This window comes from Mobula hypostoma, chromosome 11, assembly GCF_963921235.1.
Source record: "Mobula hypostoma chromosome 11, sMobHyp1.1, whole genome shotgun sequence".
In the NCBI taxonomy this organism is placed as follows: Eukaryota; Metazoa; Chordata; class Chondrichthyes; order Myliobatiformes; family Myliobatidae; genus Mobula; species Mobula hypostoma.
Genome location: NC_086107.1, coordinates 57,603,205 through 57,718,194, shown reverse-complemented (window position 1 = coordinate 57,718,194; position 114,990 = coordinate 57,603,205). Strand labels below are relative to the sequence as shown.

The window sequence follows — 114,990 nt, the reverse complement described above, 5'->3', positions numbered from 1 at the left end:
TTGGGCACTGGTATAATTGTTGCCTTTTTGAAGCAGGTGGGAACATCTGACTGTAACAGTAAAAGATTGAAAATATCTTTGAACACCACCTCCTGTTGATTGGCACAAGTTTTCAGAGCCTTACCAGGTACTCCATAGGGCTGGCTGCCTTGCGAGGGTTCACCCTCCTGCAAGACTGCCTAATGTCAGCCTTCGAGACAGAGATCAAGGGTGACCGGATGCTGCAGGGATCCTCATATCTCTAGTTTTATTCTCTCTTTCAAAGTGAACAAAGAAGGCTTTGAGCTCATCTGGGCGTGAAGCATCGTTGCCACTCATGATGTTCGGTTTCGCTTTGTAGGAAGTGATTTCCAGTATTGTGGTTTTGAGGTGACTAATGAGAACATTACGGGATAGTCCTTGCAGCTGAAGCAGTGATCACTTGCACCTCTTCTATCTAGTATACCACATTCAGTTCTGTCAAGATAGTCTTCTCTACATTGGAGAAACCAAATGCACAGATTGCGTTGCAGCTTTGCACGGGCTTGCTTTCAGTCTTTAAGATACCTTCAACCTCCTGCTTCCTGCCACTTTAATTCTCCATCCCCACTCTAATTTTGACTCCTCTGTAGACTCCTGCACTGTTATAACTAGACCTAAAGTAAACTTGAGAAACACTACCTCATCGTCTGTGCACGTTGCAATTTTCCTGACTCTATATTGAATGATATAACTTCAGGTAATTTGCTTTCTTTTCAGTTTTTAACCAGAACTTGTCACTTCTACTGTAGGACATCTGTCACTGATTGCTCAGTTATCGTTTCTCCTTTACCATGACCACAAGTTATGGTTGGAAATATACTGTATATTGCCATCTTATCGTTGTTTCTGAGTGTAAAACGTGGAATTCCCTCCCTAACAGCAATGCAGAAGTATCTTTACCAGAAGGACTACAGCGATTCATCACTATCATCTCATGGATAATAAATGCTGCATTGCCAACGCTATTCATATTTTTAAAATGCACTTTAATAAAGGACATCAGGAGATCCAATGAGAGTCAGCTCATAATATTTCAATATGCTATCGTGTATTACAAGATGTGACAGACAGTGCAACTAATATCAAGTGACTTTACCTTGGAATCAATGATAAAATCTATAGGATGTGTCACAGAGGATAGCTGTTGAGCATCTGTTTCTGTGTTGCTATTTATTTGGAAAAAATCCAAGCTTTCCTGATATAATGAGGTGCTAAAGAGATCCTTGGGATTATGGAAACTTCACTCGCTATTGTACACGTTTCCTTTGAAGGGGTTAAGCTGTTCCATGTGGTGCCCTCTTCTCAGGTACTTCCTTGTGTGATCTTATTACTTAAAATAGTAAAAAAAATACTGCAGAAGCTGGGCATTTGAAATGACATTAGAAAATGTTAGAAAATACTCAGAAGTCAAGCAGCATTCTGAAAAAAGAAAACCAGTTAATAGTTCAGAGACTGGGACACTTCTGAAGGAGCTTTTGTTTCACTTCTTCAACTCCAGCATTAAAATCCTTTTTAAAATCTGGTCAGTTCTTTAAATATGGTGCTCCCAAGTGTCTGCAGCCCTTTATCATTAAGGTATTAAGGTATGGAGGCACAGTCAAAGGTGAGTAATTTGAAAAAAACTGCTACCATTATGTGCCCGGTGGTGGAGGGAATGATTGTCTGAGGTGGTGAATGGGGAGCAATTAGATGGTTTGGCCCGAACGATTTCTTGAGTTGTTGGAGTGGTAACCATCCAGAGAGACTGTTAATATTTCAGAGCCCAGGGCAATTCCAAAGGAGATTTTCCAGCATCTTCTGCTTTTATTTTTGCATCACTTCCTCAACTCCAATATTAAAATCCTTCTGTTTAGAATCTGGTCAGTTCTTTAAATGCAAAAAAAATGTGCCTTTGCTCTTCAGTTATCCCAGATATCCGTATTGTATCTCTAAATAGATCTGTTGTTCTCCCTCTTTGCTGCTCTGCAAAAGGTTTAGAGCCCTACACCTTACCACTTCACTAACTCTTATTTGTACTGTGGTGGTTGTCTATCATGTCTGATGATGACAGGAGATCTATTGGGAGAATTTTTAAAGTGGAAAAGCTTTTGCATTGGGGTAGTTCCACTCTCTTGACTTCAAAAGTCAGGGTCCAGTGGTAGGTGCAAGCATCACAAACTGAGATCTTCCTTGGTTGTGGTGGATAACGTCATGCCTTTCACTCTCCACAGCACACTGCAGTTCCACCTTCCTGGCCGTTGGATCTCACTGTAGATTTCATCCGCCCAGTCCGTTGGAGCTGACTTCTCATGCTAGGACAGGCGTGTCCCCTATCTCATCGGGGTACGAGCCCTGCTGGCCACCCTCACCTGGTTCAGCCTACCTGTCGAAGCAGTGTACCGGGGTATGGCCCACTGCTGCTGCATGCAAACAGCTACTTGGAGGCACAGGTAAGAGTTGAGTGTTCGGTGGGAATAAAGGTGAGCGAGCTGTCCAGGAACGGACCTTCAACAGAAGTGCGATCCCTCCCTGGACACTCCATACACCTTTATTTGTACGTTCAGCTATTAAATGTTTACATTTTAAACATCACATACTGCACAACAGCTCTAACCATTTCTCTGCTTTTAGTTCACAGGAATTTCAACTGCAGGAATGAAAACCTTCATCAAGTAAGCTATCTGCTCCTCATCATGGGATGCTGAGGATTGCCATCTAATGGTAAGATAGAGTACATCAGATATTTTTTTATTGCAGTAGAACTGAAGTTATAACATTTTAGCTAAGCTTTAATAATGGTGCTTCTGCCAGGGAGTAGATTAATGCAATGGCACATAGCTCTGCACACACATAGTGAACGCCCATTTTCAGTATGATCATGGTAGAAGCTGGTGCGTATTTTGAATTTGCATTCATTCAAAGACTAAGTCTAGGACTTCGGCACATGTACCACAAAATGCAGAGGTCCAGGACTTACAGCATCAAATCTGTCATTTCACTCTGCTGCTGAACTGCAACAGGACCCTTGTTGATGGGAAACCACAGTATAGCAGGGCCACACACTCAGATTGGGGAAGGTAAATTACTTAAAAATTATCTTGCTTGATATTGATATCTTATTTATTTCTGTTTGTGTTTTGCTTAACTTTTTCTACTTCAAAGATTTCTAATAATTTTTCTTTTATAAAATATTTAATTCCATATTAAAAATGATTAAATACTTGTAAATATCACACTTAAAAGCAACAACATTTTTGACAGATGCAGAACTGCCAGCTTTACCTGCCAGAAACTGATGGGGCTACTTTGGAGTTGTAACAGTCAATGGACATCAGCTTGCGTGGGACTAATGAGGTATCTATGAGTTAAATTTGGGTATGCATGGAAACCAGATGATCAGTTCAGAGTCTGCGGGAATGACAGTGAGCTGTCAGTGAGCTGTTTATGCTGCAGGTTTTCACTTATGGAATGGTTGGGTAATAAGGAATGAAAATCAGCTTGAAAAAGGATCGAAAGTACAGTACTGGTGTAAGTTAATATCTCAGGGATAATAGAGTTGGGTTAACAGAGATTAATCTGTTTATAAACTGTAATGCCCTGGGTTCACATCTTTACTGTTATGGTGTAGGTATTGCATTTAGCAGTTCTGTAAAGAGCTGTTTGTTCTGCTTTCAGCCTGTTTGGGTTATTGTTGAAGATAAAGGATGATGTGGAATGTGTGCCATCCAATTAGCAGGAGGTTTTTCTTGGTGAGGGCCAATAACATTGGTCTTGGGCTTTTGTTTGAGAGGAGATAAAGAGAGAAGACACTGGGGAGAACAGGTCGTAGCCTACAATCCATTGGGGGACATGTTTGTTCAAGGCAGATTGCAAGCAATATTCAGTAGGTGATGTGTGTATTCACCTTGATAGAGGGCCCAGCACGTGAGTGATAGAGTAGTTCAAGATGAGCTCCAGCTTGTGCACATTTGACTGTTCAATTAGAATGGGCCCTTTTCTTTTTGTTATTCTTTACTAACCCTTTAGTTGAGTTAAGATTCATAAATACAATTCCTTCAACCATATGCAGGGTACAGCCTGTTATTCCATGGCAGCAAATTGTAACAGGGTAGCAAATTACACAGCAGCCACAAAAACAGGGGGCTTGGGGGGTGGACTTGTGTGTCAATCTCACACGTTTGATGGGGCCGGAGACTGCCTTCCCTAGACTTACGCAGCCAAGGAAACCAGAATGTTTCAAAAGTATGAAACATTTCAGCTGTCTCACTGTTGGTAATTTTCTCATTTGTACTTATTGCCTTTATGCACTGATCTCCACTTCCTGAACCTACTTGTCATCAGCGCATTTTAGGCAGTTTGCATTTCCGATGGTCTGCTACTGCTGATCTCTCCAGGTAACCCAAACATATGCACCTCTTGTGCTCCGTGATGTGGGTTTCCACATTGTGCCTCCCCTCTGCTCATTCGCAATGGCCACAGGATTGACTTTGATGGCACAAAACTACTGCACCGTGCCAATGGTTTTGGGACTGCCTGGTAAAAGAAGCCATTGAAATAAAACTAGAGGAAAATAATTTTAGCCCCAGGCGAAGGTCTGGAAAGAACTAAGTACGAACTGGAGCTCAATTGTAAACAATGTGGGAGAATGGAAACCTGACTGGATGTGGACTAACTAATCAGAACAGATAGACTACAGGGGTATAAATACCACCAGACGAGACATGCCAGGCATAATCCCTGATGGGTGGCTGAGTTTGTCATCGAAAAATCGGTTATGATCGATACCTGTGCCCGAGAAGAGCTTATTCATCATATACGCTGGGAAAGCATTAGTTTCTTTGTCTCTTACAAGCCCCCAATGTATTTGCCTCTACCACAATAACAAGCAGCAATAACAGGCATCTGCTACTCTCTGAGTAAAAAACTTACTCCTCACATCCCACTTGAACCTACCCCCTCTTTCCTTTAGTGCATGCCCTCTGGTATTAGACATTTCAATGCTGGGAAACAGATACTCCCTGTCCACTCATATAATCTGGTAAGTCTCTATCAGATCTCCCCTCTGCCTCTGACGCTTAAGAGAAAACAACCCAATTTTATCTAGCCTCTCATGATTGCACATGCCCTTTAAAAAAGGCAGCATTCTAGTAAACCTCTTCGGTGTCCTCTCCAAAGCATCAACGTCCTTCCCGTAGTGGGGTGATCAGAACTGTATGCAATACTACAAATGTGGCTTAACCTGAGTTTTATAAAGTTGCATCATAACCTCCTGACTTTTGAACTCAGTGCCTCAACTAATAAAAGCAAGCATTCCATAAGCCTTCTTAATCACCTTATTGACCTGTGTAGTCAGTTTCAAGCAGCTATGAACTTGGATCCCAAGATCTCTCTGCTCAGCAACATTTGCCCTACCAATTTTTCAGCCGTATCTACAACTGACCTATATTGTGCTTTGCCTGTCTTCTGCACTATCCACAAGTCCACCAATCGTGGTATCATCTGCAAACTTACTAACCCGCCCGTCTACGTTTTCACGCAGGTCATTTATATGCATCATGTACAGCGGAGGTCCCAGCACAGATCTCTGTGGATCTGCACTAACTGCAGACCTCCAGCCTGAATAAATCCCTTCAGCCACTACCCTCTGTCTTCTAAGCACAAGCCAGTTCTGAATCCAAGCAGTCAATCCACCAGAGATCCCATGCAACTTAATCTTCTGGATTAGCCTCCCATGGGGAACTTCATCAAACACCTTACTAAAATCCATGTAGCCAACTTCCACTGCCCTGCTCTCATCAATCTCTCTTATGACCTTCTCAATCAAGTTGGTAAGGCATAACCTACCACTCATAACCATGCTGGCTCTCACTAATTAGGCCATGAGTTTCCAAATGCTAATGTATCCTATCCCTAAAAATCTTTTCCAGCAATTTCCCTACAACTGATGTGAGACTCACCGGTCTATAGTTCCAGGAATTTTCCTTTTTCCCTTCTTAAACGGAGGGACAACATCAGATACTTGCCAGTCCAATAGGTCCTCACCTGTAGCTACACAGGACACAATAATACTAGTCAAGGGCCCAGCAATAACCTGGAGTGAATCCCCTCAGGCCCTAGGAACGTATCCTCCTTAGAAAGCCAAATACCACCTCCTCCGTGACCTCTAAATGCCCTAATGTATTTAAATACTCAGCACTGATCTCCTTTTCCTTGGTAAATGCTGAAACAAAATATTTGTTAAGCACCTCATTCACATTCTCTGCATCCACATAAATATTTCCCCCTTTATCCTTGATCCTACTTGCCAAGGACTTTTCATGGCCCCTTCCGGCTTTCCTAATTCCCTTCTTTAGTTCTTTTCTAGCTTCTTTATATTCCTCATGTGGTTCATTTGATCCTAACTTCTGAAACTTTACATACTTTTCCTTTTTCTTAAATTCATCCCCTCTCTGGACATCCGAAGTTCTTTTATCTTTCCATCCCCGTCCTTCCTTCCAACAGGACTTAACACTGTAAGGTCAGTCACCTTTCTTGTACTTTGTGCAATTAATCTTTAAACACCCTCCACATGTCTGATATGGACTTGCCAGAGGAAAGGTGTTCCCAATGTCCTAGTGGCTATTAGGGGGTCTGTAGTACAATCCCATCAGTGTGATTGCACCTTTCTTATTCCTGAGTTCTACCAAATTGGACTTAGTGTCTGACCCCTCCATTACGTCTTTTTTTAAGTGCAGCTGTGATATCATCCCTGTCTTCTCTTTTACCTCCTCCTCTAACGTTTCTAAAACTTCAAAATCCTGGTATATTAATCACCCATTCCTGCCTCTCTCTTAACCAACTTTCAGGAATGGCACAACATTGTAGTTCCATGTACTGATCCATGCTCTAAGTTCATCACCTTTACCCATAATACTCCTAACATTAAAATATACAGACTTCAAACTATCCATCCCATCATACCTATTGTTTCAATTTTCCCTTTGAATACCTTATGTCTGGTTGGCATCTGCAAACCTCACGACCAGGATATTGATTCTCCTCCAGTTCAAGAGCAACCCGTCCCTCGTGTACAGGTCATCCCTTCCCCAGAAGAGGTTCCGATGATCCAAGAACTTGAAGCCCTGTCCCCAGCAACATCTCTGCAGCCACACATTCATCTGTGCTATCACCTAACTCGTACCTGCAGTAGCCCGTGGCGCAAGGAGTAATCCAGAGATAACTACCTTGGAGCTCCTTCCCTTCAGCCTCTTTCCTGACTCTATATGCTCAATACATAGGACGTCTTCCCCTTTTCTGCCTATGTCATTGGTGCCAATATACACCATGACCTCCAGATGTTCCCCTCTTCCTTGAGAAAATCCTGTAGCCACTCCAATACAACATGGACCCTAGCACCTGGGAGGCAACACACCATTTTGGTGTCTCTTTTGTGGCCATGGATTCATCTTTCTGTTCCCCCGACTATTGAGTGCTCTATAACTACTGCACTGCCTGACTTTACCCTTCGCTGTCAAGCTTCAGTCCTGGCCACAGTGTCGCCAGCCTGGAGGCTGCTTTCATGATCTGATGGGTCATCCCCCAGCAGCATCCAGCAGGTTGTACCCGTTGCTGAGAGGAATGGCCACGGGGAACCCTACACTGACTTCTTAATCCCCTTGCCTCTCCTAGTTATCACCAATCTACTATACTCTGGGTGTGACCACCTCTTCAAAAGTCTCATCTAAAATATCTCCAGTCTCCTGAGTGATTCTGAGTACATTCAACTCCTTGACCCGGTCAGTCAGGTGCTGATGTTGGGTGCATTTCCTGCAGATGTAGTCATCAGGGAAACGGTGAGGTAATCTGAATTCTCACATCTGACAGGAGGAGCATTCCATCCTGACTACTCTGTACAAAAAAAGAAAAAGGCTTGTCTCTTCATAGCTGTGCCTTTACCTGTTCACACCAAATCCTGTTAAGCCACACTCTATCATTGTCACACTCCCACAATGGCCGCTTCTCTTGAACCGACCCTCTTTTTATTTGCAGCTGAGGTTAAGAGGTTTCTTTCCCTCTTATTCATCTAACATTGTCTGACACACTCTTCTCCTCCCCACATCACCTTATTGAAATTAATTCATCAAATTTTAACTCTCTAATTTATCTAGGTCCAAAATAATAGGAATCATTAATCCTATACACTGTAAGTCCTATATATGATATAGATGAGGTATTGAAACCATTCTTTGTGTTCTCTTATCTACCCCACTTTCACATTTTCTTTCACCCTGTTATATTCAGTAGAGATTTCCCTTGGTTTGTTACATTAAAAATATACTGTTAGAGGAGGTATCTTGGTGTTTCAAGTCTCTATCCTTGGAATCATTCATGTATCCAGAACAGTACAGATGAAGGTCATTCCTTATTTGGTTCAGTTTAATTCAATCAAATCAAGAACATTAAATAACTTAGCTAGCAACTTAGCAGAGAAGATGGTTACAGCACTCAAGTACAGTTTGAAGTCTAACTGAGTGAGATCTTATGTACAATGTTCTGAGATCTGACAGCCATAATGAAAACTTACACAAGTATGCACTCACAAAGAAAAGGGAAAAAACAATGATTTATTTTCATTTTATTATAGCAGATGTGTTTAGGTGACTAGCAACTATCTAATACTGTTGTCTCATGATAGCAAATCTATAGGGATAAGCACGATTTAGACTTAGAGAAAATGAATATTAGCTTTGAATCAGATCACAACCACATTGCATTGGTGATTCAAGGATGTGCTATCATCATTCATAATTCCAGAAATTCTAGATTCTTTTATTTAGATCAGAATGTTTACAATTAGCAGAAATGTTAGTTTTTGCAGGAGCGAAGAATGGGACATTGTAAAGAATGATACAAGATTCCAAAGATATTTGCAGTACAGCATATTCAGTAGTTACCCCACTTGCATAATTATTCACTCACAGAAACAGAAAGTGTTATAATTTAGCTGTTTTAGGAGCTAGTGCTTCCGGGAAGTTATACAATGAGAAACAAAAGCAAAAATGAACCAAGAATTAATTTATGATTTTGTCGTTTAACTAAAATGATGGCTTCAATTTTATCCCTGCCTCTGAAAGTGATTCAAATATATTAAAATACTTTGTAAATTCTTTATCTTTACCTAATTTGTTATGCTTAACAAAAATTAGTTCTCCATTTGTAAGCTTGATCTTCACAATGACAGCACGTGGCTAGAATTGATCTATGCCAGTCTTCACTGAGGTTCAGTCTGAATTCACATGATGTGCTTATTCCTGCGTGGCTTTTCCCCAAGGCTGTTCTGCATTAAGATAACACCTTTTTCTGTAAAAGAAACACAAAGTCAGAAATTAATTCTGGGTTCATCCTCTTCTTTATTTTTCATTCAGCCTCTTTCTCTGTTCATCCCTAACTCACTTTCTTTGCCATTGATTCATTCTACCCGTCCTTTCTTTGCAACTTATTCTACTCCCTTGGTACAGTCAGAGAGGGTGAAAAAGTACAGCAGGGAATCAAGTTTGAAGCTCGAGTCATCCATGCCAATGAAGGTGCTATTAAAGCTAGTCCCATTTGCCCGTGTACAGCCCATACCTCTCGAAAAATCTCTTATCCAAATGTCTTTTAAATGTTACCATTGTACCTGTCTCAGCCACTTCCTCTGGCAGCTCATTCCATACAGAATCCACCCTTTGCATAGGGTACCTCTGGTTCCTTTCAAATTATTCACTGCTAATTTGGTCATTTAAATTGAGAAACTATGGATGAAAATTGTACTTTGAACAATCTCCAAACATTCAAGCCATGCAATTGCCAGGCAATGACCATCTCCAACAAGAGAGGCTCTAACCATCGTCCCTTGATATTCAGTGGCATCACCATCACTGAATTCCCTACTATCAACATCTTGGGGGTTACCATTGACATAAAATGGACCTGGTTTAGCCATATAAACACCGTGGCCACCAGAGCAGGTCAAACGCTGGGAATCCTGTGGCATCTAACTCACCTCCTGATTCCCCAAAGCCTGTTCTCTATTTACAAGGCTCAGGTCAGGAGTGTAATGGAATACTCACCAATCACCTGGATGAGTGCAGCTCCATCAATACTCAAGAGGTTCGACACCATCCAGTACAAGGCAGCCAACTTGATTGGTACCCCTTCTACAAGCAACCAATCCCTCCACCATCAACGAACAGTTGCAGCAGTGTGTATTATCTACAAGATGCACTACATCAACACACCAAAGTTCCTAAGGCAGCACCTTCCAGACCCCCGACCACTACCATCTAGAAGGATGAGAACAGCAGATAACTGGGAACCCCACCACTTGGAAATCCCCCTCCAAGTCACTCACTATCCTGACTTGGAAACATATCACCGTCCTTTCATTGTCGCTGGGTCAAAATCATGGAATTCCCTTTCTAACAGCACTGTGGGTGTACCTACACCTCAGGGACTGGAGCAGTTCAAGAAGGTAGCTCATCACAGTCTTCTCAAGGACAACTAGGGATGGACAATAAATGCTGGCTTAGCTGGTGATCCCCCCATCCCGTAAATGATTAAATTTTAAAAAATGTATATTTTTCTATTTACTTGCATGTTTGATTTTTCCAAATATCTAATCCTCTGACTAAAGCCTCTCTACACCAATTTTGTTATTAATTTGCTGGTTCTCTTTCACAATTTTCTTGACGATTTTTGATGATATTATTTACTTCATTTCAATCAGGCTCCATTGAATTGTTCTTGATTATGTTCTTTTCCACATCCTGTGCTTATTGACATCATCAATAATTTTCTTTGTTCTATCCATTTGCTCTAACTTTGAAATATGGAAAGATAATGAGACACTAAAGAAAATGCAAAAAAGTTTACTGTACTTTCTTTGTACATACAGCTTTGAGAATAACTTCTTTAAAATGCATATTAATCCATTCAGGGGTTTGTGATGGTCCTATAGACTGTATACTATGCCACAAATAAAAAATGTTTGACTTGAACTGAAGTCTTTCATGGCAGACCCTACCGTTCACTTTCTAATTTGAAGTGAGTGGCTGAGTCTATCCTATGCTGCTCCTGGACAGTCCCCTTTACGTTCTGAGATGAATGGAGATCTTTCACCCAGAGAAGAGAATTCGGAAGGGTTAACTAGTCGAGGTCTTTAAATTTATTGATCAGATGGATAGAACAGATATAGTGAAGATGTTTCAGCTTGTTGGAGAGAACGGAAGTACGAAGGTATAAGTAGAAGATGACTACTAATAAATGTTGTAGGAAATTCAGGAGAGGCCTCTTTACAGCAAGGTGGATTAGGAGATGGGACCACTATCACAAATAGTAACTGGGATTTGCACGGACACATGAATGTTGTTGCAGAGAGTTACTGTGATGAATGGAATGGAAACATCAGTATTGAAACACTGGGGCTAACGGACGGATTATCTGCAGTATTTTCTTTACAACAGAACATAGAACAGTACAGCACAGGAACGGGCCATTCAGCCCAATATGCTGTGTCAAAAGAGCTAAAAAGCAAATCAAAAACACCCAAACACTAATCCCTCCTACCTACACCATGTCCACATCCCTCCATTTTCCTTACATCCATGTGCCTATCGAAACGTCTCTTCAAAGTGTTTGCCTCTACCACCATACCAGGCAGTGCATTTCAGGCATCCATGACTCCGACTAAAAAAACACATCCCTCACATCCTTCTTAAACCTATCCCCTCCCACCCCCAATGCATGCAGTCTGGAATTAGACATTTCAATCCTGGGAAACAGATACTCCATCCACTCTATCTATGCCTTTCATAGTCCTGCAAACCTCTATCAGATCTCCCCTCAGACTCCGATGCTCCAGGGAAAATAAGCCGTTTATCCAGCTTCTCATGATAGCATATGCCCTCTAAACCAGGCAGCATCCTGGTAATCCTCTCTAAAGCCTCACCATCCTTCCTATAGTGGAGTGACCAGACCAGTGTAATATTTTGTAATGTCCTTTTCTTCAAAACAAGATTTCTTCTTTGAAAAACTTTCCTTTTGCCCAAATGTCCAAGGATTTTTTAAGGATATAGGTTGGAACTGCACCAATTTGCCACATTTTGAAATGCGTTAGATAGTAATATAGAAATCAATATATCGAAGTTTGCCAATGATGTTAAGATAGGTTAAATTGCAGATGGAGGGATTAAATTACAAGGATGCATTAAAGGTTGAAAAATGAGGCAAAATTGCATTAAATGAATTCCTGCACAGTTAACTGTGTGGTTATTCATCTAAAGAACAAAACAGAATTCTTTCTAAACAGTGAACAATTAAACACAGTTGAGGTTCAAAAAGACTCGGGACCTCTGTACATGAAATGTTAAAACATCATGGACACTACTGCTGGAAATAATTAAAAGGGCTAATGAAATATTCAACTGGAGATAGAAGTTATGCCATAGCAATACTGGAGAAGATGGAGTTGTCCTTGTAGCAAAGAACGTTGAACGGAGAATTGATAGAGGTATATCAGATCACAACTGGTCTAAGGAGAATGGCCAGACTAGTTCAAGCTGACAGGCAGTCAACATCATCTCAAATACCATGCATTACAACAGCGACGTACAGAAGAGCATCCCTGAATGCACAACGTGTTCAACCTTGAAGTGGATGGGCTACTGCAGTAGAAGACCGCAAACATCCACTCAGTGGCCACTTTATTAAGTACAGGAGGACCTCCTGTACCTAATAAAGTGGTCACTGTTTGTATATTCTATATGGCTATGATAATTTGTAAGAACATGCTGATGGTGAATGCATATCTTTATTTAGAGTAAGCAGGAACCTACCATTGACAGTAACTTTGCAAGAACACTTCACCTTCCCAAGAGGGTTTTCAGCAACAATGGTATATTCATCGGCGTCATCCATTTCTGTAATTGGAATTGTCAGTGTACAGACACCATTTGAGGATGTGTACCAATACTTGTGGTTCTCGGAGATATGGACCTTGCCTTTATACCAGGTAATGCTCGGCCGAGGATTGCCACTAATGGCACAGCTCATAGTACAATTATTGCCACAGTGAACAATGTGGTCCTTCAGTGGTGTAATGAACACAGGGGCATGAGTCCACTCTTTCTCCTGATATTCCTTACGTTGAAGACTGAAACGTTCTAGCAGAGGAAAGAGGAAGAATGTCAAGAAAGAATTTGCAGTTGAATAAAATCCCATTACTTGAGGATATGGCAAAGTACATTACTTTGAAGGGAAGTCGCTGTTGCAAATGGCAGTGCAGCTAATTACCACATATACGGGTAATAAAATGAAGGACCAATGTATTTACTGATTTTGATTATTGCCTGCTTGCTTTGCTATTGGAGTAGTGTCACAACCATCAAGAAAGAGTGGTGGAGACATGTTAACTCACAACATTTTAAAAGTATTTGGTATTCATGGTGCTTAATGACTAATATGGACACTGTGAACTGAAGGGTTTGTTCTGTGCAGTGTGACTCTCAAAGCAGGATGCAAACTGCCTGAAATATGGTCGATACATCTGATTACAATAACTTCTCTGGCAGTAATACACTCTCAGTAGTCCAAGAGAGTATTATTTACTCAATTGCTGTTGCATTTACAGCCACAAATTACTAATGATGTCAATGTGGGCTCCTATTACTCCTATTACTTATGGACAAAGCAAAATGCTTGCTTCTTGGTAAGCACATTAGGCAATAGTTCTGCTTCAGTTTGTGAAAGAAAACCTTGAATGTCTCCTGCCTCCCAGTGCCTTCCTACCTGAGAAACAACATGTAAATCATTGTCAGAATCTCTTAATTCATTTCTCATAGATTACACACCACATAAAATATAGACAGGGTTAAACAGTAGTCTCTACTCTGTCTAGTTGGGTTAATGAACCTCATGGTAATGAAAGATGCAATATGTTCTGGACACCCTTTTCCCAAAATACTGGTTCTCATTTCCCTTGCAAATATTAGACTTTCATTTTCTATAAACAGACCCATTTTGTATTTAAATCCCTGCTCCATGACATAGAAGCATTTGTCAAATATTCAAGTTATAAATAATTTTCATAAGAAGCAAATCAAATGTTGGAACGTTAGCTGGGGTAACTTTCTCAGTATTGAACTTGTCTCAATTTGTGTCCTGCTACTAATTTCCCTCTTGGATCACTGTCATCTCAGCCCTTTATCATGATTGCTAACAATTCTATCTGCTCTCCTGTTAATCTGGTGATATTTGTAACATTTTTTCTCTTGTAAATTTAGTATAGTGAGATTAATCTCTTATTTTGACTGTTGCCATAGTTGAACTTTCTTATTAGATAAATATCTGAGGGGAACTCAAAAAAAAGCTTAGAATAGTTAAATTGAAATTGTGATCCTTCAGAAATCCTTCAGAAATGTTTTTCTGTGAATAGGATACATGAAATATTTAACTTAAGCATACTCAACTCACTGATTCTTTAAAATAACATGCCAATCTGAACCCATGTGTATAAAAGTCAATTCTCATTCTTTATTAACCTTCTTCAACTAATATACCAAAAACTTGAACACTGTGTATGACACCACTACATAATTCTCTAGACATTCACAGTGGAATGGTCTCTACATATCTAAGCTATTCAGTAGCACAAAGGGCATACCTTTGTCCCTAGCAAGGTACCATGGCTCCTTCAAATCGAGTGGGTCACTGTCTCCAATATCATTCCGAGCAATTACCCTGAAGAAGTACTTCCTGCCTGGCAGCAGACCAGTCACTGTGAACTTATTACCAAATACACGGTCTGTTACAGTGTACCAGGTTGCAGTGCTGGCATCTCGCTTCATTATCACATACTGCACGCGACCATCCTCTATATTATCTGGAGTGTGATCCCAAGACAGTGTCACTGTGTTTGGAACTTCCTCAACCACGTGTAAGTTGGTAGGTGGACGTGGAAAATCTGAAAAGAAAGCATATTGCTGTTTATTTTTTATAACGTTTACCATTATTCAGGAATGTATTACTGCAAAAAGGACGTACAAATATTGTTAATTAGCCAAACATTTGAAGGAAAGCTCATCAATCAATGTTATAACTAATTAATTGATTAATCCTGACACAGGACAAGTGACTATAGAACCTCGATCATTCTCAGAAGTATAGCTCACTGATAGAATCATAACTTCCTCACAGGCTAGTTTAGAATATTACTCTGCTTGAAAAGTACTTAATCCATAATGCAAAAGTGCAGAGCTCAGATGAGTATAGCAGGGACACAGTTCCTATTATAGTTAAAGCATTAAACATATGCCATACACCTTTTTTAGGAATATAGAAGAATATTATACATCATTCAACAAGAAACAAGGGGGCTTTCACTGTGACCTGTCCCATCTCTTAAACAAAACCAACAAAAACAAATTAGCTCTAGCCACAAATAACAATGTATCACAGGATATGTTTTCCCAGTGAGGGCTCAATTCTATATTTTGGGGAATTTATCCACCTGCAGAGTTAATGGTTACATATGGAGACAAATTAATCCACAAGTTGAATGCTTTATGAAGAGAACAACACATATATAATGCTGGAGGAACCCAAGGGGCCAGACAGCATCTATGGAGAGAAATAAACAGTCCAATGTTTCAGACTGAGAGACTTCATCAAGACTGGAAAGGAAGAGGGAAGAAGCCAAAATAAGAAGGTGGAGGGAGGGGAAGGAGTACAAGCTGATGGGTGATAGGTGAAGCCAGGTGAGGGGGAAAGGAGGAAGTGAGAAACTGGGAGGTGATCAGTGAAAAGTTAAAAGGGCTGAAGCAAAAGAATCTGATAGCAGTAGACCATGGAGAAAGAGGAGGAGGAGAGGCACCAGAGGAGGAAGATGGGCAGGTAAGGAGAAGAGAAGGAGTAAAATGGAAGTCAGCATGGGGAATGGGAAAAAAAGAGGGGAGGGGGAGAAATTGCCGGAAGGAGAAATAGATGTTCGTGCCATCAGGTTGGAGGCTACCCAAATGTAATAAGAGATGTTTCTCCTCCAACTTGACAGTGGCCTCATCATGACAACAGAGGAGGCCATGGACCAACATGTCAGAATGGGAATGGAGTGTGGAATTAAAATGGTTGGCCACTGGGAAATCCCAACTCCGGCAGACAGAACAAAAGTACCCAACAAAGCAGTCTTCCAGTCTATGTTGGGTCTCTCTGGTGTAGAGGAGGCCGCACTGGTAGCACCAGACACAGTAGATGATCCTGACAGACTCACAGGTGAGTCTTCCTGGTGAGTCTGGAAGCTCTATTTGGGGCTCTGAGTGGTGGTGAGGGAAGAAGTGAATGGGCAGGTGTAGCACTTGTGCTGCTTACAGGGATATGTGCCAGGAGGGAGATTAGTGTGGAAGGACATAGACTGGGAGACCACTTTGATGGGCATCTTCACTCCTTCTGCAACAAGCAGGATTTCCCGGTGGCCAGCCATTTTAATTTGAAAAGAGGAATAAAACTGCTTTGAAAGGAAGAATAAAGCTTCACCTGTATGAAGCCCTGCAACATCTGGTGAACCTGTGACGTCTGTCTCAGAGGCCTACATCAGAACACCTTATTAAAGAATGAACCCTCACAAGACGTCAAGCCCTGATTGTGTACCTGGTAGTATTTAATATTTCAGTAGTACTTGACTAATGTTGTATATATGTTGTTTAACTGAGCATTCCTGCTCACAAATAATTCATTATGAATTATATGTAGAGATACGTGAATTGCATTCATCATGACACTACCACCTGACACGTGTGCACTTCACTTAAAGTAAAACTAAAGTACACAACTTATCTCCTGAATCTCCTGTTTATTTTTCAATTAGTTGTTGTGTTTTGGAGTAGGGCTTGGAAAAACTGTACCGATCAATTGCCCGTGGTGTTCAAAGACATGCTCAATCACTCACTGCTGCTGTAGGAGGTTCCCACTTGCTTCAAAAGGGTGACAGTCATGCCAGTGCCCAAGAAGAGCAGGGTGAGCTGCCTCAATGACTGTCACCCACTGGCACTGACATCTACTATGATGAAGTGCTTTGAGAAGTTGGTCATGGCCAGAATCAACTCCCGCCTAAGCAAGGACCTTGACCTGCTGCAATTTGCCTTTTGCCACATTAGGTCTACAGTGGATGCAATCTCACTGGCTCTCTACTCGGTCTTGGATTACCAGAAAAAATAGTTATACCTACATCAGGCTGCTGTTTATTGATAACAGCTCGGCATTCCTCATACCCTCGGTTCTAATCAACCAGCTCCAAAACCTGGGCCCCTGTACCTCTCTCTGAAACTGGATCCTTGACTTCCTCACCAGGAGATCACAACCTGTGCACTATTGTTTGGTGTGGAAGGCCACTGCACTGGAAAAAGCTACAGAAAGTTGTGAACTCTTCCTGCTCTATCATGGTCACTAGCCTCCCCAGCATCCAGGATACCTTCAAAAAGACAATATCTTATAATGGCAGAAACCATCATTAAGGACCCCCATCACTCAGGACGTGCCCTCTTCTCATTGCTACCATCAAGGAGGAGGTACAGGAGCCCGAAGACACACAGTCAACGTTTCAGGAACAGCTTCTTCCCCTTCGCCATCAGATTTCTGAATCAGCAATGACCCCATGAACACTATCTCAGTAATTTTTCCCTTTCTTTTTGCTTATTTATTTTAATACTTATTTATTTTAATTTTCTTTTTTTATATATACTTATTGTACTTGATAATTTTTATTATGTATTGCAAAATAGATAACAATAAACATAAATTACAATAATATATAAACATCAAATTTCACAACGTATGCTTGTGCTATTAAATGTGACTCTGATTCTGATTCTGAATGTGAGAGGTGTGGATGGTTATAGTCAAGGTGCAGATCGATGGGGCTAGGCAGAATAATAGTTTGGCATGGACTAGATGGGCTGAAGGGCCTGTTTCTGTGACTCTGTGCTCTATGACTCTCTCACTCTATGACAGATAATGGTAGGGCCCTGGAGACTACTGTAGAACAAATAGACCTGGAAATATAGGTGCATAGTTTCCTGAAAGTGGTCGTACAGGTGACAAGGGTGATGAAGAAGACAAATAGCATGACTTCCGTGCGTGACTTCCCCATTTAAGGCACTGAGTAAATTGGTGAATTGGTTGATTAAAAAAAAGATTAGTTTTGTTAGTAACAGATATATTGAAATATTGAAACATGCACTGAATGCTTCACTTTTATCAAATGAAATCAGTGGGGCCAGTGCACAGATATCGCCACACTTCTGTCACTAGCATAGAATGTCCACAACTCACTATCCCTAACCACATGTCCTTGGAATGTGGGAGGAAACCAGAGCACCTGAGGAAATCCTACACAGTCACATGGAGAATGAGGCAATTCCTTACAGGATGCGACAGTAATTGAACACCGATGGGTGATCACCGGCACTGCAAGGTGGTGTTCTAACCACTGAGTTACGGAGCCTCCCTCACTCCGCTACCATCAGATCCCTGAATACGTCACATGCACAGAGGTACAGTGAAAAACCTGTCTTGCACACCGTTCATACAGCCCAATTCACTACAGTGGTGCACTGAGATAATAGGAGGTAAAAAATAGCAGTGCAGAATGAAGTGTTACAATGGCAGAGAAAGTGCAGTGCAGTCAAACAATGAAGTATAAGATCATGATGAGGAAGATTGTGAGGTCAAGAACTCATCTTATCATAAAATGGAACTGTTCAATTGTCATAGACGAGGGAACAGAAGCTGTTCTTGACCCTGGTGGTGCACACATTCAGGCTTTAGTAATTTCTGCCCAGTGGGAACTGAAGAGAACAGAGAATGTTTGGGGTGGCTGGGCTCTTTGATTATGCCAGCTGCTTTACTGAGGCAGCAAGTGGTTAGAAAGAGTCCATAGAAGGAAAGCCAGTTTCCATATTGAGCTGTGTTCACAACTCTGCAGTTTCAGTAATTGCAGAGTTTAGGAATTGGGATGTCATGTTACTGATGTACAAGTCGTTGGAGAAACTATGCTTGGAGTTCTGTGCACAGTTCTAGTTGCCTAGCTACCGGAAGGATGTAAGTAGCTGGAAAGGATGCAGGGAAGATTCATGAGGGTGTTACGAGGACAGGAGGGCTTGAGTTATAATGAGAGGCTGGATAGACTGCACCTTTCTTTTCTGAAGAGTGTAGGAGCCTGAAGGGTGACCTTACAGGAGGTTATAAAATCAGGAGGACTAAAGATAAGATGGATGCTCACAGTCCTTTTCTCAGAGTAGGATCATCGAAAACTAGAGGACATAGATTTGAAAGAGTGTAAAGATTTGAAAGGGACCTGAGGGACAACATTTTCACTCAGAGCATGGTGGGATACAGAACAAGCTGCCAGTGAGTACAGATACATTGTGTAAAAGACATTTGTACAAGTATTTGGATAGAAAAAGCTTAGAGGGATATGGATCAAATACAGGCAATTAGGACTAATTCAGAAAGACTTGAGCTCAGAGAGACATTTTGATCAGCATGGAGGAGTTGGGTTGCGGGGCCTGTTTCTGAGTTGTTATTAATGTGAGGAATTCATCCGTAGATAGAGTGAGAGTCTGGGTTACTGTTGGAGAGCGACTCAGCTTAAGGTTGGTGAAAGGAGACAAGTTGGTGAAAAAATGAGGACATCGCTTATGGAGAGTGTAAAACCCTTCATTAGCGACAGTGTGAAGAACTCAGATGCTGATCAAATTGCATGGAGCTGTTGTTGTGCCTTTAATATGGAAGGTATTTACTGATAATGATATGCTATTATTCAATAGAAGGAAAAACTGAAATGCAACTAATATATTGATGAGGTGTGCACTGACTTGAGAGTAGACCTGGTGAACGTGAGCTTGATATTGCAGTACTAAATGTGGCTTTGTTTGTTATTATACCTGCAACTCGAATTCTAATATCATGGGACTTTTCTCCATAGTCATTTTTCAGCATAATCTTGTATATTCCTGAATCTGATCGCTGGGCACTCGAAATCAAAAACTGTGACATATTCGGTCCTTTTGTAATTGCCTCTCTGCCTTTGGTGGGAGTTCCGTCTTTCAGCCAGATCACATTTGGTAAAGGTGAGCCCTGCAACAAATGGTAACAAAATTAGATGAAGCATTCCATTTATTTACTGTTGCTGCAGTGTCTTACTTTCTCAAAAACTAGCACAAACATCTGTATATTTCAGAATAGAGCAGACAGAAGGGACTATTTATTCAGTCATAGATTCAAGCTGTATTGTATTTGAAAAGATTCCACCATTCCTGGAATTAAGTTGACAACAAGCTGTAACTTTCAGGGTATCAGCCGAAGTGCTTTGTGAACTGCTGAATCAAACAGAAATTCTGCTCTGAACAAGATCCATCCCCACCACCCCAGGAAATTGGGCACAGAGTTTATGTGGCCTGCTCAGCATTGTCGATCAATTGTAACTTGGGCCTCAATGTTGACAATGTTAGCAGGGAGAAAATACTGGCATTATTTTGCTTAACTTTCCAGTGAACTCAGTGAATTCTGTGGAGACAGCACTGATGAATCTATTCCCTGGAAAGTTCGGGTCTCAAAAACTTACAGAAAGGCCACTGCTAGCCAGTAGAACATGAGTTTTGCACCAGTGCTGAATTCAAATACTTGTTTCCTCAATCAATTCAAGGCTGTGTTGATGCAGTAAAGGCTCAGATTAATTTCATCACTAATTTCCTCTTTTGCCAAGATGTGCCTCCCAAGGTATGGGGAGACCATTCATGAAACTTTAATTCTAGAGGGCAGTGTGGTGGAATACACATGTGTGTGGTTAAGGTTGTGGATTGCAACCAGACATCACCAATCAGTTTTAGGATATCACCGGGGATGCTGCCTGCTCCTAAGGTCTTGTTATTTGTCATTTGGGATATAGCTTTCTCAACTTCAGGAATGACAACAAAGCCAATCTTAAAAGACTGTTGTGGGATAAACTCTAATGCCCTCAGGTTGAGGCCAGAGTCAAGATGAAGTCGTCTTCCAAGTATTCTTTCCAGTGATCCTGATTCTCCTAAATGTCTGATACGCTCATCCCCTTTACTGGATCTCAGCGGGATAGGGCCATGGGCCACAGCTAGGCTGTCTAGAACCCAGGCATGTCACGGATCTCAGTGAGTTGGTGAATCTCCATATAACCATATGAAATATACTGCATAGCTCAGCTTTTCTGCTGGATTGCTGACTCAGCAAGGACCAGGAACATAGTAAGGCTTACAGCCAACTTCGATGAGTACTGTACAATTAAAACATAGAAACTTAAATAAAGTGCAATATTGACCCATTTAAATGGTGTGCACAAAGGAGGCAATGCTGGTCTGCTTGATATTTGCCAATAGGCCAATATTTCCTTTTAACTGTTAGGCTCTGTGTGAGTACTCAGTTGACAATGAAATGAGAATGAGGCCAGTAGTGCTACAGGAGAATTATTCCATGTCTTCTGGTCTATATTATTGCACCTTATCTAGGATAGACAAGGTTAAAGTCAAATCTTATTTCTTTATTGAGATTCATCTTTCAAGGAATATTAATATTATTAACCCACACTATAGTTTTGTCTCTAGTAGCTGTATGATCTGAAACTCTTGACTTACCGAGAAGCCCACGTTAATGCACAATGCTGCACCTGCACGGACCACCATGCTGTTTGGCATTCTGGCATCCAGAAATCTGGGAGAAGCTATAAATAAAATAAAATGCGTCACAGGGAGGATTTCTATCACATAGCAATGTCACACAAAGTCATAGGACCAAATAGAGGTTCATGCCTCCCTTTTGGCAAGTTACTATACTCTGAAAGTTCTTAGTTCAATCAATAATCTAACTGGTCATTTGAAAATAAATGAATCTAGGCACAGAAAACACTAAATAACATCTCTCTTATAGTTTGGAAGTCTAAATCCGACCAATGCAACAAGAGCAGTAGATCACATGCTACAGAATCCTTTGTGGCTTAGTGATAGATTTCTATTTTAAAATTGCATACGATATCACCTAAGTTACAGAGAAAGGTTGATCAAGTTGGGTCATTATTCTTTGGAACATAGAAGGTTGAGGGGAGATTTGATAGAGGTATTTAAAATTATGAGGGGGATAGATAGAGTTGACATGGATAGGCTTTTTTCATTGAGAGTGGGGGAGATCCAAACAAGACGACATGAGTTGAGAGTTAAAGGGCAAAAGTTTCGGGGTAACATGAGGGGGAACTTCTTTACTCAGACAGTGGTAGCTGTGTGGAACGAGCTTCCAGCAGAAGTGGTTGAGGCAGGTTCGATGTTGTTGTTTAAATTTAAATTGGACACCCAAATGGACAGGAAAGGAATGGAGGGTTATGAGCTGAGTGCAGGTCGGTGGGACTAGGTGAGAGTAAGAGTTTGGCATGGACTAGAAGGGCCGAGATGGCCTGTTTCCATGCTGTAATTGTTATATGGTTATATCATTATTAACTTTGATGACTGCCTAGAAAGAATTAATCAAAAATCACCCCTTTAAGGCCATACATAAAGAAAATGGTAATGCTTGATTGTCAAAACTCATGTGAACTGCCATCTCAAATCACTGCATTACTAAGGAAGCACTGTACTTTTCAACCATAATCCCTAGGAAATTGCGTCAGACTCTTAGCATTTCTTGAAAAATTGACTCAAATTGAAGTTCATATTCTGTATAAGAACTTGTTCTGGAAAGCATGTTAAGCAAAATATAATAAGGGTGAAAAAGTAGCTTTAATAAAAAATCTAATTTAGGAAATAGGCAGGATCAAAACTCACTCTCCAGTCTGTGCCTGGGAGAGGCCTAGATAAACATTAGTAGCCTCAGGCAGGGTGCTGCTAATTCTTGTGGGTGGCTGACTATTCTTTCACTATGTTGTGCCTGATTACCATGAATAAAGAGTGTTATCATAGTTGATGGTGAGATTGAGAGCCTTCTGCACTTCAGAGGGCATCATTAGAACTGGATGCTCAAAATGTTCTTATTTAGGTATAAATTTATAGAGTCTCACACTATTGTTTTAACTTTTCATTAATATTCTAAACCAAACTTCTGGTAAACATACAAAGCAAAATTTAATAAGGGTGATAAAATACATTTAACACAAAATCTAAGATTGGGGATAGGTAAAATCAAAGACTTCCTCTTCAGTTTTTGCTTAGAGTCACATTCCTCTAAGAAATTGTTTTCTCAGCAAAGTTAAATAAATAAAGAATATTTACCTGGTGGTGGCATGGCATATATGCCCTTGTTAAGTTTGGTAGGTTCTCCCACACCTCCTTCATTTACTGCTCTGATTCTGAAGAAATATTTGCCTCGCTCCTGCAGGCCTCCCACTGTGTAATTTGTGCTGGTAATGGGGATCTTACTGCACTTTGTCCATTCTTTAGCATCATCAGCCCTCATTTCCAAGATATATCCCTGAGGCTCATCACCCATCTCTGGTTTATCCCAGGTTAGGGAGATACTTGAGTTGGTAGAATCTGTCACCTTAATATCCTTCACCTTTCCGGGAGCCCCTGAGTAATGAAGTCAAAATTATTATCGATTGTTACTTCGGAACAACTCAACCTGAAAGCATTCAATTCACAGCAAAATGATTTCCATATTAGCATTGTTCAGGTGCACTGAAAAACCTATTACTCGAGAAATTACTATTATTCTGAAGCATTATGCCTTTGAAATCTCTGTAATAATGAGCTCTAACTTGAGGGAGGCCAAAGTCTGAATCATGCTTTCCGGCTGCGAATCCATCATGAAGCGCTTGCAAGGCAATGGGCCTGGTAATGTAACGACATACATTTACGTTAGCAACACACACAAAATGCTGGAGGAGCTCAGCAGGTCAGGCACCGTCTATAGAAGTGAATAAACAGATGACGATTCTCCTCGAATCTGACAGGAGAGGAGAGTGGACTAGGGGTGAAAGGGAAGAAGGAAAGACACTGGGAAAGATGATAGGCAGGTGAGGAGAAGAGTTAAGAGGCCAGAGTGGGGAATAGAAGAAGAAGGGAGAAGAAGGGGAAAAATTACAGGAAGGGAAAACCAATGCTCATGCCACCAGGTTGGAGGCTACCAAGATGGAACATGAGGTGTTGCTCCTCCACTGAGAGTGGCTTCATCATGGCAAAAGAGGAGGCCATGGGCAGACATGTTGGAACAGGAATGAAGATAGGAATTAAAATGACATTACTCTGCACGACCATGAAGACTTACTGATTAACATGAGGAAACTGTATTTATTGTATTTAGATTCTGACATCAAGTGCTGTTCATCTGCCTTTAGTAACGGTGAAGATCCATTGCCCAGTCCAGATACACATAAAGATTCTTCTCCCTGAGCCAGACTGATTTTTAATTCTCACTGTATATTTTACTTTGATTTAAAATTAAAATCAGTCAAACAGCTGAGTAATCACATTGTCAAGTTTGCTGCCGACACAAAAGTGGTGGTGAGGTTCATCACCAACAGTGATGAGATGGTCTATAGAGAGGAGGTGGAAGACCTCGAAGCCTGGTGCCGTCAAATAACCTTTTCCTCAATAAGGAAAGAGAGATAGTTAATGACTTCTGGAGAACTTGGACTCACACCGCTCTTTACATCAGCAGTACAGCAGTAGAAACTAGAATCAGTTTCAAACTCCTGGGAGTGAATGTCTATCACAACATCCCATTGTCCCAGAATGCATGCTGCACAATCAAGAAAGCTCACCTATGCCTCTACATTATGAGGAGGCTAAAGAGAGCTGAACTATGCACATCAATACTCACGACCTTCTCAGACATGCAGCAGAGAACATCTTAGCATGTTGCATCACTGCATGGTATAGAAATTGTACTGTAGCAAACAGGAAGGCTTTAGAATGGGTAGTCAAAATTGCCCAATATATCACCAGGACCAGCCAACCTACTATCAAGGACATATATACAGAAAGAGGCCAACCATATCACGAAGGATCCCAACTGCTATTTGTCCCACTCTCATCAGTAACATCCATTCCTGTACCGCCAGACTCAAAAACAGTTACATTATGCCACCTACTAACCCACTCCTCCACACATCCCAGCACCACTACCTTGTCATTTCCTGTCAGTCACTTTATGTAGCGATACCTCTACACCTAGCATAATTGGATATACTTATCACCAATCTATGTATATAAGCGATCTTATGTATTTATATCTATGGATTGCTGGACTCGCATGGGTCCCAGCGATGTCTGCCTGTTTGTCGGCTATGTGGAACAGTCTATGTTCCAAGCCTACACCGGTGACCTTCCCGTACTTTTCCTATGTTGCATCGATGACTACATTGGTGTTGCTTCCTGCACCTGTGCCTTCAATTTCCACCCTGCCCTCAAATTCCCTTGGTCCATTTCTCACACCTCCCTTCCCTTTCTCGATCTCACTGTCTCTATCTCTGGAGACAGCTTATCTACCGATGTCTAATCCAAACCCATGGACTCTCACAGCTACCTAGACTACACCTCATCCCACCCTACTAGTAAAAATGCCATCCCCTTCTCTCAATTCCTCCATCTCCTCCTCTTCTCTCAGGATGAGGCTTTTCATTCTAAACCGAAGGAGATGTCCTCCTTTTTCAAAGAAAGGGGCTTCCCTTACTCCACTATTAACACTGCCCTTAACTGCATTGCTTCCACTTCACGCACATCTGCCTTCACCACATCCTCCCGCCACTCTCCCAGGGATAGGGTTCCTTTTGTCCTCTCCTACCACACCAGCCTCCACGACCAGCAAATAATTCTCCTAAACCTCCGCCACCATCAACGGAATCCCGCCACCAAACCCATCCTTCCCTCGCCCCACCCCACTTTTTGCTTTCTGCAGGGATCGCTCCCTACGTGACTCCCTTGTCCATTCATCCCTCTCCACTGATCTCCCTCCTGGCACTTATCCTTATAAGTGGAACAAGTGCGACACCTGCCACTACACCTCCTCCCTCACTACCATCCAGGGCCCTAAACAGTTCTTCCAGGTGAGGCAACACTTCACCTGTGAGTCTGTTGGGGTCATTTACTCTGTTCAGTGCTCCCGGTGCGGTCTCCTGTTTATCGATGAGACCCGACATAGATTGGCAGACCGCTTCGCCGTGCACCTACGCTCCATCTGCCAGAACAAGCGGGATCTCCCAGTGGCCATCCATTTTAGTTCCACTTCCCATTCCCATTCCGATATGTCCATCCATGGCCTTCTCCACTGTCGTGATAAGGCCACATGTAGGTTGGAGGAACTTCACCCTATATTCTGTTTGGGTAGCTTCCAACCTGATGGTATGAACATCAATTTCTCAAACTTCCGCTAATGGCACCTAACCCCCAACCCTCCTCCTTCATTTCCCATCCCCTTTTCCCTCTCTCAACTCATCTTATCAATCAACTTCCCAGCTCTTTACTTCATCCCTCCCCCTCCAGGTTTCACCTATCACCCGGTGGTTCTCTCTCTCTCTGTCCCACCTTTTAAACCTACTCTAAGCGTATTTTTTCTAGTCCTGCTGAAGGGTTTCGGCCCAAAATGCCGACTGTACTTTTTCCATAGATGCTGCCTGGCCTGCTGAGTTCCTCCAGCATTTCGTGTGTGTTTATATCAATTTATATAAATTTATATCAATTTATATCAATTGTGTTTTTTTTTAATTATTCTCTTTTACACTCTCATAATGAAAATGATATTAAGCAACCTTGAATCTTGAATCTTGGTCTTGAAATATCCATTAGTTTGAATCCATGTTGGAGTTCAGTTAATTGAAAACAATTTGCTTAAAACCAAGGGGATTGTAATGTTTTGAATATTGGGTTAGATCAGTATCACAGGGGCCTAAATAATTTCCATGCAAATTTAAGAATTTGAATTTAGCTTAAAAAATCTGGAGATCATTTAGAAAGTTATCAGATGCTGAAACTTTTGTACTGTTCGCAAAACTTTACTGGCTGCTTGACACCAGGTAGAGAAGCGATTTAAGATAGGTTATGTAAACAAGGTAAGGATCTTGTTACTCACGGATGGGGTTTCTGGCCACCACTGAGCTGGATGCAGTGCTCGGCTGACCAACTCCTGCACGGTTAATTGCTGTAACACGAAACTCATACTCCATATCCTCCAGCAATCCATCAGCAGTGAACTTGGTGTCTGGATGAGAAATACATATAGTTTTACCGGGAAGATGTAGGATTTAGAGACAATGCTTCCAAGTCATAGCAAAGAGGTTCCACAAAGCTTTTTTGCATCTTCAACAGCAGTAGAATAGTGTAGTCACTTCCCCCAAAACAGGGGTCATAACGTGTATGTTTCAAATCAATTTGAAAAAGTTTAATCTTACAAAATACCTCATCACCTCAATTTGTGCATCAAGTCACATGGTGCTGTTAGAGCCTATGCAATAAGCTGACAATACATCAGTGAAGAGTGCTCCTGGGATCCTCACGATGAGATTTAGGTTCCATTGTAGATCTGGAGTACTGCTTGCACAATATTTAGAGGATCTTGTGCTCTGTTATCACATGTTACGTGCAGCAGAGTTTTGTCACCAAAAGAACAAAGCCACTGCTGCAGCAGGACAAGGTGGACGAGGACGAAATGGATGGCAATAGATGGTAGCAAATAAAGTAAAGTTAGCACTGGTAGCTACATTGCCACTTACTCACAAACGTACATTCCCTTACAACAGATATTGTTATCCCATAAATTTGAAATGTCAAATTACCACAACCCCACATCAATATAAAGCAACTTTAAATAGAAACCACATGATGTTTTCTATCAATTTTATTACAACTTACCTGTATCTCCACTAGGTAAACAACTTTCACATCACTTTATGTCTGGGAATGACTGAATGACTCTACAGCAGTTGAAAAACATCAAAGTCGGGTTTTAAATTCTTTTAGTCACTGCTCAGGTTTAATTTGTTGCTCCAGCAATGAGTCTTACTGCTGGGATTTGAATGAAATCCTGCCAAATTTTAGAGGAGTTGAGCTAATCTGATTAACAGTCTGGCAAGAGCCAGCACACCACGTATCATTCACTCTGATGGTGGACTATGCCTAAGGCCCTGCAACTGATGATGCACTACAGTTTGTTGATGAAGGATGTCCAGTCCTCCCATGGCTATTGAGCTCATGATGGCTTGGACGTTCTCTCCCGAGGTAATGTAGTGGTTAGCATAATGGTATTACAGTGCCAGAGACCCAGGTTCAATTCCTCCACTGTCCTTATGGGGTATGTACAGCATGGGATTCCTCTGGATGCTCACATCCAAAGATGCACAGGTTAGTATGTTAATTGGTCACATGCGTGTAATTGAGCAGCACAGGCTTGTTGGGCATTGGGGCCTCTTACCATGCTATATCTTTGAATAAAATTTAGAAAAACAGATGTGTATCTTTGCAATTTGCTGTTGTTTATGTCCATCGCAAACACCCTTCTCCATTAAACAGGAGGGAAGACTATTGTGTTTACACATGCATGATTGAAATAGCTATTGTGCTTGAATAGTAGTAAATGTGTGAAAGGTGTGTAAGTATTGGAACAGCAGCATGTGAAGTAGAGATATGGTATATGAGAGTATTGGGAGTAGCCTATATACTATATGTTAGAGAACTGTAAAGAAATATTGTAAAAGCGTAATACTAGAGGTGATAGAAATCTGAATAAAAACAGAAGGTGGTCCGGATGTCACGACATGCTGCTTAAATTTTGGCTTTCAAGCAGGTGTGTGCAACATGTGACTATGTGCATGCGTGTGTTTGTATTACCTGCGTTTGTCGGTCTACCTGCCTGTCTGCACGCAAACACATCTTATTTCAGCACAGTGATTACTCTACACCGGAGGGTTATAGGGGATTAATTATTGAAGTCATATGAACATGAGATGGATAGATTTCTAAGTATTAAGGGAATCAAGGGATATGTGGAATATTCAGGAAAATGAAGAATTAACTGTATATTTTTATTTCTGCAGAGCCTCATTCTGGCATTGATTTAACTTCTTTCAACTTAATTTTAGTTTGTTGTGATCCCTGTTTCTCATGGGGTGATTACTCTTTTTAATCAGCATGTGTGAATCTGGAGGCCCACTCCTGTTACTATAGCACCTCCTGAGCAGTTGTTACTATACACTGTGTTCCAGCTGTTGTTCAACGATTTGTAGCAGTGATGCTGTTCTAGAAGTCAGCCATGCTCTAAGAGTTGGACCATTGACTGAAGTTAGTGCTGGTTAATTTTCACAGATTAACAATATTAAGGAGATTGTGATCACATTAACATTTTTGAAACCAAAATCCAGAAAAGGAGTACAATGTGTTGCTCATAAGCGACAAGTGATAAATTTCTTGGTACCTGTCCTTAGCTACTTTACTCATTGTATTCTTACGTTATTTACATTTGGGAAAGAAGGTACAGGCACAAGACACTGCAGATGCTGGAATGTGAACCAACACACTAAACATAGAGGAACTCAATGGGTTAGACAGCACCTTTGGAGGGAAATTTTGAAACCCTTCATCTGGACTACAGAGTTCCTCCAAGGAAAGAATATATGTATTCTTCCTCATTAGAATGATAAAACTGTGAAAAAAAATGAATGTTAAGGACACTCAAAAATAAAGACACACATTCCTTAGAAGAACTTCAGAACTATATCCATATTGAATCAAGGTGTTTCTCCCTGAAAGGAACTATACATTTATAATGAACAAGGGTAGGTGTAATTTGCTGATCAAAACTATTGTACCCTCCAACAAGAGAAATTGTAAGAGGTATTCAATAGGTCAGTGAAGAACGAGGAAGCAGAAACCTTAAAGTTGTGACTGATGTCTGCATCATCAGAAGAAAGGAAAGCACTCCGACACTTAGGCTTCATTACTTCCATGTGACAGGAAAAGTTCTTAATTCAGGTCATTGAGAGAGGAAATACCAGTCACATTTACATCATGTGCCCAATGTTTTTGGCCTTGTACTCCAAAAAGGACAGCATCCTGAAGAGAGTGCACCTTTGCCTTTATTGAATATATTTTAAATGAGGGATCTTTCGCTTAGAAAATGACCTATGACCTGAACCACAAGAAATTGACCATTATCTTCCTGACAATGGGAAAATCTAAAAAATAAATAAAGCAGCCAGAAGCGAACCTTGAATTGGCTCCTTTGTGGCAGGAATCCAATGATGACTGCCCTTCTTCCTTCTCTCCACAATATACCCAAGCACCGGGGCACCTCCATCCTGTGCTGGTGGTGTCCATGCAATGGTGATTGCATCCTTGGAAACATCTGTAACCTGCGGCTGAGATGGCATTCCAGGTGACTCTGAGAATATAATGGAAAAATAAACATTTGTTGTAAAATAATTTAATCACTGTAAGCTCAACAGGATAATGACGCTGTAAAATTTTATGATGGAAAAGGACCTGATTAAAAAAGAGACCTGTCATTTATTATTATTATCGTTTGATTTGAGTTAATAAAGATGGTCCTTTTCTGATGCTTGAGTATATGGATTTGGTTGGCGAATTGATGTCTTTTTTTTATGGAGTATAGCTCCGGGTTTGTGCTCCAGATGGGTTCTTTTTTCCATTTTTTTTTGTTAGTAGGGTTTTTTTTTGTTTTAGTTAGTAGGGGTTCTTTTTTCTTTCTTTTTCTCCAAAAAACAATAGCTTTAACAGTTTGTTTTTTTCTTATTATTGATATACTGTTCAGTTTGGTTAATAGTTTAACTCTTCTTCTACATATGGATATATTATCTTGATTATTTTGATGTAATTTTCTTTGTTGTTAATTTTCAATAATAATTAATAAAACAGATTTTAAAATGAAAAATGAGAAAAGAGACCTGTCTCTAAAGATGACAAGAGAAAAAGTGAAATTAAGTTTATAGTAACAGATGAACATTTCTCTAGTTTTACCTCTTTTTAAAATTTCTCTCCTAGTTGGTTTATCTACTAATTCAATCTTTCCAGCTAAATTATCTTCATCAGCTCGGGAATGGGCTTCTATCAGGGTTAGCAGATCTCAATTGATCTGCATTAATAGTGCTAAGATGGAGATGGTTGAGAGCTTCAAATCCCTAGACGTAAATTTCGCCAACTATTTGCCCTGATCCAGCCACATTAACTCTATGGCCGAGAAAGTCCATCAACATCCCTACTTCCTCAGCATGTCCCCAATTACCCTTATTAGTTTTTACAGACGCACCATAGAAAGCATCCTATATGGATGCATCACAGTTTGCTGTGGCAACTTCTCTTCCCAAGTCTGCAAAAACTTGCAGGGAGTCGTGAATACAGCCCGTGCATCAAGCAAACCCCTTCACTGACTTCAGCTTCAGTTCTTGCTACATCAAGAAAACAACCAACATAGTCAAAGGTGGCTCTCACCCTGATCATTCTCTTACTCTCCCTCTCTGGTGGGACAGGAGAATCAGAAGCTTGAAAACACAAACATACCATGGACTCAAGGACAGATTTCATCTTGCTATTATCAGACTATTGAATGAACCTCCTGGGTGAATCCTTGACCTCCCAATCTACATTGCCGATGCTCCTGCACTTTATTTGTCTAACTGCACTACATTTTCTCTGTAATTGTATCAGAACCAGAATCAGGTAGGTGTATTATCACTGGTATCTGTTTCATTCATTGTCGGTGTACACTAATAAACCAAAAATGATCGGTTAAGATCAAAGTTCCAAGTGCTACCGGACAATAGTAATTGAAGTAGGTTACCACGTTCTTCTTAAGGCACGGTATAAGTCAAGACTGCTGGAAGCAGTTGGGTATCTCAGACTGCTAATGTGCAAGGTTAGTGATCTCAGTGAGCACTCCAGCTAGATGACTAGCATGGGTCTTAAGTTCTTGGCCAGGTACCCTATCTGGATTTGCTTGAAAGACCTTCCTTTCAAGCAAATGCAGTGTTAGTAGAAAGGATATTCTTGAATGTTGTTTGCATTTACATTTTTTTGTTTTAATATATAAAGGAAAATGAACTATGGAAAAATTTCATACTACTGGTCTGGTACTTGTGGACCAACCACATATGAGTGGCACCCCTTGAAATTAAATTGTCTTGAAATTTTAAAAAAATGCATTAGTGAAAATATCCAGTGGACTAGTAATCCAGACAGGAAAAATGATTTTGAATAGTGTTATCTGGTAATGTTTTTAAGTGAAAAGTGGCTAGTTCATGAACAGATGAGCTATTTATTTAAAGTTCAAGAGTTTTCTGTATTGGAAGTTACTGTTAAGCAGATTTGGGTAATAATTGTTTTCTTCCAACTGGAATTCTGATTCCATTGTTACTCCTGTGCATCAAACATTTCTCTTGTGTAATTGTATAGCAAAATATTAAGTGTATTAGTTAGGTAAATGCAGAACTGATGAGAAAACATTGTTATAGATTAATCTTTATATAGATTTGCCCATATATCTGTAATACTGCGTCAAAAGCTGTTTAAGTTTAATAATTTAAAAATAATGTGGCTTGGATTTCATTGAACCATTCATACAGAGAGAACAATGTGCCTATAGCCTTATTTTTAACATTTTTACCTCTACCATCTGTACTGTGTTATTAATTGTGGAATTCAAATGGAATGTGCGGACTTACCAATTGGTTCACCAGCAAAGACCTCATCGGAATCCAGGGGATCACTTACTCCTTCGGAGTTTATTGCCCGGATCCGGTACTGGTATGCCTTTCCTTCCTCGACCTTATTGGTGGAGAAGTTTGTGGTGTCACCGTTAACTTCACCAATCTTGATCCATGATTTCTTTCCAACGAGTTTCCTTTCAATGACAAAGCTTGTGATAGGTTTGCCCCCATTATCACGCGGTGCCTTCCACTTCATTGAAATACATTTCCCAGTGTGTTCCAGGAATTCCACTTTTCCTTGAGGAGGTTTGGGTCTATCTGTGTGAAGTAAATGGAAAATGGAAAAGCAGAATGATTTCGTTGGAAAAGAAAGAGAATCGGGGAACAACATATTGGAAAGCTGTTGGAAGTCAGCAAAACTTGATTTGTCAATGTTAAGTAGTTTTTAATTGTTGTTTATTTATTTTCTTCTAGGTATCAGTGCAAAACGCCTTTCTATCCTAATCAACCTTAACAAGGTGATAGTGAACCACCTTCTTACAATACTGCCTTGCTTCCAGTGAAAGTGTTCCTGCATGGTTGTTGGGAACAATGTTGATATATGCAGGTCAGAGAGGAGAAAAGAATGATGTTAGAAAAATATAACCACAGCTATTTGACTTACCAATGACATTTAGCTGCAGATTAGCTGAAGCAGAGCCACAATCACTCTTAAGTTTTAATGTGACGTTCCCACTGTCCTCCCTTATGCAGCGGTTTAGGACCAATACAGTCTGTGTAGGACTCTTCTCTATCTCTGTCCTCTGATCTTCACAAACCTCAACGCCATCTTTGGTCCAGGTAATTTTGGGGAAAGGTTTCCCTTTAAATGGGATCTTAATTGTTGCTGTGTGTCCTGCCTTCACAGTGATTGGATCCTTGGCTAGTGCTGCAAGTATATCAGCATCAATTATGGGTGGATCTAAAAAAAATAGAAGAAAGACAAAATAGTTCAAGTCCTAAGGCTATAGTTTTATTACAGCAACATTAACCACATATTATATATATATATAAACATATATAACAATTACAGTACAGAAACAGGCCATCTCGGCCCTTCTAGTCCATGCCTAACTCTTACTCTCACCTAGTCCCACCGACCTGCACTCATCCCATAACCCTCCATTCCTTTCCTGTCCATATATCTAATCAATTTAACTTTAAATGACAACACCGAACCTGCCTCAACCACTTCTGCTGGAAGCTCATTCCACACAGCTACCACTCTCTGAGTAAAGAAGTTCCCCATCATGTTACCCTTAAACTTTTGCCCTTTAACTCTCAACCCATGTCCTCATTTGAATCTCCCCTACTCTCAATGGAAAAAGCCTATCCACGTCAACTCTATCTATCCCCCTCATAATTTTAAATACCTCTATCGTCCCCCCTCAACCTTCTACGCTCCAAAGAATAAAGACCTAACTTGTTCAACCTTTCTCTGTAACTTAGGAGATGAAACCCAGGCAACATTTTAGTAAATCTCCTCTGTACGCTCTCAATTTTATTGACATCTTTCCTATAATTCAGTGATCAGAACTGTACACAATAAACATTAAATTGTGAAATTTTAATCGACTATCCAATAGTGACTTTTCATCTCGAAGTTATAATAGTAAGATATTCTGCCGAAGGGTCTTGGCCCGAAATGTCAACTGTACTTTTTTTCCATAGATGCTGCCTGGCCTGCTGAGTTCCTCCAGCATTTTGTGTGTGTTGCTTAGATTTCCAGCATCTGCAGCTTTTCTCTTGTTTCTGGCTTTAATGTCATTTAGCTTGTCAGTTTGAGCACATGAAAAGAAACAATTTGCAGGAGAGTACAGGCAGGCTGGATTATCGATATGGAATTAGCTCTTTACATTCAGTTTAGTCAGATAAGTTTTCTCAATGCTTCAAGGAAAAATGGAACTGAAGACAGAGAGAATTTGTCTTGCTTTAATATTGCCCCTTCTGACACCTTTACACTTGTGATGAAAGCTCTCTGACCCTAAATATTGAATGTTCCTCTGTCCACAGATACTTCCAGTCCTGAAGAAGGGTCTCGGCCCAAAACATCGACAGCTTATTCTGAGTTTCTCCAGGATTTTGTGTGTGTTGTTCTGAACTCCCAGCATCTGCACAATTTCTCATGTGTGTGATATTTCCAGAATTTTCTGTTTTTGTTCAAATTTAATGGCCTGATTAACATTCACCATTTATCAAACAGTACCTGCAATAGAGAGTGTAGCCTCACTCTCAGCTCCTTTTGCTTTGAATGTGTATTTTCCTTCACTATCATCATCCACATTATTGATTATCAATTTATGCACTGCTCCTTGCTTCACAATCTGTATGTTTTTCATGTCGGTTACCTGAGTATATAAAAAAAATACTTATTAAGAATAGGGTAAAATATCTACAGATCAAGAAAAATATTGCATATTAATGCTTTATTTTTTTAAGTAAATAAAACATGAAGTTATATTGAAAATGTGAAAAGGATAATTTACATTCACCAGAAGAACTTTGAAATAAAACAAAAATATTAAGTAAGTATAGGAGGCATTCACTTTCTGCATGCAATTCCTTTCTTACTACATTGTAATTTCTGTAGTGCAACCCATCTATAGTGGAGCATGGTAATCTTTATGGGTTGGGGTGAAGCAACCTCGGTACAGGGATTACACTTTATAGACACAACTGAATATTTCACTAGTGTGATGGTCAGGATGGAGATCAGCAGCTAAATCAGAAGTACAATGGAACGATTGGCAGAAAACTCTCGGAAGTTGATCAACTGGGATGTTGTCACATTTTTCAAGGATATATATTACTATGGGAGGCTTAAGCACTGAAAGCATTGGGAGTCCTGAATGAAATGCAGAAAAGAAGGTAGTCTTGGGATGAAGGTACGCTCTGGATGCACTGAGCCCATCATGCAAGATTCAAACCAGTACCCCTCTTACTGCTAGATGGAAAGAGATACATTTCTCCTTTGAGACGAAGGCTTTCCTGCAAAAACTGTATCTGGATCAGAATCTCTGTGAAGACATATTTAAGTCCCTGAAAAATCTTTTGTTTCTCCCCGGAATTAAGGAATTTTAAATCCCATTCATGAGGGAAAGAAAATAAACCAGCAATCAAATCTGACCAAAGACAACCAACAGAAGGACTCCTGTGCTCTGGAAATAATTGAATATCAATGACTAAGAACAAGCAAGTTGTTTAATTCACTGAATTTACGTAATCCCTGTACAAAGCAGTCATCACAGCAGACCTACATGTAATCATATACCTGTTCAAATAGGAACAAATATGTCAAGAAGTATGTAAATGAATGCAAATACTTTGCAATAAAAAGAGAAAAAAATACTCCAGTAATTTTAAGAAAACATATTACCTTGGTACTTCTGGATGAGATTTACTCGGGAGATTATTGGCAAAATACAGAAGTGCAGAAAGTTAAGAGGGGAACAATTCGAAATTGGGAAGGCAAATTGAATTTTGTCCTTTATCACAAATGTATTTGGAGTTCAGGAGAGTGGAATTCTTTTCTTACAATTGCTAAGCACTTCAGTCAAATCACATCAAGCATATACTGTATGTACAGTTCTGATCTATACACAAGGAAACATATACAGTACTTACAAAGCATGCATTGATTATCTTCCTATGATGAGGAATTGTACTATATGAAAAATTTGAGAGATGAACCACTTGTAAGAATGGAGGTGATCTCTATTCTATTAACATAAATGAAGTCAGGAGGCTTTTTCTCCTAGCTGGATAGCCTATGACTAGAAGGCCTAGTCTCAGAATAAGGAATTGGCTCCTTAAGGTTGAACTGAGGAGACATTTCTTCATCAAGTATTGTGAATCTTTGGGATTTTATCCCTCAGTGGGTGTTGGTTGCAAGGAGTGACTTTTGCCTCAAAAGAAATTAAAGGTTAAGTGGATCAGGTAGAAAATTCGAGGAGAAGTAAAAGAAAAGACAGAACAAGCTCAGATGGTCTACTCCCATATACTGTAGCTAATCATGCTTCTTTTTTGTTTGATATGACTCTGACATTTTGATATTGACTTAATATATTTCATTCTGGATGAATTATGCATTCTGTTTGCTAAGCAAGTGACACAGAGGTCTGCTGCCATGGTGGTATTCTCAAGTGAACAAGCACACATGTAGAAATAGATGAGAGAATTAAACTCTGCATTTATTCTTCACCTAACCACTGTCATCCAGTCATCATTGATATTCAACATAACCAGGTACTATTTTTTCCAGAAGTCATCATAATTATTCATATGCTAACATAACACATACCGGTTTTCCATCCTTGAGCCACACTCCGTCAACCTTCTCATCATTCAGGACCACACAGAACTCCGCAGGTTGCCCTGACTGGGCATGAACATCGGACATTCCACTCTTTACTGTGGCAAACCGATCTGAAAATGTGTGAAGATTAACAGAAAAGAGGAGAGAGAGGCTTGCATGAAAACACTGCCTTTTAATGACCCTTCAAAACATTCCAAAGCACCTTACAAGGAAATATTTGGATTGACTTTATTACTTACATCCTTAAGATACATAAGCAGTAAAAATCTTTACATTACGACTGTGTCTAAATGTGCAATTTGCAATTTATAGTCATTTATAATAAATATTATGTACAACAGGATAGTCATATAACATAGAAATACAGTTGCATCAGCATGAATTAAGCAGTCTGATGGCCTGGTGAAGGAAGCTGTCCCGGACCCTGTTGGTCCTGGCTTTTATGCTGTGGTACCATTTCCTGGATGGTAGCAGCTGGAACAGTTTGTGGTTGTGGTGACTCAGTTCCCCAGTGATCCTTCAGGCCCTTTTTACACGCCTGTCTTTGTAAATGTCCTGAATAGTGGGAAGTTCACTTCTACAGATGCACTGGTCTGTCCACGTCACTCTCTGCAGAGCCCTGTGATTGAGGAAAATACAGTTCCCATACCAGGCAGTGATGCAGACAGTCAGGATGCTCTCAATCATGCCCCTATAGAAAGATCTTAGGACTTGGGGGGCCATACCAAACTTCCTCAACTGTCTTAGGTGAAAGAGGCGCTGTTGTACCTTTCTCACCACACAGCCAATATGTACAGATCACGTGAGATCCTCGCTGATGTTTATGCCGAGGAACTTAAAGCTGTTCACCCTCTCAACCCCAGATCCATTGATGTCAATAGGGTCTAGCCAGTCTCCATTCCTCATGTAGTCCACAACCAGCTCCTATATTTTAGCGGCATTGAGAGAAAGGTCGTTTTATGACACCACTGTGTCAGGGTCACAATTGTAATTCAAAAATTCAAAAATAAACAATGAACAGTCTATGCTCTCAGCTCAATGCTCTGTTTTCTATGCTGTATGCTCTGTGATCTATGGTCTTTGCTCTATGCTCTATACTATATGATCTCTGCTCTTGGCTCTATGCTGTATTATCTCGGCTATGCTCTGTGGTCTATGCTCTATGGTCTATGCTCTGTGCTCTATGGTATATGGTCTATGGTCTATGCTTTACGCCCTAGGATCCATGCTCTATGTTCTGTGGTCTATTGACTATGTTCTATGAATAGAATATGTAATAGAAAATGTAATTCAAAAATAAACATTCAAAAATTTTTCTTATATCAAAGCCTCAGAAACAGAAATGCAGCCAGATAATCTGCTAGTTGAGGGATAAGTACTTAAGGATCACTGCCTTCCCTACAGCCACACCCCGCACCCCCCCCCCCCCCACCTTCATATCCACTATAGTGCCAGGGAGTCTTTACCTTGAGCGACCAGCCAAAACTTGAGTTAAAATGAAAATTAGGAGCCGAATTAGTCCACTTAGCCCCTTGAGTCTGCTCTATCATTTAATAATGATCATAGCTGATTTCAAAGTTCAAGGTTCAAAATTCAGAGTAAATTTATTATCATGGTACAGATATGTCTCCCTAAAACTCATTTTCTTGCAGGCATTTAAAGGAAAATAAAGAAATACAATAGAATTTATGAAAAATTATAAATAGCAGAGACTAACAAACAACCAAAAGAGAAGAAATCATGCATATAATATACATAGTATATGTAATATAGTACTCCACTGAGTTGTAGAGTACTTGGAAGTGAGTCTATATGGTGTGGAGTCATCATTGAGGTGAGTGAAGTTATCCATGCTGGTTCAGGAGCCTGATGGTTGTAGGGTAATAACTGTTTCTGAATCTGGTGGTATGGGACCTCAGGCTCCCGTATCTGCTACTCGATGGCAGTAGTGAGAAGGGAGCATAGCCTGGATGGTGGGGGCACCTTGAAGATGGATGCTGCTTTCTCGTGTCAGCACTCCTTGTGAATATGCTCAATGATGGGGAGGGCTTTGCCCGTGATGAACTGGGCTGAACTCATCACTTTTTATAGATGTTATAGAATATTGAAGGTTGGGGTAAAAATGAGAAAATTAGAAAGATGAAAAGTATTAGATGGAAGTTCTTTACTCAAAGAATAAATGAGCTGCAAAAATGAATTACCACGAAGGCACGGAAAGTGAAAGATAAGTTACAACTGGAAGTAGTTCTATATCAAATTGGAAACGTAATTTATTTATAGGGAGCACAATTAAGAGGAAAATGTGGGTTGGTGAATTTAGTTTTTATTGCAAAAGGAATTATCTTTCCTTGAGTTATGTGCTTACCTACAACTTTCAATGTAGATGAGCAGGTGTACTCTCGCTCGTCATCGCTTTGTGTGGCAACAACTGTGTATTCTCCATCATCATCCAGCTCTGCGTCATCAATAATCAGTTCGGCCCGTCTCCCTTCATTTATCATGTTGTACTTTGGGGACCTTGGAATTTCTTTACCATTCTTTAACCACTTGATTCGAACATTCTTACAGCTCAGTTCACACTCCAGGCGGGCTTTACCTTTCTCCTTCACACATACATTTTTTAAAGGGCTTGGGAACTGGATGGGAAGCCCTGGAGGGAGGTGGGGAGAAAAACATGTATCATTCCCAGTATATTCAGTCTCACCAAAGCTAGAGGTTACCAGTTGGATACAGAAGATGCTACAAGGGTGCTCTCAAAACTAATGGGGAAGTGTGATATCACCAATGATTTCTGGAAACCAATATCCCATTACTGCTTAAAATAAAGAAACGTGCAGGGTGGCTTTGGGTGACGAGTCCATTCTTCCACAGGTAAATCGTGGAAGCTGCAGATCACTTCCCGAACAATACATTTACATATCCTACCAAGCAATTCCTACCCCTATTTGTGACAGTGCTCTTTGGATCACACATTGGCTTCAGTAGCCACGTTAGAATCTACAGAATAGGAACGGAAGCAAATAAACTTCAACATTGAAAAGCCAACACAAAGTGATCATCCCCATATGATAAAAAAAAATTAAGAAAGCAATACACCTGAGTTTGAAAATTGGTTATATGTACAAATCTATAAACCTCTGATCTTAAAATTAGTCATTCTATATTCTGACATGTGGCTCCTTTGTTGTTAGGTAGTCCAGTTGATCTAACATATTCTCATTCCATTTAGAGTATTGCCCATTAGGGCCCAGGAGAAATTATTTCTTCGTTGGCTCCTTCCTCTTGCCCTAGATTCTGCTATTGCCACTGAATTCATGTCAAGAAGCCACCCTAAGCCTACGAGACAATGCCATCAAGTTCTTGGAACCTGTAATAGTTCAAGATCACACCTCACCACTAGCTGGAAGGACCACCAAGTCATTGACTGATGCTTATTCCGTAATGAGTCTATAATGAAAGCCATCCTTTGCTTGAAGGTTTACAAAAAGGTGGAAGAAAAGGAGCATCAAGAACAGCTAGCCAAACAGTTTATTAGCAAATAATAATAGTATAATAATAATGCATCATAACCTGAAGTCCCTTAAGCCAGCGGTCCCCAACCACCGGGCCGTAAGGCAAGCGCTACCAGGCCACGAGGAAACGATGATTTGGTGATAGGAGTCAGCTGCACCTTTCCTCATTCCCTGTCACGCCCACTGCTGAGCTTGAACGCACGCGAGGTCATTACGCATGCGTCATCCATGTCAGCGCGGGAAGGAGATCAACTCCTCAAGCTTGCAAATGACGGCGGGCTGAAAAGTATGTTTGACGTAACATCTCTGCCAGCATTCTGGATCAAAGTCAAGGGTAAATATCCTGAGATAGCCACAAAAGCACTGAAAACGTTGCTTCCATTTCCAACATATCTCTGCGATGAATGTAACAAAAACTAAATTGCGGAATAGACTGGACATAAGGACCCCCTTTCGAGTATCGCTGTCTCCCATCACCCCTCGATCGGACCGTTTTGTTGCAGGGAAACAAGCTCAGGGCTCCCACTGATTCAGCAATATTGGTGTGTAGCAATGATTTTATATGTACATACGGGGAAAATATGTGCTGTGTGTTTAATATCCAAACGTTACTTAAAATGTTATGATGCTATTGAATTACTTATATAACCATATAACAGTTACAGCACGGAAACAGGCCATCTCTGCCCTTCTAGTCCGTGCCGAACGCTACTCTCACCTCGTCCCACCGACCTGCACTCAGCCCATAACCCTCCATTTCTTTCCTGCCCATATAGCTATCCAATTTTTCTTTAAATTATAATATCGAACCTGCCTCTACCACTTCTACTGGAAGTTCATTCAACACTTACTTCAAGCTCTCCTGATAATTGACTTATGGCTATATTCATGCGAGGAAAATATGTGCTGTGTGTTTAATATTAAATTCGTTAGATAAACCCTTTTAGAAACAAAATTGAGTGTATTAGCCACTTATCACCGATATTCCGGTCGTGATTAACTATCCCACCCCCCCCCCCACGCGAACAGAATCGCCAAAAACGATTTGTAAAAAAAATCGGCACGTGCAAGTCACGCATGTGCACTAGTGCCCGTGCAAGGCTTCATGGTCATTGTAGTCTTCTCAGGGTAAAGGCAACGTATTTGCCTGCTACTTTTGTCCGTTGGCAACCAACCCTCCCACCCACCACCCACCACCCACCAGCCCCCTCAACCCCGGTCGGCCGGTCCACAAGAATATTGTCAATATGAAACCGGTCCGCAGTACAAAAAAGGTTGGGGACCCCTGCCTTAAGCCATCTTGATAACCCTTGGTCCTGCAATTGTTTGGGCCAGGACCATGTTAACAGATATATGTGCTACACTGAGATTGTGTATGTTCAGTAGAACTTGATACAAGAGCACAATATTTACAGAAATATCCAATTCTTTGACTTCAAAGGGAACTATAACCATGTTCTTTCTTATCTTATCAAGGCTTCTCTTTCTGTAAGAGGGACAATATAGCAAAGTAATGATCATTTTAAGATACTTGTACTAATTAAGGAAATAGACTTCTGAAAAATACCAGGAGGCTGCTTTCAACAGTTTTCTCTTTTGCCTGTGCAAACTCATGGGCACACTAATACTTCTTTAAATGACGTAGAATAATGAAGCTGAAAGGCCTGGCAGAGAACAACCATCAATGCCTTGGCTTTCTGAGTGCAGCTCACAGTGGCAAGAATTTAGAAGTCACTCTTTCAAGCCAATGAAGAAAAATCCAACTGATTCATTGTCAATCTAATTATCCTTGTAGTAGTCCATCAATAACTCATGAAAATCTCCTGTGTCATTTTATCCTGTCATGTGCTGACTGGAATCACATTGCAGCACTCCTTTAGTTCACTCAAAATTATATGTTTCTTCCACACAAAACTCTAAACTACAGACTATGAAGTTCTTGGAGACATATAACCAATAGGACTCTCTTGGAGATCAGCATTGTTTCTTTGTCATTTAAAAACACACTTGAAAACATGGTCCAGCCTTTTTAGTAATCTATGAAAAGCTAAAGAACATACTTTTTGAACTTCACTATTGAGGAGTACATGACACTGATTTTATCATTATAATCGCTCAAATTCTCAAGCCAGAAGCCAGACTGTTTCTCTGGAGACATTCTTGCATGAACTTACACCGAAAAGCCATATCTTTAGGAACCTAACTTATGAGCTAAACATGCAACTACGTATTTAATGGGGTTCAATATTATGCCCATTTGTGCTTCCACAATGTTAAAAACATGCAGAAGTTAATATCTTTGTACAATTTTGATCACAACAGTCTAAAATATTGTCTAAAAGCTGGATATCACAAAGCAATCTATATTTGCTGCACATCACACAATCCACTTCCAAGGTCTGCAGTCTTCAAAAGTGTATCTCCATCTCATCTCACTCTGACTAATACTGATTGACACTTCCCAGTGAACTTGCCTCTGCATTACATAACATTGGGTCGCCACAAAGCTTCAGTTATCCTAGAGTCTTTGCAAAAGTATTTCCTCATCTTTACTAACCCAGTTACAGATTAGTTATTCCAGACTAGCAGCAATTCATCGTTACATGATCTTTGAGTCGATATTTACTGTACATATTATGCCCTGAACACAGGAAAGCAAAACTTTAGAATTGCTATCGAATTGCAATACGTCAATATTCTACCAGACTAAGCCAGATATGTCTTCAAAGCAACGACGGCTTCATTGGCAAGGTTAGTAAACATGAGTCTGTGTGCCTGCTCCTTGCTCAGCGGAACATCATTAGCAGTTGCAGAACCAAGCAGCTCCGGAGCACCTTTCAACAATTATGTGCTTAAATAATTCGGTACGATCTCAGCACACTCAGTCCCAGTGGCCTCTACAGGGTCATCCAAAGTTGTTATTGTCTTTTTTAAATGTCTCTTTTATGATTGCAGAACCCTGCTGGACGTTAAGAATTCAAGTACTGCAGGTTTACCCCATCAGCGAGCTGCTAATTGGCAGAGGAGCTGGACTTGGTACAGACCATGTTGCTGCCGGCTACGGAGAGGCGTTGATGTCAGTGTGCAAAGGCAGTATGCAGTCTAACAGAGAGTGACTGTCTTAGCTGTTTTTCTTGTGATCACAAGACCCTGTTGGACACTGGTAATGTGGAGTTCTGCAGGTTTGGCTCACTGGAATATTGGTGGGACGGATGGCGGGGGAGCTGTGTGGCCTCAGTCATAGCGCAGACCAGCTCATGACATGATGCCTCTCGTTTCTGCCATCCAGGAGAGGTGATGCGGCAGATCGTGTGGGGTGGCATCCATGTTGCCATCCTTGCTGCCCCCCAGTGTTCGTTCAGTGGAAGAAGCTGGAGAGTGGGATTGTTCTTGCCGACAGCATCCATAAGCGCATTGACCTGGGCCATGTTATAATTCTTTGTGTGACTGCATGTTTACCGCTGTCTTATATGGGTGATATGAGCCTTGTGCTGTATATGACTGTTGGTACTGTATTTTGCAGCTTGGCCCCAGAGCAATACTTTCATTTGGCTGTATTTATGTACGGCTGAATGGCAATTAAATTTGAACTTGAACTTAATTAGCACAAAATCAGTTCTTGCAAACACGGTGCTATTATCATGTGTTTTCCACCAAGACATTGGGAAAAAGTGGCTTACCTGCTGACAATGCACATGTGCTGTTACATAAGGAGCAGAATTAGAAAATAGTCTCAGGCAGTCAGGTGTGAATTCATAGGGCCGGTTGAATGCATTTCCTTAATATTTCCAGCCTGGCTTGTTCACATTGATTGTGCTCCTGTCAGTTCTCAAGTAAAATGCATGCTCTCATACTTCCATGGACTGGCACTGGGGAGCCTCTTTTAGAATCTTGTCTTCTCAAGTCCATTCATAATCATGAGCATTTTACCGTTGCAAGAAGGAAAAAAGTTAAGAGAAACCAAGCCAGAGTTTTTAATGATTGTTATTTGCAGGCTTGACCTTTGGGTTGCCGATCTTAAATCAGAGGTTATGTTTTACTGATCCCCAAACCAGGTAATTAAATAACTGAGCACTGATACCTGTGTGTGCGCACAATGCACATTGCTCATCAAAATCTGGACAACTAACAATGACAGAACTAGATAAATCCATATTTAACCAGTTACAAAATAATAGTAGATTTTATCATTTTCAGTAAGATTAAGGGCACCACACTTTGCATTCCTCGTATTCTCAGTACAACCATCACCACTAGGAGGAGACAGAGGAGTATGTGCAGCAAGGGCTTTCTCCTGTTCCCTTTGATCACTCGGAGTTAAAACTTACGGTCAATCTGGAGCTCAGACGAAGAGACTATGTCTCCTGCGGAAAAGCTGTATTCGCCAATGTCACTTGGCCGGACGTCTTTGATTTTCAGGATGTGTGTCAGACCATCTTCTGACACAATGATATCATGCTTGTCATCTCGTTTCACCTCAACACCTTGGAACTTCCAGCGCACATTTGGCGCACTCTTACTGAGGCGGCATTCGAAGGTCCCTGTTTGTCTCTCCACCACCTTTATGGGTTTCAGCTTCACTCCAAACCGAAGTGGTTCATCTGGAAGAAAAGTAATTTTCAAACAACAACAATTGTAAAGGAAGACAATCGGAACTACTAACAGTTCAGTTATTGGTAATGGTGTACATCAACAGGATTGAAACCTTCATTTTACTCAGTAACCTATCTATGCCTTTATTTTAAATCTGCAGTTCCTTTGCATTCTTTGGAAGAAGTAGCTAAGAAATCAAGACAATAAAGGGCCGTGATTATTTCTTCTAATGAAAACGTTAGGTCACGTTTATTAAACATGTATTAAAATGAAGCCGTGAGCATCATCAGAGAAAATAAATTGACACCATAGCCATCATCCCGACTGCTGCCTTGCTGACTTGAATTGCTAAGTCTCTTGTCAAAAAGTTGTGTTTGAAAGCACACCAAAAATAGAAAGGAAGCTTAACTTTATGATATTCATACTGCCAAATCTGTGCAATGCCTTTGGATGCTGACCCTTAAAATTTCTTCAAGGTGTTGATGTCAGCATGTTGTTCCCACCGAGCTTGACTTCCAGCAGCATCCCGCAACACCACCCTCCCCCGCCCCCACCCCGACAAAACTGATCCAACCACATTTCATACTTCATTTACCTGGAACGTGATTCACACCAAACCCCCAGATCAAATCCTATTGTCAAGCTAGAGAAAGAGTACTTAAGTGCAAAATGTAAGTTTTTAATTAATCAACTACATAGTACAGTAATGCTGCAGTGAAACCATCATTAAAGCAAAACGGTGGTTTATGTTTATAATTACACCTTTCCCAATGTTTGAGAGATCCTAAATAACTTTATATCAGTCGTGTATTTTGATACATCTGTCCATTAGAATGTTGGTAGAGATGGTAATGGAAATGACTTTGTGGAGATGGAATTCAGTCTTTCCACCAAGGATAGCGGTCATTGTGGAGACAAGGTTCTGCCTTTGCTCCAGGAATTGTAAATTGGCACTGAGTGGGATAGATTCAAAATGGGAGTTTAAAACTAGGCAACCATTAAACTTTATGGACCATATGCAACATCAGAAATATACGGCACCATCATCCTCATGGCCCAGCCTATCCCTCCATCATTTTACTCTTATAATTAAGCCAGGGGATCAAAGAAGAAGTTGCAGCCCATTAAAGCTGCAATATAGGAGTACGTGCAAGCTAAACAGTAACCAACACATGAGATAGGTCAACATGAACTCATCACCAACAGATGAGAGCAAAGTTCTGTAGTCCTGCCACATAGAACTGCAAATGGTGACACACATTTAAATAACTAATAGGAGGAAAATGCTCCATGAATATCCTCATCCTCAATGATAGCAGGGCCAGCATCTGAGCGCAAGATACAAGACGAAAACACTCACAAGCATATTTTAACAGAAATTTTGAATATATGATCCTTCTCAGGTTCTTACTGGTATCTCCATCATCAAGAAGCTTGTTTTCAGCCAAATCAATTCACTTCACATAATTTCAACAAGCAGCTGGTACAGGGCACAACAATGTCCCTGCTGAAGAATTGCACTCCGAAACTAACTGTGCATCTAGAAGAATACAATTGCACCGCTGGTAACCATCCACTGATTTGAACAGTCATTTCCTTCTCTACTGATGCCTGCAGTAGGTACCCTCCTACAAAATACATTGAAATGGCCCTTGCAACTGCAACCCCTACCATTAAAAAAGAGAAGTGCATTTTAACACTACACCTATCGCTTTCCGCTACAAGCCACACAACATTTGGCTTGGATAGATTGCTGGTCCTTAGCAATCACTGGATCTGAATTGTGGAATTCATCAGTACCGTGGAAATTCCTCCAATGGAGGAATTATAGTGGTCCACTGCCTGCCTATCAATAACGATTAAAGTGCATAATAAATGCCTGCCTTTCTAGCAATGCCCTGATCCTCAAAAAACAAATACATAAAAACATAGTCACTTTTGTAACAACAGCAAACTTCTGCATACTTATGCTCCACAAGAAGTATTCGAATGAAGGCCAGAAAACCTCTCCACAAATTGTGGGTAAATATTGGTTTAGAGAACACATAGAAGTACCCTGGTTTTCCTTTAAAATAATCCCAAAAGATCCACGTCAGCTGCCTGATGGCAGTTTGAAGTCTCAAAAGGAAGTGGAATACACATCTATATTCTTATCAATTGAAAGATACGGCAAAGCCAAAACTGACCCAGCATTGGAAAGCACAGGCAAACAGGTTAATAAAGCCAGGTAACTGGAGGCTGGACTACTACAAAAGCAGATGTCAACATGGAGAATTAGGGCCAATGGCAGTTTTCATATCCTACTATTCCTCTATATGATAATTCTTTGAAACAGTAACTAAGGTGAACAGCATGAAAGTTTGTGGGGACATAGCCCTCTCCTTATCTCTTACCTGTGGAAGCGGTTGTTAATTGAAGTCCATGTGATGGTGGTGTAGCAATTGGAGCTTTTATTAATCAAACCCCACACATTTTTACAGACACTCATGCAGAATAAATTGCTTATTTATTTGCATAGCATACCTATCACTTTTAGGTTTACAGTGAAATATTTGTCCCCAACTTGGAAGGTGTACTGGCCAGAATCTTTTGCAGTTAATTTTTTTACAGAAAGCATAAACTTTGTTCCCACTTGTTTAATTTCAAACTTTCCAAATGAGCTCTGTGGCCTTAATGGATTGCCATCCTGCAAAACAAAAAAAGAAGATTGCTTTATTTTGGTTATGTTACTAACTATTCCAAGATCACATGTCTGTATTCCCTGAAGGAATGAAATAATTTAGTGTGCATTCCAAACTGTAAAATCCACAGAAGAGAAAAAGCACATTCAGAAGGTCATGAATAATCAGTAAGTTATACAAATGTAGAGAACACCCAATTGATTTGTTTGACGAGTTCTGGTTACTTTTCACAACAAGCTGCTGGAAAGTGATTAGAAGCAGGAACATTGATAGCTTCTTTCTCACTCCTGCATCAGTAATTATAATATTTGCTGAAAAATCAGTTAATTAAAAACATTCTGAGATTATAGCCATATTTTCTTCCATGCATGGCTCAGTACTAGATAAAGCATATTCTTACTCAAAATGACCTTGCCAATATACCTGCAGTGTGTTTTCAAATGATCTACAAGACTACCCTCCTTTCTTGGGATGAGCCCTTTTCCCTGATGATATTACCTACTGTGGGAGTTGAAAGCTGTGTGTGTTTAAAAGGATCACACTCCTTAGCTGGAATCTGGAGGAAAGAGCCATTCGAAACCCCAATACTATATTTCCAAGTTTTCCATAGTTCTTCTGCTAAAGTCACAGTGAAGCAATTGGAGAAACCTGGCCATACTTAACACCAATTATTCTTAGTAAACACTCTGCAAAGTGTTGCACCCATCTGACGCCATGGCACCTTGTATTCAATCGTGAATTGGCCTGTTTGCTATTCTCATTCCCCTTTGTAATTATAATATTGCTAAGGCTAAAATTAGCTAAAATGGAGCAGTGTGGTGTTAGCTGATCATTACAAACTGAAGGATACTTTCTGAAGAAGGGTCTTGGCCTGAAACACCATCTATCTATTCATTTCCATAGATGCTGCCTGGCCTGCTGCATTCCTCCAGCATTTTGTGTGTGTTGCTGAAGGATAAAGGGTTTTACAGACTGAAAAAACATGAAGGACAATTGCTTCGGCGGAAGTTTTCTCTGTGGGTGGAAGTTAGGAACAGGAAGAGGTCAATAACTCTATTGGGTGTTTTTTATAGACCACCCAATAGTAACAGGGATATGGAAGAGCAGATAGGGAGACAGATTCTGAAAAGGTGTAATAATAACAGGGTTGTCGTGGTGGGAGATTTTAACTTCCCAAATGCTGATTGGCATCTCCCTAGAGCGAGGGGTTTAGATGGGGTGGAGTTTGTTAAGTGTGTTCAAGAAAGTTTCTTGACACAATATGTAGATAGGCCTACAAGAGGAGAGGCTGTACTTGAGCTGGTATTGGGAAATAAAGCTGGTCAGGTGTCAGATCTCTCAGTCGGAGAGCATTTTGGAGATAGTGATCACGACTCTATCTGCTTTACCATAACATTAGAGAGGGATAGGAACAGACAAGTTAGGGAAGCATTTAATTGGAGTAAGGGGAACTTTGAGGCTATCAGGCAGGGACTTGGAAGCATAAATTGGAAACAGATGTTCTCAGGGAAATGTACGGAAGAAATGTGGCAAATATTCAGGCGATATTTGCGTGGAGTTTTGCATAGGTGCATTCCAATGAGACGGAAAGGATGGTAGGGTACAGGAACCATGGTGTACAAAGGCTGTTGTAAATCTAGTCAAGAAGAAAGGAAGAGCTTATGAAAGGTTCAAAAAGCTAGGTAATCATAGAGAGCTAGAAGATTATAAGGCTACCGGGAAGGAACTCCAGAAAGAAAATAGGATAGCCAGCAGGGGCCATGAGAAGGCCTTGGTGGACAGGATTAAGGAAAACCCCAAGGCATTCTACAAGTATGTGAACAGCAAGAGGATAAGATGTGAGAGAATAGAACCAATCAAGTGTGACAGTGGAAAAGTGTTTACGGAACCGGAGAAGATAGCAGAGGTACTTAATGAGTACTTTGCTCATACAGTGGACTGAAAAGCTTGAGCATGTAGAAATTAAGGAAGAGGATGTGCAGGAGCTTTTGGAAAAGTATCAGGTTGGATAAGTCACTGGGACTGGACCAGATGTACCACAGGCTACTGTGGGAGGTGAGGGAGGAGATTGATGAGCTTCTGGCGATGACCTTTGCATCATCAATGGGGACGGGAGAGGTTCAAGAGGATTGGAGGGTTGCGGATGTTGTTCCATTTTTCAAGAAAGTGAGTAGAGATACCCCAGGAAATTATAGACCGGTGAGTCTTACTTCGATGGTTGGTAAGTTGATGGAGGAGATTCTGAGAGGCAGGACTTATGATCATTTGGAGAGGCATAATATGATTAGGAATAGTCAGCATGGCTTTGTCAAAGGCAGGTCGTGCCTTACAAGCCTGACTGAATTTTCTGAGGATATGACTAAACACATTGATGAAGGAAGAGCAGTAGATGTAGTGTATATGGATCTCAGCAAGGCATTTGATAAGGTACCCCATCAAGGCATGGGATCCAAGGGGACATTGCTTTGTGGATCTAGAATTGGCTTGCCCTCAGAAGGCAAAGAGTGGTTGTAGACAGGTCATATTCTGCATGGAGGTCGGTGACCTATGGTGTGCCTCAGGGATCTGCTCTGGGACCCCTACTGTTCGTGATTTTTATAAATGACCTGGATGAAGAAGTGGAGGGATGGGTTAGTAAATTTGCTGATGACACAAAGTTTGGAGGTGTTATGGATAGTGTGGAGTGCTGTCAATAGGATGTAAAACTGGGCTGAGAAGTGGCAGATGGAATTCAACCCAAATAAGTGTGAAGTTATTCATCTTGGAAGGTCAAATATGATGACAGAATATAGTATTAATGGTAGGACTCTTCGCAGTGTGGAGGATCAGAGGGATTTTGGGGTTCGAGTCCATAGCACACTCAAGGCTGCTGCGCAGGTTGACTTTGTGATTGAGGTTAGGAGCTGAGAAGTAATGTTGCAGCTATATAGGACCCTGGTCAGACCCCATTTGGAGTACTGTGCTCAGTTCTGGTTGCCTCACTATAGGAATAATGTGGAAACCATAGAAAGGGTGCCGAGGAGATTTCCAAGGATGTTGCCTAGATTGGGGAGCATGCCTTATGAGAATAGGTTGAGTGAACTCGGCATTTTTTCCTTGGGAGTGAATAAGGATGAGAGGTGACCTGATAGAGGTGTATAAGATGATGAGAGGCGTTGATCATGTGGATAGTCAGAGGCTTTTTCCCAGGGCTGAAATGGCTAGCACGAGAGGGCATAGTTTTAAGGTGCTTGGAAGTAGGTACAGAGGAGATATCAGGGGTAGGTTTTTTACTCAGGAAGTGGTGAGTGTGTGGAATGGGCTCCCGGCGACAGATGGAGGCAGATACGATAGGGTCTTTGAAGAGACTCCTGGACAGGTATATAGAGTTCAGAAATATAGAGGGCTATGAGTAACCCTAGGTAATATCTCAGGTAAGGGCATGTTCAGCACAGCTTGGTGGGCCGCAGTTTTCTATGTTTCTATGTAATTAGATTGTTTTTACTGTCACAGTGCATTTGGTAATAAGGTTTTTACAAAACTGAAAAAATAAGTATTATTAGGAAAGGTTCTGTGAAATCTGTACAATTTCAAGCTATTTGCAAAGCAAATACTGTTACAGGAGCAAGGTTATATTAACGATTTGAGTGTTTATCAGCTATTCAACAGTGACTGATTTCAATGTGATGAAAATGGGTATGTGTTACAATGGAATATGATCTGCTGTCTTGCCATACCTAAGTGACTCTCTGTACTCTTCATCTTAGAACACAAGTCTTTCTAGGCCAAGTTCAGACATTACATCTGATCCAAATCTATACAGCTTCAGAGGCACTAACTACTAATGCAGACATTTTACCACTCCAATTGGTAGTGATAGCAGAAGCAACATTAAGAGTACTGGGCTCTCAGGCCTATAAACGTCTCTTTGCGAGTTAATTTCTCTGAGCCTCATCAGAACAGTCTGAGGCTTGTCAAACATAAAGTTCAAAGTTCAAATTTATTATCAGAGTACATACATGTCAGTACATACAACCCTGAGATTCTTTTTCTGTGGGAGCACTTAGAAAATCTATAGAACTGTAACTGTAATCAGGATCAGTGAACAACAAACTGTGCAAATGCAAAAATAAAAGGGATCCACGAACCACTGAATGTGTTATAATTGATCTACACAATTACTGCTCTCAGAGACCACCAAAGGCACCGTGTAGACATCCATTCCATTTAAAAGCAGATGTGGCCTACTCTATACTCATACACCTCAAAGTGATCTTCTTCTCATTCAGCTGCCTCAATTCTATCTGGTGATCTTTCATTTTCCACTCCATAACTGAATAATTTTCTTCCACCATGCTATTGCCAATCTTTCCTTTCAGTACCAGTTGACGTTGATTCCACTCTATGCCCAGTTAGGTAATGGGAATATTGGTTTTAATGGAAGAGAGAACCAGCTACTCATGACTTTGCAGTAATCCTGGCACATGGGGTCTCAGTGGTAAAAAAAACTTTTTAATGGTAAAGTATCTGCTGCTTTTCACTGTCAATACTAAAATATAGGCCTAATTTCTTGGTATTTACTGAAGAGAGGCATCAAAATATTAAATTGCAGGGGATGAAGTGGCAAAACTAAAGTTAATGATAAATGGAATTGCTAAACACAAAAACAGATAGAATAGTTCAGCTACATGTTTCTTCTATGTTGCAGTTAGATCTCATTTAAAATTTAATACCAAAATCTCTTCTTTAAACAATTCCAGTATTATAATTGTTATAGATCATCATCAAGAAACTCACAAAATACACTTTAATACTCCATATTTTGATTACATAATGGCTTACTTTTAATGCAGTAAGCCAGACATGATAAACACAGGGATGTGTACATAAATCATGGGCTAGATGGCAGATTCTTACATGTGCTAGCTCTCTAGTGAAGATACTCTGGAAGATGTGGTAAAACTGGCCATTTCCAGGAACAGTTATTTATTTACCACTAAGTTCTAAACTACCACCATAAATGAAATGTACAAGTATTTTGGTCTTGCCTAAGACACACTTGGAGATTATGATGTAGGTAATTCTCTTAACTGGTCTGATTATTTCAATATTTAAGGATTGACCTTATAGCTCAATACCAAACAATTACCTGACTCATGCAGTAACAGTGATCCAAAATGAGAAATTTGATGGCATTATATTTATAATTTTTGCTTTCAATAGATTCTTGCAATGCTAATGAGTATCCAAGAAACTTGCCTTACCTTCAACCATTTCATCTTAATGTTAGGGTCCTTCAATTCCAGGATTGTTTCAAATGTAACTGTTGAGTCAATTTTTCCTTCCGTATCTTCCAGTGGCTTTATAACTTTTACAGTCTTTCAGAAGAGAGAGAACATAAGACAGTAGTGAGAAATGGTTCCCTTCAGATGAGGAATATCGTTGTTGGAGAGCTGAATTTTCATAGTTCAGATTTACCGTTGATTGGATGCAATGTAAAGTTCAATATCTAGTGCACCATTTTGCAGTCCCAAGTCTAGTTGCCACAATATGGAGTATTATTCTTATTGTATCATGGAGTATTAATTTGCCCTCCTTCAGCATTAATTGAGACCATTTCCCTCCATATAGTTTGAAATATTTTAATTTTACACATGCTTTGTCTTCCCTAAATAAGATTACTGATTTAGTGCCAAATTAGCAACTGTCAAGGTGCAATTCTAAAAAATTTCCAATGAGTGGTCACTTTCATCCCATCACTCTGGATTTATGCACAAGTTCTAGAGGTGATAAAAAGCACTGGAAGAGGAATTGGATAGTGCTGGAGCTAATAATGTGCTGGGACTCTTGCTGTTGGTTATAAATGTTAACAACCTTAATGTGTATTTAGGAGATATGGTTAGTAAAATTACAGATTACATGAAAATTAGCAAAGTTGCTGATATACAGTAAGGTAGCCTTCGGCTTTGAGAAGGGGTTTCCAACCTTTTTAATACCTTGGACCCTATCATTAACCAAGCGGTCCGTGGAACCCAGGTTGGGAATCCTGCTTTAGTGTGACGTTGATCAGATAGTAGGTTGGCAGGAAGATGGCAGATGGAATTTACAGTAAGTGTGAGTTGATGCACTTTGAGGTATTTAATAAGGGTTGTATATGTACTATGAATGGTTAGGCCCTATGAAATATTGATGAAGAAAAAAAACTTGGCATATATCTAAAAATCTCCAGAGATGGCATCACAGGTGGATAGATGGCAAAGAGAGTTTTTGGATGCTATCTTTCATCAGCCAGAGCACAGAGTAAAAGAGCAGGGATGTACATTATAAAATATTAGATAGGAAGTAGATAGAATATTGCGTGCAGCTATGGTCACCACACCATAGGAATGAATTGATTGTACTGAAGAGAGTGCAGAAGTGATTGACCAGCAAGCATGTTTGGGATGGTATATCTTGGTTATGAAGCTGGCCTGGATAGGCTGAGGTTGTTTTCCTCAGAGCAGAGGAGAGTGACGGGGACCAGACAGAGATGTACAGAACCATGAGTGGCATTAGCAGGGTATATAGAAAGTAACTTTTACCCATGTCAGATGTGTCTAAGAACAGAAGCCATAGGTTTTTACAATGATCTGAGGAAGAATCTTTCCACTTGGAGATTGGTTGGAATCTGAAATGCACTGTCTTAAAAGATAGTGGAGTTAGGTACTTTCAAGCAGGTTGGAGGAGAAACACCTCATATTCCATCTGGGTAGTCTCCAATTTGCACTAACAAAGATTTCTACAACTTGAGGTAACTGCTCCCCTCTGCTTCCCTCCACCACAGCATTTTTCTTTTCCTTTATTCTGGTTGCTCTCTCACCCCTTCACTTCTCCTCCCCTGCTCTCATGACCAGCTCATCACCTCCCTCCGGTACCCCATCTTTTTCCATTTATTTCATGACCCACTGTACTCTCCTATCAGATTCTCTCTTCTTCACTCCTTTACCCTTTCCACCTATTACCTCCTGGCTTCTCATATCATACTGCCTACCTTCCCCCTTGCCCAGTCTCACCTATCACCTACCAGCTTCTACTCCGTTCCCTTCCCCACCTTCTTATTCTGGCTCTGCCCCCTTCTTTTCCAGTCCCAATGAAGGATCATGACCCAAAATGTTGACTGCCTATCTCCCTTGATAAATTCTGTCTGAGTCACTGAGTTCCTCCAACATTTGGTGTATATTGCTCAAGATTTTCAGCATCTTCAGAATATCATATGTGGCTGTGTTAATAAACACCTGGAAAAGCACTTGACTTGGCAAGACAGAGGAGGCTCTGGACCAAGTGTTGGCAAATGGGAATAGTACACAGTACATAAATAACAGCTGATCAGCATAGACATGACAGGCCTGTTCTTTCAATACTCCTCTTGCACGCTCAGCTACAAGTAAAAGTTTGCAGCCACATTAGCAAACATTCATTCAGTTCTCACGGCTAAACTGACTTCATTTTAACTGTTTTTATCTGAAGGACACAACTTTTTTTTAATGAACTTATTTTAACTCAGGATTTAAAATTTTATATTGCTTGAACAATTAGACTGGCCAACATTTGATCTTTCTCCTTCCACCTCAGTACCAACATCACTGCTTCTACTAAGTGGTATGTTAAACTTCTCCAATCCTTATTGCACCCTACCTCAGTCTCTACTTTTTTCTTCATTTCTTTTAAGCGTTTCAGCAGTCCCCTAAAGTCAGTAAATCCATACTCCTGGCAAATCTTCTCATAGTCCTTCTTATCTGCCTTCATTAAGATCTCCCACATTTCCTTTTCATCTGGGACCTTCCTTTCTTCCTTGGGAGCTGGGGTTGACCTGCAAATAAAATTCATTGGCAGTTTAAAGTATCATCTCTTATTGCAATTACTCATGGAGTTTTGTCCACATGGTGGTTGTATTTTAAACACAAAATACTCTGCAGATGCTGGGGTCAAAGCAACACTCGCAACAGACTGGAGGAACTCAGCAGGTCGGGCAGCATCCATGGAAAAGATCAGTCAACGTTTCGGGCCGGAACGTTTCAGTCCTGACGAAGGGTTCCGGCCCGAAACATCAACCGAGCTTTTCCACGGATGCTGCCCGACCTGCTGAGTTCCTCCCGCGTGTTGTGAGTGGTTGTATTTTTGAGGGTGGAAGGGACGGGAGGTAGGGGGGAAAATTGTGATGGTGCATGGGAACAAGGAGGTGGTGGAGAGGGGTCTGCAAAAACCATGTTTTCAAAAAAGGTTCAAAGGTTCAAGGGTCATTGTCAAAGCATGTACAGTATACATATAAAACTCTGAAATTTGTCTTCTCCAGGTAGCCACAATGCAAAATTAGTGAAATTTGCCTATTGTGTGTCAGTCCCAAAAGTTCTGCGAAAACTTTCTCATTGTGTGTGAGACCTACCATCCCTTCAGGATTTCAGAAAATTTATTCAATATATCTGGGAATGGGCCTTACTACATATCCTCTTCACATCATCAGATCTAGTAAATGCGTTTGCTTTATTTATGCATGTATCCCAATCGAGGTGTCTCTCAGTGTATTAACATTCTTGTAATTCACTGATGTATACCTTCAGGGTTTTTAATTGTTACTCCTCTTTCTACATCCTCTGTAAGTTAAAAATCCTCCGTACAGCATGTAGTTACTCACTTGGTTCCCTCAAGACATGACACCCTCAGTATTGATATTCATCATAGTTTCCACGTTTACCCAGGTGTATATAAATACTGTTCAACATATTACATGTTATTTTTCTGTTATCTGTGTCATAATTAAATATCAGACATTCCTTCTATTAACCTTACTTGCTCAGGGCATCTCTGTCTATATACACACTACTTACCACGCTTCGTCTCTGTCGCCCACACTCAAATATTGTTTCATTATTGTACTCCCAGTGTTTATCTTTCCAACACTCCAAGTAACACATATTCTCTGTGTATACTTCATTCTTGCTGTATATTCACTATACATCACACTGTTCCTTGATGTGGATCCTCCTGAGACCTTTCTAAGAAATATGCTGAAGTTCTTACCTTTTCTTCAACATTGTTCGGAAGTTTACTTGTTTATCTTGACCTGAAAATCAAAAATTCAATCTGCATGAGGGGCCAGATGAGTTTGAACTAATTCATTCTGAACAATTCATTGGCATGATTAGTTGTCATTCCTCAAGACACCATACCAGCATCAAAAATGTATTGGAATTGAATTCAGATCTTAAGAACTGAATGATACATCCATAAGACATAATTAACATGAATTGTTATGGAAGAGCAAGTTCTTCAATATATAAATGCTACTTTATATAACTAACCAGCAAACAAATCTGTTTATAGAATCCTCTGCCTGCTTCGAAGTTATTTCAGAGAAGGTGCTCATTTTAAAACACTAACAATGGCTGGACTCAGATCCCCTGAAAATAGGTGTAGCTGACTTGGTGCAAAACAATCCAATTTCTGCAAGGTGCTGTAACTACAACAACTAGGCAATTACATACGTTCAACACAATGACCACTATAGAAACATAGTCAATGAACATATGGCAACTGACCTTCAAGTGGTGCAATTCTTAGCGTTAATAATGTTGCCATGATTGTAAAACACACAAAAGAAAATAGTTGACCTATCCAGAATAATCCCTCACCGTCTCTATATTCAGATACTTAGACAATCTGGGCGCAGATGAGCAATCACATTGGTCCTCCACATTCCCAGAGTAACTGGTGCTCCATTACTGTACCTTGCATAAATGAGCAATGAGGCTCATTCAAGAATTCAAGGGCTACTGTAGCAGTGGAGACTCACCTTTCTGAAATCTTCCTGCTAACTTGCAAAGCTTTCCCTCAGAGCTTCTGGCTGTGATAGCACCACTAATTTTTAAACTTACACCCAACTGTTTGTTTTTTCCCCATTTATTTCAACACACCTGCAGGACTGGAACCAAGTCTAATCTGTAACTTTTTTTTATTTGCTTGATTTTAGTTTTATTTAATTCTTTTTAATGCGTGTGCATTTTTTAAAAAAAATTTAATTATTTAGTTTAATTTTTAATCTTAAGAGTGCTTAATCTTAAGATGGTTGATTTTTTGTGAACATTAAAAATTCACAACCTATCAATTTAGATACAGTATTAAGCAATTAAAAACATCAACCCCAATCTTCCATTTAAATGGGCAGGAACTCTGAATTTCTATGCACAGGCTGGTGTATTACATTTACTGCCAAGCCCAACATATGTGTGCTGTTCACGTGAGCTCCTCACAGAGTACAATGGGACAATACAGATCTCTCACTACTTACAATAAAAGATCTGCCACTGAGTCCCGGACAGATTTAGGCCTGGCACTGCCCCAACAAGAATATATAAATTAAAATGAAGAAGCTAACGATTGAGCAAAACATGGGTGAGTGGTTCTAAATTTCATTTTTATTTGTCTTGTTTTTAACGTGTGTTTGCTTCTAATGTGTTAATTTTGTTAATTTTAGTTTCCAATGTTCTTTAATAATGCTTAAATAGCCATTCATAGACATTCAATTGAAACAGCCAATGAGTTTGTGGACAGAAATTCACTGGCTGTCAAAACCAAACCAGAGTTAAGCTGAATCATTGACCTACTGGAAACTACTGATTTTGGGGGGAAGGCAATGTTGAGGTGCACACAAGTAACAGTATACACTCAAAGAAGCAAAAATTTGCTTGGGTAGCTTGTTATTGGAAGGCCTGCCCATTAAAGTTAAGAGGAATAAAAATATTAAAAATAGTAACTTTGTCTTTGCTGGATGTTTACATTAAGGAAGATCCAGACAACACTTAGGCATGGGCTGATATACACCAAGTAACAAATGCTTCGAACAACTGCTTGTGTTTGCCTCCTAAATGTTAGCCTACAATATAGTCAAAACTAATTCAAAGTTTAAAGTTCAAGGTCAATTTATTATCAAAGGACCCTATGGAAAATTCTGGCAATTCTGGACAATGTTTCTCACCTTTTGCATGCCACCTTGGCTGAACAGAGGAGCATTTTTAGTAATAGACTAAGACAACTGTGCTGCTCCAAAAAGCACTATGTGAGGTCATTCTTACCCTCGGCCATTAGGCTCTATAATGAGTCAACCTATAGCCAGGGAAGTGATGACCCCCCTCCTGTTAGACTGTCTGTGGCAACTTACTTTTTATCCTTTCTCACTTCTCTTCTAACATTTCTACATCTATGCATTTGTAATGCTACTGTGACATTGTAATTTCCTAGCAATCTATGATTCCTCACTTAAATTTGAACAGACCTGGAGATGTTTTATTCAATATTTTCATTTAATGTAATTTTTTTCTTCCCCTTTTTGCTCCATATTTATATTCCCTTCTTGTTTTTTTCTACTGTTTTTAATGGAGGTCGGGTTTGAGGACGTGATTTTAAGTCTTTTAACTCTACTTGTTTCCAAGTTAGCCCATTGCTTTGCTTTGCTTTTAGTTTAGTTGCACGGTGGGTTTTTTTGGGTTTTTTTTTCCTTTTTCTATTGATATATATATAAAAATTAGTATACTATTATGTTACCTTATTATTTTATGTTTAAATTACATTGTTTGTATCATTTCTTTTCTGTTTTAATATCTCCTGTAATTTTATTATATTCTAACAGTGTATTAGTGCCTATATGGCTTACCTTTTGTATACTTATTCAATAAAAAGATTTAAAAAGAAAAAAAAGACATTGTAATTTCATTTGCAAACAGTGAAGTATCTATCTATCTACCAAAATATGTATATGTATATGTACCTTATGTTACCGTGCAGGCATTCACAATCGATAGAACAAAATACAGCAGAATCAATGAAAAACCACACAAAGACCGACAAACAACCAATATGCCAAAGAACACATAATGCAAAAGAAATAAAAATACAAATAGAAACAAATAGTAAGTAAATAAATAATATTGCAATCATGAGTTGTAGAGTCCTTGAAAGTGTGTTCATGGGTTGTGGAGTCAGTTCAGTGTGGTGGTGAGTGACATGATCCATGCTGGTTCAGGAATCTGATGGTTGAAGGATCATAACTGTTCCTGAACCTGGTGGTGTGGGTCCTAAGGCTCCCGTACCTCCTTCCTGATGGCAGCAGCAAGAAGACTGCAAGGTCTAACAGATGGAGGACCATCATAATGGATGCTGCATTCTTGTGGCAGTGCTCACTGTAGATGTATTCAATGGTGGCGAGGGCTTTTCCTGTGATGGACGATAGAACAGTACAGCACAGTAACAGGCCATTCGGCCCACAATGTTATGTCAATCTAGCCAAGAATCAAATCAAAAACACCCAAGCACTAATCCCTCCTACCTACCCCATGTCCATATCCCTCCATCTCCCTTACATCCATGTGCCTATCCAAATGTCTCTTAAAAGCCACTAATTTGTTTGCCTCCAACACCGGACTGGGCAGCACATTCCAGGTATCCATCACTCTTTGAGAAAAAAAACTTACCCTTCACATCCCCCTTGAACCTACTCCCTCTCACCTTCAATGCATGCCCTCTGGTATTTGACTTTTCATCCCTGGGAAAATGATACTCTCTGTTCACACTGTCTACGGCTCTCATAATCTAGTAAACCGCTATCGGATCTTTCCTTGGCCTCCAGCATGCCAGAGAAAACAACTTAAGTTTATCCAGCCTCTCATGATAGCACTGCCCTCTAAACCAGGCAGCATTCTGGTAAACCTCTTCTGCACCACCTCCAGAGCCTTAAACTCCTTCCTATACTGGCACGACCTAAACTGTACACAATACTCCAGATGCGGCCTAACCAGAGTTTCATGAAGTTTCAACATAACCTCCTGACTTTTAAACTGAACGCCTTGAGTAATAAAAGCAAGCACTCCATGAGCTTCCTTAACCACATTATCGACCTGTGTGTCCACTTTCAAGGAGCTATGAACTTGGATCCTAAGACCTCTCTGCTTAGCAACACTGTTAAGGATCTTGCGCTTGACAGTGTACTGCCTCCTTGCATTAGCCCTACCGAGGTGTAGAGCTTCAGATTTATCTGGGATAATCTTTTGGGGTTCTTGGATCTTATGATAGATGACCTGCTGCAGGATCCAAAAGACAATTCCCCGCAAATATTTTGGGAATCTCAGCAGGACTGAATTCGACTACTGACTTCTGCCACAAGGGTCCATGTTGTATCAAGTGATGAGCCAAACTGACAGTTCACAGCAATTGAGCAGAAATCTGGGGCCTTCTGGTAGGTAAATGGCTGAGCATGAGAAATGCTGTGGAAAGTCAGTGAGATGGTGCTGTGGAAGTTGCAGTATTTTGACCCAATGATAATGAAGTAATTAAATTTGTCTATATCAGAATGTTTCAGGAAGAGTACCTGGTGTTAGTGTTTGCTGATTGTGCAAAATTTAATTCTATTTGCTCGTCTTTCACAAATGAAGGAGTCCATGCCTTCTTATTGAAAGATCAAGACAAAATTTACTAAAATTTGAACAATTGCAAGATTATGTCTATCTTCAATAAACAAGTCTAGTAGTAAACACCACAATGGCCATTTAAGTAGTAATTCACACTGTATAAATGTTATCATACACTCTCATTGAGTTCATACATACTTTCAGTCACTGTCAAAGATATAACGTATGTGCAGTCTGCATGAATGTTGGAAGCAATGCATTTGTAGGCATCCTCGTCATCTGGAGTGACATTATCCAGCTGTAAAAATCAGAATATTCATATATCATGCACAGTTTTATCAACAGAGCATCGAAGTTTAATGGAGGCATTAAATAAATAATTCCAGTGAAGAAACCCTAAAGACTGCCCTGCCCATGTAAAAGCATTGCTAATTCACTATTGCATCTACCATTTCAGCACTTGGTACTTACAGTGCCCCTCTCTGACTGGATCCTTGACTTCATGACCAACAGACTGCAGTGAGGAATGATAGGCAGAAAGACCTCCAACACAGTTACTCTAAACACTGGTGCTCCACAAAGTTGCATCCTCTACCCTACTCTGTACACTCATGACTCCATGGCCAGATTCTGCTCTAACTTCGTCGGCAAGTTTGTAGGTGATACTGCCATAGTGGGCCTTATCACAAATAACAATAATTCAGAGTAAAGGAAGGAGATAGAGAGCTTTGTAACATGATGTTATGAGAAGAACCATCTCCTTAATGTCAACAAAGCCTGTCTTTGACTTCTGGAAATGAAACGGTGCACATGCTACATTAGAGGTGCTGAGGTTGAGATGGTTAAGAGATTCCTGGGAGTGTACATCATCAATGGTCTGTCCTGATCCAACCAGGTATATGTCATGGCTACAAAAGCTCACCAATGCCCGTACATCGTCAGGAGGGAACAAAAAAATTGGCATGTTCCCGTTAACCCTAACCAATTTTTATTGATGCACCATAGAAAGCATCTTATCTGGATGCGTGATTGCTTGATATGCTATTTCTTTGCGCATGAATGCAAGAAATTGCAGAAAGTTTTGGAGGCAGCTCAGCAGATCATGGAAACCAGCCTCCCATTTATGGCCTCTGTCTATACTTCTCACTGTCTTATTAATGCAGCTAGCATAATCAAAGATCCCACACACCACAGACATTCTCGCTCCTTCCTTTTTATATTGGGCAGAAGATACAAAAGCCTAAAAGCATGTGGCACCAGGCTCAAAGACAGCTTCTGTCGCATTGTAATAAGACTGTTAAATGGTTCCCTAGTATGATGAAAAGGACTCCTGACCTTACAATCTAATTCAGTATGATTCTACACTTTATTGTTTACCTGCACTGTACTTTCTCTGTATCTGTTCTACTTTCTTCTACATTGTCATCGTTTTACCTTGTTCGGCCTCAATGCACTGTGTAAAGATTTGATCTGTATGAACAGTATGCAAGACAAGCTTGTGACTGTACCTCAGTACATGTGACAATAATAAACTAATTCCATTTCCAATTTCAGTACTGCAAGCACCTCTGCAAACACACTCCCAGCATGGAAGGCAAATTCTTGCTGAAGTTGGTAGACTGATAGGTCAGGAATTGCTTACTGTGGATGATATTTAACACCAGACCACCAATTCAGATGACTCTTAACTAACTTCAGAGAAGCCTTTGGGGATAATTAGGAGGGGTCAATGACTGTAGCCCTTTCCAAATATATCCATATCTGAATGAATAAATAAATGCTTGTATCAACTTCAACAGTTTAAAAAGTCAAAAGCTTAGGGAATTCTGAAGTTTTCATAAATTTTAATCAGTATATACCAAGAAAGGAGGCATAATCATAGGAAATGATTCTTGTGGTGGAAAGGAGGTAGGCAGCATTTTGGTGGTAATAATCATTATTCAGTTAGACTTATACAATTCTATAATTTATTCCTGTGATTCAGCTGCAATTATGAAATTCTATAATTTAGAGAAAGACCAGGGGTAAAAGTTCTGCAGACATGGGGTTGCATACTGAGAGAGAGACTTCAAAAGAGGTGAGCTGGGGATTTTGGATTATACATAATTAGGCACCTGACAAGAGCCAATAAAAAGAAGTTGGGTTTAAGCGGAGCAGCCATTGTGGGAGTACTTATTATATAAGTGAGCCAGCGTCAGAGTGGCGAATTCAGGCTTTTGCACATAGGAGATTCAGCGAGGAGAGGCGGCAGCTGCAGGTAGATTTTTTTCATTTAATTTTTCTTTCTTTCTTTCTTATTGCACAGTTAGAGAAGTGGAGATGCTCCTCTTGTGGGATGTGGGAAGACAAGGAGACCTCCAGTGTCTCTGATAACTATGCCTGCAAGAAGTGCATCCAGCTGTAGTTTTGTACAGACTGGCTTAAGGAACTGGAGCTGGATAAATTTTGGATTATTCAGGAGGCTGATGGGTTGATCAACAGATGATGCAGAGAGGTAACTGTACTCAAGGTGCAGGACACAGGTAACTGGCTGACCATCAGGAGAGGAAAAGGGGATAGGTAGCCAGTTCAAGAGGCTGTTCCTCTCAATAACAGGTTATATAACTTCTGTTATATTTTGTAACTACTGAGATTATATGGGTGGAAGTAAGGAATAAGAAAGGGGTGGCCATGTTAATGGGATTATGATATTGACCACTCGAAAGTTTATGGGATTTAAAGGAGTATATTTGTAGAAAGATCACAGATTGTTGCAAGAAACTTACGATTGTGATAGAAGGTGATTTTGATTTTCTACATATTGACTGGGACTCCCATATTGTAAAAGAGCTGGATGGCATAATGTCAGAATAAAATGCAAGGGTAACAGGTTTGGGGTACCTTGGTTTCCGAGAGATAATGAGCCACTGGTTAAGATAAAGAAGGAAATGCACAGCAGGTATAGGCAGGAAGGAGCAAATGAGAACTATAAGAAATGCAGGAGAAATCTTAAGAAGGAAATCAGGAGGGCTAAAACAAGGCTTGAGGCTGATCTACCAGACAAGATGAAAGATAATCTCAAGGGCTTTTACAGACATACTGTACATACTAAGAGCAAAAGGATAGCAAGGGATAAATTTGGTCCTCTGGAAGATCAGAGTGGTCATCTATGCATGGAGCTGAAAGAATTGGAGGAAGATCTTAAATGGACTTTTTGCATCTGTAGTTACTCGGGACACAGTGTCTATGGAAGTGAGGCAAAGCAACAGTGAGGTCATGGACCCTTTACAGATTACGGAGGAAGATGTGTTGCTGTGTTGGGGCAAATTAGGGTGGATAAATCCCCAGAGTCTGGCAAGGTGTTCTCTCAGACCCTGTGGGAAGCTGCTGCAGAAACTGCAGGAGTCCTAACAGAGATATTTAAAATATCCTTAGTCACGGGTGAGATGCCAGAGTTTTGGAGTATAGTTAATGCTTTTCTGTTGTTCAAAAAAGGCTCGAAGGATGAGCTGGGAAATCATAGTTCAATGAGCCTGACCTCAGTAGTGGGTAAGTTGTTGGAGGGTATTCTAAGGGACTAAACTTAGAAGTATTTGGATAGACGGGAACTGATTAAGGATAGTCAACATGGCATTGTGCATGGTAGGTCATGTGTAACCAGTCTTATAGAGTTTTTCAAGGAAGTTACCAGGATAATTGATGAACACAAGGCAGTGGATGTGGTCTAAAAGGACTTTAGCACGGCCCTTGAAAAAGTCCCGCAACAAGGTTGATCTAGAGGGTTCAGTCACTTGCCATTCAAGAAAAGATTGTAAATTGGATTAGATATTGGTTTCATGGGAGAAGCCAGAGAGTGGTAGTGGATGGTTGCCTCTCTGACTGGAAGACTGTGACTAATGGTGTGCTCCAGGGATCTGTGCTGGGTCCATTCTTGTTTGGCATCTATATCAGTGATCTAAATGATAATGTGGTAAACTGGACTAGCAAATTTGCTGATGATACCAAGAATGAGGGTGTGGCTGCAAATGCTTCCTCCCTGGTAATATGAATGCCTTCCAAAACATTTCCACTTATTGACTGAGTAAGCATGATCAGTTAGGAAAGAAGTCTGAGTAGAGGAAAATGGATTTTAATGCAGATACAGTAAGTTTGTGATAATGCATTTTGGAAATCAAACCAGTGTAGGACTTAAGTGATGAATAATAGTGTGCTAGGGAGTGCAGTGGAACAGAAGGAATTAGGAGTACAAGTGTATAGTTTGTGAAAATAGCATTATCAGTAGATAGGGTGGTGAAATAGGCTTGATTGTCAAAGGATCAAGTATACAGTAGGAGTTGGAACCTTATTTTGCAGTCTTATAAGTCATTGGTAAGGCTGCACTTGGAGTATTGTGCCCAGTTTTTGGTCACACTGTTATAGTAACCAAGTAGTTAAACTGGAAAGAGTGTGGAAATATTCATGAGGATGCAGCCAGGACTAGAGGGAATCTCAGAGTTAGAGGGAGAGATTGACCAGGCCAGATCTTTACTCCTTGGAACATGGGAGAATGAGGGACATCCTTATGGAAATGTTTAACATTATGAAAGGCGTAGATAAGGTGGACAGTGGCAGACTTTTCTCTCGGGTTGGGGAGTCCAAACCTAGGAAGCATAGGTTTAAGATGGGAGAGGAAAGGTTGAAAAAGGACCTGAAAGACAACTTGTCCACACAGAATATGGTGGGTATGTAGGATGAGCTGCCAGAAGAAGTGGTTCAGGCAGGTACAATAATATTATTTAGGAAGCACTAGGATAGGTAGATGGAGGCGTGGGGTCCAGAAGAATATGGGCCAACACAGGAATTAGGATGAACTGTGTGGGCATAATGATTGGTATAGACTTGTTAGGCCAAAGGGCCTGTATCACTATTTTTTTGCTCTACAACTCTATGACAAGGTAAGATTCTTTTTCCTCCTAAAAATTTTATTAATTATTGTTTTCCTCCTCTGATTATCATCCTGTAAGATTTCTTTACTTTGATTTTAATTCTCCTGCTCTAATTTTCACTCCCCTTAATTCAGGCTCTCTTTATTTTCCAATCCTTCATTCTCATTGGTTGATAAAATATCCCACTGAAGAATCTGTTCCCTTCATTTCAGTTCTCTATTCCATTTTTCCTTGTTGTGCTCATTTTCTTAGGTATTCTAGTCAGTTAGTTTCTATGCAGAACATATGTATACCTAAATAAGCAAAGATTTTCTAACTAATGGTGGCATTGTTATAGAACATCATTGGCAAAACTGCTAGTTATATTACTATATCGGTCTTATATCAAATTTTGTATTGCCCTACACACACATAATGCCAACTTGTCTTCTTTTTTTAGTTTCTCGTGTCTATCTTTTACAATTTTTAACATTATTTTGAATTGCTGTCTAAAATGCTGCGTTAGAGAAATTTCTGGTTTTAGATACCTTTAGAACATTTTCTTTGGTGATGCTGTCGAAGAAAATCTTTGCTCCTTCTTTGATAGGCATTCCACTTCCTCTCTTCCATGTCACTTTTGGTTTGGGGTTCCCGCTCACTCTGGCTTTAAAAATTGCATCCTTGCCTACAGTAAAACAAGTTCTCTCAGTAATGCTAAAGGAAGTGGACATAATTGATGCATCACTCAGGTAGAGGTCAAAACCCATGCAGGTTAATAAACACAGGGTAGCTTTAGAGTGCACCATCTTAACCATCTTTCACATTCTGGAGATTAAAGATGACTATTGCTATGCTTCGAAAAAGTACTCATTCTTTGAATTCTTCTCCTAAGTCAAGACTGTAACTTTTTGAGATAGACAATCCTGGACTAAAATGAGGACCTTACAACATTAACAATGTGAAAAGAGAAACTGAAAGATTGGGCTTTCTTTGACATTGCTTTGTTTCCTCTTATGACTTTTCCCTGAACAACAGTTTGGGTAAGCAAAGATTTCTCCCCAGTCACTCTCTGATCAAAGTGTCTTGTCTCTTCACATGAAGCGATTAAATTCAGCAAGGTGGTTAGTCTTAGAGATAAATATTCCCTTGCCTGATGTGAATTTATATATTTGCAGTAAGCAGTCCAGGTTGCAGGGCAGCAATCAAAAGAAGAAATAATTATTTGTCTTACTTCTACATGTAAATAATGTTTGAGGCCCAAACTGTTCCCCCAACCAGTTAAGTTAAAACAGTAAATATTAAGGAATGTTTGCATCACTGGGTGCCTTTCAAAGAGCCCTTCCATCTACAGTGAACGTGGGCTACTCTTTTTGTAATGCATCATATTTTGCATAAGGAAAAGCTCTCAAACAGACACAAACCTGTGCAATTTTGGTAATTCCCAAATAAATCCCTTTTTGCTTAAAACAGCTTACATCATTCACAAAATCTTGGAATTAAATTTGAGATCACCTTAAACCTCTGCTTAAATGTTTGAGGTGAAAGAACATTTATTGTACAGTCCTCTGGATTAGGAATCCTGAACAATTGAAATGTTCAGAAGAATGGAACAAAATTAAACAGTCTTAATAGATCTGCGGTTTGTGTCTTCTTTTAAAACTTCAACTAAAAACAACAAAACCATACACATGACAAAGCAGGTTCCAATTTGCAGGAGAATATTGTGAATGAAGCAGCAGTCCTGCTGGCTGACTTACCTTCTGATACTACACAGGAATTTGGTTTTTCATCAAACTCCGGGATGCTCTCTCCTGCAGGAATCTCAAAGGAATGTGTCACGACATTTAGTGTCTGCTGTGTGACTGAGGACTTCCTCTGAACTTGCTGTCCCTCTGAAATATGGCACATTGTGTAATTGTTTAGCAGCAAAGATAAGTCACATGGTCCACACATTACAGCGCACAACAAATGGCAGTTTAGAAAATGTTTGTAGTTCTCAGCTTCATGCACATAATGTGTATACAGTGTTTAGACAACTCTGTGAATTCAGACTGAGATGTTGCTTGTATATTTAGGAAACATTTTGTAGTTACCTTGTGAAGTGAATGTTGACACTTGGGTCACCTTCTTCACAGTGGAGATTCCTAATTGAGTAGACTGCTCAGTAGTGATTGTTCTGGTTGTGGTCGTCCTCATTGTTTTGATTGCTGCCATGATTGAAATTCAAGCTGGAGTTCTTTTGCTCCTATTAATATAAAACATTTGTGGTATTGAAGAATGAATGGGCTACAACTTAGGTGAAGTATTGGGTGAAATTGACTGCCCTCCTTCAGTGTTCATTTGCAATCCTGAAAAGGATGGACATTGCTATTGGAGAATCGAATGTTTTGAAGCTTTTGAAACCCTTGTCATTAGGAGCTCCTGCAGCGAATGGATTATCTGCAGATAATAATTCTATAACTTTAACGGGACAAATCAGATACTGAATAAAAAAGCTCCTCCGCTATCCCTTCCAAGTGCCGAAAATGAATTGCAGCATAGATTAAAAATATTACATCCATCTAGCCAAATTATTCCTTGACGGCTGACAAATGAAAAAGAAAAGCATTCTTTTGAATATCTTGTACAAGTACACTCTGTGGCTACTTTACTAGGTACAGAGTGCTCTGTTGCTGTAGCCCATCCACTTCAAGGTTTGATGTGTTGTGCGTTCAGAGATGCTCTTCTGCACACCACTGTTGTTACACATGGTTATTAGAGTTACAGTCTCCTTCCTGTCAGCTTGATCCAGTCTGGCCATTCTTTCCTGACCTCTCCCAATAACAAGGAGTTTTCACCCATAGAACTGTTCCTCACTGGATGTTTTTTTGTTTTTCACACTTTCTCCAGAGACTGCTGTAGGTGAAAATCCCTGGAGATTAGCAGCTTCTGAGAGACTCAAACATCCTGTCTGGCATCAGCAATCATTCCAAGGTCAAAGTCACTTAGATCACATATCTTCCCATTAAGATGTTTGGTTTCAATAACAACTGAACCCCCTGACCATGTCTGCCTGCTTTTATGCATTGAGTTGCTGTCGGATATTGGTTGATTCCATATTTTCATTAATATGCAGATGTGCAGTTGTACCTAATAAAGTGGCCACTGAGTGTATGTTTAAAAGGTATTCCAGCTAAATTTTTAATATGGCTTTCATGTGCTACCAAAAGTCTATTCATCTTAAAAGGAACAATCATCTTTGATGGACTGTTCCGAAACTTGGCCTATATCTGCTTCACCTAACTGTGCTATAAAACCTGAAGGCCTTTCAATTCACCTGATGGATCGCATGCATCATCAGGTATAGTTAAAGGCAGAGGAGTTTGCTTCCCAATCAACACCTCGTAGTGCTCAGACCTGGAAAGTTCCTGTTCACCCACCCTGGAATATATAGAAAGGCTTTGAGGAAAGAGAAGCAGAATAAACGGTGTAAAGACAGTAAGGTAGAAGGGCTGAAATGTGTGTACCTCAATGCAAGAAGCATCAGGAACAAAGGTGATGAACTGAGAGCTTGGATACATACATGGAACTATGATGTAGTGGCCATTACAGAGACTTGGCTGGCATCAGGGCAGCAATGGATTCTCAATATTCCTGGATTTCAGTGCTTTAAAAGGGATAGAGAGGGCAGAAAAAGGGGAGGAGGGGTGGCATTACTGGTCAAGGATACTATTACAGCTACAGAAAGGGTTGGTAATGTAGCAGGATCCTCTTTTGAGTCAGTATGGGTGGAAGTCAGGAACAGGAAGGGAGCAGTTACTCTATTGGGGGTATTCTATAGGCCCCCTGGTAGCAGCAGAGATACAGAGGAGCAGATTGGGAAGCAAATTTTGGAAAGGTGCAAAAATAACAGAGTGACTTTAAATTCCCTAATATTGATTGGCATCTAATTAGTTCCAAGGGCTTAGATGGGGCAGAGTTTGTTAAGTGTGTCCAGGACGGATTCCTGTCACAGTATGAGGACAGGCCGACTAGGGGGAATGCCATACTAGATCTAGTACTAGGTAATGAACCGGGTCAGGTCACAGATCTCTCAGTGGGTGAGCACCTGGGGGACAGTGATCACTGCTCCCTGGCCTTTAGCATTATCATAGAAAAGGATAGAATCAGAGAGGACAGGAAAATTTTTAATTGGGGAAGGGCAAATTATGAGGCTATAAGGCTAGAACTTGCGGGTATGAATTGGGATGATGTTTTTGCAGAGAAATGTACTATGGACATGTGGTCGATGTTTAGAGATCTCTTGCGGGATGTTAGGGATAATTTTGTCCCAGTGAGGAAGATAAAGAATGGTAGGATGAAGGAACCATGGGTGACAAGTGAGGTGGAAAATCTAGTCAAGTGGAAGAAGGCAGCATACATGAGGTTTAGGAAGCAAGGATCAGATGGGTCTATTAAGGAATATAGGGAAGCAAGAAAGGAGCTTAAGAAGGGGCTGAGAAGAGCAAGAAGGGGGCATGAGAAGGCCTTGGCGAGTAGGGTAAAGGAAAACCCTAAGGCATTCTTCAATTATGTGAAGAAAAAAGGATGACTGGAGTGAAGGTAGGAGCAATTAGAGATAAAGGTGGGAAGATGTGCCTGGAGGCTGTGGAAATGAGTGAGGTCCTCAATGAATACTTCTCTTCGCTATTCACCAATGAGAGGGAACTTGATGATGGTGAGGACAATATGAGTCAGGGTGATGTTCTGGAGCATGTTGATATTAAGGGAGAGGAGGTGTTGGAGTTGTTAAAATACATTAGGACGAATAAGTCCCCAGGGCCTGACAGAATATTCCTCAGGCTGCTCCACGAGGCAAGGGAAGAGATTGCTGAGCCTCTGGCTAGGATCTTGATGTCCTCATTGTCCACGGGAATAGTACTGGAGGATTGGAGGGAGGCGAATATTGTCCCCTTGTTCAGAAAAGGTAGTAGCGATAGTCTGAGTAGTTGTAGACCAGTGAGCCTTACGTCTGTGGTGGGAAAGCTGGTGGGAAAGCTGTTAGAAAAGATTCTTAGAGATAGGATCTCTGGGCATTTAGAGAATCATGGTCTGATCAGTCAGCATGGCTTTGTGAAGGGCAGATCATGTCTAACAAGCCTGATAGAGTTCTTTGAGGAGGTGACCAGGCATATAGATGAGGGTAGTGCAGTGGATGTAATCTATATGGATTTTAGACAAGGTTCCACATGGTAGGCTTATTCAGAAAGTCAGAAGGCATGGGATCCAGGGTTTGGCCAGGTGGATTCAGGATTGGCTTGCCTGCAGAAGGCAAAGGGTCGTGGTGGAGGGAGTACATTCAGATTGGAGGATTGTGACTAGTGGTGTCCCACAAGGATCTGTTCTGGGACCTCTACTTTTCGTGATTTTTATTAACGAGCTGGATGTGGGGGTAGAAGGGTGGGTTGGCAAGTTTGCAGACGACACAAAGGTTGGTGATGTTGTAGATAGTGTAGAGGATTGTCAAAGATTGCAGAGAGACATTGATAGGATGCAGAAGTGGGCTGAGAAGTGGCAGATGGAGTTCAACCCGGAGGAGTGTGTGGTGGTACACTTTGGAAGGCCAAACTCCAAGGCAGAGTACAAAGTAAATGGCAGGATACTTGGTAGTGCGGAGGAGCAGAGGGATCTGGGGGTACATGTCCACAGATCCCTGAAAGTTCCCTCACAGGTAGATAGGGTAGTTAAGAAAGCTTATGGGGTGTTAGCTTTCATAAGTCGAGGGATAGAGTTTAAGAGTCGCGATGTAATGATGCAGCTCCATAAAACTCTGGTTACGCCACATTGGAGTACTGTGTCCAGTTCTGGTCGCCTCACTATAGGAAGGATGTGGAAGCATTGGAAAGGGTACAGAGGAGATTTACCAGGATGCTGCCTGGTTTAGAGAGTATGCATTATGATCAGAGATTAAGGGAGCTAGGGCTTTACTCTTTGGAGAGAAGGAGGATGAGAGGAGACAGGATAGTGGTGTACAAGATAATAAGAGGAATAGATAGAGTGGATAGCCAGTGCCTCTTCCCCAGGGCACCACTGCTCAATACAAGAGGACATGGCTTTAAGGTAAAGGGTGGGAAGTTCAAGGGGGATATTAGAGGAAGGTTTTTTACTCAGAGAGTGGTTGGTGTGTGGAATGCACTGCCTGAGTCAGTGGTGGAGGCAGATACACTAGTGAAGTTTAAGAGACTACAAGACAGGTAAATGGAGGAATTCAAGGTGGGGGCTGATATGGGAGGCAGGGTTTGAGAGTCAGCACAACATTGTGGGACGAAGGGCCTGTACTGTGCTGTACTGTTCGATATGATCTGTAATATCTAAAAGTGAAATTCTGCTCAAACTACCTGCCATGGATATTCACTTCAGCTACCCCGGCAGCTGCTACATTCCACCCACACTCAAAGAACTATACTCCTTAGTCAACGGCCTTGAAACGGGATCCCCTGAGGCCCTCTTCATCTTTGCCAATGACTTCAACCAGGCTAGCTTCAAGACTGTGTTGCTGAAGTGCTAGCAGCATGTCTCCTGTACCACCAAGGGCCCACATACCCTTGACCATTGCTGTACAGCCAATAAAAACTCCTTACAGACTCAATAATCAGCCTACATGAGCATCTCACCACTGTTACAGACTTCATTAGCAAATGCATTAAGGACTGCTTGCTAAAGAGGACAATTCAGGTATTCTCAAAATGGAATCTACAGATAAACCAAGAGATCCACTCCCTACTGAAGTCTAGGACAGCGGCATTCAAATCAGATGACTCCGACCTTTACAAGAAATTAGATACAACTGCCAGAAAGCTATCAATGTTGCCAAGGCTCAACACCAGTCCAAAATAGCGTAGTGGTTAGCACAATGCTTTACAGTACAGGTGACCCAGGTTCACTTCCTGCCGCTGACTGTAAGGAGTTTGTACGTTCTCCCCGTGACCACATGGGTTTCCTCTGGGTGCTCCGGTTTCCTCCCACAAAGATGTACTGGTTGGTAGGTTAATTAGTCATCGTAAATTTCCCATGTTTAAATCGGGAGATTACTGGGTGGAGTGGCTTGAATGGCTGGAAAGGCCTATTCTTTGCTGTATCTCAATAAATAAATAGTCCTATATCGTCTATATTCTATCACGGGTGATGAGACGAAGTCAGACAGTGTCACCGACAATAGTACATCTCTTCATGATGAGCTTAATGCATTCTATGCATGTTTTGAATGGAAGAGGATGGAATGTCTCCACTCAATCCAAGAGTCTAAACATGCACCTGAACCCACAATTACCATTGCAGGTATAAGATCAGTCTACCAGAGAATGAACATGTAGAAAGTAACTGGCCCAAATGGTGCCCTGGCTGTCTCCTTAGATCCTGCATTGATCAGATGGTAGGGATATTGCAGCCATTTTTAATCTCTCCCAGTCTCAATCTGAAGTTCCCACTTGCTTTAAGAAGACCATTATCATCCCATTGCCTAATAAAAACAAGGAAACATGACTACCACCCAGAGGCTGTAACATCCCCCATCATGAAGTGCATTGAGAAGCTGGTCAGGGCACACATTAACTCCAGCCTCCCAGACAAACCTGACCGACTGCAATTCGCCCATTTCCAAAAACAGGTTTATGGCAGATGTCACCTCTTTGGCCCTACACTCAGTTCTGGCACATCTGGACAGTAAGGTCACCTATATTAAACTATTATTTGTTGACCAAGTTCTGCCTTCAATACTATAATTCCAAGCAAACACATCACCAAACTCCAAGACATGGGAATCAACACCTTTTTCTGCAACTGGATCATTGACTTCCTGACCAACAGACCATAATCAGCAAGAAAGGGCAGCAACAGCTCTGCTACAATTATTCTCCACATTAGCACCCCACAAGACAGAGATCAGGGCTCCTTTCTCTACTCTCCATGCACTCAGTCTGTGTGGTCAGATTCTGCTCTCTAACTCCATCTACAGGTGTATCGGTGGAGTTAAAGCAGATTCTGGCCACGCAGTTGTGAGTGAGCTGAACCTCAAATAACGATGAGTCAGGTCACAGGAAGGAGATGGAGAGCCTAGTGAAATATGATCATGACAAGAACCTTACCCTTAATGTCAGCAAAACAAAAGAGTTGGGCATTGACTTCAGGAAGGGAGGCAGTTTCCATCAGTGGTGCTGACGACAAGAGGGTGGAGATTTTCAAGTTCCTAGGAGTGAACATCACCAATTGCATGTCTTGGTCCAACCACTTTGATGCCATGACTAAGAAAGCTCACCAGTACATCTACTTCATCAGGAGGCAAAAGAAATTTGTCTTGTTCCCCTTTGAGCTTCACCAATATTTATCAATGCACCACAGAAACTATCATATCTGGCTGCACCATGGCTTGGAATGGCAAATGCTTTACTCTTGACTGAAAGAATCTGCAGAATTGTGGATACAGCTCAAAACAGTCTCCAATCCATGGACTCTGATTCTACTTCTCATTGTCTTGGTAAAGCAGCCAGCATAATCAAAGGTCCCAGCTACTCTGAGCACTACCTTCTTCCCTCTCCTATCTGAGTAGTCCTCTACAATCAAATTCCATTTCTTACTTAGAATGAGACCTTCATCTTTGTTAAAATTCTGTTTCTCTAGTTTTATTTCAATGGCTTCTTCCATCAAACGGTCCCAAAAAGCAGTAGAACAGCACAGTAGTTTTGTGCCATTGAAATCAGTCCTATGGACATTGTGAACACAGTGTTCTGCTACTGTCAATTTCTCCAAGTTAATCCAAACAGCTCCTGTGCTCCTTGATGTGGGTTTCCACCATGCACCCCATTTGGCTGATATACGCTGCTCCTCATTCACAGGGAATCTTGTAAATGGCATCCGACCCGAGTCCCAGATCATCTTTGACCCACACAGCTGAGATTTGAGCTTTCTTGCAGATTTGAAGATGGTATTAATCCGGTATTTCTTCAGGATCCTGGTGATCCTTCCAGAAACCGTGGAAACGTAGGGAAGACAGGTGGTAGCGACAGGTTCCTCCTTGTTGTTAAGTTTCCTGGTTTTTCTGCCGGTCCTTTTAAGGGCCCGATTGATTTTCTTCACCTTGTAGCCATTCTGTAGGAATGTTGTACATAATCATCTTATTTTGTCATGGAGACTCTCTGGGTCCGAAAGAGTTTTCTCATGGTTAAGTAAAGTAGAAAGAGCTGCTCAACGTTGGGAGGCATGATGATGACTATTGTTGAGGTATAAGTCCATGTGAGTGGGTTTCCGATAGACACTATGCCCGAGGCTACCATCGTATTAGAGTCTCCAGGAACGGGAAGCAAGCATTCTTCTCCATCTCCATTGTAAATTGAATTTTTGGATGGATGCTGTTCAGATGGTCGTGGAACTGTTGGAGTGCCTGGAGTCCATGAGGCCACACTGCAAGGTGTCCTCGACATACCTGAAGAAGCATTTGGATCGTAAGGGCAATGAACTCAGTGCCCTTTCCTCAAAGTCCCCCATGCAAAAATTAGCAATAGCTGACGATAAGGGTGATCCCTTAGCCACTCCATCCGTTTGTTCATAGTAGTTCCCCTCATGAAGGGACAGACTCAGTTCAGCTGATGGTTACAGGATTCCCTGTGAATGTGCAGCAGTGTATATTGGCGAGACCAGGTACACCGTGCAACCTGCATCAAGGAGCACAGGAGGTATATCTGTTTGGGTTACCCGGAGAAATAGGCAGGAGCAGAGCATTTCATTCACAATGGCCATAGGATTGACTTTGATGGCACAAACTACTGTGCCGCGTCAGTGGCCTGGTGAAGGAAGCCATTGAAATAGAACGAGAGAAGAGTGTTGACAAGGATGAAGGTCTCACTCCAAGTAAGAACTAGAATTCACTTGTAAGCAAGAGGGAGTGGGGGTGGAGACAGCGGAAACCTGATTAGTTGAAGACTAACCAATCAGGAAGGACAGTTGACGTCAGTACGTTTACCACCACACTAAATGTGCCCAGGCATCATCTCTGATGAAGATGACAGAGCTTGTCATTGAAACATCAGTTAAAATTAATACCTGGTAGCCCAAGAAGAGTTTATTCCTAATTGAAATTGCTAGGTTTGACATGTAGCTTTGTGACTTCTTTGAGGATAATGGCCAAGAATGCCAAATTAACTCAACGTTAATGCACCGATCTGATATTCTGCCATCTCAGTCCTCAAAAACTGTTGGACTTGTGGACTATTTCCAGCACTTATTACTCATATTTCTACTACTGGATCCCAGATGTGCTCACATGAGATGGTTAGTCAGCGGAGGAGAATTACCCATATATCTCTTCATAAGAGGTTAATGCATTCAAGATAGAACAGGGAAATTGGAGATTTTTTTTTACAATATACTTAGGATTGTTATAAATTCTGAATATGCAAGAACCTAGAAATGTTTTCAGGCTGCACTGGTAATGTATTGATAAAATGTCAATATTTTCCAATGTTTGATGCAATTTTGTGGCTTTACAATCTGAACTACTCCACTTTGGAAATTAGACTCAGCATCTTCTATTTCAATTTGTGCTTGTGCAAAAAAATTGCTTTCCATGTTTGGCATGCATGGAATGATGTCAATCCTTCTGCAACTCCCAGTTAAGAATATTGTTGGGAAAGTTTGGTCATGTTAACCTAATTGATCTGTTAGTCAGAATAGAAGACTGAAGTAATCCACTCACACACATCACAAAAAATTGTATGTTCTGCTGCAAAGCCCCCCGAGGGTGAACTGCTGATTCTGAAGCCTGCTCCAATTTATAACAGTGGTTTTCAATGAAGTACACACTTAAAACCATCCTAAAACAAATGCTTTTGTTATGGTTGCAGTGTGTATGTTGGAATAGGTGGAGCTGACAAGCAATGAGGGGTAGGCCAAGAAAGGCTCACTTCTACAGAATCTAGTGTCCAATGCCAACCCTAGCCCCACCACCCCGAGAGTCTAGAGAGCAACTCTTCTTTCTCATTCTCTCAGGGGAGTACATTGTCTATAGATTAGGATTTTCAATGTGTGATAGAGGTGTGCAAAGTTTCATTGCTATTCCTCCAACCATGCAGTCAAGCCTGTATATCTCTGCCTGCAGAGTTCAGGTTCACCCCCAGATTCCTAACTTCTGCATTATTACAAGCTGCACCAGTTGATTTCAGTTAAATCTTACAGGCTGATACCTCTGCAGCATTTTGATGTCACAACAGGGTGCTGGGAACAGACCCAAATGCAAGACACAGACACTGAAGTACAAGGAAAAGGACTTGACTAGAGTAAGGACATGACAGGATTCTGTCAAGGAGCAGGGACAAGAGCACAGATCTGGGCCAGGGAAAGCAGGACCAGGACTAGGAACCATGGACTAGGAGACAAGGCTTGGACTCCAAGACCGAGACTGGACAAGGACCCAAAACCTGCATCTTGCTTCAGGCTCGGACCCCAGAACCAAGCAAGGACATGACATGGCTTCAGGACAGGATGTGGCTGGGGTCTTTGCTCTTGAGGCCTGAGCTTGGGGTAGCTCCAAGTCACAGTTCAGCCAGCAACCTCAGCTGGCTACAGAAACAGCCAAATCCCTACCTAGCTCAGAGTGGCTGGCAGACACTCAGCTGGCCCAGGAAACAGCCAAATCCATACTGCAAAGACTACTCCAACAAGTGGCAACAAGGTTCCATGAAGCAGTGGTCCTCCAACCAGGCCTAGGGATCACAAATGGTTTCACTAGCCTTCCATCAGCAGGTTGCTCCAAGGAGGACTGACAAGACAAACCAGCAGCCCACACTCAACCCCAAGGCTACTTATATTGCAAGCCCAAAGATGGGAATCAGGTGCCTATGATTAACTCAAACAAGTCCACGGACCGGACCGTGAACCGGAATCGGGACTTCACGGACCAGACCATGACATTTGAGGACTAAAGATAATTATTACTCAAGGAAGATATACTACCTCTACCTACTTTCAAATCAATCAAGTTTATTGTCAAATGCAAGATGCAATGACAAACATATGTGCAGCATCATCACCACAAACACTTGGCAGTATATATGCAGCATTCACAAGAAAAGCATAAATTAAACATAAATTATACACAATCTTGATAAGAAAGGACATAATCTGCTAAAAGCCTGTATTAGTTCAAAGTGATCAAAGAGATCATAATATTGCTGAACTAGAGATTGGGATTTTGTCATTCCTAGCACTGAAAATGGCTGAAGGGGAGTAGTTGCTCTTAAATGTGGTGGTGTGGGACTGCAGCTTCTGTACCTCCTACCAGATGGTAGCTGCGAAGGGATGACATGACCTGGATGGCGGAGATCTTTGATGATAGGTGTTGCCTTCTTAACTCAATGCCTCCTTTAGATACCGCCAATGGTGGGAAGGGATGTTAAAAAGTCAATAAGTCATAGAACAATGCAACACAGAAAAAGGTACTTTAACCCATCTAGTCTGAGCCATACTATTTATTTGCCTAGTTCCATTAACCTGAACTTGTATTATAGCCCTCTGTATCCCTCCCATCCATGTAGTTATCCAAATTTCTCTTAAATTTTGAAATTGAACTTGCATCCATCACTTCCGCTGGCAGCTCGTTCCAACTGTCACCATCATCTGAGTGAAGAAATTCCCCCTCATGTTTCCTTTACACTTTTCACTTTGCACCCTTAACCCATGACTTCTAGTTCTAGTACCTCCTAACCTCGGTGGAAAAAGCCTAACTGCTTGTATTTACCCTTCATAATGTTGTTTACCTCTATCAAATCTCTCCTCATTCTTCTATACTAGTTGCAACCTATTCATCCTTTCCCTATCACTCAGGTCCTCCAGTCGCAGCCACATCGCTGTGAATTTTCTCTGCACCCTTTCAATCTTATTGACATCTTCCATGTAGGTACGTGACCAGAACTGCACACAATACCCTAAATTAGGCCTCACCAATATCTTATATGACTTCAATATAGCATCCCAACTCCTGTAATTAGTACATTGATTTATGAAGGCCAATGTGCCGAAAGCTTTCTTTACAAAACTATCTAATTGTGACATTGCTTTCAAGGAATTATGGATCTATATTCCCAGATCTTATTGCTCTACCACACTCCTCCTTGCCCTCCTGTTCACTGAGTAAGTTCTACTCTGGTTTGTCCTCCCAGAGTGCAAGACCTCACAATTGCCTGCAGTAAATTCCATCTGCCATTTTTCAGCCCATTTTTCCAGCTGGTCCAGATGCTTAGATTTGGCTGCATTTTTAGCTTTCATCATCTTGCAACAGTGACAGACAATTTCCTCTCGACAGCAATTTGTTCCTAGGTGATAGCAAACAGAATTCTGAACGAATTAGTGTGAGATGCCACAGAAGCTGTCATGCTTTGAATGATATTTCCATTTGTCTCCATGGAAACAGAAACCCGATCACTCAGCTATTGTGAACTTAAAGTAATAATGCCAGGCAACATTCTACTTCCAGATTCACACAAATTTCTGAAATGAACTCCTCTATGCAATCTATCAAGTTGGTGAGCCTATCTTACATGAGTCCCATGGGTCGTTTGAATGAGAAAGAGGAATGTATTTATATCAGCCTTCCCGATTGTGATTATATGAATCACCACAGAAGGTACAAATGTGTGGATTCTCCTGTTTGGCAAGACAGCATACTAGCCTTTGCTTCACTTGCCTGACTGCAGCCCTCTAGTGTCAAATGTTTGAGCTCCTTGTCAAAAGTTTTTCTTTAACCTGTTTTCTTCTTTCCTTTCAATGTCTGAGCTGGTCTTTGACATTAGTTTAAGTAGTAATGTGCTTTTCATCCTCTAAATCATCAACTGAGTATTGCCTGCTCTCCCTGTCTTGGTAGCTCTGCAGTGGTGAGTGGAGGGGTTGCAGTGTTAGTGGATTTATGCAGATATCTCAAGAGATTCAGTGAGAGAAGCCAATGGGTTTAGCTATGCTCTATATAGGGCTTTGTCACTAAATGGTAAGCACAGAGGTATAATCACTTCCATAATGGATGAAGGGGTGATGATGCAGGCAAAATAAGATACATGCTTGCCACAAGAGTACAAGGTTCCTTCATCAAAAGTTGATGCATGCTCCTCGGCCGCCCCAGTGTCCCAAAGGAGGCTGCTTTCTCTAGCCTCATTGGGCTCTGAGTCCAAGAGTCTCTCTTTGTCGTGTGTAGGTTGTACCACACAGTGAATAATTCGTCATTGAAGATTCTTCTAACTTATGTTGGGATTACATTCTTATTGAGCTGAGGACTCCATCTTTGTAGCCATAAAAATTCATCAAGGCATCCCATATTAATCTTCAGTGCAACAGCCAATTTCTCATTTAAAGGCAGATGTCTAGTTCAATAAAAGGACCATAGGCAACCCTGGTGTTGTGTCTGTATTTTGGTCTAAGTGTCTGTTTCCCAACCTCATCTTTGTGTCAGCTGTTGGGGTTGTATTTAATTATCTAACACACTATTTGCAACAGTAGTGCAGCTCACTGGAGAAAAACCCTTCAATAGTTTGAGTTCTTAATGTGTTGCCCTGCAGTTATGTGTCAGAAACTCTGTGAAATTCAATGATAACTATTTGGGATCCTTGTTATTTCTCTTATATGGAGGCACTGCTAATTGAAAACTCAATAGATTGTGATCTAAACTGCAAACCTAATGCAGCACTTGAATTGGACTAGGTGAAATATAAATTGTTGGATTCGTCCTCCAAAAACAGTGCTATTGAATCTCTGGAGTAAGGAGTTTTACCGGTGCAGCTGGTGGATGCGTGCCTCCTGACTGAAATAACGCATTTCACATCAGTATATGACCTTCAAGGTCTTTAAGGAGTCTGTATCCTTAGGCTGATTTTAGCTGTTACTAATCTCAGAATAACAAGTGCAATGGGAATAGTTGGAAACACGGGAGCTCTCCATGTCTGACCTAAATAACGGATGGACAGACAAATTGAGATGTTTGCAAGGTTCACTCAGTAAACAAGGTCGTCTCGATTATTTTAAGTTACTAATTCCAGTTCATCCTCTGTTCACATTGAGTTTGAGCTACTGTTTAACTAGCTCCGGAGAATAAAATCACCATTCTGGTCTGTGGGAAGTTTCTGATATCAGTTTTGTAGCAACAGGATGAAAATTGGCAACTCAAGTGAATTTCTGAGCTGTTGTTGGATCAGCACACAAATAGTGGAAGATGAGTATAAATCTATGGGGGGAGAGATTTAGTTATGGAGTGGAAAAGTATTTAATTAAATTTGAGACTTTTCTAGTCAAGGTAAGTAAAAGTCAAATTTGAAGTGTACTAAATATCCACACCATGCAAGAGAAAGTTTGACTACTATTTACTTAATGTGTATAACCTGACCTTGATGAAGAAACTGATGCTGGCTTTTGATTCAATAGATCTACTCGTCATCTACATTTTGGCCAGGTAGATCAAAGAACTTATTTTTCTTGAGTCAGTGTTAACCAAACAGGTGCAATTAAAAGGTAAGAGACAGCAGGTACTATTGCACACCACAAATCATTGGGTCTCCACACAGAGATTTTACAAATGAAATTCAGAGCATTCTTAGGACAAAGGATAATATGCCCTTTTGCCCCTTTGACACATTTGCCTCAGCTCCGTTATTTTCTGTGCAATAAGACCATTCACCCACCCTGTCTGTAAACAAATCTAGTAGCTTGATGCTGCTCTTTCTGCATCCAAAGCAGTAAATATTGCTTTTCACAACAAACAAGTAATCAGTTCTGACACTAATGAAAGCAGACTGATGTTTTCTGATAAAGCTTGATGCAAAACTGTTGAAAGCATCATTTTTGTAAGCATCATAAAAATTATAATTTTTTGGCTTTGAGGACAAATATTTTAGAAAATCAGTTTAGCAACAAAATGCAAAATGGTACCTTTTCTAAAGGGGAATGCTAACATTCTGGGGAAATCACAATGTGATTCTCCAGCAACCACCTAATCTCCCGATCGCCACTCACTGCCTCACCCCACTAACCATTACAGGACATCGCCCTTTCAAAAATAACCATCACCAGAGTAAATAAGTTTTGAACTCTATATCATCGATCCAAAAAATAGAAACAGATTTGAAACCAAAGGAGGGCAAGAGGGATTTCTTTGCTTGAAATGTTGAAAAACTTTGGGAAGTTCAACATTAGAAGTTTATAGATGCCTAGTCTTTGAGCATATTCAAAAGAATGACTAATAAGTTCTTCAAATCTAGGAATCATTGAAGAACGGGTTTGGGTGGTAAAGTGGCTGAGGTAGAATATCAGTAAGGATGAATGGTGGAGCATACTCAAAAGACCATCTAGTGTACATCTTTAATTTAGGGAACCTACTACCAGTATTCTGGTGCTACTGACAGACGTTCCTGCAAGTTATGCCACAAAAGCTAAAAGGCCAAAAGTAATCTTTGAGTAATGTGTATAAGCTTTATTTTAAGGACCATGAGTTTACTCTAGGCTCCTATCTGCCTTTTATGTATAACCCTCATGTGGTCTTCAACAAAATCACAGAATAACCTTATCTTTCAAAAAAAACAGTCCAAACAAGGTAGCCAGTCCAGGAAGTAACATCGCCATGAAATCTTTCACCATATCAGGTTTATTTGATATTCGTCAATATAACACTGTTCTTCACAAATAGGACACTTTATTGTCCTTGCTGCTTCCTATGGAGCAGATGATCCTGTTTGTTTTATTTTGGAACTTTGAAACTTTCTCACAGCTCAGAAGCTCACATCACATTGTGCCTAAGATCAGATCTTGGTTTTATTCTTAGAATTATATATGTTTATTTTATATCCACTGGAGAATAACATCTGACAAAATCATTGATTGCATCTGACAAGTTGAGGTCTTCAATCTGATGCACACTTGGAAGGTTACGAGTAAACAATTTTAAATGATTTTTCTTGAATTATTTTAGACCCTCTAAAATTTACATTATGCAAATTGAAATATATCCTTATCATAATTTGTTATGTTCCAAGTTATTGAAATAGAGTGCATGGAGAAGAGATAATAGTGATTGCAGGAGAAATAACAAAATGCTTATTTACTCCTAAAGTTGAAAATTGAACAGAATAATAAGGTTCTGTACATCATACACATAAATATTGCAATTTTTTCCTTCGCTTCTTGATTTTAGCTGTAGAGGGAGAGCATCTATCACATGTATATTTTTTTAAAAAGTCTCCATAAATTCAGATTTATTTAAACATTTGTTTCAAATAAAATATTTGACATAAATTTACATTTGTAAGTTTTATTTCAATGTTCGTTTAACACTGGGGAAAGCAATCTTACCTGCTGCTGTGGAGTGCTGATCCTAAAGGAGGCAGAGTTGAAGTCAGAGCAGTTGCAGACTCTGTCACTGCTCTAAAGAAAAACCATCAAGAGTACTGAGAACTCCCATCTCTGACAAGCATTCAAGATCAGGAAACATGACTAATTTGGCACATGATCTTAAAATCTATAAATGCACAATCCTCAAGTGGGATATTCACTTACTTCGAAGAAGCTTAGTTTAGCCATGGGTAACTTGCAGCAAAATGTCAAGATCAGCACTGATAGGTCACCCACATTCTCTGTATTCTCCACAATTCAGGGTAGCACAAATGTTTGAAATCATTTTACATTCTAATTGTGCTCAAAATTTCCCTTGCCTTTAGAGGGATTTCAGAATTTCCCAATTTCATTTAGCTTTGAAGATTTCTCCAGAGTTCTCTTCCAAATGCCAATTTGCCTCATCGATCAAGGGCTGGACTGTGCTCAGCTGTGGCAGCTACAGTAATTCCCTATAGAGCTATACATGCTATGCCTGTTTCATGTCAGCTTGTCATTGACTTCCACTGATGCATGAAAGTCAGAGACAAACTGGAGGTTAGGTACCAGTAAATTTGACAACTTGGTCTGTTCTATTACGTAGCATGATCCCATTCAATTGCCAAATTTAAAAAGAGGGGTAAGTGGCTTATTTTTCTTTATTTTGCTTTATCTTGCTGATTTAAATTAATTTCAAGGACAGAGGGGTCCCATTACTGTTGGCCTGTCTTACTGAAATATAACTTTCTCACAAATATTTACGAAGCATTTTTTTTCCAAGATAGTAATTATAATAATAGAATAAGACCATAAGACCATAAGGTATAGGAGCAGAATTAGGCCATTTGACCCATTGAGTCTGCCCCATCATTTCACCATGGCTGATCCAATTTTCCTCTTAGTCCCAAGCTCCTGTCTCTCTCCCCCAACCCCTGCTTCCAGTACAATACAGGTGGCTATGGAAAAAGGATATCTCTGAAGTATGGAGATCTCAAGTGAGCTGGGGACTAAGATGTTTAAAATAAAATGTTAACTTTAAAAATTATTTCTCAATGCCTCTAAGATATTTAACTAACTCAAAGGCATTTGACAGCAGACTTCACCTGGGGTCTTGTCACTCAGGGCCAATACTGTTTTGTGGGAGGATTTCAGATTGCTTCAGGTTATGTTCAGAATAATTATATTTGTGGTGATGAAAAGAAGCAAAAGTAGATTGAAAGTTTGTCATCCTGAAATCTTTTTGAAATTGTATAGTGTTGATGAGTAATCTTGAGTACTAGATAACGCTGTTCTCTGTATAGAGAGGAATGTTCTTACACAGAAAGCAAGCAACAATAGTCAGTGGATTGATTCATGGAATTCAAATGGGATGACACTGAGTGCAATGCTTCAAAGATAATTAAGTTGTAGCAGTTCTCATTCCAGAGAACTGAATATTTGTTGAAATTCAGAATTAGAAAAGGATCTTTTTCAGTGTATGCATCGCTTTCTATCCTAGGACCCGACAATTTTTACTAGCTCTTCTCCCACATATTCATGGTTAGGTCATTCACTTCCAGATGTCTTTCCCTTGATCTATTATACACTTCCCTCAAGTAATTGTTCCTGGGATTCTATGACTCACAATTAAGTGTAACACATCCAATCTTTGTTCATTCCTCAAGTTTCCTCCCAATTTATTGAAAAATTATCTGAATTACTATGTTGATAGTTTGCACAACTATTGGGTGTGAAGAGTTTGGGAGAGAAACAGGGAAATGAAGCTGTTATCAGTGCTCAACTTACTCAAGATGATTGTCATGGACCTTATAAAGTCCTTTGTGGACGTGTGTACCCACAAAATTATCCAAAGTCTCCCCAACCAGAAGCCCTGGATGAAATAAGAGATCCGCAATCTGCTGAGGGTCAGATCAGTGGCGCCAGGTATGGTGACCCAGGAAAAGTACAAGAGGTCAGGTATGACCTGTGAAAAGCCATCTCACATACAAAGCGGTGACTCCAGACCAAACTTGAAACACAGAAGGATGCTTGACAGCTGTGGTAGGGCTTGAATGCTGTCAGCCCCTACAAAACAAAGCAACACATGTGACAACAAGGTTTCACTCCCAGATAAGCTCAGTGCCTTTTATGCTTGCTTTTTGACTGACAAAGCTTGGAGGCACCTTCACATACTCTCACAACCCCCGATGACCTGTCTCTGAGCCCTATTTGAGAGTATCCTTCAGGAGGGTGAACTCACGAAAATCACGATGGCCAGACAGTGTACCTGGCCAAGTACTGAAGACCTGTGAGGATCAATTGGCTTGAGTGCTCACTAACATCTTTAACCTTTGGCTTTGACCACTTGAGGCACTCACCTGCTTCAAAAGGGCTTCAATTATACTGGTGCCCAGGAAGAATGTGGTAACCTGCCTGAATGACCATCATCCAGTAGCAATTATATCCACCATGATGGGATTCTTTGAGAGGTTGTTCATGAAGCATATCATCTCCTGCCTGGGGAGTGACTTGCATCTGCCTCAATGTCCCTACTGTCACAACAGGTCAACAGCAGACACTGCTTCATTGGCTCTTCACTCAATCCTAGAATATCTGGTCTGTGAAAGAGCGTACATCAGATGCTCGTCATTGTCTATAGCTCGGCATTCAACACTATCATCCCCTCGAAACTAACCAATAAGCTCCACCCTAGGCTATGATACCTCCTTGTGCAACTGGATCCTCGATTTTCTCAGTTGCTGACCCCAGTCAGTATCGATTGGCAACACTATCTCCTCCACAATCACTATAAGCACAGGTGCAGCACAAAGCTGTGAGCTTAGCTGTCTGGCTACTCACTTTATATTATTATTTAAGTTTGCTGACAACAACACTACTGTTGTGCAAATCAAAGGTGGTGGCAACTCAGCATATAGCAGGGGAATTGATAATCTGTTTGAATGGTACTACAACTATCTCTCATTCAATGTCAGCAAAGCCAAAGGGCTGATATTAGACTCCAGGAGGAAGAAACCAGGATTCCTCGAGGTTTTCTGGTCTTCTCCAGCAGTCCAAAGATGTGCCAGTTAATAGGTTAATTGTAAATTATCCTGTGATTAGCCTAGGGTTAAATAGGTAGGTCGCTTTGCCTAGTCCATGCTGTATCTTGAAATAAAAAAGGTAACGCTAAATTCCTTGGCGTTATCATATCATAGGATCTGTCCGTGTTAAACTGCTACAGGAACCTGTAATGTGTTGGATTGTTTCTGGTTTTTCTTGGCACTTTCTACATTTACCATCTTGAATTTGTTGGTATTATACTATATATTTTTGACATTTTTTGTGTTAACCACATGGTCCTGTATTGCCACAAGGAACCCCTCTGTTTTTGGGATGAGATCTCCAACTCTGAGCCAGACATTTGATGCTTCCTTGTTGATATCTATTCTGCTCAGATTGTGGGATAGTGGAGCAGTGACTCTCTGATGAAGAAGCACTTGCATCTGTCCTTGGACATGAGTACACTGTTGTGGGATAAACAGCTCTAGAAAAAAATATATGCAGGTAAATGCTTCAGTTATTTTCAGTTTTTTTAATGTCATGATTTGTTGATGTTTAAGGTGTTTTAATTGTCTTTTGTTATTCTTTTAACTTTTTATTTTAATCAATTTTAATCAAATCTGTTACTATGGAAGTGAATATGCAAGTCTAGGAATTGGATAATTGAAAAAGCATATGTTAGTTTTTAGGCCTAAATTGTGCACAAAAATAAAACCATTCTGAACATGTTTTGAAATACCCGAGGTTATTTCTTGCTGAAATCCCACCCAATAGGGAATTGGATCAGAGACTTGCTGTCTCAGTCCATCTTCATGCAGATACCATTTCCTTGCCTCATGCAACGTTTTAAGAACAACTTCTTCCTGTCTGCCATCAGAATTCTAAATGATCCATGAACCCATGAACATGATCTTGCTATTCACCTTTTGTACTATTTACTTTGCAACTTATAATTGTTTTTGTGTCTTGCACTTACGTTGAAAATCCAGAAGAAAGTCCTGAGAAACAATTGCGGAGAGTTACAACAAAAAATAGAATGGCTGAAAAGTCTATTATTTCAGTAAGTCCCTACTTCACTGTTTCTCTCCAAAGCTTTTACCAACTCTTTGAACTTCCATAAATATCAAACACTTAGACTGCTTAACTTTAGGCACTCTTTCAAATCAATCAGCCACAAAGGTTACTGATGATCTCTGTAGCTAATGAGACATGAGACAACTGCAGAGCAGGGGAAAAGGTTGAGTTTGGAATAAAACAGTATCAGCAGCAAAACAAATCAAAATGTTACACTGGTATGATCTTGTCCCTTGTTTCACCAGCAATCTTTCCTCAAACACAAATTGCGTCAACAGCTTAAGCTGACTATTGCTGAGAATATTTAAGGCTTTGGCTTCCCAGTAACAAGCCTATAGCATTTAGCTCATCCCATAAGGCAGGATCAGCTGTTTGCATTTTTCAAAAGTTGTACGTGAAGCTGCAAACCTAATATGAAGTTCCAGAGGGAGCTATTGCTACTATTACTGGCTATTTGGAACGATAACATAACAGAAACTCAAGTTAGAAACCCACCTCTCCCACACCCCAGGGAAACAAATACTATGAACACATTTCCTTAAAAGAGAAATATTCAATGTTAAGACACCTGTTGCTGGTACTAATTTCTTATTCTGGGAGCGATGTGGCAAACTGATATACTGGTACACTAAACCTCTTCTTTCCCAATGGAGATAATTTAATCTACAACATCTACAAGCCTGATCACATTACGGCACATAATCAAGTTGAGCCATCTTCCTTTGAGTTTTAGTATCTTAGCTTCAAATATTCTGTAAGCTATATTCAAAAATTTAAGAATTCAATTGTGAATGAATTCAATGAAGAACAAAAAAATGCAAACATAATTAAATTACAGGAAGATTATGGCAAAATTTAGTGGGAAAGTAGCGAATTGGGAGGCTTTTAAAAATGAACAGAAGGCAACTAAAAATCAATAAGGAGAGAAAAGATGAAATATGATGGTAAACTAGCCAATAATGTATAAAAGTTTGGCAGAATCTTTTACAAATACATGAAGTGTAAAAGAGAGGCAAGAGTGAACATTGGACCACTGGAAAATGATGCTGGAGAGGTAAAAATGAGGAACAATGAGATGGCAGACAAACTGAATAAATATTTTGCATCAGTCTTCACTGTGAAAAACACCAGCAGCATGCCGGAAATATCAGAGTGTCAGGGGCCGAAATGAATGTTGTTGCTATTACTCAGGAGGAAGTGCTTGGAATATCGCAATGTCACTCCATTGCTTAAGAAAGGAGGGAGGCAAAAAACAGGAAATTATAGGCCAGTTAGCTGGATCTCAGTGGTTGGAAAAATGTTAGAATCCATTATTAAGGATAATACTTCAGGTACTTGGCGGCAATTAATAAAATAAGTTGAAGTCATCATAGATTCCTTAAGGGAAAATGTTGCCTGACAAATTTGTTGGAATTCTTTGAGGAAATAACAGGCTGTTAAGCCGAAGGAGAGTCAGTGGATGTTGATTACTAGGATTTTCCAAAGGCCTTTGACAAGCTGCTGCTCATGAGACTGCTAAACAAGTTCAGAGTCCATTGTATCACAGGAAAGATACTGGCACTAATGGAAGATTGGCTGATTGGCAGGAGGTGAAGTGCGGGAATAAAGGGAACGTTTTCTGGTGGGTTGCCAGTGACTAGTGGTATTCCACAGCGGTCAGTGTTGGGTCTGTCACATTTCCCCTCCATAGATGTTGCCTGACCTACTGAATTCTTCCAGTATTTTCTGTGTGTGCTGCCCCTGCAGCTATCAAATGATAAATGGAGCAAGTCCTTTAAGTAACTGATGAAGAGAGAACTGAGGAAGTGGGTGAGGGGAATCTTGATACTTCATGTGGGATTGGCAATAAAATTATTTTCCTTGTAGTTTAACTTTCTTATGCTTGCTTGTATTTTTACTTAACACCTACATACATGTTAATTGTTCAGCGAGCTTTTTGTTGTTTACAGTTGCCTCTTTTTTTCTGGAAACCTCTTGGTTTCAAGTCCCATTACTTGAATCTTGCAACTTAATTGGTTAACTGTTATCTGTTGGAATTTCAGTTGAAATATTTCCTCTTTGTTTTAACCTTAATAGTATATATTATAGTATTCCACATTTCCTCTGTTTCTCATCATGCTTCTGCCTTCACCTCCAAAATGAAACTGTTAAACTTCTGGTTGCAGATGGTCCTACAGTTACTTGTGTAGCACGATATTAACGAGCCACTTATCATCAAAACTCTGATGCTGGTAAGCCATCCTGCATGAGGGCAGTTTGCTTTCTCATCAGAGGCCTCATTCACAATCATGTTGGAACTTCATCTGAATCACAAGGTAATGGGCGTACCACAGCAGCATATTCAGTTAGAGAGGTCCTGTTCTCTTCTGTAGCAGGGATGAAGGTCATATCTGAACTGTGGTAAGGCAATGAATGGCACATCAAGGAATGACAAACTGGAAGACTGCTCTGACTCCCAGAAAAACCTGACAACTTTGGACAAAGAAACCTCTGCTCAAGAATCTTGATATTAGTCCTCAATATGGTTGGCCACTGGGAAATTCCGCTTCTAGGGAATGGAGCAGAGATGCTTGACAAAGCAATCCTCCAAATTACGTCTGGTTTCACCGGTGTAGAGGAGGCCACATTGGAAGCACCAGATACAATAGACTGATTTGCAGGTAAAGTTTTGCCTCACCTGGAAGGACTGTTTGAGGCCCTAAATGAGGTGAGGGAGGAGGTGAATTGGCAGGTGTAGCATTTTGGTTGATTGCAGGGGTGTGTGCCAAGATGGAGATTAATAGGGAGGGACAAATGGGCAAGGGAGTCTTGGAGGGAGCAATCCCTGTGAAAAGAAGAGAGTGGGGCTGAAGTAAAGATGTGTTTGGGGGCAGAATCCTGATGAAGATACAAAACTCTGGTGCTTTGATATAAACTAAGGTTGATCCAGTTAGAACAATGCTCCCAGGGCCTATGTGCTGTTATACAAAGATGGAAAGATGAGCCTCAAATATCACAACGGGTCTCCGTGGACACAATCTCATTAGTTTTCCACTCTGATTTAGAGCACCTAGACAAATGAAAAACATACGCCAGGCCCCTGTTAATTAATTGGAGCTTCAACACCAGCATTCCCTCAATAATAAAAACCAAACTTAGACAATCAGACAACAAGACATAGGAAAAATATTAGGCTAAAGGGCCCATCGAGTATGCTCTGCCATTCCATCGTGACTGATTTATTATGCCTCTCCAGATTTATTATGTCATTCTCCTGTCTTCTGCCCATAACCTTTGACACCCTTACTAAAACAGAAACTGTCAACCTCCACTTTAAATACATCTTAATCACAGTTGTTTGTGGCAATGAATTCCACAGATTCACTACCCTCTGGCTAAAGAAGTTCCTGATTTCTGTTTTAAAGGGACATCTTTCTATTCTGAGGCTGTGCCTTCTGGTCCTGGACTCCCCCACTGTAGGAAACTTCCTCTCCACATCCACTCTATTTCGGCTGCTCAGTAAGTTTCAATGAGATCCCTCCTCATTTATCTAAACTCCAGTGGTTATAGGCCCAGTGACATCAAATGCTCTTCATACATTCACCCTCTCATTCCTGGGATAATACACGTGAATTTCCTTTAGACCTTCTCCAATGCCAGCATATCTCTTCTTAGATAAGGGGCCCAAAACTGTTCACAATACTCCAGTGAGGGCTGACCAATGCCTTATAAAGCCTCAGCATTACATTACTCTTATGTTCTAGTCCTCCTAAAATGAATGCTAATATTGAATTTTCTTTCCTTACCACCGACTCAGCCGCAGGTTAACCTTTGGAGGAACCCTGCACGGGGGCTCCTTTGCACCTCTGATTTCCCAACTTTCTCCCCATTTAGAAAATGGTCTATTCCTTTATTCCTTCTACCAAACTGCATAATCGACCATACACTACATTTCATCTGCCACTTCTTTGCCCATTCTTCCAATCTTTGCATTGTCCACAAACTCAGCCACAAAGCCATCAATTCTATCATCCAAATTATTGGCATATAACAAGAAGAAAAGCAGGCCCAACACAATCCGAAACACCGCTACTCATGGCATCCAACCAGAAAGGACCACCCTTATTCCCACTGTTTTCCTCTTGCCAGTCAGCCAATCATCTATCCATGCTAATATATTTCCAGTATGGGTTCCTATCTTGCTGAGTAACCTCATGTGTAGCACCTAGTCAAAGGCCTTCTGAAAATCCAAGTAAACAATATCCATTGTCACTCCTTTGTCTATTCTGCCTGTTCATTCATCAAAGAATTCCAACAGATCTGTCAGGGAAGATTTCCCCTTCAGGAAACCATGTTAACTTTGGTCTATTTTTTCATATGCCTCCAAGTACCCCAAAACCTCATCCTTAGTAAGGGATTCCAACATCTTGCTGAAGTCAGGCTAACTGGTCTATGATTTCCAGTCTATTGCCTCACTCCCTTCATAAAGAGCGGACTGAAACACAGAAAATGCTGAAGGAACTCAGCAGGCCAGGCAGCATCTACAGAAATGAATAAATAGTCGATGTTTCAGGCTAAGACCCTTCATCAGGACTGGGGAAAAAAAGATGAGAAGTCAGAGCAAGAAGGTGGGGGAGGGGAGGAAGAAGCACAAGCTGGCAAGTGATATGTGGGAGGGAGCAAGGGAGGGAAGTAAAGAGCTGGGAAGTTGATTGGTGAAAGAGAAAGGGCTGGAGGATGAGGTGACCTGATAGGAGCGGGTAGAAGACCATGGAAGAATAGGAAAGAGGAGGAGCACTATAGGAAGGTGATGGGCAGGAAAGGAGATAGGAGAGGGAGGGAAACAGGAATAGGGAATGGTGAAGGGGGTGGGGGCAATTACCGGAAGTTCAAGAAATCGATGTTTAATCCATCAGGTTGGAGGCTATCCAGATGGAATACAAGGTATTGCTCCTCCAACCTGAGTCTTGTCTCATTGTTGCAGTAGAGGAAGCCATGGACTGACATGTAGGGGAGGCCATGGACTGACATGTCGGAATGGGAATGGGAAGTGGAATTGAAATGAGTGGTTAGGTGGATAGATACTTTATTGATTCCAAAGGAAATTACAGTATCACAGCAGCATTATAAGTGCACAGATATACAACTATTAGAAGAGAAGTAAGAAAGAATTAAAAAAAAACAAGCCTTGACCCTGCGATGTGCAGCTGGATCCTGGACTTCCCGTCAGACCGCTGGTAGCTGGTAAGAGTGGGCTCCCTCACCTCCACCCCTCTGACTCTCAACACAGGAGCCCCTCAGGGCTGCGTACTGAGTCCCCTCCTTTACTTCCTGTATATCCATGACTGTGTCGCCACCCACAGCTCTGATCTGTTAATTAAATTTGCTGACAGCACTACATTGATTGGCCTAATCTCAAACAATAACGAGGTGGCCTACAGGGAAGAAGTCATCTCTCTGACACAGTGGTGTCAAGAAAACAGCCTCTCCCTCAATGTCGCAAAAACAAAGGAGCTGGATGTGGATTACAGGAGGAATGGCGACAGGCTAACCCCTATTGACACCAATGGATCTGGGGTTGAGAGGGTAAACAGCTTTAAGTTCCTCGGCATCCACATCACCGAGGACCTCACATGGTCAGTACACACCAGCTGTGTGGTGAAAAAGGCACAACAGCGCCTCTTTCACCTCAGACGGTTGAGGAAGTTTGGTATGGTTCCCCAAATCCTAAGAACTTTCTACAGGGGCACAAATGAGACCATCCTGACTGGTTGTACCACTGCCTGGTATGGGAACTGTACCTCCCTTAATCGCAGGATTCTGCAGAGAGCGGTGCGGACAGCCCAGTGCATCTGTAGTTGTGAACTTCCCACGATTCAAGACATTTACAGAGACAGGTGTGTAAAAAGGGCCCAAAGGATCACTAGGGACCTGAGTCAATCTAACCACAATCTATTCCAGGTGTTACCATCCGGGAAACAGTACCGCAGCATAAAAGCCAGGATCAACAGGCTCCAGGACAGCTTCTTCCACCAGGCCATCAGACTGATTAACTCACGCTGATCTGAGTGTACTATGTTACATTGACTGTTCTATTTATTATAAATTATTATAAATTACAATGATTACACATTGCACATTTAGAAGGAGGCATAACGTAAAGATTTTTACTCCTCATGTATGTGAAGGATGTAAGAAATAAAGTCAATTCAACTCAATAATGGCTGAAGGTAAGAATAACCTCATATAGTGCTCTTTCAAGCTGCACAGTTGTCTTAGTCTGTCACTAAAAGCACTCCTCTGTTCAGCCAAGGTGGCATGCAGAGGGTGAGAAACATTGTCCAGAATTGCTAGGATTTTCCATAGGGGCCTTTGTTCTCCCACAGCCTCCAATGTGTCCAGTTTGACTCCTAGAACAGAGCCAGCATTTCTAATCAGTTTATTGAGCCTGTTGGAATCCCCCATGTTGATGTCATTGCCCCAGTACACTACCGCCTGGAAGATTGTACTGGAGACAACAAACGGGTAGAACATGCAAAAGAGAGGCCTTCATACTCCAAAGGACCTCAGTCTCCTCAGGAAGTAGAGGTGACTCTGGCTCTTCTTGAACACACTCTCTGTGTTGGTGCTTCACTCAAGTCTGTCATCCAGGTGCACCCCTAGGTACTTGTATGTCCTCACCAAATCCACATCTTCACCTTCAATAGTAACAGGGAGCAGTGCAGGCTTAGTCTTCCTAAAGTCCATCACCATCTCCTTTATTTTACTGATGTTAAGCTGCAGATGATTCAGCTTACATCATTTGACAACGTCCTCCACCAGGGCTCTATATTCATCCTCCCATCCTCTCGTTACACACCCGACTATTGCCGAGTCATCAGAGAATTTCTGAAGATGACAGGACTCAGTGTTGTATCTAAAGTCTGAAGTATACAAGGTAAACAGCAACGGAGCCAATACAGCCCTTTGTGGGGCCCCCAGTGCTGCTTATAGCCATGCCCGACACACAGAAACTGTGGTTTTCCAGTCAGCTAGTCCACTATCCAGGATACAATAGAAGGGCCAGCCTGCAGTGAATGGAGCTTTTCCCCAACAATGAGGGCTGTATGGTATTGATGGCACTTGAGAAATCCTCACAGTACTGCCCTGCTTATCCAAATGGAAGTAGGCTCTGTTCAGTAGGTAGATGACAGCATCATCAACTCCAATGCGCTCCTGGTACGAAAACTGCACGGGATCATGGGATGATCTGACCAGGGGTCGGAGGTGAGCCAGGACCAGCCTCTCTAGGGTGATCATGATGCATGAGGTCAGGGCCACTAGACGGGAGTCATTCAAGACTTTCGGTTGGCCCTTCTTGGGTACTGGGACCACACATAATTTTTTTCCACACAGTTGGGACCTTTTCTAGGCTGAGACTCAGACCGAAAATGCGCTGGAGAACTCCACATAACTGTTCAGCACACTCCTTCAGGGCCTTGGGGTTCACACTATCCAGTCCCAATACTTTGCCGTGTCTGAATTTCCCCAGAGCCCTTCTCACCTGCTCAGTAGTGAAGGTGAGTCCATGATGACGGGGGAGTTGGTGGAAGGTGGGGGCTAGGGGAGATGAAGATCAGGATGATAGCAGTTGGTATGTGGAGGTGTGGATGGTAGGTGCAGGTCAAGAAGGGGACGTAGACAGTGGTAGACTGTGTTGTTCATCCATGTGTTGAACCAGAGGGGGAAGGAAGGAGGAGGGGAGATATTGGTGTTGAGGGAGCATTGGGTGCCTCAGCACCTGGACTGGTGTGCTGAGGGGTGTGAACAGGAGGGGAATTGTCAAATCTACTGAAGAATTGGTTTGACTCATTAGCCCATTCCCGGCTGCACTCCGAGGCTCTACAGCTGGGCTGATTGAAGCCATTGATGTTCTTAATGCCTCATCACACCTCCCGTGTGCTACTTTGTGCAACCTTGTTCTCCAGCTTTCTCCTGTATTCCTCTTTAGCCACTTTGATATTCACCTTTAGTTCCCTCTGTACATGCTTCCGTTCCTCCCTGTCTGTCCTGTTGACTACAAGGAGATCCCACTTTTTCTGGCAGACAGTTCATAGGCCCTCAAGGAACTGGTCTCCCAATTCACATCGGGTCTCACCGATATACAGCAGGCCTCGCCGAGAGCACCAGATACAACAGATGACCCCAACAGACTCACAGGTGAAGTGTTGCCTCACCTGGAAAGACTGCTTGGGGCCCTGAATGGTAGCGAGGAGGGAGGTGTAGGGGCAGATGTGGCACTTGCTTTGCTTGCAAGGGTGTCCCAGCAGGGAGGTCAGTATGGAGGGACAAGTGGACAAGGGAGTCGCTTAGGGAGCAATCCCTGTGAAAAGGATCCTGAGGATGAGGAACCCTATTGCTGGTGTGGTGGCAGGAAGGTGGGGTGCGAACAGATTTGCGCAGAATGGAAGAGACGCAAGTAAGGGCAGTGTTGATGATAGAGGAAGGAAAGCCCCTTTCTTTGAGGAAGGAGAACATCTCATTAGTTCTGGAATGAAAAGTCTCATCCTGAGAGCAGATGAAGTGTAGACGGAGGAACAGAGAGAAGGGATGGCATTTTTACAAGTGACAAGGTGGGAGGAAATATAGTCCAGGAAGCTGCAGGAATCAGTGGGTTTATAAAAGATATCAGTAGAAAGACTGTTTCCAGAGATAGAGACAGAGGGATCGAGAAAGGGGAGGGTGGTGTTGGAAATTGACCAAGTAAATTTGAGGGCAGCTTGGAAGTTGAAGTCAAAGCTGATGAAGTCAATGAGCTCCACATGCATGCAGGAAGCTGCACCAATGCATTCAATGTAGCATAGAGTGATATTTACAATTTTCCAATCCTTTGAAGCCATGCAAGAATCTATGATTCCTGAAAGTTTACTACTGACTTCAATACCTGGCCTCTGTACCTCCCATGACAACTGTATCCTTGATTTTCTTATCAATAGGTTTCAATAGGTACATTTAATGTCAGAGAAATGTATACAGTATATATCCTGAAATTCTTTTTCTTCACAAACATCCATGAAAACAGAAGAGTGCCCCAAAGAATGAATGGCAGTTAAATGTTAGAACCCCAAAGCGCCCCCCCAGCTCCTCCCTCCCACGCACAAGCAGCAGCAAAGCAACAACAGCACCCCACAGCAAAAAGGCATCGGCACCCTCCACTGAGCACTCAAGCATGCAGCAAAGCATCAATAAAGACACGACCCTGCAGTACCCCAAAAACTACTCATTCATGTGGTAATTCAACATACCACAGGCTCTCTCTCTCCCTAATAAGGGAAAAAGAGGTGTCCCTGTTTCACAGCGAGATGAGAGACATAACAAACCAATCCGCTGATTTATGGTGTTAAGAGTCTGTTGTGTTGCTTTTTCTGAGCTCTGTGCCCAAAGAACTGCCTCTGGGCACACAGCCAGCAGCCAGCTCACTGCTTTCGATCTTCTGTGTACTCCCATGACACATCAGGCAGTGTCACCAGCCTCAAATCCACCTGCCTCCAGAGCCATGAAAATCTGGCACCTTGAAGGTGTACTAGTCTTCCAAGCCACGTCCTTGGCATATCAAAAAGCAGCCGGTGGTAAGGCCTTGAGAAAGGGTCCCATTTCCTCAAAGAACCAAAGACAGCATGTAACTCCGGGCCAGGGTCTTCAAAAGAACCCTGAAAAGGTAAAAAAAAAAGAGATATTAAAGATAGAAATAGAGCTGCTTTGAAATATGCAAGCAAAGCAGTCGCCTTTAGGTGCCATCACCCTAAGCTCCGCCCAAAGTCAGTATGGATTGATAGCAACATCTTCTCCTAGTTCATTATCAATACAGGCATCTCATAGGGCTGTGTGCTTAGCCCCCAGTTCTTATTGAGTAGTCAATGGTGGAAAGGGTGAGCATCAAGTTCATGGGCTTCAGCACCTCAAATGGTCTCTCCTGAGCCCCACACATTGAAACTATCATGAAGAAGACATACGAGTGGTTTGACTTCATTAAGAATTCACCAAAGCCTCTTAGAAAATTCTACTGGTGTATGGTGGACAACATTCAGACTAATAGCATCACAGCCTGTTATGGAGCCCCCAGTGCAGAGGATCTTAAGCGTCTGCAGAGGATTACGGACCTAGCCAAACTTCTTCACGGGCACAACCCTCCTCTCCATCAAGGACATCTTCAAGATGCAGTGCCTCAAGAAGATGGCATCCATCATTCATATCCTCACCATCTGGGACCTGCCCTCTTCTCATTAATACGATCAGGAAGGAGGTACTGGAGCCTAAATTTCCACATTCAACAATTAAGGAACAGCTTCTTTCCTTCCACCTTTTGAACAGCTCATTCATTATTCATTCTTTAATGTATTATTCATTTACTTTTGTCTTTTTACTGTATTTTGCAACACATTTCATGTCATATATCAATGATAATAAATCAGATTCTGATTCATAAGCAGATTACTATGGAATAGATGCCGGCCATGGCTTGTTGAGGTAATGTATGCATTTAATTGGTAATTGCTTTTTTATTATACATTTAGGAGATACGGTGATCTGCCATCTAGACAGATTATAAGTACATCAACATATTTCAAAAGGGAAAAAGAGTGAATGCCAAATACAGTGTTACAGGTGCAGGGGAAGTGCAGTACAGGTAGAAAAATAAAATCAATGGCCATGCTGAGGCATATTCAGAGATCAAGAGAGAACTTGGAACCTCACAACCATCTCCACCTCAGTACCATTGATACTCCACCCTGCTACTTAATAGGAAAGCTGACATGAAATTGGCTATCATGACAGATACATTCAGAAGCTTCCTTACAAAAACTGGTGATCACTTTGTGTAGAATATATAGACGATACTGGAAGAATATCAAAAAACAGCTACTGTTATACATCAGAAAGAATGTGCAGAAATTATTCCTCATAACCATAACGTTGTGCAGCTAGTGCATTTGGCCATCATTACATTAATTTTGTTCCTCTTTGCACCTTGTGGTGAATTGGGCGAAAACCTTGCCGTTTCTTTAGCATTTGTGTGTTTATTATGAGGCTGAGTTGTTAGCTCGAAGCTCAACCCAGCACCAGTGGAAAGTATGCAAGGAGCCGGCTGGATTCAAACCCAGCACCATTCACCTTGAAGTCCAGTGCAGATGCCACTACACCACTGACCAGCAATTACAATATATCATGCCTTGAAGACCCTTACAATTTTTTCCTACTTTTCAATCACTCTGCAGTACCGTTTTTGATACAGAACTATCATGGATCTTCACAGTTCTCCAATAAATTATCTTTACTAAAGAACGTGGTATTGAAACTGAGGTAAAATTTGTGTTGCAAAAAAATAATTAATGTTTGATGATCATAAAGAACCATTCACTCAGAGCACAAATTTCTATAAATGGATTGTACTGCTTTTGGTGTACTAAGCATGATTACATGGAGGGGTAAAACCAAATGGCACAGTCCTCTTCAAAACATTTGTGCAACTGAAAACAAGCTACAGCAGTATTAGCAACTGTTTCGCCCTTAAAAACCACATCATTCATTACTGAGATTGTCATGGTCCAGTCTGTGAAGTCCGCATTCCAGTTCATGGTCTGGTACATCAACCCAACCTCCAGGTTTTCCTGTCTACCCTGTTTCTGTTCCTGTTGAGCACTAATTGAGCCAGCTGATTCTCGGTGGGGCTGGCTGCATAAATACCTCCAGAGGCCAGGGCGTGGCTGCTGGATTGTTCTTGTCCTTACTCCTTGTATCCCTTCCCCTGCCTTCTGTTTCCTCGCCTGAAGCCCTGCCTTGTCTTGCGGGTAACTCTCACCTCACTTTGCCTGTAGTCTTGTCTTGGAGCCACCCTGTACCTAGCTCCCTTCCTGTTCCTTGCCTCCGTCGGGTAAGCCAGGCCGTCTCGCCGTTACCTACAGTTGGTTCTGTCCCTTCCTGTCCCTTGCCTCCATCTGGTAAGCCAGGCCATAACACAGCACCTACGGTTGGTGCTGTCCCTTCCTGTCCCTTGCCTCCGTCGGGTAAGCCAGGCCGTCTTGCCGTTACCCTATAGTTGGTGCTGTCCCTTCTTGTCCCTTGCCTCCTTTTGGGTGGAGATCCGTGCCCTTCCCAGGAGTACCTCGCCCTTCCCAGGAGGAGCTTCAAGACCCCAAGTCTCTCGTCCCCAGCCTCGCCTCAAGTCTCTCGTCCCCAGACTCACCCTGCCTGCCAGCCAGGCCTCGTCCTTGCCTAGTTCTGGGGTCCGAGCCAGAGGAAAGACCCAGGTTCTGGGTCCTTGTCCAGTCTCTGGCTCGGAGTCCAAGCCCGGGCTCCTAGCTCTCTTGTCCATTCCTGTTCCAGGTTCCTGGTTTTCGTGTCCATGTCCTATCCCTCACCCTGTATCCTAGTCCTGTCCCTAGTACTTCAGTGTCTGTGTCTTGCACTTGGGTCCGTTCCCAGCCACCACCTTAGGACAGAAATAGGTTTCTATTGGTTTGGTAATATGATTAACTCCACTTTCTTATGCAGCACCAGGAAAAGATAGTCAGGCAAAGGAAGGGACAATCCTTATGGCAATTGGACACTAGAAATATGCACCACGCAACATTTGGTAAATTATATCACACAATATATGGACTTCAATAATAAAGTTATGTACATCTCCAGTATCAGTCTCCTTCCCTGTCCCACGATTGTGCTATCCATGGGATGATCTACAAGCTAAGCATTATTTTCCTTTTCATTACATTGCTGTCCAAAAAGGAGTTGTTAATTTGAACACAATCTGTGTTCTGAAGCTGTTTTGTGAAGTGTTCTGGTGTCAGCCGAATCCACATGAGAGTTCTGGAGCTGCTTTATGAAGTTCACCGGTGTCAGCCTAATGACAACTTCAATGGCACCTTTGAAGAATGGTAATGTCTCCCCGCGATTGTTAAATGATGGCAATTGTGTTGACCTGAAAGTTCAAGTTTATGTCACGCTTTACTTCAAGTGATCTCTTTAGGATGTGTGTAACACTGACAGATATCCCAAAATGACCTAAATAAAACGGCCTCGAGCAATTTTGGGACAGGTCTTATTTAATTTGAAAATGCTCACTTATATTATTTACTCCTTTTTACTCAATTTTGAATCAAGTTGCCTTGAAAAATAGTAGCACTATAGTATTGTGCTGTAGTATCCGGTATAGAATAAATTGCTACAAACATTATAAATGTAAGCACAACAGAAGCAAAATTTATAATAAATAGTATTTATTTTATACTGGAATTACTCAAATTGGGCCACATTTGCAGGAACAGAAACAGAGCAAATGTCTCAGATCGGAGATAGTTTTTCAGAACCAATGAAGATTCTCTCACATGAAGCATTGACTCCATTTCTCTTCCTCCAGAAGACAGACTTACTGAACATTACTAGCATCTTTCTGTTTTTATTCTAGATTTTCAACATTCTGCATTATTTTTGATTCTCAAAATATAAGAACACGCAAAAAAACTGACAATGCTCAGAATATCAGGTAATATCCATGGTGAGAGATGATTCTGACATCAGGTTAATAATCTGAAATACTGATTCTTTCAATTGATGCTGCCAAATAATTGTGTTTCTGACATGTTCTGCTTTAATTTCAGACCTCCAGCATCCGCAGTTTTTGTTTTATTTTTGTTTGAAGCTGATGCTTGGAGCATAATGCTGCCTCATTCCAACAGATAGTTTACTCAAATTACAAAGTTTTCATCAAAATACTGCAAGAACTGTACATCAACTAAATGCTTTTTGGAGAGCCAACATGCAATAAACATAAGATTATTACCCTACCTTTCCTGTCTTGCCCCAGATGGTGTACTGTCACAATACAGAGATTCAGAGTTGTCCTTCAATCTGAAAACGTCAGGTCACAGGAAACACACTTTCTAGGAATCATTGTTTGGCCTGAATAGCCATTTGATTGGTGTGAAAGACAGAGACATTGCTGGCAATAGCTTTTTCAACAAGATCAGTAAGTACCCCTTATGCTGCCACCTAGTGATAATCAGTACAATTACTTTAAAAGATCTCATACCTTCTTTTAAATCAGATTGCTGGAAGGGTGTTTGCATAGCTGACTGGGCAGGTATGAGGAACCTTTGTAGAAGTTTTCCAGTGAGACAATGTGTCTCCGTCCATTAAATTGCCTATTGATTACAAATGCTGTGAGACTAGAGACATAGAGCATTACAGCACTGAAACAGGCCCTTTGTCCAATCTAGTCCATGCCAATCTGGTGTCCTGTCTAGTCCCATCTACTGTATGCAGTCTATAGTCCTCTATAATCCTTTCATCCACGTACCTATCCAAACTTCTCTTAAATGTTACAATTGAACCTACACCTACCAGTTCTACTGGGAGTTCATTTCACTCTCGCACCTCGTGCGAGTGAGAAACTTCTCCCTCATATTCCCTTTACATATTTCACCTTTCAACCTAAACCTGAGTTCTAGTCTCACCCAACCTGAGTGGAAAAAGCATGCATGCATTCATCCTATCTATACCCCTCATAATTTTGTATACCTTTACAAGATCTTCAGCAGTCCAGTGAATAATCTAACCTATTCAACCTTTCCCAATAACTCAGGTCTTCAAATCCCAATAACAACCTTGTAAATCTTCTCTGCACTATTTCAAGCTTACTTGTATCTTCCCTGTAAGTTAGTGAACAGAACTCCACAAAATGCTCCAAATTTGGCACCACCAACTTCTTATACAATTTCAACATAACATCCCAATTCCTGTAGTCATTATTTTGATTTATGAAGGCCAATGTGCCAGAAGCTCTTGTTATGACTCCATCTAGCTATAATGCCATAAAATATAGGAGCAGAATTAGGCCATTTGGGCCATTGTGTCTGCTCTGTCATTTCATCATGGCTGATCCAACTTTCCTCTCAGTCTCAATTTCCTGCCTTCTCCCCATATCCTTTCATGCCCTGACCAGTCAAGAATCTATCAACCTCTGCCTTAAATATACATAAAGTCTTGACCTACACAGCTGCCTGTGGCATAGAATTCCACAGATTCACCACTCTTACTAAAGAAATTCCTCCTCATTTCTCTTCTAAAAGGATGCCACTCTATTCTGAGGCCATGTCCTCTAGCCTTAGGCTCTCCCATTATAGGAAACATCCTCTCCACATCTACTCTATCAAGGCCTTTCACCTTTCGATAGGTTTCAGTGTGGTCACCCATCATTCTTCTGAATTCTAGTGAATATTTGTCCAGAGCCTTCAGACACTCTTCAGATGACAAGCGATTCAATCCTGGAATCATTTTCGTGATCATCCCCTGAACCTTCTCCAGTTTCAGCACTTTCCTTTCTAAGATAACGGCCCAAACCTGCTCACAATACTCCAAATGAGACCTCACCAGTGCTTTAAGGAATTATGCATTATTCATTAGTTTTGTTATATAACTTGTTTCATCAAACTATTTTACACAGATACTCTCTGCAATGTGTAATCACGGCTGCAAAATACATAATCAGTACTTGAAAAGGCTATGTGTTTCAAAAAGCTGAATACTTGACTGGGTTACTATTAACAGTCACATGATCCATAGCACAAAGTCAAATTCCTTGAGCTGCATCTAAGATTGCATGCCCTCTTCTACTTTCTGTTTTGCTTTTGTTACATGCAAGTTGATAACATTAGAACGGAAAATGAAACATGATTGTATGAAGGTTCTTTTGAAAGGAGTGATGGTTAACAGGTTAGGTGGGCTCACTAGGTGAACTTTCTAGTCACTAAGGCTGCTAATGAAATGGCAAGTCACATGTTAGATGTTACTGCATTGGTTATGTCCAATGCTTAAGCTGCTGTTCTTCCTCTTTGAATTCAAACTTGTCCTCCTCTTGCACATTCCCTTCAGGTACTATTTTATCTCAGATAAGAGCTAAACTCTTCTGATAGACAGACTGCACAGGATTAAATAATTAATCAAGAGCCAAAGGTAAGGAAGCACTTCTCATGAGTCTCTTTCAGAAAGAAGACTGTGGTGGAATATTTTACAAAAGTAATACCGAATATTTAGATCTTCATTGAATATGAGTTGCATGTTGATAATGACTTCAGCTGTAACTCGGTTACAAAATTTCCGCAATCCTGTGTTCTGATGTACATTTCAAAATTCTCCCATACCCTAATATTTACTTTGGTTTCCTACTAAAACTCTAATACAATGATCACTCAGTTTTCATCTCTTTAGCTGTTTGTCTGTAAAGTCACTGTCCAGTGAATGAAGACCATCTGATTAACCCAGAATCAAAATTTTACATCAAATATCTAAATGCTGAATAAAAAGAAGTCCCTAATACAGCTGAAATCTATAGTCACAGCCATAGGTTCTTCAGTAGGCAACATTAATCTAAGATGTTTAAAAAAAATCTATCAGTCCTCAAAATCAACAAACTTTAGACTGCAGATCACCTAGGTAGCAGATGCAGATTCACCTTAAGAAAACATGTCTGACACATTGAACTGCAAATAAAACCTAAGACCACCACTCCCTGGCTAATGTACCATCTCTGTAAAATAAAATTGAAGACCTCAGAGCAAAATTACAGTATTAGGGGGACATCTGGAACTGCTGTGTACTTTGCTTCATGGAGACATGGCTCACCCCCCAATACATCTGATACAGCATTTCAGCCCAAGGGCTCCCAGTTGTACTGCATGGATGGGAAAATAGCTTCAGGTAAAAGCAGAGGCAGCAATGTTTGCTTTATGATTAACTCACTTTGGTGCACAGACGTAGTGTTTGTCTCAGTCGTGCTCCTCAGACCTTAAACGTTTGGGGTCAGATGTCATCCATGTTATCTGTCAATGGAGTTTTCCACCATCATCCTGGAGACAGATTACATTCCACTCCTGGCCAATATCAGATAAACACTGGAGAAGCTGAGCACCATGATTAAGAGTCATGAAACACCACACCACATCCTGATGCCTTCCTAGTCATTGCAGGGGAATTCAGTCAGGCCAGCTTGTGGAAGTCTTTGAACAATTACCACCAATATATCACTTGTGGAACTATAGAAGCCAACACACTTTATCACTGTTACACCACCTTCCCATGCCTGCACATTGGCAATTCAGATCACCTGGCTGTAGCTCGATTCCCAGCATATTGGCAGAGACTGAGAGGCACAACACCAGTGGTGGGATGCTTTGAGTCACTAAAATGGACCATATTCATGGATTCGTCTTTGGATATGAATGAATTATACCACAGTTGTCACTGACTTCATCAAGACCTTTGTGGATGAGTGTGTGCCCTTGAGGACATACCGAACATATCCAAGCCAGAAGTTGTGGATGAACCGTGAGATTCACAGCCTGCAGAGGGCTAGATCTGCGGATTCAATGGTAATCCAGAACTCTACAATAAGCCCAGATATGGCCCATGGAAGGCCACCTTAAGAGCAAGGAAGCAATTCTGAGTGAAGTTAAAGGCAGAAATGTGTGCACGCCAACTTTGACAGGGTTTGCAGGCCATTACTTCCTATAGGGCAAAACTTAACATAAATGGCTACAATGCTTCACTCCCTGATGAGCTGAATGCCTTTTATGCACACTTAGCTGTACGGATCCTAACAGCATCTGGCATCCCTGTAATATCTTTCTCAGAGGCCAATGCCAGAACATCTTTCAAGTGGGTGAATCCTTGCTAACCGTCAGGCCCTGATAGTATAATATTAGGGCACTGAAAACTTACACCAACCAACTGGCTGGAACAGTCAAGGACATCTTCAATCTCTCACGACTGCAACTGGAGGTTTCCACCTGCAGGCTCTGCCCAATAGTCTCTACATTCATGGCTGTGCGGCTGGGCACAGCACAAGCACCATCTATAAATTCACAATGATGCAACTGTTATCCACAGAATCTCACAAGATGGTTTTAGGAGTGAAATATATTAACTGGTTGAGTAGTGTCACAACAACAACCTTGCATTCAACGTCACTAAGACCAAGGAAATGAATGTGGGCCTCAGGAAGGGCGAGTCAGGAAAGCACACACCAGTCCTCATCTGTGCATCAGCAGTGGAAAGGGTGAGCAGTTTGAAGCTCCTGAATATCACAGTCTCTGAAGATCCATCCACGCCCCAACATACTGATGCAATGAAAAAGAAGGCACGCCCGCAGCTATATTTCATTTGGATCTTGAGAAGATTTGGTATGTCACCAAAGACTCCAGTAATTTTCAATAGCTATACCATGGAGAACATTCTAACTGGTCACATTTCCATCTAGCATGGAGTGGTCATTGCATAGAATCATAAAAAACTACGGAGGGTTGTAAACTCAGGCAGCTCTATTATGAAAACTAACCTCTCGACCATCAAGGACATCTTTGAATGGCAGTGTCTTAGAATTGAAGCATCCATCATTAAGGATCTCCACCACCCAGGACATGCCTGCTTTTAATTACTACCATTATGGAGGAGGTATGGGAGCCTGAAGACACACACTCAGCATCCTAGAAACATATTCTTTCCCACTACCACCCACCCTACCGCCATCAGATTTCTGAATGGTTCATGATGCCGTGAATCCTACCTCATTATTTCGCTCTCTTTGTACACTATTTATTTATTTGTTTGTAACTTGGAGGTTTTTTTGTGTATTGCACTGTAGTGTTGCTGCAAAAGAACAAATTTCACTTCTTTTCATTGATGATAAACCTAATCTGATTCTTAAAAATACACTTTTTCAGGATGGGTAATCACCTTCAAAGTGGGTGAATAGAATGTGATGACACAAGCTAAATGCAGGCATACAAGGATGCAAGATGTAAATTAGTGATCTATGACCGATAGCAGGGTCTAAATAGGGTATCAATAGATATGAGATATACAATATATACATGCCATATATGTAGCGTAAGGTATACAAAGTACTGATCATTGAGACACAATGAGAATCAATGATGGCCAGTGAGTGGGTGAGTGCTAGTAGCTCTGCAGCTTAGTGGAGAGAGGTTGCAACTGAGGTCCAATTTGAACACGGATATCGATAGGATGCACAAGGGTTTACTTCAAACCTTTTGCCTATATCAGGTAAACACTGGAACTAGGCAGCTCTGGTAGAAAACTCTCTAAAGATAAAGCACTGTCCCAAAAAGATAATCAGAAATGGTCTACTGAAATAGGTCCTTCAAGAGTGGTTAAGATAGCCTTCAAAATGGCAGCACAGGTAACAGCACCAGGATCAGGTTGAGTAAGCTGAGTTGAAGAGATAACTTGCCCATCCTGCCTTTACAGACACATCCTTGGTAGCTTCTGCACCTGCTTTGGATTTCTGGAAGCAGAACAGGGGAATGAAAAGACAGCAGTCTTCATGCCACAAAGCAGTGTTCACCCTAGTCTGGAGATCAAAGCTTTCTTAACTTCCATCAAAGCATTCAGAAAATCTAGGATCTCATACAGTTCATGTTATGGTTATTTATGTTTCACACGCTTGCATTTAAGTATTGAACTATGATTTGGAATCACTAATTTTCAAAGACACTGGTCGCCTTTTTGGCATGAAATAAAAGCAAATGTTTCTGAACATTAAGGGAAGTTACTATTATGTTATTTCAAAGCATGAATTGGGTATTTATGATCAATTATCATTGACTGTGATCAGCATTATTTGGAGAAAGAAAAAAACATACTTTTACAAGGGGGCGTTGGGAGCGGACCCAAATGCAAGACACAGACACTGAAGTACTATGAATAGGACTAGATTTATCGAGATAGCAAGTTGAGTAAGGAAGAAATGACGCCGGACAGGGACACAGGCCCTGGACGAGACTAGGATTCAGGGCCTGGGCAAGGACTTGGACTAGAAACACAGGACCCGGACAGGAATCTAGGAACGAGGACCCTGGACTAGGAACACAGAACTCCGGAACCAGAGCCTGGACAAGGACCCAGAACCTAGGTTGGGACTCCAAACCGGAACCTGGGACCAGGCTAGGACTCGGGACTAGGATCTTGGCAAGGACAGGACGAGGTACTCCAGCATATGACGAGGAAACTCCAGCACCGGGCTGGGCGAGGAACTCCTGAGCTGGGCGAGGAACCGGAACTAGATGAGGTCACAAAGCTCAGATTTGGACAGGGCTGGAACACGGCACCTGGACTTGGTCTTGGAACACAGAGCCTTGGACTTGAACTGGATGCTCAGAGCCTTGGGCTACGTCCACACTATGCCAGATAATTTTGAAAAAAACGGTTTCGAGTAAAAACGACAGGCGTCCACACTAAGCATTTTTCAAAATATCTCTGTCCACATTAGACGGATATTTGGGCGAATCTCCTCCTACTGGGCATGCGCAGGACACACAGAAAGCAAGCTAAGAGAAGATGATATATTTGGTGCGCGTTCGTCCAGTTATGGAGTAGAAAAAGTGAAAAGGAACTGGGTCTTGGCTTTCGCACAGGAGGACTTCAAACTAAGAAAAAACAAATACTGTAGCGTATGGAGGCAACCGACAGGGAGTTCACGGACAGTATGACCTGGCTGACGACGAACATTGAAAAACTGACTAACTCTGTTGCATTAATAAAGTACCTTGTTAGATGTATGAAACATGTCTGCATCAGTGTTATCTTGTATTTCCATACAATGTTACATTAGGCTGTTACACATCTATTGTCAGAGAAGTACTTGCATAAATAGGTAAATCACCTTCATACAAGCAAGGACAGAAAACAGGGCAAAGTGAGTATACCTATTTATTCAGTAAGCTATGGGTCAAAGTATTTGGTGAGTACATTTCTAACTCTTCTGGCTTCAGTCTCGTTGCCGTCTGTTCTGAAATTGTTAGGTTGTGTGGGGGGTTGCGCTCAGGAAAACAATGAAATGCCGCGCTGCTGCCATCTGTTCCGGCACGTCATGACAGCGTTTTTAAATAGTCAAAAAAGCTCACTTTACAATTTAACTCTCACGCTGTTCACACTGACTGCACGTTATAACAGCTGTCCAGCAGTGCTTGCGCAGTACCAAGCAGAAGCAGAAAAAGCATTGTTGTTGTGGTGTTGTCATGACAGCGTTTTTAAATATCTCCGTTTACCCCGTACACACTACAACGGATATTAGGCATTTTCAGATTTATTTACTCTGGAGACCGTTTCTGAAAATCTCCATTTTCGGGGGATGAAAACGCCGCTTTAGTGTGGACGGAGGGTCAAAACGAAGAGAAAAAGCTTCATTTTCAAAATTATCCAGCGTAGTGTGGACGTAGCCTTGGACAAGTACTCCAGGGCAGGATGTGGCTCTTGGACTAGGTGTGGCTCGGCTCTTGGACTCAGTTTGGTTAGGCTCTTGGGTACGGAGCCGGGACTCCTCCTTGGGATGCAGGGCCGGGGCCCTTTCTAGGACACTTACCGAGGTAAACTGCCGAGGGACTCCTGACTGGACGAGAACACAAAGCTCAGATTTGGACAGGGCTGGAACACAGCTCCTGGACTTGGTCTTGGGACACAGGAACATAGAGCCTTGGACTTGAGCACTGGAACACAGAACACAGAGCCGGGACCCCTCCTTGGGGACAGGACTTAGGGCTGGGACTTGTATACGGAGCACAGAACCAGGACCCCTCCTTGGGAACAGGACTTAGGGCCGTGGCTCTACACAGAGTCAGGACACCTCCTTGGGAACAGAATCTAGGGCCAGGCTCTTCTTTGACACAGGGACACAAAGAGACAGTTCCAAACTCAACAATAGGTAGTTTCTTATCTTGGTGTGGCAAGGCTTCAGTCTCACTCCGACAGTTGAACTAGACAGCGATACAGCCGAGGACGCAGGTGGGGTTGCAGGCAAGGTAGTAGGTGAGGGTAACAGACAAAGATTACAGGAGAAGTTTAATGCCAAAGTAACTGCTGAAATAAACTGCCAAGGATTCAGATGGGGAGAGGAAGGGAACAGTCCAGCGGGGAATCCTTGGTTTGAGAGGTACTTATGTGCCAGCCCAAAACGAGAATCAGGTGCCTCAATTATGGCACCCCACAGAACAAGGGAAAACAGGAAAACCTGGAATAAGGAATTAATGGACCGGACCATGAACTGGAATGCGGACTTCACGGACTGGACCATGACGCATACTATACATCTATTAAAATTGGTGATCATTGGTGTCTAATGTCAGGTTTTCAGAATATTTTCCCTATTAAGTAATTATTCTTCATGTTATCTCAGCTGGTGGCTTTCAATAAGCTAATGAAAATTGAAGGCCGAATCCAATCCTATCCTCACCGTATGAACACCCAACAAAAGTATTGGATAGTGATTGGGTCTAGGAGCTCTGCTTGCTTCCCAGTCAGTATGAGATGTTCCTTAGCTGCACAGCCTCAGTAAGTACCTTCAGTTGACGACCATCTCTGTCCCACACCTTGCATAGCAAAGAGTGGGTCAAGCTAAGGTACAATGTTGAGAACTGCTGCAACCATTTAAAAATACTGTCTGTCATTAATATCTGCAGTAAATCCTCAGTTCACAACCATGTACCATGTTAAGGCCAAGCAAATTAGTCAAGTCTTCCTAAGCTAAATAGAATCAGAATCAGAATCAGGCTTATTACCACTGACATATGTTGTGAAATTTATTGTTTTCTGTCATTAGTTCAGCATAAGATACAAAAATTACTACAAATTACAAACAAACAAATTATAACTAAACATTACTAAAAGAGGAAAAGTGAGGTAAGGTTCATGGACCATTCAAAACTGTGATGGTGGAGGGGAAAACCTGTTCCTAAAACACTGACAGTCAGTCTCCAAACTCCTGTACCTCTTCACCAATGGTAGTATTGTGAGGTTGTATAATGATGGATGCTGCCTTCTTGATGTACTAGCTCTCGAAGATAGTTTGGGCAGGTAAGTTTGGGCCCATGACACTGGTTGAGTCCGCACAGTCCGCACCTCTTTTGATCTTGTACATTGGAGGCTCCGTTCCTGACTGTGATGCAACCATTCAGAATGCTCTCCACTGTACATCTATAGAAATTTGCTAGAGTCTTCAGTGACATACCAAGTCTTCTCAAACTCCTAATGAAGTAGAGCTATTGGCATACCTTTTTCATGACTCTGAGATGTTAATGCCCAGGAACTTGAAGCTGCTCATCCTTTTCACCATTGACCTTTCAATGAGGACTGATGCACATTCTCTCATCTTCCCCTTCCAAAAATCCATAATCAATTCACCACTCAAACAAACCCAATCCATCTCATTCTTGTGCACCTCCTCCTCATCATCTGAAATTCTGCCAACAACAATGAATTGGCAAATTTATAGATGCCACTTGTGCTCTGCAGATCCACACAGTCACGAGTGTAGGGAAAGTAGAGCAGAGGGCAAAGTACACATCCTTGAGGTGTACCTGTGTTGATTGTCAGCAAGATGGGGATGTTATAGTCAATCGACATTGACTGTGATCTCCCAGTGAGGAAGTCAAGGTTCCATTTATAGATGGAGATACAGAGGTCTGGGTTTTGAAGCTTGTTGATTAGTACTGAACGTATGATGGTGTTGAACACCAAGCTATAATCGATAAATAGCAGCTTGATGTATGTATTGTTGTTGTTGCTCAGATGTTCCAAAGCCAAGTGGAGAGACAGTGAAATTGCATCTGCGGTGGACCTGTTATGGGAGTAGACAAACATCTGCAGGTCCAGGTCCTTTGTTATGGAACTAGGCGAATTGCAGTGGGTCCAAGTCCTCACTGAGGCAGAAGTTAAGTCTAATCATGACAAACCTCTCACAGCACTTCATCACAGTTGATATGAGTGCTACTGGGTGTTAGTCATTGAGATGCTCATCTTACTCTTCTTGAGCACCTGTATGATTGATGCCCTTTTGAAGAGGTGGGAATCTCTGACTGATGCAGTGAGAGGCTAAAGATGTCCTTGGACACTCCAGCCGGTTGGTTGGTGCAGGTTTTCAGTACCCAGCCAGGTACATCATTAGGTCTGATGCCTTGTTAGATTTCACATTCTTCAAGGATCTTCTGAAATCCGCATTAGAGACCACAGGTTCACTGGATGTGGTGGGGATTTGCACAGTTGTAGTTGTATTTTCCTTTCCAAAGTGCGCACAAGCATTGAGCTTCAAACATCACGACCACTTCTGCTGTCAAGTTTCACCCTATAGGAATAGGAAATAATAGCATGCAAACTCTACCACTACTGTCACGCACCCGATTGTGTCTCTAACTTTCCCTTTTGCTTTGATGATGACCTTCTGAAGGACAAGCCTTACTTCCTGTAGGGTTCTGCATTGTCAGTTTTGGATGCCGCAGACTTGGTCTTCAGCAGACAAGAATCTCCTGGTTCATCCAGAGCTTCTAGTTTGGGTGTGCCCATTATGCTCTTGAAGGCACCAGACATTCATCCATGCAGATCCTGATAAAGCTGGTAATGACTGTGATACTTTCACTCAAACCCAAAGATAAATCTTTAAATATGTTCCAGTCTACTAATTCATAGCCATTCTGTAAGCACTCCTTTGCCTCTCTGACCATACCCTTGTGATCCTCGCCGCTGATGATGTGGTCCTCAGTCTTTGCTTGTACACCAAAGATAGAAGGTCAGCCAAATAATCGGACTTGCCAAAATACCAGGTATGAGATGGCATGGTAAAATTCCTGGTGCTGGCATATGGTGGGACCAATATCCTTGTAGGCAGGTGAGCAGGTTTGCTAGAACTGCTGTGGGGAGGGAGGGTTAAATTAATTTAGCAGGAGGATGGAAACTAGAGTGATAGGTAGGAGGATGGGCAAGTAGGGTATGTCCTTTAGAAGGTCATCATCAAAGTTAAATGCAGCATAGAGAGAGACTGTGACCACCACATTTTAAATAATTAAAAGATCTGTTTCGTCCAGAACGGGGGGTCACAGTTTGAGGCTAAGGGGGAAGCCTTTTAGGACTGAGATTAGGAAAAACTTCTTCACACAGAGAGTGGTGAATCTGTGGAATTCTCTGCCACAGGAAACAGTTGAGGCCAGTTCATTGGCTATATTTAAGAGGAAGTTAGATATGGCCCTTGTGGCTACGGGGATCAGGGGGTATGGAGGGAAGGCTGGGGCAGGGTTCTGAGTTGGATGATCAGCCATGATCATAATAAATGGTGGTGCAGGCTCGAAGGGCCGAATGGCCTACTCCTGCATCTATTTTCTATGTTTCTATGTTACCTGATTACTGGAAACCATTAAGTTGTTCTCTGTTTTGTCACAATAAATTAGACTTAGTATGCCTGAAGTCTCACCCATATGATCTTGAATCACTCTCTCTAGACATCATAAGAACTGATTACCATGGCCAAGAAATGCATCAGATTTCAGCAAGCTCTTGCTGGCTTGGGTAATGGAAGTTTCTCAGATATTGTGTTTTACAAACACATTTTCAATTCATTAGTGAGTGTAAAACAGATTTAAGCTACATTCCTTTCTTTACATGATATTACATATCCCCACTCTCTAACATGTAACATCTTCACTGCTGCAGATATTTATCATTTCTCTTTGTTATCTATCATCCTTCATTTGGAAATGCACTGACATAATTGGAAAATAGTGCTCCAATTGAGATCTTGGTGACCAATCAGATTACATCCTTGATGGACTTCCAAATCATAAATATAACAATAGAATTTAACAGTGGAGCTCATGCCACCCTGCCCTCAAATTTATCTGGTCCATGTCCGACACGTCCCTCCCTTTTCCAATCTTTCTGTCTCTGGAGACAGTTTATCTACTGATTTTTTTTTATAAACCCACTGACTCCCACAGTTTCCTGGACTCTACCTCTGCCCATCCTGTCCCTTGTAAAGATGCCATTCCCTTCTCTCAGTCCCTCTGCCTCCACAGCATCTACTCTCAGGATGAGGCTTTACATTCTAGACCCAATAAGATGTCCTCCTCCTTCAAAGAAAGAGGATTTCCCTCCTCCACCATCAATGGTGCCCTCACATCTCTTCCATTTCACACACATCTGCCCTCATGCCATCCTCCCATCACCCTACCAGGGATAGGTTTTCTCTTGTCCTTACCTACCACTCCACTAGACTCCACGTCTAGCACAAAATTCTCTGCCACTTCTGCCAACTCCAATGGGATCCCACTACCATGCACACCTTTTGCTCATCCCCACTTTCCACTTTCTGCAGGGATTGCTCCCTACATGACTCCCTTATCCATTTGTTCCCCCCTGCCCCACCCACTACCATTGATCTCTCTCCTAGTAAGCAGAACAAGTGTCAAACCTGCCCTACACCTCCTCTCTCATGACCATTCAGGGCCCCAAACAGTCCTTCCAGGTAAGGCCACACTTCACCTGTGAGTTTGTTGGGGTCATCCACCGTATCTGGTGCTCCTGGTGTGGCCTCCTGTACATAAGTGAGAGTTAATGTAGATTGGGAGACTGCTTTGATGAGTACCTACACTTCATCCACCAGAAAAAGTGGGATCTCCTGGTAAGCACTCATTTCAATACTTCCCATTCCCATTCCAACATGTCAGTCCATGGCCTCCTCTACTGCGCAATGAGGCCACACTCAGGTTGCAGGAGAAACACCTTATATTTTGTCTGGGTAGCCTCCAACCTGATGGCATGAACATCGATCACTCTAACTTCCGATAATGCCGCCAACCACCCCCCCTTCACCATTCCCCATTTCCATTTCCCTCTCTCACCTTATCTTTTTACCTGCCCATCACCTCCCCCTTCCCTTTCTTTCATGCTTGTCTGTCCTGTCCTATCAGATTCCCCCTTCTCCAGCCCTTCATCTCTTTCACCAATGAACTTCCCAGCTCTTTACTTTGCCTCTATCCCCTCCCAGTTTCATCTATCACCTGCCACCTTTTTCTTCTTCCCATTACCCCACCTTCTTGCTCTGACATCTTTTCTTTTTTCCAGACCTGCTGAAGGGCCTGAAATATCAGCAGTTTACTCCTTCCCATATTTGCTGCATGGCCTGCTGAGTTTCTCCAGCATTTTGTGTGTGTTCCTTTGATTTCCAGTATCTACAGATTTTCTCATGTTTGTGTTACTCCTCTTCTACCCCTGATTGGTCCTATCCTCACTTTAGCTATCCTCCTGTTCTTCATGTACTGTATGTGTAGAATGTCTTGGGATTTTCCTTAATTGTACTTGCCAAGGCCTCCTTGTGCCTCCTTCTAGCTCTCCTATTCCATTCTTCAGCTTGTTTCTGGTTATATTAGAACTCTCTAAACCCGTCTGGGTTGTCATAAACTTTAAGTAATCTTCTTTCTTCCCCTTGACTTCCACTCCAAATCTCTTGCCTCTATGACTCCTTCACACCACCATTCTTTCCCTGCCCCATCGAGACAAACCTATCCAGAATCCCATGCAACCCTAAAGAACCTCCACATTTCCATTGTGCATTTCCCTGAGTACATCCA

General features: G+C 41.3%; 1 protein-coding gene and 1 long non-coding RNA gene across 2 annotated transcripts; one reads left to right on the top strand and one right to left on the bottom strand.

Moving 5' to 3' along the window:
- Positions 1-8,414: 8,414 nt before the first annotated feature.
- On the bottom strand, positions 8,415-83,543 carry LOC134354297 (immunoglobulin superfamily member 22-like). The gene is made up of 23 exons (XM_063063227.1): positions 83,438-83,543; positions 68,200-68,351; positions 67,864-67,998; positions 66,655-66,791; positions 61,422-61,521; positions 56,845-56,887; positions 55,462-55,636; positions 53,052-53,165; positions 47,651-47,813; positions 44,863-45,135; positions 39,388-39,672; positions 37,008-37,132; positions 34,914-35,055; positions 33,333-33,629; positions 32,684-32,986; positions 30,214-30,387; positions 27,085-27,213; positions 23,289-23,585; positions 21,669-21,754; positions 19,950-20,142; positions 14,678-14,977; positions 12,852-13,178; positions 8,415-9,339 (listed from the first exon to the last, which is right to left on the bottom strand). The coding sequence occupies exons 2-23, from the start codon at positions 68,318-68,320 to the stop codon at positions 9,272-9,274; spliced, it is 3,987 nt and encodes a 1,328-aa protein (XP_062919297.1). The 5' UTR covers positions 68,321-68,351; positions 83,438-83,543; the 3' UTR covers positions 8,415-9,271.
- A 460-nt stretch (positions 83,544-84,003) lies between these two features.
- Positions 84,004-101,359, top strand: LOC134354296 (uncharacterized). The gene is made up of 4 exons (XR_010019763.1): positions 84,004-84,095; positions 86,890-86,998; positions 100,992-101,069; positions 101,185-101,359. It is a non-coding gene; the product is annotated as an uncharacterized LOC134354296 (long non-coding RNA).
- The last annotated feature ends 13,631 nt before the right edge of the window (positions 101,360-114,990 follow it).

Coding starts and splice junctions, on each gene's coding strand:
- LOC134354297 (XM_063063227.1), bottom strand. CDS start 68,320: ATGGCAGCAATCAAAACAATGAGGACGACCACAACCAGAACAATCACT. Junction 55,637..56,844: donor CGAACAATGTTGAAGAAAAG/GTAAGAACTTCA, acceptor TTTTATTTGCAG/GTCAACCCCAGCTCCCAAGG. Junction 20,143..21,668: donor GCATTAACGTGGGCTTCTCG/GTAAGTCAAGAG, acceptor CATTTGTTGCAG/GGCTCACCTTTACCAAATGT.